At 36.8% G+C, this 130,097-nt stretch overlaps 5 protein-coding genes across 7 annotated transcripts; 1 reads left to right on the top strand and 4 right to left on the bottom strand.

The window, feature by feature from the left end:
• Positions 1 to 13,212: 13,212 nt before the first annotated feature.
• On the bottom strand, positions 13,213 to 36,892 carry LOC129277760 (mitochondrial-processing peptidase subunit alpha-like). 3 transcript variants are annotated; one of them, XM_064110304.1, is made up of 12 exons: positions 36,780 to 36,892; positions 35,232 to 35,449; positions 34,679 to 34,758; positions 34,187 to 34,269; positions 32,004 to 32,106; positions 29,698 to 29,790; positions 27,885 to 28,160; positions 26,682 to 26,981; positions 25,096 to 25,158; positions 23,814 to 23,958; positions 23,142 to 23,292; positions 13,213 to 16,703 (listed from the first exon to the last, which is right to left on the bottom strand). In XM_064110304.1, exons 1-12 carry the CDS (start codon positions 36,851 to 36,853, stop codon positions 16,691 to 16,693), a joined length of 1,599 nt encoding a protein of 532 aa, XP_063966374.1. In that variant the 5' UTR covers positions 36,854 to 36,892; the 3' UTR covers positions 13,213 to 16,690. The 3 variants fall into 3 exon arrangements, 2 of the variants coding, with proteins under 2 accessions (XP_063966374.1, XP_063966373.1); XM_064110303.1 differs by having other exon boundaries at positions 23,124 to 23,292; XR_010295839.1 differs by lacking the exon at positions 13,213 to 16,703 and adding an exon at positions 20,150 to 20,943 and having other exon boundaries at positions 21,111 to 23,292.
• A 3,063-nt stretch (positions 36,893 to 39,955) lies between these two features.
• LOC129277761 (sodium- and chloride-dependent neutral and basic amino acid transporter B(0+)-like) lies at positions 39,956 to 58,706 on the top strand. The gene is made up of 13 exons (XM_054913924.2): positions 39,956 to 40,327; positions 48,237 to 48,393; positions 48,996 to 49,127; positions 49,681 to 50,047; positions 50,557 to 50,689; positions 51,391 to 51,525; positions 51,792 to 51,895; positions 53,144 to 53,268; positions 53,689 to 53,801; positions 54,636 to 54,767; positions 55,317 to 55,532; positions 56,239 to 56,403; positions 56,969 to 58,706. The coding sequence occupies exons 1-13, from the start codon at positions 40,289 to 40,291 to the stop codon at positions 57,143 to 57,145; spliced, it is 1,995 nt and encodes a 664-aa protein (XP_054769899.2). The 5' UTR covers positions 39,956 to 40,288; the 3' UTR covers positions 57,146 to 58,706.
• Positions 58,707 to 60,789: 2,083 nt separating this feature from the next.
• On the bottom strand, positions 60,790 to 76,041 carry LOC129277766 (sodium- and chloride-dependent neutral and basic amino acid transporter B(0+)-like). Its single transcript, XM_064109992.1, has 9 exons — positions 76,018 to 76,041; positions 74,725 to 74,859; positions 73,641 to 73,744; positions 72,982 to 73,106; positions 72,265 to 72,386; positions 70,562 to 70,693; positions 69,649 to 69,864; positions 68,848 to 69,045; positions 60,790 to 64,632 (listed from the first exon to the last, which is right to left on the bottom strand). The coding sequence occupies exons 1-9, from the start codon at positions 76,039 to 76,041 to the stop codon at positions 64,390 to 64,392; spliced, it is 1,299 nt and encodes a 432-aa protein (XP_063966062.1). The 3' UTR covers positions 60,790 to 64,389.
• Positions 76,042 to 91,101: 15,060 nt separating this feature from the next.
• LOC135156796 (sodium- and chloride-dependent neutral and basic amino acid transporter B(0+)-like) lies at positions 91,102 to 102,972 on the bottom strand. Its single transcript, XM_064110279.1, has 5 exons — positions 102,571 to 102,972; positions 97,187 to 97,325; positions 96,581 to 96,712; positions 93,819 to 94,167; positions 91,102 to 93,385 (listed from the first exon to the last, which is right to left on the bottom strand). The coding sequence occupies exons 1-5, from the start codon at positions 102,691 to 102,693 to the stop codon at positions 93,184 to 93,186; spliced, it is 945 nt and encodes a 314-aa protein (XP_063966349.1). The 5' UTR covers positions 102,694 to 102,972; the 3' UTR covers positions 91,102 to 93,183.
• A 9,718-nt stretch (positions 102,973 to 112,690) lies between these two features.
• Positions 112,691 to 113,680, bottom strand: LOC129277276 (beta-1,3-galactosyltransferase 5-like). Its single transcript, XM_054913475.2, has one exon. The coding sequence runs from the start codon at positions 113,678 to 113,680 to the stop codon at positions 112,691 to 112,693; it is 990 nt and encodes a 329-aa protein (XP_054769450.2).
• Positions 113,681 to 130,097: the final 16,417 nt, after the last annotated feature.

A 130,097-nucleotide genomic window follows, 5' to 3' on the forward strand; every position in this document is an offset into this window, starting at 1 on the left:
ATAAAAGGTCATTTTAACATTTAGTCATTAGTCAAAAATACATGTATTATTTTGATTGTGAAAGATTTATTTTTCTCCATCATAAAAGACCAAGACCATAAAATGGTAGGGGGGACGCGTCCCCCTGGGTTTTCCGCCCATGAATGCCATCAAGTTGCATCATAGCTGTGACGTCACTCATTCACCTTAATCTTAAAAGATTGGTCGACAGCAGTCTACTCAATAACTAACAAAGTATAGCACTGTCATCAGGCAAACAATTATATTAAATCATTTCTGGGGGCTACTTTCACAACTTACTACCTACATATAAATCTGCTACACTGGATAAGCTTTAATATTGTGATGAATGGGGATTTCCAGGGCTCCAATCTTAGTATCCTGGGGTGGTATTCTGGAACACTGTCATATCTTTTGTCATAAATTTTGTCATTTCTCTCCGAGATGTGACACCGCTATGAATGTCACAAATCGGTATTCAGAACATTGTCTTTTCCCTGTCATATATGTCACCTTTTCGGAAGCAAACCAATAAAAATCATTGTTAGTTCCCAGTGGGAGCCCTTCTAACCAATAGGAAGGCCCGATGGCAGGTAGGGCGTATCCCCAATACAGTGGCTGGCATCGCGCAAATATGCGTATATTGATGCGCTTAATAACAAAAAGAGACAGAAAGCTGTGAAGGATTTTAGAAGAGAAATAGAAAAAGGAAAACAGAAAAAAGGAGAAATTAATATGAAGGGCCTAAATAATTGTAGCATGAAGAAATATTTAAAAAAAATTTAATTGATGATCAGTGGAACTAATACCACAATCTGATCTAAATAATATCATTATATGCTTGACATTTAGTCGGCAGGGTATCGGGATACTTGGAACTAAAATATATGACAAAATTTATGACTGCTATTCCCCTGTCATAAATATTGTGATTGTCATATCTTTCAATCTTTGGTTGTATAAAAGGATTAAGCGCATTTAAAGCCGCATACTTTTGGTGCGCGCTAAAGAGAAGAGACAAAATTTTTGTGACAAAAGTTATGACATCCACCAGAATACCGATTTTGTCATGTCTCTGAGAAAAGATAAAATATGGAGAAAAGACAATGTTCAGAATACTGCCCCAGGGCTCATTTGAGCATTTCAGGGGCTATTCGCGGCCCCCAGCTCCCGTGTATTTTTTTTCTTTCAAAGTGATTAAAACCTCACTAAACGTCTGTCTTTAGCTTTCAATGGTAAAGGGTCAGTAATGTGAACGATACCCGTCTTTTTACCCGAGTATCATAGAACATGACAATATTTAGAAAAACATTGAATGCAATTTTTCATTCCTGGTATCTCAAATATTGGCACATATAATCTGGAGAGATTGAAGCGCACCATCATGTTCAACAACTACTACATGTAGTTACAGGTAACTCTGCCTAAGTCAACCTTCTATAAGTCGAATAAATTAAAGGAGAATGACACCTTTAGAACAAGATACATGTAGCTTGTGTGAAACAGAAAAAAATCACAGAAACAGATCAACAAAAGTTTGAGAAAAATCGGACAAATAAAGAGAAGGTTATGAGCATTTGAATATTGTGATCACTAATGCTATGGAGATCCTCACATTGGCAATGCGACAACAAAGATGTGTGATGTCACTTGTGAACAACTCTCCCCATTGCTTAAGTATATATTTCACTTAAATTGCCTCTTTTATCACATCTATCAGTAGCTCATGTGTTCTTTCTATAGGAGGGCATGTTATAAAGATTTTTAAAGAATACATCATGGATAAAGAGTTTGTATCACCATAAGAATGAGCAAAAAGAGACATTTTGGGGGTATTCCATACATGTAGTCCATCAAAGGGAAAGTTGTTCACATGTGACATCACACATCCTTGTCGCATTGCCAATGGGAGGATCTCCATAGCATTAGTGATTGCAATATTCAAATGCTCATAACTTTCTCATTGTTTGTCCGATTTTTCTCAAACTTTCGTTGATCTGTTTCTTTGATTTTTCTGTTTCGCCACAAGCCAACTTATTCCAAAGGTTTCATTCCCCTTTAACGTCGAAGCAATGTTTTAGACCAGATTATTCTTTTAAGTTGAGACAGATTTCTGTCGTCCCAAATTATTTGACTTTAATAGGTAGAGCTGCTGCTGCAGAGTTACCTGTACTACAAACTATATACCATATGTGTAATTTGGTATGAATAAAACTTTGTACTACAAATTGTAGAGTGGGTCACTTGCATGTATTTAATCGCATGATACACAATAAACCAGCAGGCAAAATATTAGTTTTTTATATTTTCAAGGGCTACTTTTCACAAACTACTGCCTACTGTATCTGCTATGGTGGATAAGCTTGAACATAGTAGTGAATGGGTATTTTCAGGGCATCTTTTTTAATTTCATGGACTCTTTTAAGCGATTCAGGGGCAAATTCACCCACATGCCCAGTCCATGCAATTTTTTCCCTGTAAACCAGTCATTATACAGATATATTTTGTTTACGATACTAAAAGGATACAGTCTCCTAATGTGATGTGATCCTTGTAGATGTTATACCATTTCTTGATGACAATCCTATCCCATTTGGTTCCTGTCTGGGCAGCCACAAGCTTCTTCAAGTCTGATATGGTATCTCGGAGGCTAAAAAAGCAACTTGGTTAAGGAAATTATTTGATCTTATCTATTCTGTCAATTATGAAATTAATCAATATATCAAAATTGTTAATATTTTCTTATCTTTCTGATAATACCCAATCATAGTGTTGATTACTATGGCAGTTAAACTCTGATCGACTCGACCTTCTGAAGATATTTTGCTGTGAACACCTTACTCTTTTACGAATAGTGTATTGGTTTTAAAATGCATAGGTCATGACTCTCCTTTACATTGTACCAACATTTGCGTCCTTTCCGATGGACGGAGTGTTTTCCAACTCCATTCACACCTGAACTGAATACACTGGTTTTTGTTAGATGTCTTTCAGCATTAGTGGGACTCGAACCCACGCATATCAAATTGATACGATGTTATCTGGAACATGCACTCTTACACATCTTCCTATTATTAAAACTAAATATTATAACAGGCTGAGCCTGTTGAAGTCAAAACAGCACTGAACAAGGGTGTCCTACATGAATCCATTGTCTTTTCTGTCGGATGGAGGACTTCTACACTTCTAATATCATTAGATTTTTGCAAGAAAACAATGTGAATTCGACCTCTGACTTTTTATTATTTTAATTCATATTCTCACAAGGTACAAGAAACTTGTAGCAGAACTGTATACTTTGAAATGTATTTAATTAAAGGGTAAGATTTTCTTTTTATTGTTTATTCTTGGAGATTTACATCCACCCCTTTGGAGTTCCAATGGCATGACGTCATAAGAACAGAAGCTTTGAATATGAAGAAGTTTACTAATTTTTCTTATTAGCACAATATTTCAAAGGATACTTGCACTTGACCCTGACCTTCTTGCCCAATCTGTCGTTGAGTGTTACTTCAATCATGATGGCGATCACGTCTAGTAATCCTGCAGGAAGAAATCAAAACGCAAAAAGTTTGTATTCAACTCAAAGGGCATTTATAAAGTGACTGTCACAGCTTGATGATTTAATCTGTTTGTATGGCAAGCTGCCATCTCCTGAAGATGACAAGAACATATACATTAAATCATGTACCCTTTGAAACATCGATTTTGGGTTGTCTTTTTCAGGACCGACATATGACCACGCACACACAAAAAATGTACGGTACCGTGAAACCTCTACACTTATTCCTTCTTCCCCATGGAAACCTTCATGAGTTATAATTTCTTTGTAAATGTATATTGAAGTCATTTTGAGTTGTTAACAAACAGCAATTGTTGATCAAGAAATTGTAATGCATGTACATGATTAAACACAGCTTGCCCTACATATGTTTTCCTGGTATCGCATTGCAATTTGCTCCATATTTTTGGAAGACTGCTATGCATGTGCATAAAGCCTTTTGTATAGCATATTTTTACATCTAGGACTGTAGATTACTTAGTTGATAGCATGTTGTAATGTACTTGGCAAACTGTGAAATACCAGTCGTTCGTGGACGCATTGTTGTATTTTTAGGGATGTAAATGAAAAACACAATTCAAAAGAATATATGAATAATCGAGACATCTAAGTTGGTGCTTATCTCATTAAATTTTAAACCACCATGTCACTTTAGTACAAATGACCTGCTTCCTCTGATCATGAGCAGAATCAAGTTCAGATCATGCGCAGAGTGGAACTACGAACTGGCTTATTGGCCGTGTGCCTCTACTGTTAATTGCAGTCTCATCTGAAGACTGAACTTTTTTTTTACTGTTTTGGTTTCAGTTTGTTCTGAATTTTTTCCCACCTAGGCCTATATACTTTTTTTTAATTAAGACAAGTTTGTGCATTAAAAATAAAATAGCAAAAATAATTGCTGTTGCTTGCTTCACATATTTTCCATGTTCTGGTGTGTATTCTATTTCAACTGATTAACGAAATATCGATTCCACTTGTCCAGACATGACAGCATGCAGCAGTCCGTCCTAGTAGGATGGGGGATCGGGTGGTGTCTGGACACTGAAGCCTTCTTTTTTGTCTTTGGATTACACTAAAAATATGAATTCAATAGTTTTTTAATCATCTTCTATTTTGTTCTCTAAATAATTACTATAATATTTCCTGACATTTTTGTACTAAAAATTGATGAAACTTTGCTTGTAAATTTTTCCAAATGACTTTCTAAAATTGATCGTCCGGACACACAACCTGTCCGGACACACAACAACTGGGTATACTAGAACCGGGTATATGGTAGGGGGTCCTAAAGCTACGCACCACTCATCGCGCATACCACTCACACAACATGCGAGGTTAGTATACTAACCTCGCACAACACATGTGATTTCATAGTGCATTTTGACGTTTTCATTCATCACACGAATGTGAGGGACTAAACTACGCCAAGCCTTTCAATATTTGTCCACTATGTTAATCTTGATCGTATGATTTAAGTATATTTGAAAAAGGAATTATAAATTATTTATTAAGGTGTTTTTATCGCTTACCTCCAAATCTCAACCAGGATACTTCGTTCGATCCGTCCTTGGTCATCCTCATACTGCGGTGGAAATTACGCAAACAACAATCGAAATGCGAAATTTTCCTATCGAACATTCTCGATTCAAGTCGTAGGGGAGGGAGAAAGGAAAGAAAAGAAGGGAAAGGAAAAAGCGAGAAAGGGAATGGAGGGGGCGGGAAAGGAAAGGAGAGACAATGAAAGACAGATCAGGGGAGGGGGAAAGGTAAAGGAGAGAGAGGGAAAAGGAGACCATAAAATAGAAAGAAAACAAAAGAAAGGAAGAGGGGAAGGGAGAGGGAAAGAAAAATGGAAAGAGCGAGAAAAGAGTAGGGGAGGGAGAAAGGAAAGAAAAGAAGAGAAAGGAAAAAGCGAGAAAGGGAATGGAGGGGGCGGGAAAGGAAAGGAGAGACAATGAAAGACAGATCAGGGGAGGGGGAAAGGTAAAGGAGAGAGAGGGAAAAGGAGACCATAAAATAGAAAGAAAACAAAAGAAAGGAAGAGGGGAAGGGAGAGGGAAAGAAAAATGGAAAGAGCGAGAAAAGAGTAGGGGAGGGAGAAAGGAAAGAAAAGAAGAGAAAGGAAAAAGCGAGAAAGGGAATGGAGGGGGCGGGAAAGGAAAGGAGAGACAATGAAAGACAGATCAGGGGAGGGGGAAAGGTAAAGGAGAGAGAGGGAAAAGGAGACCATAAAATAGAAAGAAAACAAAAGAAAGGAAGAGGGGAAGGGAGAGGGAAAGAAAAATGGAAAGAGCGAGAAAAGAGTAGGGGAGGGAGAAAGGAAATAAAAGAAGGGAAAGGAAAAGCGAAAAAGGGAAGGGAAAGGGAGAGAAGAAAAGAAGGGAGAACGAAAATGGGGAAAGGGAGAAGGAGAGGGGATGATGAAGGGGATAGGAAAATGTCAAGTTTGAAGATCTGAATATTAACACTAAAACAAAATTAGACTCCCATGTTTTATTTATAAAAATACCATCTTTTTCATGATTATAAAGGTTCAACGTCCCTGTTCTAGGTCTAAACTTCAACATAAATCTACTGGCGCTTCGCGCTTGAATTCTGGAGGTCATTCCTCTTTTAAAAGTATAGGTAATCTGTCGGACTTTTCAAATCCCAAATTTAAATCTTAAGCGCAAATGCCCTCGCATTATTTTTCATTTAGATACAGTCCTGTCATCAATATCAAAAACTCTAAGCGCGAGCTTCGCGCTGGCATCATTTTTGTAAGTGACATTTATGATGTTGTTCATATTTTAAAAATGTCCATTTGTTGAGGTTTAAATGTCCAAAAGTTCAGCGCTCGCATAATTTGTAAGGTAAATAGGCCTACCCTTTTAATTGTTATACAAAGGCGCTTATACAACGTCCAGAATGCAGTTCGGAATATTGAAAATAACTATTGGTCCCGCTATTTCTGCCCGTGCGACAAGCATTTATCATTTTGAATCATGAGATTCACCTTTAAAATATGATGAAAAAGTATCGTTAATACTGAATTAAGAAAAAAAGAAGCTCACGTTTCACGCTCGCAGTTAGCTTGTGATAATAATGGTGACTTCGTTAATATATCTTAGCGGACATGTCCACCTTTTGGTGCTTCAAGAAAAATAAACACAACACACAAATAATAATAGAAAACGAACAAGAATAGAATAGATAGTTACCTATCCCACTCATGAATTCTTATTTTTTTCGCGTTAGCTTATTTCATATACATATATATATATATATATATATATATATATATATATAGGTCTCCTCATCATGGTTATAAAAAGTGCTCAGAATGTTTTATTTTCAAGTCCTTGTATCAGAATTTTCAGCTTGGGCAGCTCTATCGCATTTTGATTACTATCCTGTTGATTTATTTACTTGAACAAAATATTTAAAATGTCCAGCTTTTAGAACAGATATCAAAAAAAGGTATTCACCTTTGATCATAGATGAGGAAGAAGAAAAAAGTGCAAAAAAATAGGAAACAAACTAACGAATTAATGTGACATAATTTTTCTTCATTTCAAAGCGACTCTTTACATTTCATCATCGCTGATGGCGCTACAATAGAAAATACCGCTTGACAGCAAAAAAAAAAAACAGAAAGAGGAAAATAATGCTGAGCGTCTAAAATGCAGCTAGCAGTACAAGCTGCAGAACCGTAAACAAACATCTTGTGAATAATATCGCGCGCCCTCTTTAAGCAAAAGTTTACAACCACGATGACCCTGCGGTATCTACGTGAAGATCACGAGAAAATGCTTTTTTTTTCTTAAAAACACACCAAAGAGAAGACAAGAAACGATCCATATGGTTCGGTAAGTGTCATAGCACAATTAGAAACATTATTTTAAAAGGAATGGCATAGTTATTTTAGTAAAAAGGGTGTGAAAAATTCGCGTGCACCATGTGTAGGTATGTGACAAAAAAAATGAAAATCATCAAATATGAATAAATTTGGTATCACTTGAAAGCTCTTAAAAAGACCTTTAAAATGATACCAAGAACTTTAGTTTTCATAAAGAAATTATAAAGTTATTCCAGTTTAAGTCGCACATATTCATCCAAATTTGTGGTCATTGTCTTAATGTAAAGTCAATGGAGTACAGAATCGATTTTTGTGACCATTTTGTGACCATTTTGAACCCAAGCCTTCAACAGGCTCTAACTTCTTTGTTTTTGAGCCCTATGAAGTAATTTAGGTATCAATGGAAAGGTGAGAGAATGCTTAATTGATGTGTATCAATTCATCTAGTAATTTTTCTTATTATGTGTAAAATAATTTCTTCTAATTAATCCTAATTAATTATGCAAATAACAGAAAATCACAATTACTTGCCTCTTTTTTTTGCCAAATGAAGGTGATTATGATAGATAATTCATATAATTTAGTTGGCATCAAAACAGCATCATGTAGATAATTTCCTAATGAATTTGTCTTAAGTATTGTTTTTGTAATTTCTAATGTATTTCTTTGTTTTTCTGATATAAATTACAAGCTCTTTTTCAACTTAGTATTGTAATTTTGTATGTGTTTGTACGGGGGTCCTTTTTTACATAAGAAAAAAATTATTTTGTACTTTGTATGACCAAATAAAAATATGTGTGTTTTTTCTGATGTATTTTATTGTTTCACCACTTCCTTATGTATTCTATTGTTTCAACAGTTTGTTATAATATGTAGCTTTTGATTTGAGAGACAATGGACATGTGATTACATTTTTAGAAGGAATGAGCAGCTGAGTGTAAAATATGTATGTAGAATTGTATGCAATTTATTTCAAGTATCAAGAAGGACGAACATGAAGTTTTAATATATTGTATCAGTTGTCAATTTCTTAGATTTGTATACATACATTGTATTACAAAAGCCCTGTTTGAGCTCTCTTTTTAAAGAAAAATAAATTCAAATTATTAGTCGAATCCAAAAGAAAAGGAAAAGAGTGGTCTATTTCTTTCAAAACAAAGCAAAAAACAACCAGCAAAAATATATAACAAAGCTTTAAACAACAACAACAAAACAGACATCAAAGCTCCAAACAAGCACTGAAAACAAGAGAAACAAAAACTTGTACCAATCCCATCCCCATTTTCCAATTCAAAATACAACCCCCACCTGCATCCCTAAAAAAAGAAAAGTGAACAAAAAAATAAATAGTACAATTAATAATAAACATAAATACAGGACTCAGACCCATCTGGAAATGAAATATTCTTTCCTCTGAGTTTTCATGTATTTTCTTACAAGAATGAAAAAAATTACAACATAAAATAAACAACATCTAGTTCGTGCATTTAAAAAAAACAAATCAACATTTAAGATATTCTCCTTTCAAAAGCAAATCCAGTCTCCAAATAATGAAATATGAAAAAAATAAACAATACAATAATTTAAAAAAGAAACTTAAAAAAATATATTTAAAAAAAAAAAGAAACTAAAAAATAAACATAATTTTTGCATCTTAATTAAAAAGTCAACATTTATGATATTCTCCTTTCAAAAGCAAATCCAGTCTCAAAATAATGAAACATGATTGAAAAGTTTCAAAATGTTTTTTTTTTTCTACAAAAGAAAAAAAGAAACACTATAGATTTTGCATTTTAATTTAATAAGTCAAGTCAACATTAATATTCCACTCCCAAAAGAATCCAGTTTCCAAATGATAAAATATGATTCTATAACCTTAGGAGGAAAGAATGTTTTTGTGACAAAATGTATATATTTAAATCAATATCAGAATAACAATCTACGGTAATGACAGACATTTTCAGAAAAAGGCACAATATTATCAAGTGAACAATTTAGATCCAGTTCAATCCAGCATGAACGACTCACTATCGACCACTCCCGTCACCAAGCCCTCCGCATCGGGTACCGGTAGCTCGACTGCCGAAAGACCGTCGGGAGCCCACCGCATCGGGGAGCTCATCTGGCGAGAGACCGGTTGTGACAAGGGTAGCTCGCTCCTCTTATATCTGGACTGCTCCACACGAGAACATTTTTTTTATAGTTTTTTTTTCAATTTGAATACATTTTTAAAAGGTCAAGATACATAATTGGATTGCAGTTCTACTTACCATTAAAAAATTTCGATCATTTGCGCATCCAAAAATTTGATGAACTTTCAAGCTCCGATATCCACACTTCACAGGCGAGTATCCACATTGAAACTTATATGTACAGAAAGAGCAAGTCTTCAACTGTCTGTATCGAGGCACGAGATTGCATCAACTATGTGCGCATGCGCATGAAACCCCATTTTCGATGAGCCGCCCAGACAGAGGCGATGCCACTTGCAGCAAAACCCGCGCGAAAACCGTGCAGCCAAAACCAGCGTTCGCGATGCGCCCGTATTCACACATACCTACCATGTGCATATGAATCCTTCGCACGCAAGATGCATTGATCCCATGAGTGTGCGCATACAGTTTTATGGCAAATGCGCACTCTGTGTGTGGAACTGTGACTGCAGAGTGACAAACGATTCCTATTCAATTTTTTCTACAGAGGCTGCAGTAAATCTCTAAAAATGCAGAGAAAACCACCAACTGTTTGGAATGCTGGAGTTATATTCGCTTAAATTTCATTTTATCCTATAATAATATGAATATATTTTAGAAATTGAGGCACAGGAAATACTATTTTTTTGCATGATAAATCGAGTGCGTAGCTTTGCCTTTAGGACCCCTTCTAAATCGGGTGGCGAATGAAGAGGTGTTCGGAAAACACGGCGGGATTTTCGTATTACGTGAGTTTTGCGATATTTTTTTCTTGGTTAATGATCTTTAGAATTTTTGCCACAAATTAGTGAAAGATATTTGTTGAAATATTAAAATTGGGATAGTTTTTATTGTTTGAAAACAAAGTGCGTAGCTTTAGGTCCCCCCATCATACAAACAATGCACACCGAATGGGTGATGCCGCAGCACTTGGCTCCTGTGCAATTCAAGTTACTGTATCACAGAATTGTGAAAACCTTATTGGACATGTGTGCATAAGAATTACATGCACCGGCATAACCGGTAATAGTAATATGGCCATTACAACGTACCCCTACTCACTGTGCGAACACTACAGTAGGAAAAATTGATAACGGAAGCACTAGCACTCTAAATTACGCTTATACTTTACATTTAACAATAAAAATATATATCTACACCATTCGTAGATAAATCATACATACCACACTAAAACTATTTGATAACAGCCGGCCGAGTAGTAAGCCTTTTCCAGAGGGAGTCAGGAAAACTTACGGATGAGATAAGATAATTGATATTTCAGATACCGTACGGTGTCTTGCAGAATTCTAACGGAAATTATAAAATGATCAAACAATTTTTTTTTATCTTTTCATTCCTCCTTAATTTGCATTTATAACATAAAATTATAGTTGGGTTGAGAGGCACGGTAAGGGATCGAGCCAATATGTAATGGGGATGATTCATTATTATAGTTTTCATTATATCTTGACTAAACCTCTCTATATCTATTTGCCTAGATTTATACAGTTTTGTCTCAGCTCGCTAGCCGACTCTCTCCCAGATATATTCAGAAAATATGATTCACCCTCTTTCCTTAATTCCCATTTTTTTTTTTTTGGGGGGGGGGCATGGTACCCCAGGGGCCGATCGCACGAAAGATCGGTCTTTCCAAGGACCGTCTTTCGTGTCGCCCATCTTTTATGATGCCCTGTATGCGGGATATTTCTGAAATGTATGATGAACAAATAAAATTTGTTAACTATAGCACTCAATATGTATACAATTTCATGATATATCACATTATTTTATAAACAAAGATTTTGATTACTTTAACAGATGAATAAAAAATGTTTGCAGGTAATCTATTTAAAATGCATTTCACATATAGTATGGCGCATCATAATAAATGGGCGACACGAAAGACGGTTCTTAATGCAAAGACCCTTTCATGCAATCGTCCCCAGCTATACCCTCAAATCTGTATGTCAATGAGTCCCTACTAAAATTACTTTACTTTTATCACTACTGGCAGGGATCACCAAATTATCTTTTTTTATTATTAGAATTCTCCTAACAATTACACTTCATTCAAGGAATGAACTTACCATTATGTAACTTCATTGAATTTATACCGAAGAGCTGGTAATGAATTTTAGAGCTCAATTGTTTTATATGTGATCAATATTCTTTCATATTGAAAGTTCAATTAAAGGGGAAGTTCACCCACCCTGAAAACAAGTTTTTTTTGTCAGTAAAAAATAGAAGAAATAATAATTTAAAAAATATATATTGGTGAAGGGGATTGGTGTGTGAGGAAAATCCATTAAAGATTAATAAGGTTATTAGATTTGTAAATTTTGGATTTGTGACGTCATAAACACGCAGCTGCCCCATATATTATATAATATAAAATGCACTACCGGTAGATTTCCATTTTCAATGGTTCCTGACGATCTATTTTAGTTTTCTTTACAGGAGCGGGTGTGAAATGATTTGTCTATTGATATACTGAAGGTACGAGCAGTAAAAAACATTTTCTTTTAGAAAATGATATTTCATTGATTATTTACCATATGATATGTAGGAAAGTTAAGCTGCTCGCATATGACGCCACAAATCAAATAATTAAAGATAATAACTTTTTATTCTTTGATGGATTTTCCTCGAACATTTGGCACTATTTCATCATTTTTTCTGCTATTTTTACAACAAACTTTTTGTCAGGTTGAACTTCCCCTCTAAAAGAGCACTCTAGTCAAATAATCATATTTGAAAATCTTTATTCTTTCTTTTGAACACATTTTTCATCCATACACTATTAATTGTTGGTTTGTAACAAAAAAAAGGTGCATGTATAGGCCTAATGTTAAAACTACATGTATATATCTTTTAAATACTTCATGAATGGTGCCTGTGGGCATGTCTTTTGATTTTGAACCAAACAGAAGGGCCCAATACCCTTCCCCTCAATTTCTTCACCACTTATTTACGTTTCTTTCATTCTCAAAGCATCCATTCCTGTCTTATATACATAGCACAATACCAACTTCCTTTTTATATTTAACTTTCGAAACAGGCAAGATGAATAACCCATTAGAGCTATATGGCTCATGCAGTGCCTTCCAAAAATTTTATCCAGAATATTTGTACAGAACATGATTGATGAAACAGATTTTTTGGGGAAAAATGGATCATTTACAGTGCAAAAGGCCTAGGTGGTACTTGATTCCTAAAAAAATTAGTCAAAAGGCAATGAAATGAGAACAAAAAATGCACTGTAAAAAATGTACATTGTCACCATTTCATTAAAACATTGCTTTCATCACTCATTAGGACTCTGTTAATTCCATATCCATATCCATTTTTTGGGGAAAAGTATGCAAATGAATAATAAATAAAAAAGAAAACATTGTTGCCATTTTGAGGAGCAAAGGCAGATTAATGTCTTGTGTAAATTGTGTAAATCGTGTATCTCAATCAAGTAAGGTCTGCATATATACTCAATCTCCCGGTTTCAACTTCTAAACTAAGCAGCATGCCCATATCAATTATGTATCTAAATCTTCAATCCTGCTTTCAAAAGCTCCCTTACTCTAATTCTAACAGTAACTAAACATGAAACAAAAACAACCTTCATATTACAGTTGTACAATTTATTTATTGTACATTAAGAAATTATTGATACTAGTGTATATTACACATTGTTATATCAAATCGATTCTTTTCTGTTACAAAGAATATGTTTCAATATCTATATACTTGTACAAATACATCAATTTGTGTTCACTGAGCTTCATGATAAAGTCAAAATGAAACACAAACCTTCACAAAATATGAAAACCTGAAAAGAAAAATATTCTTGTGCTATTATGTAATGAGCACACATACATGTAAAATTAAAAGTGCCAGAGAGAGAGAGAGAGAGAGAGAGAGAGAGTGAGAGGGGGGGGCAAGGGGGGTGAACGGAGGAAAAAAATAGAAAAGAGATTCACAGAGAGTCAGATATAAAAACAGAGAGACAGACATACAAACAGAAAATCAATCGTAACTCTATGCAAATCCATCAGTGTCATAATTTTTTCTACAGGAAATGTGCAAAATGTCCTTTGTAAACAAAGGAGAACACACCGAACTGTCAAAAAATCAATGAATTTCTGGATATACATTCATGTCTAGAAAAAATTTGAGCAAACATGCATTTTATATGTTGACTTTGCTGGCTTTCCATAGTTGCGATTGATTGGATCAATCGCAAGTCTTTGTAAGATGGGCCCCAGGTATCAAAACAGAGTAAAGGCAATGTACCGGTAACTGAAAGTGAAGTTCTGAGTCAGGAAAACAAAATATTCCTCTCTTACAATACACCTTGAAAACATAGGCCTGTATTCTGAAATCGGATTAAACTTTAATGGACCATGGTTTCAAACTCTGTGCTAAAATTTCGGACAGCCAAAAATGTCAAATTTTCCTGACATTGGATGTTTTTTTATGTTTACTTTGCTCTTCCCTAGCTTGAGAATGGTGAACAAAGCTATCTTATTTATCCTTCCGAAAAACAGTTAAGAATTATTTGAGAGAAAAATGAGCTGATACATTAAAATCATACGTTTTTTATGCCACTATTGGCTATCCATTGTTAAACCACAACTTTAAACCAGAGTTTAAATTTAACCCGACTTCAGAATACGGGCCTTATTGTCTATTATCTTTACAAATACTGAATAATCAGCATACCTCGCTGAAGCCAGATACGAGGTTCAGAAGCGATACTAATATCGGTTTGCAGTATATTATGTTGCATAGCTAGAACTTCAAGTTGAAGTAAGATGATTGAGTGAAATCCCATAAAAACTTTCATAACTAGCAAATTGAAAAACAGTTTAGTTTGTGTGATTACTGTAATTCTAATACACATTTCAACCTTTCAATTGTCCTACTAATACCAGGTATCATCACTAACAATTTAGCAAGTTGAAAAGAAGCAAACATGATTCTAATTTCCATTAAAAAAAACCCTATATCTAAATTAGAGCCTCAGGGCTGTGTTATACTGAATTTCGAATCGATAATTGGCTAAAATGTTGTTGTGACCCCGGAAAGACAAAATAATAAACCAATTCAATCTAAGGTCCAAATTACTGCAGATAAGGGAACGTTAAAAGAAACAAAAAGAACATTGTATGTGAAAGTTTCCCAAACAACACATCATTGTGAATAAACTTAGTGGATCCACTGGATGTTTCTCAGTCACAAGTTTTGTGAAAAAGACACCCAGGGGACCCAGGTATTAGACTGATGGCATGATCGTAATAACCTATGATCTAGAAAGCAAATCATTTACAAATTTTACATAATTATTGATTGCATATCCTCATTTCTTCTGATTGAATGCAGAAGATATTTCTGCGAGAGGTTGAAAAAAAAATGAGAAAACAATCTTCAATGATCAGGGTTTAGTCACGCATGAGATATGCACAATGTGCAATTTCATAAACTTCCAAGCAGTCTGCAAAAAACTAGTGTCAAAGAAACTCTTGTATCTTGTTTTCTATTCAGCTTTACAACTTAAAATTATGAAAAGGTCTTTTTTTTTTTTTTTTTTTGAAGACCCAATTACTATTTTGGTTATTTACAGGGAACCTTCCCTGGTGACTTATTGTTGGTTTTGGGGTGGCTGGTCACACATGGACACCATACTGAACCCACTTCATACAATTTGTTATAAGCTACTGAAATCCTTTGATTTGATTGGCTGATAGTAAACTTGTTACAATAATTGCCCATTCGTTATCATAACAAGTCTTCATGAAACGGGAACCTGATTTCAGTAAAACTTATTGTCGATTGTCGATTGCACTCAAAATGACAAGTTACCTTTTAAAAATATTTCATGGATAAACTACAAGCATAGTTAGTACTCTTGAGCCAACTGCACATGATGCCTAATTAGATAGTGCAAAGAAACAGATCAATATGTGGCAAGAACTCCCTAACATGCATCTAAGATCTATTGCCATTCACCATGTACAACTAAGTATTCACATGCAAGTTATAGTTACCTCATCATTACTATTAAATCCTTACATATCATGCACAAATGCACCATTATTGAGCAATGAACCACCTGAATAGTATGTCATAAAGCTATTTTAAGTTAGGACCTGTCACATCATTCCATGCAAGCGTACGTGTGACTTGCTGATGACAATTTGCAACCCGCAGGTCGCCAGCATAGACAGTATCTGATAGGTATCTGGCATGCAGTTGCCTGCAGAGCGCACACACGTCTGATTTGCCCACAGAAGAGTATTGCACATACTCCAAGCTTGTTGCAGGGTGAGTTACGTGCAATTGTCTGCAACTCATCCACAAGGCTTGCACGGAACAAGGTGGCATGGCCTCTATGACAGCTGATGACCCTTCCTTGTCCTTGATCAGATAATTTGTATTCCCATCAGGTAAGGTCGAGATCCAATCTTTAGATTGAAATTCTTCTTGTTAACAAGCAGGTGAATGAAAAGTTGCCCCAACATTTGAGAACATTAAAGAAAGTTCATTCCCATACAGGAGCTCCTTCAGCACATGAAATTGATCAATGGTCATTTAATATGAACATCTTTATGAAATATCCATAATTTTTAAAGCACATTATATGATGGAAAAACAGCATTTCTTATACATGTGTTGCAATAGGTTAAAGAGAAAAGGATACTCCAATTTAATAAATATAGAGTTTGAAAGCCATTTCCTGTTTATATTAGAGTAGGTACCAGGTTGGAGACTATATATACAGTACATGTACCAGAGCAGGAATAGGGCATTTTAATCTGAAGAAGTCAGGGTCCTTCATCATGTAAGTTTGTTAGTTCAGACACACATGACATGTTCTACTGAAAGTATGAAAGCAATTGATAAATGATTCCAGATTCCAGAAAGACCACATTAATGATGAAAAGTGCAGTGACTAGAGGTCAAAGATGAGATAGCTAGAGGAGCAGGAAAATCCACACCCTGTTAATATATCAATGGTCTTGGAGGAGGTGCACGATTCCAAAGATTCCAAGGAGGTTGATAAATTCCCTTTTCTCGCATCATCCCTTCTCCATTTTTCTTTCTTTATTGTACGTCACTATAAATATAGAGAAAGGAGATTTGGTAGAGGTTAGTTTTCTGAAGTATCTTAGGTTTTGACTGCCAATGAAACACAAAAAAACTAGGGGTGGGGCACTTACAACAGAGGGAGGGGCACTACAAAGGGGGAAGCTATATTGTCAACTTGAGTGTGGTTTGGTACATTGTAGGATTGATTAGGGTAAGTTAGGTTAGGGGAGAATATAGGTACGACATTTTAACACAGAGCACCAAACTGTGTATGAAGCACATCTTTGTGTAACAATTTTCTTTTTAAAATCTATGAATCAAGAGGAATGTGTTTCTGTGGCATTATTTTATAAATGGGCAAAGCATTTTCTTTCTTGCAAATGATCTAGTTTACGTCTCCAGAAAAGAAAAAAAATGATAGATTAATTCTCACTTCAATTTGAAGGTATGAACGGCTCTTATCAATGATATGCAATACATTGTAAAAGGGGGTGTAGAAAATCCATAACAAGTGCGATTAGCTACAATTTTTATGTGCTCGTCAAAGTGATAATTTCTGATAATGAACATGCAATATTATTTTTAGGAGTGCAGGAAGTTTAATATGTTACTACTATATTTTAATCACAAATAGCCCCAAGCAAAAGTTGAAGTGAGAAATGGTAAGAATGAGAGAGATAGAGAGGGGGTGGGAGTGACGGTGAATAGAGGGAGAGAAAGCCAGCAGTAGGTGGCTTACAATTTGCATGCACATTCATGTTAGTACGAAATGAAAGCAACAGAAATATGAAACATGCTTCCTCTCTATAAATCAATGGTGAAATGATGATGAATTCATCGTCAATAATTGGAAAATATATGACAAAACATTAAACATCCATGTCCAGTGGTACTCAAAAGTTAGTGAACCCCACCACAAAATGCACTCCTTTATGATGAGTGTTGAATGTGACAGCAACAAATTCATTGTTCAGTGAGCCCAGAGAAACAAACTTTCTTGAGTGTAATATTTTATCAACTGAATTCACATTTAAAGATCTAAAGCATGGCAGAACTTAATTCTTAATTTTCTGGTTGGCTTCACTAACTTTTGAGCACCACTGTATATGCAAACAAGTATTATGGAAATGTTGAAATGTTATACAAGTCACTCTGCCTATAAAGTCAAATCTCTTGGGACAAGAGAAATTCTGCTCAACATTTGAGTTAGAAGGCCTAAGTTTTAGTTTGATGATGTTACACATTCTGGTCTGAAATAATGATTTGATTAAGATTTTTCGACTTATGGGAGGTTGACTTATTCAGAGTCTACTGATGTTTATAAAGAGAAATTAGGCATTGAAAATTTTTCTTTCTAAGACTACATGATTTGACGTCAATATGAAACTACTGGGTTATCGTAATTTCAATGAATATATTATATTGGGTTTTTGAGGTGTACCGCCTCTCACAATGATATAAAAAGTGGAGGTTTTAAAGGTGCACGATCCCCGGATTCAGAGGGTGCTGTTTGACATACGTACGCACTGCGGACGGCGCAAGTTGCCCATTGACATCAACATTATCATGGTTATACGTTGCGTACCCAGATGCCATGTTCCAATTCCCAAGCTCTGACAATTCTCAGTTTGATTACACTTCGGCCGCTCTTCAAAGTCCTTTCCAGGATGGCTCCGCCTCATTCTGCTGCGTGAAGTGACGTAAGCAGATATTTGGACCAATGCCAATGGAGCCAAAAAACAGCATAGCGTATATGTACTGTGTGCAGATTCTGCCCGACTGGCTGATGATTGACAGCTGCATCATAAATTATGTTGATGATCGTCACAAAAAAGATGGTGGCGAGTACACAACCGTCCAACAGCACCAAGGATCATGCACCTTTAACATATCCATTTTTTTACAAGAAACTTTGCCTTGAAATGCTATAAATAATGAGGTAAGATAGAACAAGAAATTATCCCCATTATACCATTCCAACTCACCAAGAGGCATAGAACTTCAACCTAACCAATTATGTCCCCTTTCCTTTGCACCCGTTTCATGTTGGCTTCAAGTGTACAAAATATAATGCTGTCAACATTATAATTTATTTTAATACATGATACAAAAAATGCAGATTGAACTTACATGTATATGTACAAGAATAGTCACAAATAGCCATTGATTTCAGTTGTAAATAAAAATCATTATCAGGTGATTTTGTGTATTGCTCTCATGACAAACATAAATGTACCACAAAATAATTTATCCAGTATGTTAAAAAAAAATTAAACCATTCTTTGAATCAGATCAGAGTTACAAAATAATGTATTTTCCCCTTAAAGAGATAGACATACTGTGTAATAGTTTATAAAACCCTGTACAGAACATCAATGAAAATATGAATAGTGCATATACATGTAAAGGGGACACTCAGTGTCATAAAATGGTTAATCAACAAAACATAATTATTAATATTTCACATATTACAAAAATATCCAGTAATATACATTTTGTTTAAGGTTAAATTGGCAACATGATTAGCAGTTCTTAAATTTTTAAATATCAAAGCTCCCATGGAATTAAACTTGGTATAAAAGTTTCCCTTAAAGTTGATTTAATATTACGATCAAATTACATAGACAAGTCATACTCTGAGATAGTAACGCTTCTACAAGAAGTGAAGAATATAAAGTCTTTGCAAATAAATATATGTTAAAGTCACTTCAACTGAGATTCTGAAGCACATGCATATGAAATTCAGGTTAGGTTTTGTCGGATTGTGTGATCACATATTTTCCTGTGCCTGAAAAAGGGAAAGGGTTATACCCAAGGTTTCAACAACAGAAAAGTTGTTTGCACTGACAAGTTGTCAATCTTAGACAATCGCAAATTTATTGTCAGTGAGTACTGCTTTGGATCCAATCACAACCAATGATATAACTCAAATTTTCAGAGAATCACAATGGCAAACTAAACAGGAAAGACACCGAAACTATAACATCCCCATTCATGATTTCTCTTAAAGGGGAATCCAACGCTGCAACCCTGAGAAAGCACCAAAATAGGAGAAACAGATAGGTGAAAATAAAAAAGAACGGGACAAATTAAAAAAAATATATTGATTATTTGAAACATGAGGTCACTCAGGCTGTAATTTTGAAATTGGGAATTTTGACAAAAGATGACATTTTAGTCAGTTTGTGTATTGACACAAAAGGAGGAGTTGAATAAACAGACAAAAATACACAGGGGCTCAGGATTATTTTGCACCTGTACAAGAGCCCTGGAACCAAAAAAGAAAAGCACTGGAAAATTCCCATTCACTGCGACGTTGAAGCTTATCCAGTGCTGCAGTTTCAGCAAGTACACATAGATTGGGGAAATTAGCCCTCGAAAAAAAAATGAAAAAAAAAATTTGCATATCTTTTTCTTTTGTCCAATTTTATCAAAACTGTTCCCTATCTACTTTTCCTTTTTTTACTTCTTTCTCTAAAAAATTTGGGAAAAATTATCTTGAAGTAAGATCATCAGATTGGAGAATACAAAAACATGATTATTCAATTATACAGAAATTTAAATAGATTGAACACAAATAATCAAGCTTTGGTAATTCAGATAACATTAGTTAAAGTTGAATACCTACAAAAATTTGGTATCGGAGGTTTCTGTATGATACATGTATATGCAATAATGCCAATACAAACTGGTAATCATAACACAGAGGCGATCATAACGTTTAATGTATTAAAATTATCCTTTGAATATATATTTAAAAATGCACTGAATGATAGTAGTGTCACAACAGATGGAAAATAATCATCATCACTCGAATGTATCTGAAGATTGCTAATGACATGTTTTCTGTGTGACTTCTGATTGCAAATTAATGACTTTACCATGAGAATTTATGGATTGACAAAAACTTTGCCAACTCAGCATCCACTCAACAATTTTCACTTCAGAATTTGCTATTTCTTCTCTCCATCCTCCTCATTATTGGTTAAATCGGTTTAAATTAGTTTACATTGATTCAACATTAAAGACACACAATTTGAAACCAAAAGTTCTTGACAGAATCTGTCTATTTCAAAGAAAAAGGGACGAGTCATTAATTGGCAATCGATTGTTGAATTTTTTTTTGCAAAGATATGTCATACCTTCTTCAGAGACAGCTCAGACATGATTATTACTGCTTCTCTTGCATATGACTTCTGCCATCTTATCTTTCAAGGTCACAATTAAAGATCAAGTCCACTCCATCATATACAGTACCAGTCACAATCCTTTGATTACCTGTTTCACCAGAGAACAATAAATTCAGTGGACCGAATCTATTGTTCTCTGTTGAAACAGGTAGTCAAAGAATTGTGACTGGTAGTGTAGTTGATTTGAAGAAATAGTGAAAAATCTACAAGCAGAACACTGTAAATTTCTTCAAAATTAAATGCACAAGTAAAATAAGAAAGGTGAAATGTTTGCTTTACATTGATTCAGTGATATGCATAACAATGGTGGTATGCAAATGAGCAGGGGTGGACTTGGCTCTCAAAAACTCAGCTCAATGAAATATTTAAATCATTCTTATATTTTAATCATTGTGGCTCAACATTTGTGAAGGGCACAGGGGATACTATTTTTAAACATGAATTTGTACAAAAGCAGCCACCAATTCATGCTAAATATATACAGTACATGTGACCAATATAATGATTCAAGCCATGTTTTAGTATAGGCTGTGATGTAGGCATGATTGTATGGATGGAAAATTAACAGAAGTCAAATTGCTTTTTCAAACAATTCAGTTTTGTGCCTTATAACTCGGGCATAGGTCTATGGAAAACACATACTCAACTAAAGTTGGGTAAAAGGAAGGTTATAACATCGGTCATCAACGAGAACGAGAACAAGAACAAGGTACATCTGTACCACACAAAACATCACGAAAGAAAAGAATAATTAAAATAATATATTCTGCTCTACTTTGACAAGCGAAATGGGACACTTTTGTGAGCATGACCAACTCACTATTAAACCTATACATCACTCACTGAAATGAGATGATAGTTACAGATTTTTTTTTATTTTAAAATACAGATTAGTTTCCTTTTCTTTATTATGTGAACTTGTTTTTTTTTCTGAAGCAGATTAGATTGTTTAAGTAGGTTTTTAAAATGATTGCAAAAGGGTGTGGTTGTTCTGATCATGAGCAAATACAATGAATCCTGTCTATAAAGACTGCCAAAAAGAGAAACATGAGAAAATAAATGGCATTTCAAACCATAGCCAGAAAGGGGGGGGGGGGGGGGAAGGTTCGGGGTTTGACCGAACCCTCTGAAATTGTCAAAAGTAAGAGAAATTATGGGAGGAAGAGAAATAGAGAAGGGAAGAGAATGGATCAAATCCCCAAATTGATACCCCTGGCTACGGGGCTGTTATCACCAGATGGGGTTTTCAACACGAGCTCTATGAACTGTACCTTTGAGGAACACTGTTAAATTGGGGGGGGGGGAGGGGGGAGTCACTACCATTTAGTGGCTAACAGTCCTTATATACAGGTGGTATGTCAAAGCAGAAGCATGTTTACACCTTTTTTTTTAAAGTAAACAACAGAATTCCAAACTTTGAACATGAACACATATAGAACAAAACATTGCCACTTGGTCTGTACTTGCTTTGCATACTTTGTGTTTGGTGTCAACCCACATGGTCTAATCCTAGTTCGTATACAACCAGTTCATTGTGGTGGTGATTTTTTGACCTGATTGCTAAGAAAGCATGAATGCTTGTTAGCAAGCAACCAGAGGACCGACGGCTTAAGATCCTCTCCGCGGGACCTGGTAATGAGGATAATTGCCTTACAAAAGGGCACTAGCGCACCAAGTGGGAATCGAACCCGGGTCACCCGAATCCGAAACCCCCGCTCTACCGACTGAGCTATCGCGCCTCCTACAGTTTCCTGCATCGCCTAACCATTTGGTCCCATTGTCATTCAGCCAACTTACCACTTTGTCTATGCCCACATCATCTAATACCCACTTCGTCTAAAACCTCTTAGATTTAATGATTACATGAAACTCTTAACATAGACAAGGTGGAAATTAGACCATCTCGACTTAAAAATAATCAAGAAGTAGTACATGTGTACACTAAACAGCCATTAGACCAAATGGGTTAGGCAGAGCTGGAAACCTGAAAAAAAACATTTCAGGATTTTCGCACAGCTAAAGATTAGTATTTTGATAACGGAATCAGTATTTCCAAATAAAAGACATAGGACAACGCATAAAACTGAACTTTAGAAATCAGTGTTTTGCAGGAAACCATCGGTATTCTCACTGAAGTTCAGTACTACTTTAGCAGCTCAGGATAAGCCCATGTGGTATCAGACTACCAGAGAAATAGACCATGCTTGTCGACCAAGTGAACGTAAATCTAAAGAACAACAAACTCCCTCTACAATCACCTCCTAAAGAAGGCATACTTTCTTGGCAGCCGACCCTCTTTGTGGAGCAATCCTGACTGGATATCTGCGTGGTCTGGTAGTTTAGTGAGATCACCCAACGCAGCAACGGATGGCTGGGACTGTAGCATCCTGCTGGCCACTCGCTTGATATCTGCAGCAGTTACTTTCTCTGTGAATGAGATATTGGTACACAGATAGAAGCTTGTTGATAGAGGTGTATGTATTCATATCAATTGTTACAAAATTAGTCTCAATGAAAATATTTGTCACCCGTTTCCAACAAAGAAGAAAATTCTATTTGAACCCCTTTGATATGAATTTCAATGCAATTGTTATTCGATCAAAGAACTATCATAAGTGCAACTGTGTGTGTTGTGTTTTCACTGGACAAAAAAAATGGACATGACCTCATATCATTTGACCCCTAGATGACCTTTGACCCCATCATTATCATGGGCTCACATATGGTATTACCCAAGAATCAAATGTACCAAGTATGAAGATATTTGATGCAGAAATAAAGAAATGAGAGTAAGTTGAACAAAAACTTTATTCATTTTGGAACAGACCAACAGGAAAAGTGATCCCTCTGTCTCTGCCGAACTTCGTTCAGGCGGGACAAAAACAACTTAAAAAAAATGGATGAGTAATCGATCTCAATTCTTGCAATGAAAGTTCTCTTTTACTTACCAATAAGCTCCACATATTCCCTTGGGTGCTTCCTAGTCCCTGTGGCAAGAACCTGTCTTCCGATGTCTTCAAAGACGACTGGTCTTGACTCTAGGTTCATCATAAGCATGGATTGGAGCTGCCTCTTGGCTCTGCTTAGCTCAACCTGAAACGCAACAACAACAAAGTGACTCTCTTGAACTCTAACAGTTGGTCTCATGTCAGGAAATTTTCAAAGACAGCTGGCGTGGACTCTGCATTTATCATAAGCATGGATTGGAACCCTCTTGGCTCTGCTTTATAGCTCAACCTGACATGCAATAACAACATAGTGACTGTCTTAAACTGTAACGGGGGGGGGGGGTCTTTTATCAGGATGACTTCTAAGACAACATACCTAGACTACAGGTTCATCATGAGCATGGATTGAAGCGTCTCTTGGCTCTGCATAGCTCAACCTAAAACGCAACAACAACTTAGTGACTCTTTAGACCTCTAATGAATATTAGAGGGGGGACGGGTTCTTTTATCCGGATGACTTCAAAGACGACAGGCCCAAAGTATAAGTTTGTCCTAAGCATGGATTGGAGCTGTCTTTTGGCTCTGCTTAGCTCAACTTAAAAGGCAATAACAACAAAGTGACTTTGAACTGCAATAAAAGGTCTTATATCAGGATGACTTCAAACACAACTGGCCTAGACTCGAGGTTCATTATGAGCATGGATTTGCACTGACCCTTAGCTCTGCTTAGCTCAACCCGTAACGAAACAACATAGGACATATCCCTGCCCCCCCTGACGAGCTTGAAGACCTTTATTGCCCCCCCTGACGAGCTTTTTTTTCTTTTTTGCTCGTCAGATTTTTTTCTGGTACGAAATCCTTCATTTGTGATTGAAGACCTTTTTTTTTTTTTTTTGCTTGTCAGATTTTTTGGCGGACGGTTTTGCCCCCCCTGTGAAAAATCCCAGGTACGCCACTGTGTGCCATACATGTATATCAAGGTGGTTTGATATTGTCAAACCAATGTCTCATTCACTATCTAAATCATCTTTTAACTAGTGGACTCGCACTCTCAAACATTTTATGAGGCTTCTTGTCGGAACAGTAACTTGGATGGGTGACCATCACACAGCATGCGCATCTGTCGCTTTAGCTTGAATATGCAATGGGTTTATTAACATCCATAACCTTTACATTAACCCTGACAAGTGTTTGTAATCTGCATTACATTTGGATTAGATAGATTTCAAGCAGACTCAACTGGATATATATCGAATACAGTTGCATCAATATAGAAACTTACCTCTTCAACTCTCCCTGCCATGTACACAAATTCCCTGACAATAACTTCTATAAGTTCTCGAACCTGAAACAAAAAGGGCATGAGGTGAGTGTCAGGCTACTCTGGATGAAGATTTGAAATAAATAAATCTACATGCTCGAGTGATCCCAAAATTAAAACCTCATTCCCTACTCACTCCTTGTAGCTCTTGAACTTGTTTTGCATTCTATCAATAATTTGTGTGGATTTATTTAAAAAAATAACCAGAATCAGATGTAAACATACTGCCAATTATCATATTTCAATTCTAATTTTAAAAAAAAATGTCTCAACTTGTATTAACAGGTCATGTGCTATCTTAAAGAACTGTTAACAACTTGTTGAATACTGAATTCTGTGATTCCAATAGACTTTGGTAAAGGGATCAAACGGTTCCATTGGAGACAGGTTAAACAACAAATGTATCTTCCTGTAGTTTTTTATCATTAAGGTGGCCTACAGACAACCAATCATGGTGTATAGTAATCACTTGTGCTCAATTAGTTCAAAATACTACTGATATACCAAGGGTAATGTATGAAAACATCTAGGGCAGAGCTGCCAAGTTGTATTTTGCATTTTCAGTATTCTTATCCCCCAAAATCAGTATTTTGACAAAAGAATCAGTATTTTTACCGTGTGAGATAAATATTTTGTATTTTTCGCCAAAAAAGTGTATTTCATAATAAAATGCTTGGCGCACTCGCCCATCACGGCGCTAAAGCTGCATGCAAGCTATAATGAGTGCACTGCTCTTGCAGATGAAAAAAAAAAACCCATTGAAACTTGTGTATATCTCACCCTGGTTTTTACAAAATGATTGAAAAAAAAAACAAGTTACCTGAAATTACATTGATCTAATAACCATATTTTTTTTTTTAAACAAAAAACGTATTTTTTAAAGAAAAAACGTACTGCCGTATTTTGGTTGCAAAAATGTACTGGTTGGCAGGTCTGGTAGGGCACTGTTGAGGGAAGAGTGACTGTAAATCAAACTCATTTATCACGGTATAATTATCACTTGTGCTCAATTAGTTCACGATACTACAGTTATACCAAGGGTAATGTTTGAAAACGTCTAGGGCACTGTTTTGGGAAGAGTGATTGTATATCAAACTCATTTATGGAAAGCCAGAACTATCAATATTCACCATCTAGACCATGTATCTGATCACAGTCTTCATGACAGATCGTGCACACTTGTGCAAAAAAAATGTAATCCCTTTAACTGACTAAAATTCTTACTATTTCCTTGCTAAGGGACAGTTTGTATCATACATGTAGCCATAGTAACAATTTTGGGAGAATAAATTTTAACAGGATAAGAATCTTTTAAATACATCTTTTTCAAAAATAAGATTATGCCATATTATCTGTATCTCCTGATCAACTGCAGTTCACTTGGATATAGGGTTACGTCACCCTCGCACGTGTGAACATTGTAAACAAATTAATGAAATAAATTTTCAAATTAATTATACGAAGAATTATCACACCATTGGCTTTCCATAGACGAGATTGATTTGCATACATGTAAGCTTCAGCTCAATAAGGTCCAGTTCGCTTACCATACTAGGATGAGAGCTCGCCTGTATGCAGAAGATGCCGCTGTCCTCGTAGCTATAATGAACAGCCGCAGCCGAGTACATCCAGTGGTACCTATTCAAGACGTTGAGGTAGAGACGAGTGTACATCCCCTTCCCGGGACCCCCAGCGGAGAAGGAACCCCCTCCGCCCATCAGCATGTTGAGGACAGCAAAGGCGATGAAGTCGGGATCCTGGTGACCACAGCTCTCCATGGCCAGGACCACATGGGCCAGTTCGGGGATGGGGGTACCGGGGGCGATGTTGGACATGTCCTTGCTGATCTGCAGGGGAAGTGTAGGTGTGATAGAAGTATCCAGAGGGTGTCAAAATTATCTAAAGGCACATTAAATTTTTTTGACACTGAATGTTACTCTGAAAATAACTTTGTTTGAATTGAAGCTGCAGACATAGAGAGCTTCAGAACAATATCAAGGATTTTGAGATGTCAGAAAGGGTGGTCCCAAGCATTATTGAAAGGTTCTATGACACAACATCCAAGGTATAATTATAACACAAACGTAGTGATTAATTAATTGGCTATTCAAACTTGAAGTTGTGTTGCATTCTCATTTATATTGAACATGTCCACTATCAACCAATTACTCACAATGGCTGTTTAAAAGTGATGTCAATAACATATCAAATAACAGTTTATGATATAAGCCCACCTTCCACTTTCTTTTTACTTTAATAAAATTACGAAGAATCTTGTTTTCATCATTAATGATGTCGGAATCAACAGACAAATTCTTCCTTTTTACAAGGAATGGAACAAGTATTTGCTTTATATTCATAATAAGAATGTGAATTTACTATAACTATCAGTTTCTTTTCAAGAGCAAAAGATAATTTCCTCTTTACTTAGTGAAAAAGGAGTGGTGGAAGGGCTCATAAGTATATTCTATTGATATTCTTTAACCTAGTGTGAAGCCAACCATAGACATAACAAGTGGAGCGCCTCTGGCAGTCTCACCTGCATCACGCAATTCAATATAGCAGCAGTGCTGACTTTGAAAACTACTATAAAATAAAGCTTAGTAATGATGATAGAACAATGTTTTTATGCTCAATTGTTATTGACTATAATGTGCAATTGATTTATTTGTGTTACAAGCCTCAGGTCAAATCAAATACTGTTAAGTCACCAATTAATCCTGTGTAAAAGGAACAGGATTTCAACATACCTTCTGTACGCCTCCTGTATATTGCGATATTGAATTATCAATCCTTCCGCCCATCTCCTGAATCTCAGGGGAGCTCCACGTCGGTTTCGTGTTGACCAAATACTGTTGGGCGAGATCGACCAGGGCTTGGTGGTCCATGCCGACCCCAGCCAGGACCATTCTCTCCGGGACCAGATAGTTGTTCATGTATTGCAAGAGGGTGGGGCGTCCAATAAGGGGAATGTTCTCGGCGGGGCATACCCTGGGGAGGCCTAGTGTGTTGTTACGATAAGCAGCCTGAATTGGGGATGAAGAGGGAAAAGCAGAAGTTAAAGATAATGTGTAGATTACAATGGCAGCTGAATAGATTTCTTATATCACAAAAGGTCTGGAATATGAGGGAACTTGATCATCAACTCCAGAGGCCAACACTCTTAGAGCTTAGAGCACAATATTTTTTTTTTTGTCCTCATCAGAGGTATCTATTACATTAAAATCAATAATCAAACACATACAATATATACAATTAGTTTCATATTTCACAACCTTTTGATTTCATTATACTGTTTTTCTGATATTTTTATCATGTTACTCTTTTACATTGAAATCAATAAACAAACACAAACAATATATACAATTAGTTTCACATTTCACAGGCTTTTGATTTCGTTGTACTGTTTTTCTGTTAGTTTTATCTTATTACTCTATTCAAGAAATCTTAAATTAATGACTAATTCTCTCTTGAAATCTGACAACATAGAAAAATAGCTGAATTTTTTTGAAGTGAACTGAGCCAACATATAGACTCTATAAATCGTATATTGTGCGAAAACCAAAATTACATTAAGAAAAGCCATGTTTTCATTTTCAACATCGTGGCCAATCAATAATGTTTTCTCATTAATCTGAATATTCACATTAAACTGGATCTTAATGAAATACCGTAGTTTTTGCCACACAATATAACATGATGATGAATCATTGTATTGTCAACCAGCATGTAGACATTCCATAGATGTACCTGATTCCGGGGATAACATCAAGCCGTGGACACTCTCGAACAGTGGCGGACCGTGACCCGGAGGAAACAATGATTGGAGGGGCACTGTATTGTTTGTGAACAATGCTGTGCCCCTCCAATGCTTTGTCTCCTCTGGGTCACGGTCCGCCACTGCTCTCGGAGATTCCAAATACCTTTCGCAAGGACTCATCTATTAGAAGTCCTTCTTCCCAGACTCAATCAGGTTATGGAATTCCTTGCCAGATGAACTAGCCAATGCCTAGCCTCTTCAAGCAAGAGGTACAGAGCATCCTCCTTCGCTAATAGAGTAGCTTGGTTTTTTAGCTGCTCCTAGTAACTTTGTAGAGTCTTTTAAAATGGCACTGTACATACTCCACACCAGACCTGCCAAATATAGTCGGTGGACTGTATTCCATCATCATCATCATCAGAAGAAGGGGGAACTTCAAATGTCTGTGCTGTATCTTTTCAATGGAATCCCGCAGAAGGCACTAAGCGCCCGTTAATTGTGGCTTTCCAGCTTTTCTCATTGTTTTGTTTGTGATCAAATGTGAGAATTTGTAAAGAAAAGCTGCTTGCAGGATACCTACGGGGAAAGACGCGACTCTGATCTCTATCATTGTCTAGTAACGCTTATCTGAAATGCAACACGCAATCTAATTGATCGATACACAGTAGTGCGCGTCCTCTTCGCATGATCCGACCAATGTGGTCATGCCTTTAAAAAAGCACGCAACTAGGCATTTAAGTGCGACTCTAAGTCATACTTAAATTTTTGTGAAACACCCCGCCAGGTTTATTTTTTCTACTTACTGCATGTATAAGCTCTGTCATCATTATTTCTGGATCTGGTGCCATGTCAAGGGCTTCTAATTCAAACAATATTGCTTGCCTGCTATCCTCAATCTATATAGGGAAAGACATACACAAAAATAATAACAGAGACCAATCTGAAGGCATTGAAAAACAACATGAAGTTATTGGATAAAACAATAGTATCATACAAAATCAAATTTAGAATTTTTCAATGCAAACTAATAAAAGAATAATTTTTGGGGAAGGATAAGAGTGAACAAAGCATGAAACAGTCCTAAATATCAACACTGCAGACACTTCTCTTACATTTATTGATTTTTTTTAAAATCAATTCAGAACTTTAATTTGTCATAATCATGAAAATTCAATCATATATAAATAATGCACATTTATGAGTGTGTAATGGCAATGCAGCGCACTGTTCGAATCCCTCAAAATTTTTTAGGATTGCATAGATGAAGAGGTCACACATGCTTTCCATTATGACATCACAGGCTTGTATGCGCGCCTAGTGAGCGCCGGCAGTTTGCCTTTCCTTTGAAAGAACGCATACTTCAAATGGCGTGTCAGTTTTTAGGTGTTATGGTGAGAACGATGCAGTCAAAGTGCACAGTGCTGCGCAAAAATATGCAGGGCAGAGAGGTTGCGTAGAATTAAAGCCTGGACACGTGACTAGCTTACGCATTCACCATTGGCTTCATCCTTGAACCCGTTTTATAATTATTCCTAATAATTCAATGCTTTATTTAGATCCCCTTTCCCCTTTCACTTTGCATCATATTCACCTGCACATACAACAAATTATGCAATGACATAGATGTTAAAGAGTGGGGTGAGGACGCTGTAATTGGTTTGCTCTAATCATGAGAAAATAATTGTCTGATATCAATTCAATGCTTTGCAGATTCCGATTCTCTTTCACTTCATATTGTATTCGCCCGCAAACTATACAACCTGAACCCCACGATGGGCTGACAAGTCTAACTCTAAGTGATGGCATGAATACGATGAACTCCCCACCACTACCCACTTGTCATCACAGGATTGAAATGACTTGGGTACTCTTATAGGATAAACCATTTTTAGACTCATTTTTTTCAACAGCAAAAGGGATACTCCAGTCTGAAAATAATTATACCTAAATAAATAAAGTAAAATTCATCAAGCAAAATGCTGAAAAATTTCATAACAATCTGGTAACAATATTTTGTGAAAACATTATATGCACATCGTCATGAATATCCACTCGTTGGGCTAATGATGATTACATCCCTACTTTCCCTTTTCTTATCTTCTTACTTGAAAATCATAATTATTTCATATTTTCATACATGTGTGTATGATATGTCTCCCTTACAATAAAAGAAGTTGCAACATTGAATATCTAATGCACGAAATTGGTTAACGTTCTAAGTTTTTTAGTTCTTAAAGGAGAATGAAACCCTTGAAACCAGCTGAATCCATATCAAAGAGAAAAATCAAAGAAACATATTGTTGAAAATTTGAGGAAGATTCAATGAATAATAAGAAAGTTATGAGCATTTGAATATTGAGATCACTAATGCCATGTAGATCCTCCCATTGGCAATGCGACCAAGATCTGTGATGTCACACACGTACAACTCCCTCATTACTTTAGTACTTATTTCACTTATATTCTCACTTTTATAGAGTCTATCACAAGGTGAGGTGTTCTCTTTATGAGAGGACAAGTACAGAGGTTTCACAACATTATATCATTGATGAATCATTTTGTCATATGATTAGAATGAGCAAAAAGAGATGTTTTGGGGTATATTTTCAGTGTCCAAAAGGGGAGAGTTGTTCATCTGTGACATCATAGATCTTGGTCGCATTGCCAAAAGGAGGATCTCCATAGCATTAGTGATCTCGACATTCAAATGCTCATAACTTTTCTATTGCTAGTCCTATTTTACTCAAACTTTTGTTGATCTTATTCTTTGATTTTTCTGCTTTCACAAAAGCTAACTTGCTCAAAGAGTTTCATTCTCCTTTAAAGGACAAAAATGTTGTGTAATAAAATACAAAAGAACGTGTGTACAGGTATATGACATCACCAGCGTGCTCATTGAAAATTCATGAAGACATGCATAGAACTGTTTCTCTGAAATAATGCAATTTTTCAAAATGTCATAATTTTGTTATTCCTAGTCCAATTTTGTTTTATGTGTCTGATTTTGCTTCATCTGTTGAAATTGTATTATTTTCGGCCTGGAGTACCCCTTTCAGATTACCATGAACCAGGTGTTTTACTCAAAGACATATCAGAAAATATTACTCACTTCTGTATCTGAGAGCTTGGGTTTGAATACTACCTCTGACAGCAAGTGTATGACATCTTCTAAACCATCTCTGTTTGCAGATACCCCATATACCAGTGTGTCCCTGAGAAAAATATAAAAGGAAAGTACACACACAAGTAACACATATATCTACTGTTACAAGATAACGAAGGTTAGTTTTGTGCAAGTGACCAGGCATTTGCTTTGCTTCATGCATAAATTTACTTAAGATCGGTGATGAGCGCTCATATGCAAACGACTGGTCATGGTTTTGAGATACAAATAGTTCGATTAAATAACGAGGATCTACTTAGAGTCGACATCAATGTAAAGAACAAATAAAACGCATTGAGTAAATTTTGCCTTTCTTGGCATAAGTACCCATATGAACTTTTGAAACAGTTAAAACGACCTAAACTATGCCTGTGGTATTTTACCAGTTCCATTTCTAATTCTCACTAATGCCCCTGCCGATGTGTATTACTAAATTAAACTAGTATAGCACCTGCTCAATACAGAATTGAGAGAAGAAAAATCATAATTAGAAATTTTTTAATAATTATCTCAGTCTCATGAAAAATTCAATATATTTCATATGGAAATAGTCTTAGAACCTAACCTTATTGTGGCCTGATTTATGCTCCTGCAATATTTCAGTTTTAACTCACAAAGCGGCAGGGGCATCTACAGATGCTAAAACTTACATTTGAAATAAACTTGAAATTGATATTTTTTTTTAATTGCTTTTTTTCATCAGATATCATGATAACCAGTATGATTCAAGCATACTAGTGAATAGTCTGAGAGTCTCAGATCTACTCTTAACTCCTCACTAGAAACATTCTCAAACCAAGCTGAAATATTAATACAGCAATGCTTCCAGCATAGACTCATGGTTGTTTTGTAGGATGGTTGCTAGTCCATGATACAAAATCAAAAAAATGACACTTTGACTAGAAGCACAGACGCAAGCAAATTTGCTGTCGAGAATCCTGTACAAAATAATGTTTCATTGCAGATTTTAGCGCTCAGTACCGTAAGTAATTGTGTATTAACCGCACCTTTTTCTCGGCGGGATATAAGCAAAAGTCGGGGGTGCGGTTTATCCACGGTGACGGGTCTGAGCCCGCCCGCGTAACCCCTCCCGAACATGTAAGAAGTCTGCCAGTTCACAACACATCGAGTGGCCGGGCGTAGCCGCCCAGGGCAATGTCGTTTAGAGGGGTATGAGCCGCGGGTAATGGGAAGCGATTATTAATCAAATAGTGTCCATAACAAATGCACCCACCTTCATGACACTAATTTCGACTTTATTCTTGATTCAAAGCAGCGAAGTTCCCTGGCTAAGTTCAAAGAGACGCCAAGCATTCTCGGTTATAATTTGTCACAGCTGAGCAAGAGCCGAGAGCTAAAGCTAGCTTGCGTTGTATTGTGGTTTTAGTGCGACTTAAGCTGGCGCTATTCATTTTAACCCCTCAAAGTCCCGTTTCGCGCCAGCTTATTTTTTTCTTTCCTGTTTGCTTTTCATAAGATACCATGTACAACGTGCACCACGTATGAGAGAGACGGCACGAAGCCGTAAACGGCACGAAGCCGTAAAACAAGTGGAAAAAATGCAAATTTCTTTGTTTCTTGAACCTTCCTGTAATCCCGTCAGCAGATTTCCACATACCGGTAATCTCTTTGAATACTTTGAAATCTTTAACTTAGTTTTTGTTTCTTCGTACCTCAAATATGCATGTAAATGTGAGAAGGATTTTTTTTTTTAGTCCAAAGTTGGGGGTGCGGTTAATACACGGGTGCGGTTAATACACCGTTACTTACGGTACTTTTACATTTTAATCATCCTACCATTTAGCTGGAAATGGATTCTAAACATTGATTTTCAAGACTCAAAGACAATGGCTATGGAAAGATAAACTGTCACTGTAAATAACTAAAATATAAATTGATATGTAATCCTGGAGCTCATGCCATATTGTGAATTCACTGATATTTGTTCATATCCTTATTTAATTGAGAGCATCAGGTTGATGGCAGATATAAAATTGGCGTTTGGAATCAGAATAATGTGTGGCTTGGGACAAGGATTAGTGTTAGGTTATATCGTATCTTTCAAACCTATAGATTGTCTCTGGGAACAATTGACATCACAAAAATCATGGAACTGTTTGATACTCTACCTTGAAGCTTGGCAATCACATATTCCACCATGCTGTTCTAATGACTGGAGGATTTCATCTCTGCTTCCAAACTTATCTGTTTCCTGTACAATTCAAGAGTTCAGATTCATAGTGATAATCAAGGAAATCACACTGGGATTTTTTAAAATCTATATTTGTTCACATTTGTTAACTCTCTGTTTCTCCCCTCTAGGACAGTAGACTTCCCTCTTCAATATTCTACTCTGTATGCTCAGGATATATAAACCCTTCGTAATTTTAGCATCTATCACGTAAAATTTAGTGAGAGAACAACCTTGAGCACAGGTTTGACAGCATACAGCCATTTCCATCAAATGTCTGCACGTATGACGGGAACACAGACCAATAGGAGATAGTCTAGTACAAGTGTGGACATTGGTTTTCTAGGATAATTGCAATGATGTACATTGTACAGTATCATTCTGACAAGTTCTATTCATACCAATGTATTGGTAGAAATGTTTGACTTACCCCAAATGCTGTCTTTTCCATAAAATGTGCAATACCCTTTGGATAACCTATTTCATGTCTTGATCCAGAGTTAACTAAGACTGCAAATGAAAAAAATTTATACATTTTCAATTTTCTTTTTTTTTCTGAAGGGGGGGGGGGGTGAAAATATTGATTTTATGATCAAGAATGTGATGATTCAGGAACTTGAATTATTATCAAACAGAAAACAGTGTGGGCTATTTCTATTGCAATGTTTACAAATCATAAAAATAATAAATGACAATTTAAGTACCGTACTTTAGTTAATAATGACAAGAGCCACATGTATTGCTGTGTATGCACATTACAATTATTGATCAAACTAGAGTCTTCCAGTCAACATAAGATTTTCCAAACCATTTTTCTCCACACTGAAAAAATAAAAATTCATAAAGTAAACATGAATACATTGCATGATTTCAAAATACAAGTGGTTTGCCACAACCCGAAATTTTATTTTAAAAAAGTTACATTAATTTTGAACTACATTTCATTGCAACCCATTTAAAAGAAAATCCAATGAAGCACTTACCTCCAACTGTACAAAACTGGCCAAACTTGTTCATCGAGGCGACTCTCAGCCCATTGTCTAAGGTGGTTATGTCCGTGTGCACAACATCATGCGATACAGCAGCGTATACGGGTTGCGCAATCCCAGGAAGAGGCTGGGTGAGGGGGACACCCCCTGCAGGAGACGAACTGCCAGCACTGCAGTACTGCCTCTGACATAGTAATGATGATTTTCGGGGTCTCGAAGAAAAGGGAAGAAATGTTCACAAACTTAGTAGTCATTTCATTTCTTGTAATACTAATGGCACCATTGCATGTTAAATATGAATGAAATTGAGTTGTACTAATATCAAATAAGCTTGATATTCAAAACAGCTTTTACAGGGGTGTGAGTGGTCACAAATAACAAGATCTGAAAAAAGCTGAAGAGTGTTGAAAAAGTCTGAAATAGAAAGAGCTCCCATACTTTTTGTACAGAGGAAGGCCAAAAATAAGCTGAAATTAAGCTGAAAATCAAAACAAAAAAAATCTGAAATCCGATAAAAATCTGAACTCTCACACCCCTGCTTTTAGTTGCACTTCTTCATCATTTTATTGTAAATAGAATTCCAACAAAATTGTCTGCAACACCATCTCCCGTCACAGCACATCCCATCCCAGTTTAGCTTGGAAGAGCTGCATAAGGGAATACTTCTTCAAGGTTCAAGGTCAGTTTTGATCATCGAGACCTCCCATATTAACTTGTTGATTACAAAGTATATTTAAAATGTTTCATAAAACAAATCTTTAAATGAAAAAGAGTACAATCTAATATCTATACCTCCTTGCTCTGCACTGGCAAGTATACATATTGATTTTCACAGCACTCTCTTGCCCTTTTTTAGTTGCTACTACTAGCACTTCCCCAATTATTTCTTTTCTGTTTTTTTTTCTTTAATTCTCCCTTTGTAACTCCTCCTCCTCTTCTTGTCTTCCTTTACCTCCACCCCCACCTCCAGTCTCCTTTCTTCTTCTTCCTTTTCTCCATCCGCTTTCTTGGCAATATCATTTTTTCCTGCTCTTCTTGGTGTTGCTTTTTCATGGTCTTCTTTTCCTTCAACTCCTCCTCCTATATAATTCCCCCTTCTTCTTTAATCTTGGTACATGTAGTCTTCTCCTTTCTTCAAGAAGAGCTTCCCTTTCTCCTCCTAATTATTTACACTAATTTCTTTCCTTCCTTTCTTTCTCCCTTCCTTCCTTTCTCTCTTTCTTTCTCATCTCCTCCATCTAGTACTGGTAAACAATCCACACAAAAGATAATTCAGGGAGAGGAACAAAGAAGTCTATAGACATAGTAAGAGTCTGACCCTTGCCTATACTATACTAGTATCTGGATCCATTAAAAACAAACAGGGAAATGAATACGTGGGGACGTGAAAAAACAGATTGCCATTCACACAGCACGTACAAAATTGTTTGCTCCTTCGCCTTGAAGACCAGTTTCCTTATCCTAAGCTAGAGCAGGCCAAATTAGAAATAAAATTATTTAACTTAATAATAATTAATAATTCAAAGTAAATGAAATACATACCTTTCCCAAAATGAACCTGGATACTGAAATTTTGAGAACTTTTGGGCAATCCGGCATGACACCCGTGAAGCCATGATGCAATCTGCGTAACGTTACGAGTATGGCAAGCCGTTTCTCAGATAAACTCTGTTTTTCTCATATATTAAAACTCAGTTTATGAACTGATGAAAACAGTTTTTTCTCAAAAACTCTGCTTAGATCAACTGATAAACTTTTCAAGAAAATTTAGTTTTGCTTGAGAAAAACTGTGTTTATCTGAGAAAAGCTTAGTTTTTTCAGAAAAAACTGTGTTATCGGTGATTTGTGGTTTGTTGATAAACTGAGTTTTTCTGAGAAAAACCCCAGAGTTTATCTAGTTTTAACACAAACGGCTTGCCATATACGTGCGATAGGATGACCGTCGATAATTCGTAACGGGTACGGTGTCGACGGGGGGGGGGGGGGGGGGGGGGGGGCTACTTACATTGACGAGTGGATACCATGCGCGACCAAAGAAACACGTAAAAAGGATGTCTTTTTCACGATAAGGTACGTTACGTACGTAACGTGATAAGGGTGTCAAAAACACAAAAATAATGAAAAAAGGGTATCTATTTCGCTAGCCTGAAGTTATACGTGTTTAGGGTCAAATTTGCGGGGATGATAAAACAAAATTAAAATGTTTTATAAAGGATGTCCTTTTTGCCCCAACACTACGTGTTTAGAGTCCGATTTGCGCGAGGTGTAGAAGGTAGGGTCGTACTAAACCAAATGATGTGTATAAATTAAGTTAAAACCGACGACCGAAGGGCCCGTGACATAACAATAAAATATACTTGTTTAGGGGTTCATTTCAGGGAATACTTGCCAAGAGTATCGTTTTGTTTCCAATACTTGTTAAGGGTAGGATTTCACACGCCAATACTTGTTAAGGGGTGCATTTTCAGAATATGGAAATTACGTGTTTAGGGTGCTTTTCGAGACCCCATGGTCGCGCATGGTATCCACTCGTCAATGGAAGTGGCCCCCCCGGGGGCCTCGATCCCCCGGGGGGATGCCATCTGGGGATATATCCCCCCCCCCCAATATTTCAGGTGGGAAATATGGCTTGTGTAATCATCCCCCAATAATTCAAAACTATTCCTCAAAATGGTTAATTTTCAGGTCAATATGAAAGAACCAGCTCGCGCTTCGCGCTCGCGTTGATCTCGTACGTACGTAATATACTATAGTCAGGACTGCCCCAGGTGGCTTACAGATGTGAGACTTGGGGACCATGAGAAAAGGGTGAAATTTGAAATATATATCTTTTTTTTACAAAATATATGTCGAAGTTTATAACAAAATAAGATTTTTGCCTTAAAAGGTAAAAAAATATCCAAAAAATAAATGTTGCCTTTTATGTCATGTCTGGCCCTCTTAAAAGTTTAGACACATTATGCAATGACCCCCTCTCAGTGAACAAAAGTTTGGACGGTCATCCCATGGCCGGGCGCAGTAGGGGGGGGGGGCAGAGGGGCAGCTACCCCCGCCCCAGAAATTTTTAATAATAACGTTTTTTTACTGAAAATGTTTCACAAAATTAACCAAAAGTGTGCACAATATCCTTCATAATGCAAAAGCACACCAATGACAAGCTCGGTCGCTTCGCTTCCTTGCTTTCGAGTTTCTTTGAAAAATTCTTCTTCAAACTTCTCTTTCTATTCGTCTGATTGCGCCACCAATCGTCATGGTATTAGTAAAAAAGTGCACTGCATGCTCCCAGGATTTGCAGATAATTAGCTATATAGCCACGGATTACAATTATGAAACCATATAGATGACTGAGAAGTATATGTGGGGCCGTTTCACAAGGCTGTTTGTAAGTTAAGAGTGACTTTAAAAAAACGACTGGAGATCTTTTCTTGCGATTGGTGATTATTTAGCGCTAAGAAAGGTCGTTCTTAAAGTCGCTCTTGATTTAATTACGAACAGCTTTATAAAGTCCCCCCCCCCCAGGTGTACATGACTATGCTTCCCAACATCTCTAAACATCTCTGACACTGGTCTTGTAATCCAGATGTCGTGGGTTCGAATCCCGCTCGGTTTACCTGTGATTTTCTTTCCAAAGGCAGCCGAGCTCTACTTCAAACAGCAGTAGCGTGTGTTTATATCCTTGTGGTATTGATATCATATCAAAATAAGAAAACTATGACACTTGAAGTTTCATTTAATTTCACAAAACAGTCATATGCACATCCTGGTCGGTATGTAAATGGGGGACTGGTGACGTCACACACTCACTATTTTCTTTTGTATTTTATCATCTGAAATATGAAATATTCTAATTTGCTCTTCATTGTCCTGTGAAACAGAGTTTTCTTCTCACTGAACATGTGGAATTACCATTATGGCAGCCGAGTTATTTTCTTAGTGCCAAATCTGAAAAATTAAATATTGTATAATTCACACAATAACAAAACAAAAGAAATAGTGAGTGAAGGAAATGATCGAATCTCTCATTTGCATATCACTTAGTTGTGCATTTACCTGTTTTATAAAAATTCAGCAAAATTTCAAAATGTCATAACTTTCTTAGTTTACATCCGATTTTGATGAAATTTTCAGCATTGTGCTTGTTTTATTTTTCTCTAATGATTCAAATCAGCATTTTTCTGGGGTGGACATGAACCTCTAAAAAACATCCCTTATACGCCACTCATACCTTCTCGTTTTAAATTAATGATCAATGCATATGGGACAATCTTTTAACTTGATGCGACTATTAAAAGTTGCTATACCAGTATTGTCATATAGCCTAAACTTTCATTAAATTTTTAACAATCAATGGTTCTATAACTTTATCCTTCTGGCGATGTAACGTACTGGATGATATAATTCTAAAATGAATATATAGGCCTGCTATAAATAAATCTGTTAATAAGTCTATCAAATCCCAAGAAAGGCAAATTGATAAGGCACAAATTAACAGTGATGATATTGATATGAAACCTATATGCCCAAAACTGAATTCACGCTTGAATCCAGCTGATCTATATCTGTAATATAGACAGCAGTAGCATGCAAACAAAATAACACATCGACAATGCACAGAATCCCCGCAAAATGGCATTCAATAAACAAAATCAATGAAATATTTCAAGGATAAATGATGCCAATGAGTTTTCTGTTGACAATTCTCTTGGTCTTCTAAAGATGAACTGTTGAGGTAGGCGAGACGATGCCTTCGTGATTAAACCTACTAAGGCGAATCGAAAGGAAGGCCGAACATGATGACGTCAGCAATACCTGGAAAAGTGTTGACCAATCAGACTCGATGCAAGGGTACACCCTAATTTTCAGAATAAGGCAAGTGTGCGCGTTCAGGTTGGTGTGCAAAGAACAGGTTATTCGACCCTGGGAGCTCTTCTCTTCCGACGCTAAAAGCACTTCTTGTGGGAAGGTCCTTCATCCTCTGGGGTTCTGGTGGAAACTACATTTCCTATTTCCCTTATACGGTTTCGTGAATCCGGAACTTGACATCGGGCATCATGGGAAAAATGGAGGAAAAGGGAGCCGTCGAAACAGCGGTATGTTTCAAACTTATAGTTGAGAGCACTCTAAATTATGGGATAATGTGTAAGTGCGTGTGCGTGCGTTCATAACTATATAAGTTTTCATCTTTTATGTTTAGGAGTGATTTGGGTTCATCGGCACCCCTGCCGGATTATAGGTTCATCAGGCAGATCGTCCTGCCAACTTGGCCCGCGCAGTCATGTACTATAACCTAGCTAGTCCACTGTTTTTGTTTTGTTTTGTTCTTTTTTTTAGTGTGTAATTTGACGATAACGGGCGAAATGTATATTATTTCATATATTGTCATTATTTGCAAACAATGCCATTTTATCTAATTTTTTAAACCATGCTTGTATTCCTCCAATTATGTTTAAAGGTCGCTTTTTCGCTTTTATTTCCCTGGTATTTTTCACAAAACAGTTATATGCACAACTCAGGGATATGCAAATGAGGGAGTCGATGATGTTCCTCATTCACTATTCATTAAGTTTTTTTATTGTTTGAATCATAAAACAATTATATTTTTACAAATTTGACAATAAAGGACAAACTTGACTTAATTAAAGGTAATTACACATGTTCAGGGGGGAATAAAATTTTGTTTCACAAGACAATGAAGAGAAAATTATAATTTTTCATATTTCATATAATAATATACAAAAGAAATAGTGAGTGGGTGACGTAATCATTTTGCTAATTTGCATACCGACTAGGATGTGCCACTGACCTTAATACTATTCAGATCAGTGGGATGTGCATATAACGGTTTTGCGAAATTAAGCAAAACTTTAAAATGTCATAACTTTCTTATTTTACATCCGATTTTGATGAAATTTCCAGTGTTATACTTGTTGGATTTTTCTCCTTCTATTCAAATCAAGTTTTTATTGGTTTGGACTTGTCTTTTAAGGTTAAAATCAAAATGTCGCTTTTTATCAGTACATGCACATGCAAAATATTCCCGAAAGAAAGGGCGATGGGGAGAGTTCGGCAAGATTGTTGCGTTTACATTAAATTTTCTTGGTTTCTTTTTACTTGGATATCACTTATAATTAACTAATCACTGCACTGATTATTCTTGGCCATTCTCTATTTTATCTACCAAAATGGATAAAAAATCGCTTTGCAGCATTTCTGAAAACTACCTAGGAATGGAATAAGTACAACTGAGTCACTTGATATCTTCAAAATAACATTGAGTGATTCATTCGTTTTATTATTGCCAATGTGAAAGCATGGCAAGTAAAGGGAGTCATATTGTTTAGGCTTGATCTAGTTGCTTGAAAGGAATGGTTCACAGTAAAATGTGAAGGCTGTGTCAACAATTGCATTGAAACACATTATTTGATCTTCACATCATCGTATGTAAGCTGAGGCGGACAAAAAAAAACCTAAAAACAAAGTTGGAGAAGAATGGCACCCGCCGTGCATGAAGGTTCAATCTTATGTATCAGTGTTGACTAAAATGTTTTCGTCTAGGTATAAATTCATCTGTTGTTGTGGAGATATGAATCTTATCTATGTCAGTGATTTTATTGAATTTCACATTCAGAATAATGTTGAGTGTTCAAGATAGAGGACAGGGACAAAGAATAATATGATGTGAACATTCAACCATTAGCATTTATTGAAATCATTAAAGAAATCAGATCTTCAAATATCAAATATAACAGGGAAATGTGAACTGGCATGTCGCTGAACGAACGGGTCGTTTCATGGCCCTGGGATGCGGGGGTGCTGTGTGTGTTATTATCCATAGGCAGCACCCCTGGAAATCTGGTAGTAATGGTAAATGGCAGAAATGTAATGAAAATGAAGGACATTTTGTAGAAAAAGTCCCCTTATTTTTATTTTTTTGCAAATTCCTCTGGAGCAAAACCACCTTCATTTTGGGTTGAAACTTTTTCTCATTTTTTTTCTGCTTGTCGAATTTAATAGGGGCCGAGAGCACCTTCCTTCATTTTGTTGGTGAAAAGACTTTTTTTTGGCTTGTCAGATTCACTTCAGCACCCCCACTAAAAATTGTTCCCAGGGCTCTGGTCTTTTGTTGGATTTTGGGAGAACTGTATTTCCCTGTATATATCATTTTAAAGTTTGTCCTTAGCCTTTATTCAAATAATCCGGTCAACCTTTCAACAATAAGGTGAACTATTTGTTTGTTTGTGTTCAAGTAGAATCACCAGTTTTCTCTCCAATATGTTTACCATAATCATTGCCATTGCGTTTCACCAATACAATTTAATATTTGATACGCCATTAGTCAACAGGACCAACAATATACTCGCCCAGCATAAACTTCGCTAACACAATATTCTTTTTCGGGGAAGGTAGATCGAGGGGACGAAAGGGGGAGGGGGGGGGGGGAGGGGGTCAGCACGATATTATCGTTGGTGTAAACCAGAACTTTTGAAATGGGTATAGTATAAAGCTATATAATGATGTCCAATTAACTCACGGATAAAACAAAAATATCCGATTATTATTTTTTAACACTCGCTCGAAGAAAGGGTGGCTCTTGAAAAGTGGCAGTGCTACACTTTTGGTTTTAAAGTGGCTAAATCTATACAGCCATGAACAGCGGGGTCACAATTGGAAATTGTGCACTGGCGACAAACTGATCTGCCATATTCGTTATGTTTTTGATGTACAATCTTTGGAAATAAAAACATGAACGTACAAATTATTTATCCAGAACATGAGAAATGCATCGTACCAAACACTCGAAAAAAAAAAGAACTATTTGTAATGACTACTTTTACTAATAATTTTCGGAAAACAAGTTCATGTTCCATGGATTGTTAGGTTATCATGGGTTTTTTATAGTGGCTTTTGAAAAAAGTCGAGAACAATGGTATAAGTATAGTGGCAGATCCTCGACTGTTCTGCCTGCGTCTAAGGACGATAAACAACATTAAACTTTAGCCACAGAAAAAAACTAACCTCAGACAACCCCCTTATCATGCTTCTTATGCTGGGCTCAATGAACAATGATTGTTACTATTGTTTGTACACTGCCTTCCTCTGGCTGGAATTCTTTTATTAAAGTTAGGATAAGTTTACGAGTTAGCTAAAGTTCCATAAAGTATATACGCTATTGAATTACACCAGGCTTTTAACGGCCAAACATTGTTGTAAGTGCAAATATATGTTCAACTTTCATTTGTTACGCGACTCCTGATGGGCGCTATTACCCTTGGAAGCTGAGTTATCAGGATTTGTAATGAGTCAATATCAAGAATAGATCAAGTTTGATAAAAAGATAATATAAAGTAGTAAAAGAAAACATTAACCTCATGAATAAGGAAAAGAAGAAGAATTGGGGAAGCGAAAGAGGAGAAGAGAAATGAGTAGTTGGAGGAGAAGGTGAAGAAGAAGACGAAGAAGATAAAGTAGAAGAAGAAGAAGAAGAAGGAGAAGAAGCAGAAGAAGAAAAGAAGAAAAAGATAAAGTAGTAGAAGAAGAAGAAGATGAAGAAGAAGAAGAAGAAGAAAAAAAGAAAAGAGAAAAGAGAGAAAAAAACTAGATGTCAGTGTGTTATAGAATTTAAATGAAGATCTGTAACTACTCTCGTTATCATGTAAGTGCTGATATTCAGGGCTGCATGGATCGATGTTTTCTATTGTGGGGGGGGGGGGGGGGGCAAAGAACTGAATCCCCTTCTTTTGTACAGCTGATCACTCCTGGATCCCCGTACCGTGATTATAAATTCAGTCAATTTGAATGCATGGGAGCATACTCTAAATGTCATAATAGGAAAGGAAGGGTACGTAGCCTATATAGGCAAAATTGATAGATGGTCAAAGCCTTGGCGCTTCGCCTTGGGATGAGGCTAAAAATGTTCACTTGGCGCAAATATTCACTACTGAATGACACGCGCCGTATAAGCTAAAACAACAACAACAACAACGTTTGGAAGAAATTCCTCCTCCCTCAAATAATTTAACGCTCAGAAAATGTGGACATACATGTATTATGGCCAGTGTTTCTGACAATAGAGTTTCTCCTATAATAGCTCGCCATCGATTTTCGGAGCCGGGATCTTGAGACGTAGGCCAATATTTCGATCAAGGTTTGGTGGAAAATCAAATGCTTCATTTTTCAAAGAGACGAACACCCACACTTGGCTCCCCCTATACGTGTACGCCACTGCTGTTAGGGAGCGTGCACGTTTTAACAGGTCTAGTTGCTGCTCTGGTATCTAGACTATGATATTGGGTCTGAACCTGGTTATTCAAAGTTAATGGCCGGGGTTTTTAAAACACTTTGAATGAAATTTGAACATTGGATTTACCAAAAAATACATTTTGGTTTTCTCCAAATAGATAAGTCAAGCATGAAGAAATATACAAAGAAATGTTATTCGCGCGGAAGTTTTAGATTCATATATTTTTTCATCGCACTATTGTTCATCTCATCTTTTTAGATCCCTCGGTCATCAATTTGACTTTACTTTGCTTGAAAATGTCCAGTGGTTTTACTTTTGAAATTACATTTCCTAGTTATTCCTTGTCTGGTTTTAGATTGTGATAAGTCATTTTGAACGCTATATTGTTATTTGTTGTGTCAATAGCAACAACAGACAAACGAGATTGTAATCAATAAAAAAAATGTTCTAAATTCATATTTTCCCCCAGGATATACAACGTTCAGCTCCTGTTTCTTTCACCCTGCTACCTATTCTTATCATCTAAGCATTTTCTTTATTTATAATCTCACCCTCTTTCATTTGGCACCTATATATTGTTTTTGACAGTTTGCAAATCTTCGACAGGGGGGGGGGGGTGGAGTTAAAACACAAATATCATTCTACGGCCAGAACATCATCCTGTTTTTTTTCCAATGCTTTGGAAACAGTCTATCATGAGAATTGATGTCATACGGGATGTGTAAGTGTGTAACATACAAAGATAACAATATTTGTATATAATTGATTGCAATTTTTGTCCAATCAATAATAATAGACATTAAAGAGCGCAAAAAAGAAACAGCCATTCAAGAATTTTGCCATTATTGGTGCATAATTAAGACATCCCATACAAAGTTATATTTTGCACTGTGCATACAGGGCGGTGGCATATTAAAAACCAACAACAAAAAAACGTTACCAAATACTATTCGATGTCACACATTATACCATACCCTTTATTCTCGACTGACGGGGTCAGTCTTTTTGTCATTCGAATATTTCAAGCCATTTATATGTAAAAGCAGTAAGACATCTGACGGGTCAGGTCACTATTGGGACAGATTTGTCGGGTATTCCTTTTTTTATACATTAGATTATTGTCTGCCATGGAAAAAAGAGAGAAAATATGTATTGTCGATTGGTTTCAAAGGAAGAGCAGTCAATACAACGACAAAAGCTGCGGTTGTATACAAACAAGTGATATGCCACTGAAGATGGAAAAATACTTCTGGCCTTTGTTACCCATTTCACCATGACGAAATGACACACATTTCCCTTGAAAAGTCATTTATGACTATGATGGGTTCAGGAGCGGTGATAGTGAGGGGGGGGGGGCGAATGTCCTCTATCACCTCCCCTCCCCCGGGTGGTCACCGGGGGGGGGGGGGGTCAATTTAACTATATCCGGGTAAAAAATATCTACAAAGCTCATTTTTGGCATGAACCTCTAGTAGGTCCATGTTTTTGGCGACCGTAATTGGCACAACGCGTGAGAAGAGCGTAAAGCGTAATTATCACACGCCCCCAACACACTTACTCTGGCCCCGCATGACTTATGTGAGGTCATGATACAATACGATGGTGTTTTTTGTCCCTGGAAAGTAATGTCGTGAAATTAACTTTGTGACAAAGTACCCATGACGAAATAGTTCGGAAGTCAAGTTAATCGAAGTTAGTTGGTTGAGGGTAGAGAGTAAAAACTAGGGTTAAAAGTTGATGAGCATGATCCCTAGTCGATTTGGGGCATATACATGTCTCTGAAATTAGCGTAAACTTCGCGTAAATTGGGAAAATGCGGTATATATTTTGGTAACAATGCAAAATAAATCGAATACCTGAACAAGAACTATATACATAGACTTCAGACAAGAATCAAGTTTAGATTTAAATAATCATTTCAAAAGAGTTGCATACACCTCTTTAACTGACAAAAACCATGTGGCTGCAAGCCTGCAACTTTTCCAACAGTTGTTTCAGCAGAAAACATACAGTGAATATCTTTATTAAAATACTCAATTGAAATTCGCCTGCCGATTCAAGACCAAAGTGCTAGCTATGTTATTATATAAATTACACAAAGACATTTTCTGAAGATACAAGCCTATACATAAACAAGACACCATTGTTCGTTTGATAACCCACTGTCTGTCTCTGCATCCATCATGTGTCGATATGTCTATGTCTATGCCATACGCTTCATGCGTATAAAGCAGCATTTGTCTGCGTTGAGCAAACACCTTATTTTCAATAAAACAACAGAGAAAGCCCGTCTCAGGCTGATCATGAACATGCTGGCAACAAAACCGTTTTTCTTTCAAGCTTAGTCCATCAAAATATTTTTAAAAGCCTGTAGCTCGCTGTCCTAGTTGAAAAAAACGTGCTGTAGATAGAACATAATACATCTCTATGAGATAGAATCTTGAGTGAGCACGCACAATGCCGTTTCTGTTACAAATTACAACAGATTCATGAATATTGCTTGGGTTATGTGTCGGAGCCATTGTACTTGTGCTTAAATAACTCTTTTATTATGGAAAAGGGTCGAGTTACATTTTATAGAGAACCCCCGGTTGGTTTAATAATGGGTTCGTAATTTTTTAGTGCACTTTGAACAACGCCACTTTTACATGTCGGTGGAAAATATAAGAAAATAAATAAAGAGAGAGAGAGAGCGCGCGTAGGTGGGCGGTGGGATAGGTGGAACTATGTCTCGACACCATTTTCCAGGCCTTTTCAAAAGATTGCTGGTGCCTAAAACCTATATTTACACTTTGCTTTTGTTGAGTTGTGTGATATTGTCTACGGTACTTACCAAAAGTAGGTCTAGCATTGAGTATTCGCTGCTTAAATATATCAAGAAAAAAAAAAAGAGAGTTAAACAGGAAAAAGTTATCGAGAGATTGATCAAGATGGCAAGGCCCCGAGATAAAACTATTTGACAAATGATTTAAAAAATGAAGAGAAGAGTAACAAAAAGGGAAATGAAAAGAGATGTGCGAGATTACATTCGGAGTGGGAGTGAGAGAGAAAGGGAGGTAGAGGAGAGAGAGAGAGGGGGGGGGGGGCAGAAATTAGTAGTCGTAGTAGTAGCAACAGCAGTAGCTGGTTATTATAAAGTAGAATAAGTGAAAATATCATTAGAAGAACGTGAAGGTATATAAAGGTGGATGAGAAGATGATAAAGAGGAAGAATGAAGAGGAATAGAAGGCGAAAATAAGAAAATGATGACGACGATGACGAAAATGAAGAAGGAAAAATATAAAGAGGAGATACAGATATAGGCCTATGTTTTAAGAAGTGACAATATTATTGTCTTGACGTGAATGGTCCATCATCAATTCACCATCATCACCATGATCATTATCATCAAATCATCATCATCATCTTCAACAGTATTGCCATCAATGCCATCAACGTCGCCATCTTCAACACCAGTGCACCAGTATCCCTACCGCCAAGATCACCACCACCATCATCAAAAAGGTTCTCTCGCTTTCGAAGGGGGGGGGGGTACACTTGTCTTAGAGCGGCAAATTTACATTACACATTTTGATAATGCCTCTCGGATGTGCCCCCCAGATCCGCCAGTCACCACCATCATCATCATCCCCACCACCATCACCTTTATCACCAAGTTCACCTCGATCATAATCGTCGTCACCGTCACCACCATCACCATCATCACCGTCATCCTCGACCTTAATGGTTCAATCTGTTCTTCTTGTATCATCCCCAGGGTGCCGACGGCGTGGAGGGCGAGTTCCAGGGAGATGAAAACCAGGAGCGAGGGAACTGGTCCCACAAGATGGACTTTATCCTCTCTTGTCTAGGCTACGCCGTGGGTCTCGGTAATGTCTGGAGGTTCCCATATCTGGCTTACAGGAACGGAGGAGGTCAGTTTCTTTAGTATTACTGTTATGTTTGTCCATTCCGTCAAAGAAACAATGTTATACATGTGTTTAATGCGACAGCTTGGGTTTTCACCTCTGTCAAACCCAAAAAACACCCCCAAATAATACGAATGACAATTCACAATTGGCATCGCCGTTATATAAAGCTGCTTGACTTCATAGAAAGAAAAAAAAATATCAAAAGGCACCAGCGGCCTCAAAAAAATCTTGAAAATAAGCAAACGGCATATGTATATGGAATTCGACTGAGCTGTTTATTCTCATTATTCTGGAGGGCATGGGCTTTATGCAACTAAATTTGTCCATTATCTTCTGTATTCTATCCCTCCCGGGCCCCCCCCCCCCCCAAAAAAAAAAAAAAAAAAAAAAAAAAAAAAAAAACCCGGAAATGTTCTTACAGTTAGATTGGCCCTCGGCTGCAAGATTCCTCCGTATACACCATGATAGTATTTTAGCTGTCAAACTGTTTGTTGGAAGTAGAAGTTTAAATGAGATTGGAGATTTAGTGTATTGATTTATTGTAACACTGTGTAAATATTTATTCTCTGGTTTGATACCTGCATCCCTTTCCATCGCTCTTACAGGTGCCTTTCTTATCCCTTACGTCATTATGTTGTTTTTCGCTGGTATCCCGCTCTTCTTTATGGAGGTGTCGCTGGGTCAGTACTGCAGTCTTGGACCGATTCGGTGCTGGAAATCCGTGCCGCTTTTCAGAGGTGAGTCAACAGTACAATGACAAAGAGGTGTGGGATATGGAATGTACTTCTTTCGATTCTATGATTTTTTTAAGAACAGAAAAGTCAGTTCATAAGAAAATAAATTGCCTTATGCTCATTATGACTATAGTCCAATATATTTACTTGATCACACTGTGATTGTTTGTGCTTAATATTATCTCCCAAAATCCAATCATTCGCTCTGAGGATACTGGATGTGTCTCCATTTGATTGACTATCCAGTTTGATCTACACATGCTCGATCCTTTGTAAATCCAGGAGAGCGTTTCATGAAAGGACTTGTCGGACGCTTTATCCTACAAGTCTTGTTTTATCCGGCAGTGACCATAGTAACAATGGTTCTCAGCCAATCAAAGTCAAGAACAGATGTCAGATCAGACAACTTGTCGGACAGCAATGTTGATGAAACGCTCCCCAGGATAGAGCATGCGCAATCGACTTTTATCTGTATGTTTCATCCGCATTGCCTTCTATTGTAATGATCGTGTTGTCGAAAGTTCCCTATGTTGCTTCCGTAACTGTTTTAAACCAGGTATCGGATACTGCCAGATGGTCACCGTCTTCTACGTCGGCATCTACTACAATGTCATCATCACGTACACGGTCTACTACTTTGGTGTGTCCTTCACATCCTTGCTTCCCTGGGTCGGATGTGACCATTCCTGGAACACCAAGTACTGCTTCGACATCTACAGGCAATGCGTTGACAACACCAGTATCATTACGGACACAAACAACACCTGTCAGCATCTGGAATCTCTTGACGAGCAGACCCTCGACTTGTTCGGCGTTACTCGGAACTTGTCGTATGACGAGGGCGATCCGATGCGGTTCGACCTGACGAACTACACCGACCCGCTTCGGGGAGAGAGGAGACTGGCCAGCGACGAATATTGGAAGTAAGTTGCAAAGAATACTGTTTCGTGGTCTGGATGTACAATATCATCCCTGACACTCTACACCAGCCATACTTTATCTGTGATCATTTTGGTCTCGCTTTCCCTTTGTAAAAAAGAAAGAAAAAAGTCTGCAGTTGCCAAGCAAATAGTCTACCTCCTCATGTGACTGTTTCCCCACTTTCAGCAGATTTTCTTTCTCCTCGTCCCTCATTTGCTGTTCATACTCTTCTTCTTCTGCTGCTGTTGCTTCTTCTTCTACTATTACCTTTTCTACTATACCCTTTTAATATCAATAATCTTCATCCTTTTTGCACACGTCTTTACCAGACATAGTGGTATATAGCCATATCCCAATTTTGCGATATCGTTAGACCTTTTCTCTGTAGCTTTTAACGATAATTAATTATTTGCAAGATTTTGTAACGGGAGTGTCATCATGATGTTTATTATGATAGTCTTTTTTTTTAAATCAAATTCTGAGAGGCCGAATCATTACTGTTCTTTTCCAGAGGAGCTGTCCTCCAGGAAGCCGACTCAATGAATGATACCGGTGGTATCATCTGGCAGTTACTCATCTGTCTCTTTGTTTCCTGGCTCATCGTCTATCTGTGTCTGGTCCGTGGAATCAAGTCCTCTGGGAAGGTGAGAACCATTCAGAAATAATTATATAATTGTTCTGGTAGGTGAACCTCTATGGCGTATGTCCATTGGAAGGTTAACCCAGGCCTATGGTCAACGCAAGGTTGGTGAACCCCTATTGTGTAAACTCATTTATTAGTAGGTATGGGCCCCTTTTACATGTCTTAATTAGGGAAGCGACTGACATAATATAAGATCAGGTAATTTTGTTGGTATATGTACTCGATCTATCCTTTAGGGAAGATACAAAAAGATATCAACATATATTTATCGGTGAATCTCTCTAGTTTGTTGTTACGGAAACTAAATAATGTGACTTATACCTTCAGTGGATAATGCATTTAGGAATTATGTATATATTTTTACTAGAGTGATATAGACAAAACTGCCATGACTCCATTTATGGCTCATATAGCAGTGTATAGTACCGGAATTTTTGTTATGAAATGAGCATTCTCTGTTATTACATCACGCACAAGGGGACGTTTCACAACAAACACTTGTCAAGTTTGTCGTCTGAAATGTCTGTCAACTATTGGTTTTAATAGGATGAGAAGCGCAGGTTTTGGTTACAATCCTAGCTGTCGGGGTATGACAATTTATCGTGATCAGTCCCGACAGCTTTATGGAAACGGTCCCCCACAAATGACTGAGTCAACAGGTAATTTTGTATCAATTGATTCATTTTTTAAATATATTTTTAGGTGGTTTATTTCACTGCTACTTTCCCATATGTCGTTCTCGTCATCCTTCTCGTCCGTGGTCTTACACTGCCAGGAGCCGGGGAAGGAATCCGTTTCTTCGTCACACCAGACCTGAGCAGGCTAAGCGATGCTGGGGTAAATTTTTAAATTTTCTTAATTTTTTCCATTGTATTAAGCATGTTGCACAGGTTAATTTGTTTTAACATTAAGTGGATTAAAGGGTAATGTGGTTACTGACTTTAGGTGAAAAGATGCCTCATCGTTTACCCTCGTAAACCACGACATGGACTGCAAGCCTGAATAAAGTCCAAGTACCAACTTATCTAGATGACTTGATGTTTGTGATTAATGAATCTAAATGTCATTTCAATTATTCTTCATCCTTAATCCATGTTGAGTAGGTGTGGCAAGATGCAGCCATCCAGATCTTCTACTCACTGAGCGCCGCTGGAGGCGGGCTCACAACGCTGGCTTCCTACAACAAATTCCACAACAATTGCTACGTGTAAGTGCTCAAAATTATTTGAGTTATTCTCCTCCAGTACAATTTACATCCTGTTACACACCCAGTGAATACTTCTATCTTTGAAGTCGCCTCTTGCTCATACCTGTACTCAAAAGTAATCTAGTCTCCCCTGAAGAATTGGTACGTAAAGTGGGTTTTCACTGATAGGCAAACGCAAGCCTTCCAGAGGATGCCACTCTCGAAAAAGCAGTAAATGTAAACAATGACATTTCAAATCCGGGCTTGGGATTGTCGCCAACCATTGCTTAAGTTTTAAAGCATCGTAATTTATAATGTCGATTCGCCATTTTTGACACCCGCATATACTTTGGATCTTCTTTCTCAGGCACAAGCGTTTTCTGGAGGATAGGATTATCGAAAGGGGAAAAAAATCCCTCAATCGCTCTTTGTGTAGCAAAAGTTTGCCAAACTTGTGCAAAGTTCTAGAAGCGACGCCAAATAATTGAAAATAATCCACAGTCCCATGTTTGACGAACTTTCGTCACACACAAAAGGATCACACCATGGTATGCGGGTCTAAAAAAATCGAGCTAGGGCCGTTCTGACGATATAATAGCTAATATACAATGTAGCAGTTGTTCCAAACATGTGCTTCACATCCAATCCAACCAAAGTAAAATTGTCAGCAGACATGTGAAACTAAAAAGTTCACGAAACGCCTCCAATGTATTCAAAGATGTCACCAGTTGTTGGACAAACTAAATTATTCTTTCAGACGCCAAAAAACGCGCGAGAGGCGTCGAAACTCTCGGTACAAAAACTGACTGCTTTATTTTGCCTCACTCGCCCGATTGGCCGTACGCCGAAAAGTCCGGGCGAAAAGTACCGCTCCGTCCAGATTTTTTTTCTTTAATTACGATGGGGTTGCACATTGTTACGAAATTATGCTCAAAATATTCACCATATCCCTCGATTCCAAATTTAAACTATCACACAATATAAAAACATTGAAAAATAAAAGAGGAAAACCAGTGTCTTGACCAAGAAACAAAACGTATATAATCTGACAATTGATTCAAGGATGGATAAGAAAGTAGCTGCAGCTCTTCAGTACGTTCTGATTTTGAAGCTATATGATCTGCAAGCTTTCAGAAAACGCATGTCTAGGTTTAACGGGACTATACCCTCTGTACTTAGCAACCCCTTGCTTCTTTGACATTATAGAATGTCATATGGATCGGTGATAAATTTCAATCCATACTTTATCATAATTCTCCTTTTTGACAGAGATTCTTTGTTTGTGGCCATTGCTAACTGCTGCACCAGTGTGTTTGCTGGATTCGTTATCTTCTCCATCATCGGGTTTATGGCCCATGAACTCAACCAACCCGTCGCCGATGTCGTGTCTTCAGGTATGTTGAAGAAGTCACAAAGTGGCATTACAGATAACAAGAACCCCGTGATCTATGGAGGGGCGGGGATATGAATTAGAAACATAAGAGGGAGGTCGTGAAGGGAAAAAGGGGGGAAGCGAGGAGAAAATGGTCATGAAGGAGAGGGAGAATAAGAAGAGGATGAGGAGGAAGAAGAAAACGAAGAAGAGGAAACACACAAAAGAACGAGGGAGAGGAAGGGCACGAAAGACATAATGAAGAGTAGATAGGTTCCTTAAATGATATACTTTCATATACTTTGTTTTCAAAATTATATTTAGCAGGGTTAGGGTGGAGTACTTTAAGTCATTGCGAATATTTATTTACGGCAGTCTCTATGGGCAATGAACTTTCTTTTAATTTTTTTTATCGTTTGTATTAAACGTCTTATTTCCGTAGGTTTTGGTCTTGCCTTCGTGGCCTATCCAGCAGCAGTGGCCCGTATGCCCATCTCACCTCTATGGTCTGTCCTCTTCTTTGGCATGTTGATCACCCTTGGACTCGACAGTCAGGTAATTTGCTACAGTCACACTGGCCTAACTGACTCCAGAAAGACCAAATATATCCAATAGCATATCACCAGTGGGAACTGTCGGCTTGGAGTCAATTTCGTTGGTGCGACTGTAGGTTAACAAAGACGACCATAATGGTACCGATGACTTTATTTTGGGGAGCGTTTAAATCAAAGACCTTTTCAGACGTTTTATCCGACAAGTCATGTTTTATCCGACATTTACCTAGCACTGCTTCTTGGCCAATTAAGGAAAAATGTCAGATCGACAACTTGTCAGACAAAACGCTCTCCTGGTCCCATGTCTGCGTGGCGTCCATGAAACTTCGACAAGTTATGTTAAAGTGAATGCTACCCGATGCATACAGCAAAAATATGGGCCGTTGTTGCATTTTCATCGTTCGCTCAAGGCGGGGCTTAATTTCAATATCCAAGGTCATCGAAGGCCACTACCAAAGGTGTCTTTTTAATTGGCCTCTGTGCCCCTCTCAATGAAGATTGGCCTTGGAGATTTCCCCATTTGTGTTGTAATATAAAAATTATCAAATTGTGCCTTGATATACAAAAGCAGCCTTGTCGTAAAAGTATTTTTTTTTAATATATAAGGCCTGCCAAGATAAAATGATCCCGTATCACGTAAAAGTGATGCCCATGATGTTGATAGTTGAAGAGATAATTATCTGGGTGATTGGTACTGTAATTGAAATGACGAGTCCGGTAATGATGAAGTCATTGACAATGATGATGGTGGTGATGATGCTATAGACACGTAATGAAGTCGGAGCGTCTGGTGATTACCGCGGTGAACGATTTACCTATCTTTTCTCTATACCAGTTTGCCATCATGGAAAACCTCGTGACGATGATCTGCGACGAATTCCCTCAAACCCTTCGAAAGAGAAAGAACAAGGTTATGTTGGTTGCCTGTGTTCTCATGTTCGTTCTCGGATTTACCTGCATCACACACGTAAGTCAAAAGCCCAGCCTTTTCCCTTTGGTCTGGCCTCTACCCATCCGGCCTTAGCCTTGACCACGGTTGGTCTGCCGGCCTTGGCCTTGTTCTTGGGCAATCCGACCTTGGCCTTGTTCTCGGGTGATCCGGCCTTGGCCTCAGACAATCCGGCCTACTTGTTTGATCTGTTTAATCCAATCACAAATTCATGTTGGACCCGGAACCTAATCCGTATCAAGAAGTAAACCTGAATTTAATCTAAATTATAGATGCAAAAAATAGTAAGTGCACGTATAATGTTCGAACAATATGGCCAGGTCCCGGACTTAACTGCGGGTTCTATATCTAATAGTTATTACCGGAAGTTAATGCTTCCAAGATAAGTTCAGAAACAAGGTTCGAATGTGATATGCATGAATGATTAATCAAAACCAATTTTGGCAAATAATAAATTTGAAATTTGCACACAGCATCCATATGCCGAGTTACTATGTCCATGCCACTTCAAATCATAAGAGATAAAACAACCAATCAAGATTTTTTTTCTTCAAATCTCTGGTGCAGACCGGCGGTTACTGGGTATCACATTTGGACAGCTATGGGGCATTCTTCAACTACCTGGTGTATGCTCTTCTTGAGTGTATCGCCATTTCCTGGTTCTACGGAGTCAAACGCTTTTGCAATGACATCCGGACGATGATTGGCAGCGGATGGGTCGGGAACTTGACCTTTCAATGGTGGACTGTCAATTGGAGCGCCTTCACACCCGGTCTGATGGTCGTAAGTCAATCAATTGATGTAGTCTTCATCATGATCAGCATCGTGTTCGCCTAATTATAATTTCAATTCTCAATGATGCGATCCGGTCATCTTTGTCTTAGTCATCCTCGTTTATGATGAGACATCAACATAATAACAATGAAATATAATAACAATAATAACAAGAACAAGAATAATAATAATAATGAAAATAATGATTAAAAAATTGTCAGTATTATTTTATTAACATTTATTTTATCATAATTTCCCTATTTATTTCCTCCTGTTTTTATTATATATATATGTTTTTACTTATAATTTTTTACCTTTTTATTCTGTATTTCGTGGTACTTTTTCTTTTTATTTCATTTCATTTTGTTTTATTTTCATTATCATTTTGTATTTGTTATTTTTTTTCCATTGATTTATTCATTATTTATTTTTATTTTCTTCTATTTTATTATCGTTGTTTATTGATTTATTATTATTATTATTTTTATTACTATTTGCGGGCGGGGGGGGGGGGGGCATGGACTGTTTTGTCCCAAGCACAATGATGTGTCCCCCGTGTCCCCATGGATATACTTTTCTTATTTCCGTTTTTTCCTTATATTTTCCGGGTTTTTTTTCTTATGAGTGTTTGAAATAAAATAAGATAAACACAAGGGACCAGCTAGTCCAAGTATCGCCTCCCATAATGATTAGGATTTGTTGAATTCCCATACAGTTCGTCTTGTTCTTTAACTGGTTGAAATGGGAGGAGCCGAGCTACAACGGACCCTACCCGACCTGGGCCGTCATCCTCGGTTGGTTGATGACGTCGATGTCTCTCATATGGATCCCCGTGGTCATGATCGTCGAGTTTTTGAGGGCTGATGGAAACCTAGCAGAGGTATGCAGGAACTTTGCCCACTGGTTGATATTCTTATTCCCCCGTTTTATATACAGGTTTTCGCTGAGCGACAAATGGAGGATTCAAGAACAGAAATGCCCGTCATGTTAAAGAATAACCAAGAATTCTTTGTCGATTGTTAGTAAATAAAAGCAGTACTTTCGTTCTTAATTCTGTACAATCGATGCATTTGCAATTATTTCATCAGCTCTGAAAAAAGACAAGACTGCTCATCAGGTTCACCCATTTCCTACAAAGATTTCTCGGTTGTTCTTTGTTATGACGGGCATTTGACTTTACATTGTCTGTGTTCTTGAGCGAAAACTATCTAGTATCGTGAAAAGGAAGGAGTGTTATTTATTAAGTCATTTCTTTTTCCATGTTTTCGGAGAAATCGAGTGTAAAATCTGGATCGGCTGGCATGACATACTTTAAAGTAAATATGAGTAATTAGTGAGTACTTTTAGTGAAAAAAGGGTCTTCAAATGAGGAGAAATGCCACCATAGATCAAAAGCAGTAGTGATTTGATTCACTAGGTGTTTCTCTCTCTGTTTACCCCATTAGCGTTGGCGAGTGGTTTCTAACCCCACGGAGGAATGGGGTCCAGCTCTTCCCAAGTTCAGACTCGAAGCAGCCAAAGTCCACGAGGAACATGGAACCAACATGGGCGGCAGTGTGGAAGTCGATGGGAGCGGTCGCCGGGTTAACGTACAGGAGGTGGAAATGGCAAAAACTGCCTAGACAAAGCAAACAAGAGAATGCTCTAAACCAGAAGCGGATCCATGATTTACCAGAAGGGGGCTGGGGAGGGGTTCTGACAATTCAAAAATATCCTCCAAAAAGGGGGAAAACAATTCTCCTTTGCCCCCCCCCCCCCTGATCCGCGCCGGCACTCTACCATTGTGATATCTAAAAAATACACAAAATTTTGATTTCACATAGGCATTACATTTGAATTCAAAACCCCCCTCCCCCGAATAACAAGGCATTATTACAAGTTCAAAAGATATATACAAGTTTATAGTACTTTAAATTTATAAATAAAAACACGACTCGGAGGAAAACCCAAGGCCTTATTTCGAAAGCAAAGGCAAAATGATTTGCTGAAGTAACCAGGGAAGCTGCATTTATATTCTGGTGAAAGCAATAGTCGAAAGAAGATGAGGGGAAGGAATAATGAAGACGCGATCGCACCTGATGTAAAAACAAAAAAATTGAATAAGATCGTGGACGTTAAATGCCAAGGAAAGTAAATAAATTATGAGTGGTGCTCGTGTTGTATCGTCCTTGATTAAACAACATTTGTGAATTGTATATTCAAATTTGTGTATTCCATTTAGAAATCGTCTCTTACGTAGATAGAAACGTATGTTATTAATCATCTTAATTCTTTTAGTTTCTATTCTGGATGTCATAATTTCAAGTTGCCTTTAGCTTTATTGTGCATTGTTTATTTTTATTTTCTATTACAAAATATTAGCCATTACTTGTGGAAATCGACATCCATTCTGAATTACCATGGTCTATATAGCCCATGTAGCGGATACAGGATTTCTTACGGAGGGGCACCAAAAAGGACCCACTTTTCTCCCAAATGATTTCTGAAAAGCAAAAGAAATCCAAATTCAAAGTCATATTTCCTATCGACTTTTTTTTGGGCAAATAGCATAAAATCACTGCAATCACACCCTCCCTCTTGACGACAAAGTCTTTTCTATTTTCTTTTTAATATCACATTATTTCTCCAGCCACTCCACCCCATTATAGCGTAAGTTCGTCCACTTTCAGGAAAAAAAATTATAGGCCTTAGTATTTTATTCTTCTACGCCGTATATCAGGTTGTAGAAATTTGACATAAATCACCTCAATTTTCGAGAGAGAACTTTTTTGTTGTTTTGCTTGTCAGTTTTTTCTGACCAAAGTGATCTTCATCTGGTAATGACAACTGTTCCTCCCCTTTTTTATTGTTATAAATAAAACAGCACCCATGCACTCTTTAAAAATAATTACCAGACCCCTGTACCTGGCCTAGAAGAAAGGGCATAAATGAAGAACAAACCTGAAGATGTATCGTATTACACCTGTTACCAGAACCTTTGTCATTAAAATGCATAGTGTTAGAAGACCTTGTCTTTCAAAAAATATATATTCTATCTTTATTGTAGATAAATAATGAAAACCTTGGTGTGTTTGGTGAATTTTAGACTTTGAAATAACAGTACTATAGATAAATTAATTCTCTACTTTCATATATCTTTTTTTCAGATTATGTGGAAATATATAAGGAAGACGGAAAGGAAAATTAATGTGTTGTCTCGTTTTCTTCCGTAGTATTGTATCATACCCTGTACCCATGGTAACACTTGTCATCCTAACCAAAAACAAAAGCATGGTTGTATGCAGCGGGAGAGGAGGAAAGTTGGTATCCCTACCCCGTAAATTTTTGAAAGAAACATTTTCTAATGAAAAAATCTCATAAATTCATCAAAAGTGTGCACGTAATCCATCAACTTCAAATTAAAAAATATGAAAATGACAAGTTCGGTCACTTTGCTTCCTTGCTTTCCAGTTTCTTCGAAAATTGAATGTGTCTTGCCCCTCCCCCCGGAAAAAAAATCTGTGTGCGGGCATAAAGTTTCATATTCACTCTCGGCTACATGCATGGCATGTGAACAGCCTTTACTTTCAAACAATGTATTTCAAAAGAAAACGCAAAAAGGAACCATGAACGCCCCCATACTGTATATATTACAATGCTTCCATCATTTTGGACAAACCAAATCTCAAATATGCAGGTTTTAGATTCCAAGATTAAGCAAACAATTGATTTATTACTCATGGTTTGTTGAGCATGAAATAAAAGTAGGCCTCATGTTAGAAAATTGAGGATCCAGGAAAAAAATCAGACAAAATTTCACCGCATATTGTAGTTTGACCTCAAATATGTACACTGCAAAATCAGTGATTTATTCCAGTGGGGAATTCATGGTGTTAGCTCAACACCACTTAGGATATCACAACACTTTTCGTTTTGTACATTAACCCTCTTGGTGTTCATGTATATTCAAACTCCACGGATTATGCTTAAAGGACAAGTCCACCCCAACAAAAAGTTGATTTGAAAAAAGGAGACAAATCCAACAAGCAAAACACTGAAAATTTCATCAAAATCGGATGCAAAATAAGAAAGTTATGACATTTTAAAGTTTCGCTTAATTTCACAAAACAGTTATATGCACATCCTGGTCGGTATGCAAATTGGCAGACTGATGACGTCACCCACTCACTATTTCTTTTGTATTTTATTACATGAAATATTCTAATTTCTCCTCCTTGTCAAGTGAAACAAAGTTTTATTTCTCCCTGAACATGTGGAATTGTCATTATTTTAACAGTTTATGGTTAAGTTAAGTTGGTCCTTTTTGTCAAATTTGTAAAAATTGAAATATTGTATTATTCAAACAATAAAAAACAAAATAAATAGTGAGTGATGGACATAATCGACTCTCTCATTTGCATATCGCTGAGTTGTGCGTTTAACTGTTTTGTGAAATATAAGCGAAACTTAAAAATGTCATAACTTTCTTATTTTACATCCGATTTCGATGAAATTTGCAGCGTTATGTTTGTTTGATTTTTCTCTGTCGATTCAAATAAACAATTTTCTGGGGTGGACTTGACCTTTAACACCAGAGGACACGTTCATCTAAGAACATCCGATTTGTGTTCTTCACACCATTTGTTTTTTTAGGTGTACATGCAGATTGGAGAACAGTTCATTGTTCTTGACCTCCAGACGAATACCGAACCTAAAAATGAATAATAGCGAAACATTTTCATTCAATAATATATGTTTTCCTTTTCACTTGTGTGAAAACAACTCGAAAATAATTAAGAAAAAAAATCGTGATTTTCCAGTAAAGTGAATAAGTTTTTGGAAAATTTGAAAAATTAGTAATTCGAGAGTGAGAGACAGAGAGAGGTCTAAAGACAGAAGGGAGGATGTGTAAGTGAAGGTACTGGTAAGATGGATAGAAGATCGAGAGGAGGGGAGAGAGGGAAGGAGAAAGAGAGGGGGAGAGAGAGAAAATCATTTGGATTCTCAAGGACCACGTTTTGTCAGAAGTATGCGTATGAATAATAGCAACAGAAAAACATGTTTACTTCAATGTCTTGATTTTTCCACCTGATCCCCTGTTTTCCAGGGGATAAACGCATTTAAATCTGTACAAGCGTACTTATAATTGGTTAGTGTCATTATGATGATATGCAAGTCACAATTATCTCTCTATTCATGTATCCATAATCCAAGTACGCAATCATATTCCATTACAATATTTCAGAAGTAAACCATGATTCAACATATGAATCAGAAACAAATCAGTACATCGCAATGAAACTTTATTCATGTTAAAAATCAATCCAAATATATACAAATATATTTTCTCGCAAAAATAATTGCATCCCCGAAATAACTACCTTCAAAAATAGTACAGAAAATAGACAAGGCCTTGATGAAAAAAAACATAACATTAATTGTATTTAAAAATAATCACACAATCACTTTAAAATACCATTCCAAACCTTCGATAAACATCTGGCTTTGATAATAAATATCATAAAAGCAAAATAGTTACTTTTTTTCAATGCACAGTACTTATTCCAGGTATGCAATACCAAAAAATCAGCCTTTGTCATATTTCATGGATCCACCACCTCACCATACAGGGCCATTACATTTTAACAGCATTCACGAATGTGCACAACCATCCGAGTATGATAAAAAACACACACTATACAATGCGGAGTTATTCAAGTGCATATTATTTTTTGGTACAAAAACACACACACAAAGATACCTTGACTTCTTCACGGCACATTCATTATCCAAACAAAAGAGAAAAGAAGTTATTCACTCATGATTCCGCTCAATAAGCCTGTTCACGGTTGTAAACTGCGCACGAGCAGAAAAAATGTCATTTGATATAAACCATGAAGGTGGCTTTCAAATTCACTGACATAGGCATTTGTGATTTGATGATTATTCATGTATTCCTTTCAAAATGTTCATTTTATCACATCCAAGCTGAAGAGTAATAAATAGAGCCTTCATAAACACTGGTATTTGACAGTAGCCTAAACAATAGTCAAATGTGCCAAAGGCAGACAATAAAACAGATTTCCAAACTTTATCCCTGATGTACTATTCTAGTCACCTGGTCTATACAATGTCTTTTGTTCTTAGAATTTGAATACTCTACCGGTAAAGCTTACGCAACATCTACATTTGAAAATGGTAGTGCTTATCCTATAATGAAAAATCACAAAGGTCATTTGAGAAAAGTTGATCATGAGCTAACCGTGAACTGGCTTATTTTTCTCACTCTTTACAACCAGTCCTTCATGCGTTCCCCCTAAAACATGTATCGACTGTAATTATACAGATCTACTATACGCTGTGTTCACACTGATAACATTTGATATCACCTTATAAGGTTTGAGGAACGAGTGCATAATCATTTATTATAATGTTCTGTATTTATTGATTTTAAAATCTAATGTTTTCTATTGTTTTATGAATTGAGATATCATCGAAATGATAAAAAATCTTTATGTCTGATGCTCAGAAACCTCGAGGAATGGTTCGGACACCTAATGTTCATAAGTCTAGACCTGACACAAAAATAGGGCCTACACTCTAACTTCAGTAACCTATACCGATTATAACATCAATAATTACCAATTAATTTATCGTCTAGTTCAACGATTCAGTCCTTTAAATCAAATCTTCAATTGTATCTCGGTTTTCCATAATCATTTTGCCTGTTGTTGCTTTTTTTTTTTTTTTTTTTTTAAAGGGTGGGTAGTGATTTTTCTTTCTTTTCATGCATTAAATTAAGTTTTGAAGTTTTGTGTAATTTTTTGTATATTTGCTTTGTATGCATGTATTTATGTTTAAAAGGACCCCATGGAAGAACAGCGGTATTTTATTAATACCGCTGAAATGGGCCATCCTCCATATGATCTGTATGTTATGTTAAATTGAGCATGTACATATTTTATCTTTTTTATGGAAATAAATACAAACAAACAAATTATCATGATATGCAAACACAAGGCAAAGTAGAGAAAGACAGAACAAATTGATTAAGACCACCCCCTACCCCGCAACACACACACACATCCCTGTCATTTTAGGGCTGAACTCGGAACACGTTCAAAGTAAACTTGTGACCTTCTAATGTAATGCTGTCTGACAAATATTGTTTGTCGGAGCATGGACCTGTAAGAGATAAACACTCATCGATGAGTTAATGAATTCGTTAACATGTGACCGTCATTGTGCTTTGAATGACATTCTCTTCATATTTTTCTACTTTCATCCTACCGTGTTCCGCCGTCAATAAGGCCATGAGTTAAGCACTAAATAAACATTGATATTGCACAAACTGTATGTGCAGAAGCGGATAAATGACTGAAATCCTGGAAAATCGATGTGCAGTTCCGGCTTACCTTGGACAATCTTAGTTCCATGTGTTTTATTTGGGAAAATGTATGCAAATTTTAAGATAGAGGCAATATTGTGATTGAATGTCTATCATTTATAATCCCATTTTTCAAAATTTTCCATCTAATATCCCAGAGATACATGGCTCATATCGCGTAGAGAGCGTTTATCTCTAAATTGAGGTCATTATGTGCGTGCGGAAGTGTGCGGATCAAATAATAACATATTTTTATGTCACAAAATCGTCTGCTTCTTAATTCTGCTGCTTCAGATCTAAAGCATTTGAATGAAAACTTTTCTAACACAGGGCATCTGCCAACAAACCCAAACCAGGAAAGCTGTGCCTTTATAACTAATCAGATACGCCTTGGTAGTGGCTATTGTCAAAACACCTGTATGCTCTCATTAAGATGCGCATAATCACGAGGCGGCGGATCTCGTTCGATCAAAGAAATTACAACGTTGAATGTCCATCTCTAATAGGTCCATGCTTAGAGTGATCCTTGAATAATATCATAAAGAGTAAAGATTTTCCCTCTTGTTTTGAATAAAGATTATGAATGAATAATAATAAATCGGGACCAAAGTGTCACATTTATTCTATATTTAAATTATTTGAAATTGATAAATATTTAAGGTGGGTAGTGGAGATCATTTCTAATTTCAAACGAAGCTCAGTGTCTGAGCAGTCCCTGAGAAACAATTTGAAGGATAGGCTACACAAATGGGAGACTCGCAACTTGGTGCCCCCATCAGTAGCAATTTTGAAGGAAAAAAGGCTGAATATTCCCACGAGACACACAACATATTATAGAAGAAAGAATGAAAACCCGAAAGACAATGGCCAAGAAAAGAGAAAGCTGAATAGTAACTCTCATTTAGCTGAATAGTAACATTATTACCCCAAAACACGAATTCGTAATCAGTGCAGAAAATTGTTAGGTCGCATCATATGGTACTAATCTTGGGATGTTGCAAATTCCACGTCTAGTCATTCACTATAGTGAAGATACGATCGAAATTTAGTAATTCATATTTTCTCGTTTGTATCTTAGTACAGTGTAATATACATCTAATTTGATAAAATATATTAAGACCGCACCCTCTCCCAGATGTTAGTCAGTACTCGCACCATCAGAAACAAGAGGTCGCATTAATATGGGGGGAAATGACTGGAAATTCCTAGGGAGTGAGATTTTACACTACTTAAAACGGTTTATGTTTTAGTCCACTTGGCTTACAGGAAGTTCGGCTTGTGTATTGTTCAAAACTCTCGATCTGAATTTCATCATATAAAAAAATATAAATTATCATCTGTTGGTGACATTGGCGTTTAATTCCTCAGTGATGATATTATCACTGGAGTTTATTGAACATGTCGGACTACTAGTAGCAATCGCTGACAATGCGCCCTCTTGTGTTGGTGACGGTAGTACTGACAAACACACCGCTTCCTATACGACCACCATCATCATGATCATGGTAGGACATCGGTCACAGATTCGTTCTCGAAGACGGCATAGTGAAATGTTCTTGGAGCGCCATTGTCGGGTTGGTCTTCGATCTTGCTCATGATGACGGGCTCGTGCTGACACGCGTTGGGATCGAGCTTTCCACCCATTGTCGTGCCACGCTTTTCATGAAGGTCCCATGACTCGAGACGGTCTTCGGCGAGGAGAGGACCCCAAGATCGATCTGTTCTCGTAATCAGTATCAACCGCTGCAAACACAACAGATAGATACATGTAAGTAAAAATCTCCTTTATTAATGTAAATAACATTTTTATAAATTGTTTGAAGCAAGTATCAACCCGTGGAAAACATTTTCGCCTGTGTTAATGGTTTCTGGTCTTCAGTAGAAAATAGCATTTATGAACATTTGGATCAACGTTTTCCTGCCATATTCGATTTTTAATAACTGAACTGAAACGACAGTTTGACTGCCAACGCAGTTTATTCCCAGTTCTGTACAAATATACTTTTAACTAACAATCAGATATAATAACGGTGTAACTGTTAAACAAAATTTAAATAGATGTAATTTCTAGGATGTAAATTCAAATCGTTCAAATTTTGCAATTTATATTTCTCACGTAGTCTTAGTCACTAAATAGTATCCGAATCAAATAAGGAACCATGTTGAGGACCAATATGCACTCGTGAAATGGTAAAACGAGGGAAGGTGTGAGAAAACATGGTAAAAAGGCGTTTGCGCTAATAATGAATAATTTCTAAAACAGTTTCAAGCCAAATCTATTCATCTAATAAATAAAGCTTACGAAGAAGATATATTCGGATGAATGTTCCGAATATGATATGATGCTAGTTGTTATCATCCTGCTTCTTCGGGTTAGTATTGACATGCACTATGTCCAAACCCATCGCAAGAAGAAAAGAATGTATCATTAAAAGTAATAAAGTAACACAAAGCACAAGATAACAAACATATTTTATATGACTTGGATGGAATATGAATAACATAAAGAAGGGTTATACAAGCAAGCATGTGAATACAAGTAAGACAAAGCAAGCAAACATAATATGGCTCAAGAGTGAAAGGCTGATGGAGAAATGGTAAGATGGTCGTAAATTCACGCATGACTTTATGAATGACTGGTGTATGAAGTGACAAAATGGTTGCTGGTGGATAGCGTCTCATACCTATTTTGCATTAAATGTTTTGTTACAACATATATATTTGTTTATTTAAACTTCGGTTAAACCAGGAAGAATTATTTGAGATTGTGGAAACTATTTGGCTTGCCCTAGATCGGTCGCTCATTGTCATGCGGAAAGGTACAATCATAAATATTCATGAAACTACCCGAGGTCAATAAGTTCAAACATAACAAAAATGTTGGATTAAATCTATAAAGCTACAATGATGTCATGTTAGTGGTAAAAAGATATTGCGAAATGAAGGGAAGGAATGATATATCACGATCAAGGATGATCACCATGATATAAAGTTGGGTGAAACAGAATAATGTTACAAATATGTCCAGGAAAAGTTCCAGTAATATTTCCAATTTTGATTTCAACATGTTTTTTTTCTCTCAAATAAGACATGTGGTCCCTAAAAACATAATTGCCTGCGTCAATAATCATGGTAGGAAAGTGCTAGATATGGTGATGTCTGACATGTTCTTCTCAAAGCTCTTCCATCAAAACCACATTAATATCAATGGACAGTTCTCTTTAACCCTCAAAGGACTGGGCTATTTGAGATGTATTGAGGACTGGGGGGGGGGGGGCATGATGGCCCCCCTATGATCTCGGCCGCCGTTCGCGCGATCGCGCCGAAATTTGGCACGCATATTCTTTACCACATAAACTACAAGCTAGTATAAAAAAATTGAAAATAATAATTTTTTTCATTTTTATGAATAAAATATGCAAATTTACTCATGAAAAACATCATTTGCATATTTAAAACCCTATTTCACTTCAAATTTTCTCCTTTATTTGCAGATGTCATCTTTGTAATCTAATTTATAGGTTTCCACAAAGAAAAATTGCGAAAGCCAAATTTTTTCCTTATGAATTTCTTTGTTTTTAGAATTTCTTATGTATTTCTTTGTCTTTTGTTTTTCATTGTTTTTTCAATGGAAATTATTACATACCATTTAACAACTAAATTAAACCCTAAATAAATTAAACAGACCAATCAGAATAAAAAATAATCACCCTTTGATGAATTTCATCTCCCATAGTCTTTGTACACAAAATATAAAAATGAGCCATTTTCGGCATGACATTGCCTCGTAAAAAGTCAGGTGACGTCGCGATGGCATACCCGTATGTCGCGAATTTGGTCTCAAAAGTTGCGCGAGACTTCAAAGAAAAAAGTCATAAAATTTTGCGGCGCTATCTTTTTGCGTTTCGGAAATATCGCGCGAAGCGTAGAGGGGGGGGGCATCATGCCTCCCCCCCCCCCCCAGTCCTTTTAGGGTTAAACCTTAGATTTTTTTTTTCAAGTCAAAGCAAAATGGATGGTTAATGGAAAGCAGATCATGCAAGCATCCACCCTCACTTACTCCGTCAATCACTCATTCAGTCACCAACGTTATCCAGCAAAGGAAGAGTCGTCAAGGGGATAGGGTGGATGGGCGTGGCAGTGTCGGGCACAACATCGCCCCCCATGGTCGTGCCGTTCTGGTCGTGTATCTCCCACGATGCAAGGCGGTGTCCGGTCCGAAGTGGACCCCAGGTCTTGTGGGGTTCGGTGATGAGCCGTAGCCGCTAAGTATTGAAAGAATGATCGGGGAGAATATTGGAGGATGACTCGTTTCCCGTCCATAAAAAATCAGCTCATCCAAACACCCGTGCGAATCATAACCACCCAACACACTTCATTCGCAGCAATACCCACGAGTAATGTGATATCAAATAAGGTCTCGAACTGCTCAAGTTCAAATTTAAATCACAAAAATGCAACTTCAGCATAAATGTACCTCACGACCATTTTAACGTTGCATTATAAGATAACATCAAAGAATGTTGACCCATCTTAATACAGAAGGATAGATAAGAAGAAAAGAGATTTAAGAGCGAGACACACACATTTCCGGAAATACATGCACAAGCACGATCGAATATCATCCTCACCATACTATGGTCAACACCAGTATCACCATCAATATCATATTTACTATCAACACCATTATCATCTTCACCATCATCAACATCAAAACTATCATCAACATTATCAATATTCAGCTGTATAGATGACGATCAACAATACAGTTATGTGTGAATAAAATTAATTTGTCATCAAGCTCTGATGATTTTGTGAAGGTATACCCGATTATTGACCACTAACTATACAATTAGCTTTTTTTAGTAAACCATGGGCCCGTTGCAGAAAGAGTTGCAATCAATCGCAACTCTAAAAATCATGCGCACCTTGATTTTCAACCAATCAACAGCGCGCATTTGGGACTTGCAATTAATTTTTGACTTGCGTTTAAACGCAACTCTTTCTGCAACGGACCTGAGATAAATCTAAAAGACAGATTTAGCATATATAAAAACATGTTCAAAGTTTAGTGCACGTGCAGCAAGTGAGAGAATAATGACTAACTCGACTCTGGAAGAAATATTAATAATACCTCCTGGCGGAAAGAAAGACGTTTAAAACCACCACCACATGTAAAAGTGCATTTACATCTAAAGCAACATCTACAGATACAAAAGTTTTTAATAGAATGCAAAATGACACTTGGCAGGCATAACACACTATCATAAAGAACCGATTTCGTGTTTCAGATACAATTCTATACTCTATCTGGACATGGGATTAGCGACATAACAATTCTAAAATAGCTACCAGCAAGTTTATAATAACAACAAAAAACTTAATATAACAGTACGATAAGACTGGAAACAAATCATTGCAAGTATGCGTTATTCAAGGACATTTATCTTTATATCACGGCTCTCAAATTGATGACCCCGTGTACACTTGGTCTACAATTATCGTAGATTCAACGTATCCCTCTACGACTGCATAAAAAACCTGCGGTGGAGGTACAAGATTTCCATACAACTTATTGATCTCCTTAATCCCTGCGAATTTTCCAAGTGTAATTATACATTTTCATAATAATCAGGATCGCCGCACTTAACTGCGTCGGACCAATCCACAGTCCACGATACCTGTGAATATGCTAATGCAGCCCCAAAGAAATCGCACGATCTGAAAAGCATCAATGTGGCTTTTATCCCTCTACATCCCATATATGAAATCGCCCAATGTCTGTTATTAATGTTAATAAAATCGTATTTCTGCCTACCCCAAATCACAAGAAAAATCGACTAATCCATTTTATAATGACCAATGGCCGTAGCAAATGCAAACTAAATAAGTGAGACTCCAGATCGTCGCTGCGGTGCAGTGTTACTATCACTATACCGAAATCATCATGGTACGTACCTGTATTATGGACGAAAGTCTGATGTCCTCCCATGTGATAAGACTGGGCTTGCGCACAAAGTCATAGACCCAAAAGGCGGGAAAACAAAGCAGTGCCGTCATCATCATTAGGTAACCAATAGCGGTTGCCCATCCGGGAAATGCCATTCCGTTGTAGGTTGGTTCTTCGTCGAAAGCCCAGTGGCATATAAGAATGACCTGATCAGATTGATTGGCGCGCGGAATAGTTAGAATTCAGCAGAACATTTATATCACTTATTACAAATATTTTTTTAAATCAAAACAATACATAGTAAAAATATTCAATTCAGAAAATGCCAACTATATTAAATATCTTATAAATGCTATCGACCAACCCTTAAAACACTTGGATAATAATTATAAGTTAATCTCTATTTTTTTTTTTACAAATGTATACGATCCTTGATAACCATTTATCCGTTTTACAATAAATAGTAGAAGACACAGACTCCTCCAAAATGTAAGGGTCTAATGACAGAAAGTTCGATGCTAAAAAAGATCAACTATTTTTTCTCATCAAACAATGATGAAGTGAGTTCTACATCACAAGAATAAGAATCACTGCGTAAATCACATACATTTGAGTCCCTTATAGTCTCAACTCGGGGTAAAACGCGAGAGAATAGTTACATCACTCTACTAATATTAATACCTCTTATAATTTCATGCATAGTATGAAATGAAGTCGAAAAGATGAAGACAAATTTGAAGACCAGCATGGAAAAAATGAGCTAAGAAAAAAAAAAGCACAACTTAAATTTGAACATAAAATGAACGCACCGCTAACAGGATAGGGGTGGCAATCAACCAGTTGAACGGCCAGAACCAGAAATGCCAATGATCAACGATGTGCGTGCCAATCATGACCCGGATGTCGTCTAGAAACCGCCGATAGCCGTAGATATAACTAATATTGCACGTAAGGAGGATGCCAGCAACAAGGGGCACGAAGCTGACAGCGTAGTTGTTGTACAACGCCATCCAGTAACCACCCGCCTTAATAACAATAATAATACAGGCATACGTAATTTGTCAGGCGCCATATCCATCTCGTAAAAGATGCTCAAGGCGCACAAGTGAAGGGCGGGGAAAAAATTACAAGCAACAGAAAATCCTTGATAAATGACTTATAGAGGTAAGTTTTTAAATATTTACGATTCAATACTTACACAAATAATAATGACTATAATAATAATATCATAATAACAATGACTGTATTATTATCATTATCATTAACATTATTATAGTCAGAAATTAATATAATCAGGTGTGATTATTGAACCAGTTGAACGGACAATTCGAAGGAAAATCATATAACACACAATAAAGATAAATCAAGAAAATTGTGAAGTGAGCGAATAAACATTACAAATATTATGATTATCTTAAGAAGCACACATGACAATCTATGGACTTTATCATATTATTACACATCAGCAATCTTAGACAAAACATAAAAAAGAGATAGAATAGAAAATTAAAATACACATTTTTAATCTTAATGTAAAATATAATTACTTTATATTTCAATATATCAATATATACTGTTGCCTACACCGAATAACAGAATAACAAAAGAATCGAAAATAAAAATTGTGAAAATCATTCAATAATTTTTTGCGTCCTTTGTTATAAATATTCAAACTACATGGAAATTGCTTTGAAAAGAAGATAATGAAATCAATCAACTTACATTGGTGACTATAGGAAGGCCGAGTAAAAACATGATAAAACATGTAATTCCTGTGACCAAAGATCTCCGAGCTCGCAGAAGATCGGGAAACTGGTCAATGAATACGGTGACGATTACCTCCACACTAACAAACTGAAATCGGATAGAAATGACACCTCAATTTCATCACAGTGGCATATTAGGGAGGGGTGGTAAGGGGGCACATGTCACGGGCGTCACTTGCAGGGGAGCAAAATGATGGAAGAGGCATGTTTTGAACGATTTTGTTTTGACCAAGAGACAGTATTGTGTCAAGTACTAATAAAGATAGATTTATTGTCGAACTGTCATAGCTGCAAAGACTTTTTCACAAGTAAATCTCTGTGAATCTGAAATTGACAATTCTCTTTCTTTTCTTTCAGTAGAAAAATGGGAACAATATAATTTGAAAGGCGGCGATCACTCAATCCAATATCTGGTGCTTTCACGCTCTGATTAATTCAATGGCCAATGGCAGGATGTAGATCTTACACTAATCAGAACCGGCTAAAGAGAATAGTTGTTTCTCATAAAGGCAGCAAAATGATTCACATTAGTAAATCATATTTGATGTGAATTATACTTAAAAAAGAAATCAGTATTCATACTGTATATCAAGCAAACATCATAATCAGGTGGGTGTTTCATAAAGCTGTTCGTAAGTTAAGAGCGACTTTAGGAACGACTGGTGATCCTTTCTTGTGGTAAATGGTATTGAATTGGCAATTGTTTAGCGCGTATAAGAAGGGTTCACCAGTCGTTCTTAAAGTCACTCTTAACTTATGAACAGCTTTATGAAACGGCCCCCCGGATCCTGCTTCCCACTAACTTTGATTACGTGTTAAAATTCAGAATAACATCAAATTGTTTCAATAATATTTCAGGCACTCTTGAAAAATTGGGAGTAATATCGCAAATCACTTCGCAGACGCTATCTGGAACGTTGAGAATCTATTGTCAAAAGCCTGCCATGACAAAGCAGCCTTTGTCGAAAGTCGTTGATTCAAAACAGTAGTGTTGCCCTGGACTCTAGACAAGCAACATTTTTATTTGCGGTTTTTCGTTCGGTCCGAATCTCTAATACGACATGGTATGTGACCCAGTTCACCATTTCCCGACAAAGATCTGTTCATTGTGATTTGACTGGCATTTTGAATAGATTCTAAACACTCCAGAAAGCATCTGCGAAGTGATATGCGAACACTCCCTAGTATCATACGTTACTGGGATGGAACTGGGGTCCGTTGCAGAAAGAGTTGCGTTTGAACGCAAGTCAAAAATCAATCGCAAGTCCCAAATGCGCGCTGTTGATTGGTTGAAAATCAAGTTACGAATGAATTCTACAGTTGCGATTGATTGTCATTCTTTCTGCAACGGGCCCCAGATGTGTTGCGAATGAAAATCAGATAAAGCGAACGGTTGAATGCCTAAAGCCAGGGTTACACCAAAACCGAATTCTCCCGAATAAATTCGGACCGATTGTAGCCGAATTCGGCGTAATTTGGATGGTTTCGGTGGATTCGAATGTTCCGGAATTCTTCCTGAATTTTCTCGCATTCGCGGAGGGAGAACAGAATACGCCCGGAACCACCCAAATGCGTGTATTCGGATGGATTCGCAGCTGATTCGGTTCAGGTGTAACCCTAGCTTAATCGTATCATATCCTGAATTCTTGTGATGATTACCTGACTGTCAACCGCTAAAAGAATGAGCATAAAGAAGAACATTATCGACCAGAAAGGAGCACCGGGAAACTTCGCCAGGGCCTCTGGACACGCTACGAACACTAACCCAAAACCTGAGAGATCTAAAGTCGAAAGGGAGGTCAAAAGAAAATAGTATACAGTCGAATACAAATAATTGTCACATGTTTCAGATATCAACTCATCATAATATGCCCATAAACCCCCCAAAATCAAGATCAGGGTCCCATATTACAAAGAGTTACGATTGATCCAATTAATCGTAACTCTATGGAAAACCATCAGTGTCATATTTTTTTCTACAAGAAATTTGCAAATGTCGTTTGTAACAAAGGCGAACACATCAAATTGTCAAGAAAACAAGTAATTGATGAATATGCATCATATCTAGTAAATATTTTGAACGTGCGTGTGGGCGTTGATGGCTTTCCATAGTTGAGGTTGATCAGATCAATCGCAACTCTTTGTAAGACGGAGCCCTCCGCCATTGAACACAATTTTCGAATAATAATGTCAATCAATCTTTGAATGGAGTCTCGTTCGCATGTATTGCAACAGTTTTCGGGAAGGAGACGACTGTGTTTTCAGCTTGCGCTTGGCATTCGCATTTGTTTGGTGAGATACACATCCTGCTCGTGATTACAAAAAGGCATGAAATGTTTCGTACTCGTGTCGATCTGAATAACAAAATATAATTACCATCGTGAGCAAAATCTTTGACGGACTTGTTGAGTTTATGAGCCATGTAGCCTACTATGGAAAATATCATGAATCCTGAGACAAAACTCGTCAAACAGTTGACAACTGCCACAAAGACCGAGTTCCTATCAAAACAAAGAAAAGTACAACACTCTGAGTATCACATCCACTCCTATTTCTCTCAACTAAATAAAATCACCTGACCATGGGCGGAGCAGAGCCGAGTTACACCTCAGTCACATTGCTCTACGGCGGCCGTATGGCGAGTCAAAAACGGCCGTTTTATTCTTTTTTATTCAAGCCACCTATATGTAGTTGCCTAGTTGGTACAACAATGTTAAAACAGCCGTTTTCGACTCGCCGTACCGTACGGCCGCCGTAGAGCCGCGACTGAGATATGACAACCTTTAATTTCTATTGAAAAATAGTATACATATTTAAAACCTACAATGTGTTGCCCAAATTGTCTCAGTGTTTTTTTTTCTTCACAACATATGTATTATTAATTTTATTTTTTTTGCAACGGATACAAATATCTATGTTTATATATGGTATACAATTTGTTTTTGTTTGATGGAAGTGAAATAAATAAATTTAAATTTGAACCTATACGCATGCCTCATCTACTACTGTACATCATTACAAATCTTCACACTCACCTGTAACAATGACTGTGAAATTTATTATATGATGCCAAAGTAAGGAGCCCGCCCCCTCCGGCACCAAGGGAGAAAAAGATCTGCACTGCGGCATCTCGCCATATCTAAGGGGGTGTTGAAAATATAATGCCAAGAGCATCATAATTAAAAAAAATATACAATTTTGTAATAAATGTTCTACGCACTTCTCGCCCGTTTTTGTCGTTTTCTTTTCCTTAGTGTTTACTTTGCTACACATACTTATAAAATCTGGAACAAATGCGGCATAATGAAATGAACTGAAAAGAAATGAGGAACATGACCTCCACCTTATATCGTCATTTAAGGTAAATATGAATGAATGAATAATTCGACTATCATTGTTACCAGCAAATATATTGTTTAAAACAAATTACAGATTTCTTACAATGTGAAAATATCCACTTAATAATGTTGCTACTCCCTTCGAATACTCCTTCTCTTTCCTCTTACGTCTCTTCCTAATTATCTTCCTCCTCCTCATATCATCTATTTCTCTGAAAATATCCACTTAATAATGTTGCTACACCTTTCAAATACTCCTCTTTCCTCTTTCCCTAATTATCTTCCTTCTCCTCATATCCTAATCTATTTCTCTTCTTCTACTTTTCTTCTTCTTTCTTTTCTTCTTCTTTTTCCTTTTCTCCTCCTATTTCTTTAACTCCTCTCCTCTCTTCTCCTCCATATTTGAATAGTGAAGATATCTTCTCATTACGTTCTCCTCACCATCCTTCCCTCGCCTCTTTCCTTCCTTATTAGAATATGGAAGATATCTTCTACTACAATGCAAAAACGCTGGTGTTAATTGGTCCGCGCCAGAGAAGCGTTGAAACAACACAAGCTAAGAATCATGGTTTAACACTAATAGGTGTTGCTTATATGCCGAATTGGTGTTAGCCTAACACCAAACCGGTGTTTTTTCAAGACCTCTCTGGTGTGGACCGATATACACGTAAATACCAGGCTGGCGTTAAATTAACACCGGTGTTTTTTGCAGCGTATGCAATTCTTTTGTCAACACTTATTAAACACAAAATTATAGTACATCATTTATTTTCAAACGTACCACAGCATGTCTTAGCCGTTCCCACTCGGGGTATATATAGAACCTCACACCCTCCAGATGTCCCTCTAATGTTGCCGCCCTGATGAGAAGGATGAATATTACTACGAATGGAAACGTGGCCGTGAAGTATACCACCTATATCAATCAAAATATTGAAGTACAGCTGTACACATTTTTTTACAATGACATACACGAAATTTTAAAGAAAATGAACGCATAACTCGTTGATACTTTGTATCTCATGCGGGAAGAGAGAATGTGCCACCAAGGCAAACATGCATGCATTCTGAGCCTCCTCAATTATTACATTTCGGATATGCAATCAGGCTGCATAATGGGTGATAACATCCTCCTGAAAACAAAAATGATAGTTGATATCTGGTTTTAAATTATAAAAACATGTATGTTTGACTTTTTCAGAACAATAAACGACCCATAGAGAACCAAAGAAGTAAAAGGTAGAACGCCTCTGGCAGTCTCGCCTGCATTACGCGATTCAATATAGCAGCAGTGCTGACTTTGAAAACAACTCAACCTTCGGTTAAGATTTCGAAATTGATTCCCCAAACATGGTCTAATTTCATTGACCCTACATGACCTTTGACCTTGGCCATGTGCCCTGAAACTCAGGCAGGATGTTCAGTAATACCATGGACCTATGAAGAGATGGACATTCATCGCTTAGATCTGAATAACATTCTCTTAATACTAGTCTTCTTTGGTCCTATGATCGTCACCGTGAGAAGGGACTGAAGCAGTTCGAGACTGGACATTTATATTGCACAAATTATATGCACAATTGATAACAAATCACTTAAAGGGATTGTTTCACTTTGTGAGCAATTGAAAAAATTATCATATTGCTTTTTGAAAATGGTATGAACATTTGACTAACAGCTCAAAAATACCCATGTGAAAGTTTGGGATCATAACATGTTCGGGAAGTGTTTTTAAAAACTGACAATCTGAGGCAATGTTTGAAGAGAAAAATGCACTTCTCGACGGTTAATTCATGATTCTGTTTCCAATTTAAATCGATATTATATAGCGCCACCTTGTGATGTATGCAAGAAAGTAGGCGGAGCTTACCACGGGGAATTTCGCTTCTTGCGTGATCTGTGGGCGAAGTTAGTTTGTTTTGGGTTTTTCTGTGTCTCCGCTCGGTGTGTGCGATAAGCGATCGATGCATGTGCGTTGCTTATTGCCTGTGTGAAAGGGTGTAGCTGTGTGTGTCGCTTGTGCATAACATTGGGGGAATATCATAGGTCCATGATCATACTGGTACTGTCAAACTGTGTCGAACTCGTGAATGTCCATTCCGTCTGTGGTCTGTACATTTGAATATGCTACATGTATGCCTCATAATGAACTTTGTAGACTTACAGACCATGGGATTTTGATGAATTTATATTTTGGCGACGTAAATTAGTAGCAAATAAAACGACAACAACAGAAAAGAACGCGACAAACCGGGGCTACAAATACAATCTCGGATCTACAGTGTAGAGTAATAGTAGTTTTTTTTTGTGGATCATGGGGGCCGGGGATGGAGCGTGATTTTCCAGAAGCTATATTGTGCCCCCCCCCCCCCAAAAAAAAAATCCCTCTGTTCTTTTCTTTAGTTTACCTTTGCATGCACTACAAGATATATCCTTGTGGTTGTTGATAATTCTCTTTTACCTGGTCACGATATATAGCAAACGTCCGTCGACTGATTCGAGAAGAGAATGCAATATAGCTCCATGTAATGCAATATCATGGAGCTGTAATATGTATCCGAACTCCACTCTGGTCATGTTGCGTCCACGTAGTCACAGGCCTTCGTGTGTCATGTGCATGTTTACATACACGGGGCATAGCTGGGTAGGAACTCGGAATAAAGGCAGTGACCTCTCCTTCTCCCCCCCCCCCCCCTGGCATGGAAACATCCACCATCGTGGTTTTTTTTGTGTGTGTGTGTGTGTTTTTTTACGTTCTCCACGAGCTCCCCCAACAAAGATATTCCCATCCCGGATTTCCCATCCCATCAAAATCTTCGGTAGGCCTATCTTCACGTAAGATGCTTATGAGAAACTCCCGGGGAGAAACTATATGATCAACATGATCAACGTATTGCCCCCCCCCCCCCCCCTCCGATCGATCGGGGCCTATCCGTTTTGGACTTTATTTTGGAACGTGGTAGATAGGGTAGTTGCAAACCCAAAACATCTCAACTCCTAGACCCCGGACTATAATGACTATTAGACCTACAAATTATTATCCATAAACTTTGTTGGTTTTTTATTTTTTTTTATTTGATTGGTTTTTTTGTAAGGGGTAGGAATCGTATTTAATTCTATCCATGATTGGGGTCAATAATTCTTTCAGTTTCTCCGCCATATAATCCGCTCATGACATCTTTCAAATCATATCACTTTTCTTTTACATTTTCTTTTCTTCTGCTTCCCCTCTCTCGATCCTCCTTCCGTAAATTCTTTACAGTAAAAAAGAAGTCTGATTTTTTTTACACATCCCTGATTACTATATGAACCTTACGTGAAAATAGTGTTTTGTGTTCTTTTCTAGCTCGTTTACCTGAAAACCTGTAAATTGGTTATTGATTTTCTTCATACAATTTATATGAAACCTCAGCGTATATGAAGCATCCTTTACCTTCGATCTGGTATTGTTTATATTGGTTGGTTATATTCACGATTAAAAAAATGCATAAATATAAACAAAATAACATTACATAATCAAATAATAAAAAAAAAAAATATAACAAATTAACAATATAACAGTAATGAAGCTTACAATGCATGTAATACAGAATCGTAGGGATAGACCCGTTTCAGATTGGCTATTGATAGCCAACCTGTTCTTCCCCGGGGTCCCTAAAAATAAATTAATTAAATTAGCATTACAATATGAAAATTTCTAATAAATACGAGTATAACAAATCAATATAAAACAAATGTAAAATAATATATCCTCATGATATCATTCATTTGGGGAAAATAATGAAAAATGAAATAGTGTAATTAGTCACACGTTATCAATCACGAAAGTTCCCTTTTCTGCTCGATCCAATCACTGAAACATTCAAATTCCATGGAACAATAAGTCATACATCATCACCACAACTATCACATAACAATACACTTAAATTCGTGTATTTTAAAACAAATTCTTGTGAATGAGCATAATTGTATTTCCGTCGATATTGAAAGGCCGTCTCTAACAGGGTATGACCCCCCCCCTTCCCATGTCGGGGTAAGGGGGAGAGGGGGAAAATAGAAGTGAGGATGGGGAAGAAGAGAAAGAAGAAAAGTGGAAGAAGGAAAGAAAAAAAATGAAAAGAAAAGAGGCTGTCGGACTGACGCCTACCGGAAAAATGATATAACTGTTGGGTCACGAAGGAATGTTCCATTACTCCGTGTATATATATGCTATACCGACAGTGATTAGAATATACTGTCACACAGGGCGGTTCTAATTAATTGCTTCATGTTCCGAGAAAGATTTGAATGTATATAGGTTTTAGGTCTAAATCGCCTTACAATCAAGCCCATTCTTTTTTACGTACAGTGATTAAAATTGCCCGGCCATATGTCCCAGTCGCCAAAATTGTTAGCTCGCGCTTCGCGCTCGCATCATTCAGACTGTTCCATTATCATCTTCACAAGTTTCTTACGTGTTGGGCAGCGCTTTTAAGATATTCACTTTTATGTCAGTAAATTTAGTTCGCGCTACAAACAGCTTGTCCTTTATTGTTTTACAACGTCCAGTCATGATCAATTATATATTAAAAAAAATATATTGTTGAGCATGATATTATACCCTTCGTATTCATTATTACAAGAAGTGCAAAAGGAATGTCTAGTTTTTATGTCTACATGTAAAAAATAGCTTATTGTGCTTCGCGCTTGCAATTATTGTTTACTGAGGTACATATAATTTGATATTTACATTAAAAAAACCTGCTTAGAATGTCCAGTTGTCGGGCCATAATAATATTCAGCTCGCGCTATTCGCTCGCATTGTTTAATTTAATGTCCACCATGTCCACAGTGGCGTATCTAGAACAAACGAGGCCCGGGCAAGTGCTAAAATCGCACCCCTTTCAAAATATAGGTCTATTGTGTATATACTCTGCACTCGACCAGTCAAAATAAAAAATAATATTCTAGTCCGGGGTTTTTTATCATGAAAATGATGCGTATCTAACGAAAACAACGTATGCGAGCGCTAAGCACGTGCCTATTATTTTCAGTATTAAGATCTTAAAAAGGAATATTCTAAGCACTTTTTGTAATAATTAACATGATGCATATCCAGACAATGAACGCATTCGCGAAGCGCGAGCCGAAAATTATTGATATTGAGACCTCCAATCGGGACATATCGATGCTTGTCTAATTAAGCATTTCATGCAAGCACGAGGGGCGAGCTGAAAAATTAATATTGAGGGGAAATCTTAATAATAATGATGATAATGATAATAATTATAATAATAATAATGACAATAATAATAATAATATTGGTGGCTTCTTATATAGCGCACGCGTCCACCTTTCGGTGCTCATGGCGCTTGTAGAAAAATAAACACAACACCCAACAACAATAGAAAACGAAAAAGAATAGAATTTGAATTCTCCTGAATGTTAATGGGAGATCAAAATTTAGTTTTCACTGGGACTTGAATATTTCTGTTGATGAAAATTTGGCGTTATTGGATAGCCAATCGATTCCATAGCTTTGGTCCTATAACAGAGAATGCATCCCCCCATTTGTGTTTGGTTCTGGGTGTCTGGAGCAATAGAGCATCAGAATGATGAGCGGAGACTGCGTGAAGGCTGATATTTTGAGATAGAGCTGCGGAGATATGTGGGGGGAAGAGAGAATAAATTGAATAATAGTAAAATAATTTTGAAGGAGATTCTTTTATCAACAGGCAGCCAATGTAAGGACTGGAGGATTGGCGAGATGGAGTCATACTTTTTAGTGTATGTTAGGAGACGGGCAGCAGAGTTTTGTAGACGTTGAAGTTTTGTCCAATCTTTTTGTGGGAGGTTAAAGAACAATGAGTTTGAAAAATCTAAACGGGAGGAAATCAAAGCATGGATAATTTTAGGGGCTTTTTGTAGGAATTCATGAAAAGGATGCGTATCTCATCGGGGTAGGCCCTAATGTGAGCGCGAAGCGCGAGATGATATTTTGTATATCCTCACCTAAAAATGTCTAATGGAGAGTTTTTATCTCCCTCATCAAAATCAGAGCGTGGTGAGAAGCTTTGACAAACCAGAAAATTATATTTCTGCACTGTTTGCAAGAATTAATGAAAAGAAAGGTATAAAAATAATGCAAACTCGTAGCTATAGATGAAAACTTATGACATTTGAGTTTGAAAAACTATTTTTTTTTTATAAGGAGTGTTTGTTGGAATTCATGGAGAGAATATAAGTATATCACTAATTAAAAGTTGCACGAATATTCATCCCTGGGTAAAGACATGCAAGATTATTTTTTTACGTTGAAAAGTGCATTAATGGTACAGAGAACGGGGGTAATACCGTCAGCGGTATTCCCTTTTCAGCGTCTTAATTCCTTTGCTTTTTCTTTTCATTTTTTCCCTTTCTTTCTTTGCATCTATCTCCCGTTTTTGCACCACTGAAAGTAGCACCCGGGGCACGTGCCTCCATTGCCGCCCCGGCTAGATACGCCATGTAATAAAGTCCACTTTTCATGTCGGAAGAAATAGCAGCTTGCGCTCCGCGCTCTAATCGATTGTTGAGTTATATATATATATATATATATATATATATATATATATATATATATATATATGTATATATATATATATATGTATAACATGTACATGTATATATGTATAACATGTACATGTATAACTTCACACATTTATATATATATATATATATATATATATATATATATATATATATATATATAGCCATTCTGTTCATGGTTCCATTGCTTTTTATGTCTTGTTTTAGGTCTAAATCTAGGGGGAAAATCACCTCGCGTCTAATTCTCTAATATGACGTTTCTTCTTTAAATAAAAAACGGACTTGAACTTTCCAGTTTTTAGATCTGAATTAAAAAAAACAATAATCAGCTCGCGCTTCGCGCTCGCATTAATTGTTTGATTACATACTCATCCTGGTTATGATTTCAAAACGTGGTTAACATGTTCAGTTCTCAATAATACTCATATTGTACATGACAGAAAAGGTGCTTAGATTGTCCGAGTTTCGGGCGGAAAATTAGAATTTCTGTTCGCGCTTCATGCACGCTCGCATCATAAAGTTATGCTTATATATCCATCCAATTTATGGTTGAAAATGTGATTCGAATATACATTTTTTAGTCCCAGATATTGAAAATGTACAACTCGCTCTCGCATTTTATTGATTGGTGAGATTTGTATTACAGAATATTCAATTCTCAGTTCTAAATAAAAATATACAATAAATTTAGCTTGCATGTGATATATTTAGACCTCATGAGATAAGGTAAGATAAGACTGTATTAGAACTTCGATCTTTAGTTAGGTCAAGCCCTCTAATATATAAATGAATGAATAAATAAATAATAACGTGAATAATGCCCCCCCCCCCAAAAAAAAAAAAAAAAAAAAATGATTTTGGCGGCCTATCGGGAAAGTATGAATGATAATTCCCACCCCTACCTTTAACTGATGAAAGCCTGTACTGCCCTGGGTATGGTGGAAGAAAATGTGACTGAGGAGAGTGTTGAACACTTCCAAGACTCATGGTCGTATAGCTGACGTCGGTACACGTTACCGATATGCATTTGTAGAATCAAGGGCTATACCGACAAACATTTTGAACATTTACGATGGAGTGTAGCTCGTGAGCAAAAAATAAAATAATATAATCACTTTTGAAAATGAACACCACTTCTCCCCCCCCCCCCCCTCTCCCTTGCATGGTTGTGGAAGTTCGTAGTGTTTTTCGTTTGCGCGGGGGAGGGGCTCAAATAAAGGATTATAGGTATGTTCGTTTTGATCACACGAATCAAGCAGTGATAATAATACATGGGCACCTTGAGCACCTAACAAGATGGACACGTGTGCTATATAAATATTATATTATTTCATTACTATTATTATCATTACTTAGAACTTATACGCTACTCGCCCCTTCCACTTCCCTCGTCTCCATTTTTTTTTGAGGGGGCCGCAGGTATAGGCATAATCTATAGCGTTCCCGCTCCCCCTTTCAATAATTTTAATTTTTTTTCATCGTCCATTCTGGAGATATATGATTTCATCTCTCCGATCCGCCTCGTCAGTGTGTAAATGCGCTAGCGTGAAGGGAGGGGGTCGCTAGCAACCAACCTCCAACCTTGGACAACACAAGAAATAGGAGAAAAAATAAAGGACATTTTAATATTAGAAACGAAAATGTCTGCTATGTTCTTGTTTGTCTTTTCCCCTGTTTATATTCCATAATGATGTAATGATTTTCATTTCAAGATTTCAAAAATCACATGTTCAGACCCCCCATTCCTCCATGTCCAGGGTTGCACTTTGTGAATAAGAGAATTCAACCTGGTCACACGTCGTTTTCAGATCCTTTCATTTTACTTCTCTCTCCCAATTTTCTTTCTTTAATCATGTTCGTTGTGTTGTAGAACAATAGAGTGGACACGTTGACGTCGAAATAAGGTTACCAGACTAACGAAGGGAATGGGAAAGGTAGCGATAAATGGAAGCGAGGGGAAGGGGCACGCCCTCCTAAATTTTAGATAAGTGGGGTAGTTACCCCCTTAAAAGGAAGAGGGAAAGAAAGAAAGAAAGAACAAAGAAAAGAAAGGAAAAATGTGAAAATAAAAATAAGAAAAAGATGAATATCACATGTTTACTAAAACCAATAATACCAAAATAGCAGTTTTGACAAAGGAAAATACTTAAAATTTAAAGCAAAATAATCATACAATCAAAAATAAAAAGTTTGTTTTCCGCACCAAAATGAAGGTGTTTGGATCAAACCTGTACATCACCCCCATATAAATCTTGGAGGTGATTTAGCACCCCCGCTTACAAAGGCCATGTGCATCGGTGTTTCCACAGATCCAAAACAAACTTCTCAAATTTATAGACATTTCCTAGAATTTTTAGTTTGATTTTAACAAAAATTGTACAAAAATGTAGCCAGCCGAAACTTTCAGCAAACAATTTTAAAAATATAACATGAATGTTGACAGTTGCTATGTTTAATTATTGTTTACTTCTAATAAGGCTTTGGATTTCCCGAAATTTCCTGCATGGATTTGTTTCATTCGGAACCTTTCCTGGAAAAGGTAAAATTTCCCGAAATTTCGGGAGGAGTGGAAACACTGATGTGCATCACGGGAATATCTATATATAACCCTTCATAATGCAATGTTATAAGGGGTTATAAGTAATATCACGAACATGCTATTGAAATAAAAATGTAGGATTTTAATATAAAATCGAAAAACTTTTCAAATTCAACTCTTTGCGTTTACTCGCATTTCTCTATTTTATTACTAAACTTTATATGCCCTGTCGCCGAACCCTGCATGTGTCTTTCCACATTTTTTAAAATCGGATTAAAGTGACATTTTTAGATTGGTGACTTCATTTTTTTGTACAAAATACCATCTGGACGTCTCAGGATTCTGGAGTTTCTTGGGGCTTTGCTATCTATGCCTAGAGAAAGCGGAAATAGAGAGGAACGATAAGAAAGGATATAAGAAGAAGAAAAGTGAATGAAATAAGAAAAGAGGAACGATTTGAAAACAGAAAAAGTAGAAATCATTATACAAAAAAAATCAATCGCGAATATACTTTTTAAAAAATCAGCTTGCGTTTTACATGCGCTCTTATCATTATTCAGGAAAATATGCAGCAATATTCCAAAACAGTTTATACAATGTTTCGTATTAAGATCTTAATTTCAACAAATATCAGCTCGCTTGGCGTATAAACTTTATACTTACCATAAGACCGTATTTGATTAGAATGACCCGATTCAGCTCTTCATGTCAAAATATTAATAATTTTCAACTCGTTCTTCGTGCTCCGCGCTCGCACCATTCTGTTGTATAATCAATGCAATTTAATAAGTTTGAATCTCGGGTTTTCAGTTATTTTTTTCCAAGCAATGTGCTTATAATGACAATCCTCGATCCTGCTAATTGTTAATATCATAATATGTTGGGTGTGGATCATTTGGTGTGTGTGGGTTGAATCATATTTTTAATAAGTACACTCTATTATTCATGCCAAAATTTTAAACGATATTATGTTTCTTTTGTTATGAAAATGCTAATACGCATTTACGAGAACAATAAATCAAATCGAATTGTTTAAGATGAACATACCCTGCGTGATTACCAAAAGTGAGTAGAATGACCCGTTTAAGATGTTCATGTTCATAAAAAAGTTCGCGCTCCTATATTTATTTTCAAGGCGAAATATAAAAATAAACATTACCTTGCGCGCTTCGCGCTCGCATCATTAATTTAGGCCATAGTAGGTCCATGATTGTAAGAATAAAGCTACGATGTACTTAAAAATTCAGACTTTAGTTGCATGGGACACCCCCCTAAATGATAATAATTAAGCATTTACCAGCCGATGTGGAAGAAATGTGGATGGAAATATTTCTTACCCCCCCCCCCCCCGAAGTACGTAAAAATATACATTCTGGCACTGGCGGCGGAAGATCATGCTTCAACACCGCCGGAACACCGCCAATCCAGAATCTAATATTTTTATGCTTTCGCCGCCGGCCACAGAATAATGCAATTATTTTTATGTCCTTTTCATCCCCAGCATATACCTTTATATTTTATATATTTTATGCTGCACCAAATCTTTTTATATAATTATTATAAAAATGTTCGTTATACATTGGTTGTTGGGCTGTGCAGTTATGTGTTGGAGGGGGGGGCAGCTTTACGTTGTGCAGGGGTGGATCCAGGTTTTTCTAAAGGGAGGAGGCACAATTCATGAGAAAATTTTGAAAAGAAAAAAAAAAGGTTTTCATCTAAAAATTTACAATCTAAAGGTATTTCGCCAAAAATTTGTCAAGCAAAAGAAGAAGAAGAAAGGACCTCGCGTTCAAAGGAAGGGAGTGCATACGTGAGTAAAATATGGCAGATTTACTACACAAGTTTTGATTACTGCTCTCAAAAAGGTGCTCGGCCCATTAGAGAAACAGTCTTGAATAAATGAAATGTTATAATCATGTGACTGCACAATTAAAAATGAATGTCCTGTATTATGTTCATTTTTCGAGCCATATGGGAAGAGTCTTACGTAATACCAAGTAATTTGCATACCCACATAAACAACGAAACGTTCACGCATGGGATAAAGCCATCCTTAGCTAGCCATGGTCCATGCCTCAGCTCACGACACACGCAGAGCTCGAGAGACCATTCTATTCTCAAGTACATGTATGATGTTCTGGATCGCACATATTTTATTCTGGTGCTACACTTTCGCTTTATCTTCATGTAATATTAAAGTACATCGCCCCAAATTTGCCACGTTACTACCATCCCGGCGAGGAGTCAGTAAGTCTGCATTTTTCTTATCTTAGATGGTCTGTACATATCTTTCGTTGCGCTATCAGAATCTGTTTTTCTTCTCTCATACTACTTTCTCTGCTTCGACTAAAGAGCCAGCAGAGAACATGCGCTGCGCATGGAATGTTTACAATTCTCAGCTCCGGCCTTGCCCCCATTCACTGTTGGTTGATTGACAGTTCTCGCTTGCGTGTCCGTTACGATCTCAACGCAGAGGGAGGCATACAATTTTATTTTCAAATCGGGATGTCACAGTAATTTGGGAAATCGTCTAGTAGACGAGTTCTAATATAATCACATTTTCCTACCTACTAACAACTTTTCATTCAAAATAAAGATGATTTCTAGGGTTTCTTAGAACAAGTACATAAACTCATAAACATAATTCATCTTAATTTGAGAATTTTTTAAATCAGCTTCTCACAATGTTAAACGATCCCTTTAAATCATGGAAAATCGATGTGCAGTTCTTGTTTACCTTTGGTAATCTTAGTGCCATGTGTTTTATTCGGGGAAATGTCTGCATATTTTAATATAGAGGAATATTGTGATTGATTGTTAACCATTTAAAAAAAAATTTTCCCAAGTTTCTCCATAATATTCCAGATAACGTGGTAGTACGTAACATGTATAAATCGTGTATCTCACGATATTATTGAGCGGTAGTTAGCGGATCGAATAATATCATATTTTATATCATAAAAATCGTCTGCTTCTCAAGTTTGCTGCTGCAAGTATGAAGCATGTTTACTGAAAGGCACATGCTGAAACAGGGTATCAGCTAACAAAAATCAAGACCGAGAAACTGTTCCGTCTTTGGGTGATCAGATACGCATTGGTAGTCATGGTAATTTCTATTGTTACAACACCTGTATGTACTCATTAAAATGCGCATAACCAGGCGATGGTGACTATCGTTGGACCAAAGACCTTATAATATATTACTAGACCGAAAGCTGCGTGCGCGTTCAGCACAAAACAAATGAGATTAGGCTCCACCTACCGCGATCATTTGAAGACAAAAATAAGCCCTCATTGACATTCATGAGCATGAAGATATTCATAATCCGGCCTTTTCATTGGCTAAGAGCGTCATTAATACGCGATTTCCCCGATTCTTTGTCATCGATACTAGTGGTATCGTGTTACAGAATTAATTATTCATTTGACCTCATTACGTCATCTAATTTATTCATTATGAAACTTTTCTTTCCACACAAAAATGGACCTACGAACACTCCGGTGAGTACGTATAAATTGATATAACCACATTAATTCTGTGGACTATTTACACATTTCACACTGTATTTTGTGATCTTAGGTTATTTCTGTAACTAATTAGAGAGTTTGTTATCATTCTTCTGTTAAAGAAAAGCAGAATTTGGTCTTTGAAATTGAAGTTAGATTGTCATCGTCGCCCGGCCCAGTGCAGCCTGTATGTTGCTTTTCAGTGGTTATGCCGCTGTGTCAACCACATGTATTTTGTACGGGCTCCTAGCCGGCTGGGCATCGAGAGAAAATCGGGCCGGGAGCCCACGATTGATTAAAACGAGAAGAATGAAGCTTATTTTTGTACACTGTATAACGTTAGATCTAGAGGGAGATCTGCATCTATCTTCAGTAGATCGAGACTCAGTCAGGAATACTGTGAAGCGGAGTGTGGAAGAAGATATGCCTGTCATCATTGTTTCAATCCTCACTAGATTCTCGTCAGTTTCTAGGCCCTATATCAAATTTATTTTGCATAACTTCAGGCTTCTTCTGCATTTAGCCCCCACCCATTTTAATTCTTATTGTTATTTATATAGTTAGACTCGGTATTAGAAATAACATGCTGCTCTGCATGTTTGTCTCACTCTTATTATCAATAGATCAAGATCTAATTTCTGGTTAACAGAGCCTAGTCTTTCTTCTTTATTTTACTTTATCAGTTTATGTTACTTTACTTTTATCCATCGATGCTTGTACGTAGATCTATCTGGGCCTACCTAATTCAAATCTAGTCATCTAACTCGAGTATGACTGTCGGTAACCCAGGGAGCTCCCGCCCGCGCAGCGGGAGCTCCCTGGGTTAGACTGTCGGTGGACCAAGGACTAGATCTAGATGATAGATCTACTCTCGGTCAATAATGGCAATGAAGGTTTAGCCAGGAATAAAAGTCAGACATCAAAAATTTCTAAATCGATATACATCTAGGTAAAGTCACCGAAGGGTTAGCTTTACATTGATCTAGGTCTAGATCTAGATCGAGAGTATATCGATAGTCTAGATCTAGACCTTATTTAGATACATGAATGCTGTCACGCAGCACTGATTCTGGTTGGACTAGATCTATACTTCCTTACAAATAGATCTAGACCTAGTGCATGAGATTATGAAATTATGTTGCTAAAATCAAATGAACTAAGTAAGATTCGGAATAAAAAGATGCAGATTTTTTTTTTTTTTTTTTGGGGGGGGGGGGCAGACATGTGAAAAAAATTAGAGAAACCTGAAATTCAGAAAGTGAGGGCCCGAACCTACCAATATTGCCTAGGGCGGTTTTTTGCATTTTCTAAAGTAGAATTAAAGGATTTCATGCAATTCTTTTTTTTAATGAAGGTTTTCACATTTCAGCTCCCACCCAAACCCCTCCCCCTACACTGTTAGAAAATTTATTCTTAAAATAAAAGAAGTTCCTGCAGCAGAGTCTCGAGAACACCTGTAATTTTACCAGATTGCATAATCTTACATTATATCATGTAAAATTACAGGAAATTGGTATTTGGTGTATGGAACCTTACATAAAACACCATTTTCCTCTTTTTAAACAGACCTGTTCTGTAGAAAACTTCCTGTTTTATGAATTTACAGAACGATTCTGTTATTGCTTTCTGCAAAATCTTGTTTTTTTTTCTGTAAAATCAGGTTTTTTTTAACAGTGTACATACGGCCATGAAAGAGATCACTTGACACTTATTGTTCTCTCTTTTCTTTCACAAACAGGTTGAGTTTGAAGAACAAGAAAAACAGTAGAGGTCTACCCAGTACCTATGGTTAAACATGATGATCATAAGTGCATGTATCATTTTGCAGATTCTCATCCAGGTATAAAAGTTAAACTAACCCATAAAAATTACAGATACATTACATGCATTGAAATGAATGTTAACCATGTTTACATTAATTAAAAATAACCTGAGCCACTGCTAAGAGGTAGGATCTATACTGAATATACACTTCTTATATATACAGGCTCTCGACTCTCTCGAGTCTAAAATAGAACCAATGCCAAAAGTTATGTACCTTGGGCAAATTTATAAAATAAGGTCATGTCCTTGATCTACTATTATTTAAATGGCCTTTTTATTTCCTATTTGTTTATAAACAAAGCAATATTTATTTTTCATGTTTTATATTTCAGAAAAATCATTTTATTCATTCTTTAGTGTGATATTCATATTTCATATTTGTAGATTTACAATTTTTTTTAAATCTTATTATTTTACATTTTGTCCAATAGGATGATGCAGCTCTACAATTTCCATGGAGGTGATTGATGATGATAAACAATTGGTGAAGAAGGCCTAATAGATCAGTGATAGGACCACAAAGAGAAATACAACCTACAGCAGTTATATGAGTGAGTTAATAAGTGATTATTTTTAATAATGGGGGGTTTTCACAATATTTTTAGGCAACAAATAGACCTGCCTTTGAAAAAAACATTTCAATTCTGTTTTTAGGTTATAGATAGGTGTCGTTTTTATTCGCAGATCAAAATATTCTGTGCAACAAAACATCATCTTTAATTCTGACTATTATATATAATTTATATATGTTAATTTATATATTCATATTTATGGGAAATCTCTGACATTTTTTTTTATAGAGTACATGTAGTTATAATGGAGAGTGGTATGCAAACTGCATAGAACAGGTTTAAGTGATATGCTTTGTAGAAGTACAAGTTTATAATTAGTAGAAGTAAGATTTCCTATGTTATGTGATGAAGAAATTTATATACCGGTATCGGCGGTATGTATAGTCTTACTTTTCTTAAAACATTTATGTTTTACAAATCATGACAATTTTAATTTAAATTCATTGATTTTCTTTCTCTATTTTTTTCAATCTGCAGGACTGGTGTAACAGATGTTTTCATGAAACCCAACAAATTGAAAAGTGACTTAGCTTAGGAAGCACTTGATAAAGATGGAAAAGGTTTTTTTTTTTCAAGTCCAATTTTTTTTTTTAAAATTATCATCACAACCCCAAATTCATGAAGTATGAAATTTCCTGTCGATTTTCATTAAAACTGGTTGCAAAAGGAAAAGCTATAAACATACAAATAGGAGCGGCGAAGTGAAGTTGAAAGTGGGGGGGGGGCACAGGGAAAATGCTGTATTATGTGAAATTTTAAAGAAGTTGCGAGAGAGCAAAATTTTGACATTTTAAAAAAGAAAATCCAATTTTGTGATAGATTTCGACAAAATATTCAGAATGATATATTTCACCCTTTTTTTTTTTTTGGGGGGGGGGGGCAAGATTCCTTCAAGCCCCCCCCCCCCCTCCATCTGTAGTGTACGAAACTGCTTATCTACCCCCACTCACGTGAATTATTAAACTTAATGCACAAACGATTTCCTTATTGTTTTCTTGTTTCAAAGGGCACTCGTCATTCTTTAGGAGCACTTTTCTTGGGTAAAAGGGGGCAGTTATTCGAGAAAGGGCACTTACAAGAAGGCGAGGGGTACTTTTTAACACTTAAAACGGGCCCTCAGATGAAAGGGCACAGAACACGTTCGGGGGGCATTTTTTGGTAAAAATTTGCACACAAGGAAGAGCACTTGGTAACACCTAAAACAGGTTCTCGTCAGGTGAAAGGGACACAGTTCACGTTCGTGAGGGGGCATTTTTCTTACATAAAATTAAAGGCACTTTTCAGTGCTTCAAAAAGTAGGGGGAACTGTGCCACCCAGGATCGCTGCCCCTGCATACAAAAAACATTTTTGTTCGATTCAAAGTATTAACATACGCTTAAGAAAAAAAGTAAGGCTAAATCCTCTGATAATGTGATATTTTTTCTGGCTATTAATAAAATTCACAACTAACCAGAAAATGCCTTCATGTCTTTCATTTGTATTCATATAGTATTTGTACAGAGCTAAAATGAAAGGAATTTGGAATTGGCAAAATTCAAATGAGATGGAGATCGAGAGAGAGAAAGAGTGATGAGAAGGGCCGGGGGTTGAAAAGAGATGAGAAAGAAATGGAGGGGCACATATGAAGAGATAATTTAGAGGGGGGGGGGGGGGGGGTAAGAGAGCACGAATGGTGTGAAGTAGGAACAAAGGGGTGGAAGAGAAATAAGACGAGATTTATGGAAACCAGGAGACAGATAACAAGTGGGAAAAGAAGAAGGAAATATATGTAGGAGAAAGGCGGCACCAAAATAACGTGAGTGGGAAAATTATTAAATGGAAAAACAGAGCAAGAAATGCTGGAGAATAGAGGGGACAGCAAACGTATTAAACATGATAAACTGGGGCCCGTTTCATCATGAGTTACAAGTATGGTAATTATGATTGGTTATATATAGCCGTTACCATCGTAGTTAACTACGATGGTAACTGCTATTACCAATCATAATCTAGGTTACCACGGTAATCACAATAACAGCGATGTTTAAATAGCTGTAATTCATTATGAAACGGACGCCAGATGAAGAAAACAGGCACGGGGATCCTTGAGGGCCGGGGCCGGGGCCGGCCCCTTACGTATTATACCTTGAACAAAAGATTTTTTTTTTTGCTTCTCGAAATTTGTAACAAGAAATGTACTCTATTAGTGGTGACAGTTATTTTTTTCAGTAACCATACTCAACCAGTGAAAATTACCATCAAATTGTAATAACCATGTTCTGCCCCCACCCGCCCCCCCCCCCTAGAAAAAAAAAAGAAAACAAGACTTTTGGGTCAGTGCAACAGCCCCCTTTGATCCGTTCGGCGGCCTCTGCCGGCTATTTAGAGTCTAGATTCAATTCAATTATTTTATTTTCCACTTTCAATTTCATATTTACAATTATGATACAATTGACAAAGTAACATATAATCACAATTGAAGTACATACAAAAATTGACAACATTATAAAATTACAATAGACAATTATCAAATCGAAATATAAATGATTGAAAGGGAGGGAGGGCCAACTGAAAAACAGAGCTTGTATAATGTAGGCCCCCCTAATATTGATTAATTAATATTGATTCTTTACATTTGTTAAAAACTAAGATTGCTGTATATCTTAACATGCAACAATTTGGGGATGGCAAAAGCACTTGAGACCTCTTTAACTAATCACGACTTGAAGACTACTCTTTTCATCTTCCCTTTATAGGCCTATACGACACAATACAAACAATGCTTTGTTTTTAAGTGATATCGATTGTGATATCGATACTTTATTGAGCGCAATGTATCGTCTCAGATTTGCGCTTGCTTGATTCGCTGAATCCTTCGCGTCACGAGTGCGTAACAAAATGAATACATTAATGAATTTACCAAGTTGACCTTTGTCATTGCGCTGATGTGCGTATTGTCTAATACACGTACAAAACCACAGTCGACGAGGGAGCATCGTACGAAATTAATATTAATGAGGGCTTATTTTAGCTTCTAATGGATTAAACAAAATGGCGGTAGCTTCGGGGGCTTGCGTTGGACCAAAGAAATGCTCGCGTTAATCGTCCATCTCTTCATAGGTCCATGGTAATCAATCTTATGTCCAAGTTTCATGAACTATAGGTCCAGATACATATTAAGTTACATGAATGACGACATTTCAAAAACTTAACCTTCGATTGAGATTTCAATGTTGACAACGCCGCCGCCGTCGGAAAAGCGGCGCCTACATGTACAGTCTCGCTCTGCTTTGCAGTGATCTATTTCAAAATAAGGGTATAGAAATGGGCTCTTGACGTTGATAAGGATGATCTACGTATTAGTATTATCCCAATACGGACTACGGATTGACTCCACATGGTTCCAATCGCAATCAAATGGAAAACAGCAAACAATGTAAAGAAATCATTGTAAAATACTGGCGACAATTTAGTGACCTAGAAACCTGGCCATACTGTCACAATGTTGCAGAATTCACGCTTTCAGTGATGAAGAATGAGCCGCGGTTTTCTTCAAATCAACAAACCATGTCCCCAAAGCAAATAAAAGGACTCAAATAACGGGTATTTGAGTATGATTTTCTCTGAAACAAATATGCCTGTGATAACTGTGTTTGTGAAATCAAATGATCACAATTCTTTTCCCCGATGATGACAATCGCCACAATGAATGCCGCTATTAATATCACGATCATCATAAAAATGGCAGTCAGCAGTATCAGCAGCTGATTCTGTTTTAGCGCTGCACTCACCAATATTCGGCATTATCATAAATTATCATTTTTACCAAATGACGGTTGGCATGATCATCATAACCTGCAGCAGCATATTCATAGACATCATTTTAATCATGACTATCATCACCATCTCCATTACCATCAACATTACCGTCATCATCATATCAACATCGTCATTACTATCACAATCACAATAATCAAATAATCAACATCGTCATCACAAACATTGACATCGACATCATCAAATCACCATCATCACCATCTTCACCACCACCATCACCAACGTCACCATCATTATCATCGTAATAACATCATCCCATCAACATCACCATCATCTTGAATGCTTCAGTCACCATAACTGATTAATCAATCCCTTGATACCATCAACGCCCATTTTCTCTTTGCCTATCCGATCAATTAAAACCAGAAGATGCATGAGACACTCAAACACCGTACAAATCCCGACACCCACCAATTACTTTGTACCAGCTATAGGCGACAAATTGAAATCAATGGCTCCATGAGGGGAAGAGTGATGACATACCTTTCCAGCGGACTTCACGCCTTTGATGAGGCACAGGAAAACAATCGACCAGGCAAGTAGAAGGCATAGAGTGAGCTTCCATACCAATGTCCCAGTCTCGTTCATACTCGAAGATTCTTGCAAGACTTCATTCCTGGTCAAAGGCAAATAAAATATGCAATAGTAACAAAATTTATATATATTCATCCACTAATAAACATGTTTATGATCATTCAAATTAACCAAGTAATTAACAATTGGTTTTACAGGTGGAAATGATATCTATGATAATATGCAATGGAATAACAGTTACCCGTGGTAACGGTGCTTCTAAGCCGATCTGAACAATGATTTTGTTGCCATACGGTTTGCCACTGAATAAACAGATGAAGGCAGCACTACTCACCAGAGGAAAAAAAGAAAATGAAATCCCGAATACAAACTAATAATAGTGGAAGGGCTTGTACAACCACTTTAAGACTCGAAAGGATAAAATGGTATATGAGCTTTCTCTTCGAACTTTGAAATGTATGTGACATGGAGGTAGAACCACCAAGGAGTAGGAGATTGATTTTCTTATCACTTACTTCCAGTATTCTTGACTTGGCAAAGCTCTCAAATGAATAAACGGATCTTGATAAAGACTTGTATTGAACCTATCAGTCCTCGGTATTCTCGTAATGTTATAATGCGTCAGTTCATCTTGTGACAGGTCCTCCAGCTTTGTACAGTTCCTATCTTCAGTCACGATTCCACCGTCCGCTAAACATTCGTCGTATATCTCACTGCATAGACGCGTGTTCCAGTCGTTGGAACAACCAATCCAAGGCAAACGACTGGTGAAAGAGGCGAAGAAGTAGTAGAGGCAGTAGGCAAGAACGACGTTGTAGAAAATGGAGACATAGATAGACATGAAGAGCTGACCGTATCCTAAACCTGGAGGTAATTTTTATACAATCATTCGATATTGCATTTAATCAAATGATTTCTTAATAAGAATACCTAACCCCACGACTATTCAGAGGTAGTAGAATTAAAAAAAACTTTGGAAGAGTGAGAAATATTTTGCGTTGACAATAGATTTAGGAAACGGTTTTAAAACGGTGAGATGAGGCCGTTTGTCGTTGCTTGAATGTGGTATTATTCATCAACACAAGGTTTCAGTTGTCAATTTAAATAAGACAATATACAGCTTCATTTTGATTTCAATAATAATAATGTCATATTTTACTCAGGGAAGCCACTTTAGTTCTGAAAACTGTTCTACGAGCGAGCCCTGCTTAACATGATAACATTATTATTACTCCGGCTTTGATCGGGCGCTCGAACATTCGAGGAATTTCTTCCTACCGGGTACCCATTAACCTCACCTGTGTCGAGTGCAACACAGTGTGGATAAATTTCTTGCTGAAGGAAAACACGCCATGGCTAGGATTTGAACCCGCGACACTTGGTTTGAAAGGCGAGAGTCAGAACCACTAGACCACGACGCGCCCACATGATCTCCAAATTAATGGAACCCGCCGGCCCTCTCCTAAAACACACATATCCTCACAACCTCTCTCAATACCACATCGATTGTATTTGGTGACCATGATGTTCTGCAACCCTTTGTACCAAGTAACGCTCCACAGTCATTCATTCTTCTCTTCTCCAACAACTTTCAACACCCTCCAAAACACCCTCGTCCTTTCTCCATTCCTTTAACATTTCCCCACTCTTTGCTGCCAAAGCATATTGATATATTCTTTATAAAAGACCCATGAAAGAGTCAATTATTATGCTATAGCAAAAGACGGCCTCCTTTGTTTGACAAAAATGAAAACAATCTAACAACATAACAATTGGAGCGCCTCTGACAGTCTTACCTGCATTACGCGATTCAATATAGAAGTGCGTGCTGACTTCGAAAACTACTTTGAAATAATAATTCACAAAAAACACCATTCATGTAATGATACAAAATTACAATACAGTGTACTACGTTCAGTGACCCTATATGACATTTGACCTTGATCATGTGACCTAAGACTTGTCAGTGATACTTGATTACCCCCAATGTCCACATTTCATAAACTATATCAAAAAACTTTGAAAGTTATGACAGCAATTTAATAACTACCTCCAACATGGCCAAAGTTCATTGACCTTAAATGACCTTTGACCTTGGTCATGAGACCTGAAACTCGCACAGGATGTTTAGTGATACTTGATTAATCTTATGTCCAAGTTAATGAACTAGACCAATACCCTTTCAGAGTTATGATGGTAATTCAACAAATACCCCCAACTTGGCCAAAGTTCATTGACCTTATTACATTTGACCTTGGTCATATGACCTGGAACTCGCACAGTATGCTCAGTGAAGTTTTATGAATTAGATCCATAAACTTTTAAAGTTATGATGGTAATTCAACAAATACCCCCAACTTGGCCAAATTTATTGACCCTAAATGACCTTTGACCTTGGTCATGTGACTTGAAACTCAGGCAGGATGTTCAGTAATACTTGATTAACCTTATGGCTAAGTTTCATGAACTAGGTCCATATACTTTGGAAGTTATGATAACATTTCAAAAATTCACCTTAGGTTAAGATTTTGATGTTGGTTCCCCCAACATGGTTTAAGTTCATGACCCAAAATGACCTTTGACATTGGTCATGTGACCTGAAACTCAGGCAAGATTTTCAGTAATACTTGATTAACCTTATGTCCGAGTTTCATGAACTAGATCCATACAATTTTTAAGTTATGCTGTCATTTCTAAAACTTAACCTTCGGTTAAGATTTGATATAGACGTCACCGCCGCCACCGCCGCCGCCGTCGGAAAAGCGGCGCCTATAGTCTCACTCTGCTATGCAGGTGAGACAAAAACTCTTTGTCCATAATTATTTTGTAAAACCTTGATGACAATCCTTCCAAATAGGAACATCTTCCAATGGACATTATAAAAAGAGACAATTTTTAACATATATGTAAAAACCAATGAGGAAGTTGTTTTTGGTCACATTGCCAATGGGTATCCATAAATGGAGATTCAATTATTCAATATTCAAATGTACATAACTATATTCGTGATCAGTTTAAGAACATTCTGCACGAAACACCCTAAACAATGAATCTTCAGAAAAATCAAGGCAGGAAGACATTGTCACAGGACAAATGTCGGGTCACCAACGGGAACACCTAATCAACATCTCACGTAGCTTGCCATATTTTCTTTTCACTCCAGCTCTTCTCACAACTTCCTCTTTATAACTAAGTGCGACGTTGATGAATAAAGACAAGATAGGTATTGTAGCTCCCCCTATTCCAGTTCCGTCTTCACATTTGGCTACATACTCACCTCTCATTGGCGGTACAGCTTTCCAAACTTTGATCAAACCGCTACTGCTGTATTGGCCCAGAGCCACTTCCATGAAATACAACGGTAACCCAGCAAAGAAGAGCATTATGACGTAGGGTAATAGAAACGCACCTGATAATCAAGAGATTAGAACATGGTATGGGTTAAAATATTGCACGCCATGATTTTTTTTTCAAATGTCTTCCTTCTCCGGGTACAAGACATTTGAAATATACACTCAAAATGTAATAAATCACCTGACAATATCACATCCCCTTCATGTAATAAAAAATATTTATATTCATCATATTCCATAAAGAAATCCATATAAATTGTGTATATGGAATCTATTTCACATGACATATTATGGTGAAGTTGCTCGCACATGACGCCATAACTTAAGAATAAAAAAAAGGGAATCATCCTCGTATTCGCTGATGGATTTTCATCACACCTTCGCCAACATTTTTCGCTTAAATATTTGTGTGCTTTTAAAAACCAAATTATTGCCAGATTTATCTTCCCTTTCAATCTTCCCCTTTATTTCAAAAGAAGCTGAACTTATAGTTGAAGTTATACTTGAAGATTTTTTTTTTCACCACTGACCTCCACCATTCTGATAACACAGGTACGGGAACCGCCAGACGTTGCCAAGGCCAATGGCCCATCCCATACTGGAAAGAACGTAATCCAACTCCCTCCCCCATGTCTGCCGGGCATTCGGATTTTTCACATGAACGGCATCCTATATATTAACAAAAAAAGGAAGAAGAATGAAGAACAAATAATACGACGAAAAGTGAACAAAGCAACATGATTAACCCTGGAGTAAAGATGGGAGCTTTGGGGCCATAGACCCTCCAAAAATTTCACGACCAAAAAAAAAAGGAGGAAGATAAGAAATCGGAAGGTAAAAGGGTGATTTTTTTCATTTTTCTGAATATTATGTAAAAATCTATCACAACATTACGCTACTATAGTGACGGGTCTGACTCGGTCTCGGTTTATTCATAACATATTTTGTGTTGTTTTCCTTGTAATTAAAATTTGTTTCTGAGAGAGGAAAAAATGATACAAGCACAATCTTCGCAGATTCACTTGCTCTCTCTCTTCTACGAAAACCTTTATCCGCCCTTGCACTGATGGCATTGATATTTAAACTCATATTATTCATTAATTAATCTAAATACTAGACAGGGTAGTTTCTGCTGAAAACAGTATCACCAACTGATTAGATGAAAGGAGTTGTGATAATGAAAATGATGATGACGATGAAGGTGACGGAGATGGTGTCTCCGGTGGTCAGTTGAGGTGTAGTTCATTGATACATTGTTCCCAATAATTATCCCACTCTCAATAATCAGACGCCCCAGCCCCCAAATGTGCTTTGTGCTTGTATCCCACCCTCATAGAGGAGTCCCATTGGAAGGATACCCACAATGGCATCACCACGGATACATGAAGGAGATGCAACAGCACTTTATAGATAGTGAAATATCATATTCTGATTATCATAATTAGCCTGGCTGGGAGCCATGCACATATTTCAAATTCATTTCCTTGTATTGATAATTCTGACTCACACGAGGAACTGTTTTAATCAAATGAAATCGATAGATTTGTTCATTGCTTTCATTTATTTATTCATCCATTTATTTCTTCACAAATTTATTTATTTTCATTCAATAAAGATGAAAAAAAGTCAAAACTCCCTGTAACGCTGTCATTTCCATAAAAATCATAGATTTATGAATAAATTGAATTCCCATGAAATGTACCAGTTCACACGTGTTTCGCATTTTCCACCCTACTATTTTATCAGGAAACCGATTCAATAACCCTCACATCCGTCGTGAAAACAAAATCGATTCGATATTACGAGCTGGGAAATTTCAGGTACAAATTTCTGACTAAAAAAAAAAAGACAGTATTCAGGTATAGAATCGCAGGGCAAGCATTCTACACTATAAGCTACAGACATGTAGGGGAGAGCGGGGCGAGTCAGCACTAGGGGAGAGTCCGCGGCCCACCACGTGATTTTCTCCTTTGCTGTGATTGGATATACGGTACGTTTTAATCTAGGTAACAAAATACTTTGACGAGAGATCATGTGCTCCAAAGCTCAGAAACGTACGGCAACTTATCAGTTTTGAGGCCATTTGAGTACTAATATATATATATATATATATATATATATATATATATATATATATATATATATATATATATATATATAGTGTGATGATAAGTTTACTTCTACCAATCGCTGTTGAGTTGTGAATATTAAACATAATGAACATAACAGCTTACGATATCTAATATCATGAATATTCATACTCATAATTGTGACATAAATTTTATGCGCATTACCAATGCGCTTTGCGCTTTCATCACCTAGCAACCAATGTTTTCTTTTTGCAATTTTTGCCACTTTCCTAAAGAACGAGATAGGATACCGTCATACTTAACTATCACAATAGTCTGTAATTACAGGTATGTTTTTTTCATTTATATCATTATTTTAATTGAATTATTATTTATTATTCATTAATTTATTTATCTGTTCATTCATTAATTTGTCATTATGGAATATATTCAACTTGGTGATAATTCATTGATGTGCAAAACAAACTTGGATGTTGTATCTCCTTATATTTTTCAGACGCTTCTGACGAAGTCTCAATTAAAAGACGAAAGCTAAAGCAAATAATGGTGTCCTGCGTCATCTGTTGAGTTGGCCTCGCCTCATTCATTATATATATATATATATATATATATATATTTCCGATTTCTGGATTCATGAATACATTTATAGCAAGTTTTCTTTTTAGAAAGGTGTGATATAGTTGCCTACTGAAATATACCATTGATACGTCAACAAATACGTTTTGCGTAGAACAAAACAAAGTAGATGATGATGACTCCAATTTGTTTCATACATTTCAAGCTGGAAAATATGAGATAGATCTGGGAGGAGTGACCCTAGATTTAAAGAAAGTTCTAAATTGGTGTAATGTCAATAAGGTTACTATAAACTTGTCAAAGACAAATATTAGAGGGAAGAGACAGGCAATTATTAGGTAAAAGGGAAAAATCAACTCATGGACACAGAGGTGCATGAAGTAAATGTTCCAACATTTATTGGAGTAGACATTGATAAACATTTGACATGGAGAAATGATATTGCAAAAATTAAATTGTGCAAAGGCCTACGCAAGAAGGTCGGTATTCTATACGACTGATATTTTGATTCTGCTGTACAAGACATTCATATAGCCCTACATCACATATGGCATTGAAGTCTGGGGTGGGGCTAGAAAATGGATCTAGATTTTATACATGTATTATTAATTCAAAAGATGGCAGTGCGTGCGATAACATTCAGTACATACATGACAAGATCAGCACCATTATTCAGGGTTCTTAAGATACTTGACACTTTCCAACTACATTATCTATCTGTAGTTTTATGTATGAACTAATTAATACAAATTTGCCCCATTCACTGTTACAATATTGTTCACTAATTCAACATAGATGTAATGCAAGGCAAAAGGAAGATGAGAATCTGTATGTACCAAAGGTTAGGACAAGCTTGGGAAAGGAGTGTTTATCTTATGTATAGGCACAACTTCTTGGAATGAGCTACCAATCAAAATCAGAAAGAAACCATAAGGTCAAGTTTTCGTAAAGCTGTTGTTGAACATCTGTTGGAAAAATGAATGTTTGTTTAATATCATCTATACAGTATTTTTGTTATCTAGATATCTTTCATATACTGTTAGTTTTTGTTAAATTGTTATGTAGTTATTGTTTATTTATTACAGAGTATATTTAGTAGACTCACGATTGTTTATTCTTAACTAACAAGTTAAGAAACATGTTTCTATCTATAAAACTTGAGGGGGCCAGACTTGACTGGCATTCATGCTATTTCTGGTCCCTATTATCCTTGCTTTTCTATATATTTATAACTGATTGGCTGTAAATTTGTAAATTGGTATTATCATTGCATTGGATAATAAATAAATTCATTCATTCATTCAAAGGAAAATGGTTCTACGTGGGGCACTTTCACCCCTTTTGCGACGGGCAGGTTTGCCTTAATTTATGAACATACATGTATACACTGTAGGCCTTTAATAGGTCTACTAAAATATCCATGTAAACATGACATGACATCATTGACATGCTTATTGCTTAGCATGTCGGTAAGTATACCAAATATGAGCAAATTAACACTAAGTACTTCAAACAGAATTATTCTTAAATTACAAAAAATAGAAGACCTTCGATACAATATATCGCCTAACAAAATCAGCAAATACTATTCATATCCAACCTTGAAAAATGTATTTGCATTTACATGTACAGTTGATTTGATGCACAACACAAACCACTTTATTGCAGCAATTAAACTTTGCTACTGCTCTCAGTGGATTATGGTAGTTCTCATATCCTTGCACATTTATAAGTTCAGGGGCAGCGGAACGGTTTTGAAAGTGGGGGGGGGGGGCTGACCATGCAAAAAAATCATAATCAGATGGTAATTTTTACGTTTTTGAACACGGTTTTGGAAAAAGAAGTTGACATTTGACTGTGCACAGAATCAATTTGGGATTTTAATTATACCCATGTACTTGTTTCTCTATTTTTTTCAGTTGGCCTAATCGTATGTGCTTCAGGTAATGGTAGATCTTAAGGACTGGGTCTACAGAAATCTCATTCTCTCCAAGTCACATTCCACCTATTTCGCAATAAACAGTAGAATAGAAGAGAGAGTGAAATTTAGATGGAAAAAGAACACAAGTCCTGGCTACATTCCATGGCCCTGGGAAGCGGGGGTGCTTCAGCACCCCCAAAATTTCCTTGGAGGTGCTGCCTGTATTATTGTCCATGTAGGCAGCACCCCCAGGTATTCTGGAAGAAGAAGAACAATGGGGGGGAAATGTCTCCAAAATGACGTTCATTTTGTAGTAAAACCCTTTTTTTTTTGCTTTTCAAATTTACATCGGGCACCCCAGTTAAAAAAATTGTTCCCAGGACCCTGCTTCATATCCAAGTTTATATTGTACAATGTACCCAGGCATATGATGCATCACTTATTTTCATATTTTCACAGTGAACATGAAGTTATTACACAGAATTTATTGTATGGGCAATGGATCAATATTATATATTAAAAGGTGAATATATTTAGACAGAAAATTGAGGATGATGGCTGAGTGGTAAGAGTTCAAACCCATGGCAAGAACAATCCTGGTGCTCATGATAAATTATTCTCATTTACCCCCTTTGCATCTGAGCGATCACAAGTTATGCACATCATCTCACGGCAGATGGGGAGGGGGGCTTGGGGGCCATCAACCCCCAAAATTTTCATGACCAAGAACAAAAAATGAAAGAAATTATGTTAAAATCTATCACAGAACTAGATTTTTGTATTAAAGGTCACATTATTTACTTGGTCACTTTGTTCACTCAATTGCAGATTGTTGAAAATGTTGTCCTATATAGATATAGGTAGCATATAGGGCTACTCCATACATGTCTGGCCTCATCATTTTTGGGGCTCATACTCATAGTATACTTCATATCATTACAGTGCTGCATCATCAAACATCCTATTATAGTATACTACAAAGTGCTCTATTTAGATATATCATGATTTAAGTACATTTTAAATTGGATTGTTGGGAAAATCATCAATATTCATGTGCCTACTTCCATATTTATGGGAACCCCGCCCCCCCCCCCCTTGCTCCACTATGTCCATGAACAAGTTCAAGAAACAAAACGTTAAAATTGTATTTGTACTACTACTACTAGTAGTAGTACGATGGATATTATCAATATCATTCACAATCACAAGAGGAAAGCCTAAAGAAGTACACGTAGGCTAGCTAGCGTAGTACTAGTAGTATGTGCCTAATGATTTAATGCATAATAATCATAGGAATCAAATTAGCCACCTGCGAAAAATATCTTACCGTCACGGAGTGAGAGGTAGAACGGGCTAGTATCGCAGGGGGATTACTCGTTGTTGTGGTGATGGTACCGGTTTGCTCCCCAGGTCCAGCCGGGGCAGCCCCCGCCGAATCGTTGGGTTCCATCGGTAGTAGTATTACGGTCAGCCGCCCGAAGAGTTGTCGTTTCCGTACACAGTGAAATAACGCCACATTCACACAGCAGATGAGACAAGAGATTTAGGTCACAATGCTCACAATTGCCGCTGCATGCAGTTCGCAGTGGAACCATAAGCTGGCGATTACGCGTGCTTGCAATATACGACAATATTAATTTGGATGCGGAAACTCCTATAACACCACCGCCATTGCATTTACCGATGTATTGAGTTCCGGGTACAGGTGCAAGCTAGCCGCCAGAAATACGGGTACGATTTGATTGGGGTCAAATAACCGATTTGTTGGAGATGAGTGAGCACTCAGGCATGCAGGCGTGCATTGATTCGCCGTGATATGGCCAGATCAGCTCGCTCGATGCTGACCGCAAAAGTGGTATAATTATATTCTGACTGTATAATATGGTATATTCACCCTTCAAGGTGAATTTGATATTAGGTTGAGAAATACAGTCATGTACCAAAATACCAGAAGTAGTGTAATCATGGGGCGATATTATAATTATGTACCCCCGGTATGTACCACCATGGACTGGAACTACTGATAGGCATATATGATGGTGGGCCCCAAGTCTGCGCACCTAACAATTATAAGATTTAACATGAATTTCTTCTTATTTCACACGATCTTTTGGTTAATAGTGTTCCTTATATTATTAAGAGTAAGTGTACCAAATTTCTCATTAAAAAATGAAAGAAAATATAAAGAAAATATAAGATTTTCTTGAAAAAACCTTTGGGCAGTCATTTTCAGATTGAAAAAAAAAAATGGTACCCCATGTCTGCACACTAGCTCATTCACTTTGCACACGATTCAGGGATTTTGATGACAAAGGCTGTATTTTGAGGCCGTCACATGAAATGCCCTGAATTCTATTATTTTTCCACCATTTTGAGTAGGATTTTTTAATGAATACCTGTACCTGTCTATGTATTGCATGTGTAAAGTTCGTGCTCGTTGCGTATCTTCTTTTACTAGAATCGCGCTGATACGCGGGTGCGCAGACTTGGAAGGCCGCGCATGCAGACAAGGGGGAACTGACCATACTGTTTTTATGCTATTTTATACCAGCTTGCCGATTCCTTCGGGAATTTATACTTCAACAGAAGCATGTAGATTGTGGGCCTGTGTCAACTTATCATCAGATAATGCATGACTTCAATAGTCTCCAGTTCATCCGACCTTTGTGTGAACAATTGTTAAGGCCACCGCACGCACACCTTACGACTGTTCGCGATCCGATTTTGGAACAAATCGCACTTTCCTCATTTTCTGAAAATGTGAATGGAACATATCATTTTATTTGAGGTTAAAATTAATTGAAAGAATACTTATATAACCATTTTGAAAGATGGCAAACCTTTATATTGGAGTAAAGGCCAAATTAGTTTCAAATCGTAGCCAATCGTACGACTGCTATGACTCATTACGACTGGATATTAAATTCGCTTTTATTCTAAGAAGGATGATAGCATAGTCACAGATTTGAACATAGGTATTCGTATGATGATTTCGAACATTACACAGTAAGAAATTCCAAGTCTCAATATTAGCATAAAATTCTACAACATTTTATTCTGAAATCGGGTCGCAGACCAATCGTAAGGCGTGGTCGCCTTTACGCATATAAATTGTTTTGGGGCAGGGGAATTAAGCCTATAACCATAGGCAGATCCAGGGGGCCGCCCCCCCCCCCCCCCCTCCCTGCCTATTGGCGGAGCAAAAAAAGAAGAAAAAATGGAGGAAAGAAAAAAGAAGGGAAAAGAGAGGAGAAAAAGAAGGGGAAACATGAGAGGAGGACGAGTGAATAAAATAAGATGAGGGGAAGACTTGGAAAATAATTTTTAAAAATGTTTCATGTCAATATGGTACGAAATTTATATGGGGGTTGGAAATTATTAAACCACTGTAGTGTAGGCTCGCACAGATCTCACTGAGTTCACAAGTAATCGTTTTTCTCCCCTCTCACTGTCACTGTATAAAAGTTCTCACTTCAATTATTTCAGTTCTCTCAGAACGTATTAAAGTCAACTATCTGAACATGGGTAAATAGGCTCTTACAAGCGGGAAACAGCAAAGTGAAACAATCATGGCTGACTTTTAGGTTAGACTGTCCATAATTCACGTTCGAAGAATAAGACACATTCCAACTACACTCGATTGAAATGGACTCCAAGACATGCCCCAAGAAAAGTCTCCCCAAATGCGAATTACCACCCTTTTTATAGAGAGCTAAATCGAGCAAAGCATCTTTGAGCTAGTTTCTATCCCTCTCCCAAGAACAACATTGATTTCGTCCTCGGCCTAGATGGGCTGAACGCGACCGAGAGTCCGTCCTTGGTGTTGCATAACACAAGGGCAGACCCTGGACTAATGCAAAACAGAACTGTCCTCACCGTGAGATCAGGCGGGGTCGCACGCGACATGCAGAGATGTGTCATCGCTGGGCGAGGTCGCACGCGACTGAGAGACTATCCTCACCGTTACGTAAGCTAAGGACAGTCGCTCTTGACGAATGTTGGAAGGACGCTCAGGCAGAACATGGACCTATGGGCAGAACGAGATGTAGACATCCCGCAAGCGATGCGATTTACAAGCTCGAGAATGTTACCGAGAATGTTAACAGTAGGCCTATACTATAGTCATGATAGTAAAAATACAAATTCGTGACACTATAAATTTTCGCTCGCTCTTCGCGCTCGCATTGCCTTTTAGGTGATTTATATATCTTGCTTAATATGGAGCTTAAGATATCAAATTTAGAAGTCAATATACCGATATTTCAGCTCGGAAATCGAAATTTCATTATTTTGTTTGATTTACAAACTGATTTTTAAAACGTGCTCTGTAAAAAATTATCTTTTATGGTCTGAATATTAACATTTTCTGCTCGGGCTGCGCGCTCGCAAAATTTGATATGTCAGGTCCCTATTATTTTCGTGTATTTCATAAAGTTTTCAAAACATCCCTTTTCAGGTCATCGTCTCTCATCGTTATTCTTCGTAAATTACTAATTTCATGCATTATGTTGTTGTTTATTTTACATTTTTCTTCCCCTCTTTTGGCCACTATCATTATTCTAATTATGTAATTTAATATTAATGAATGATTTAATTTGAGGGGTCCACGAATTACAAGCATAACTTCACAGTGGACCTCTCCATTTCCAGCATGTAATTTTCAGCCACCGATATTTAATGATCCATATTAAGTTTCAAATGTATGATTAATATGAATACATATATATTGCGTTACATGTTTCTGTATGGATTTTGTCTACTGTTTTGTTGGAAATGAGAAAAAATAAACTGAAACTGAAAACTGAAACAGGTCAGATTGTCAAAACCGTCTTGACAATCAGACCTGAAAAGGGATATTCTGAAAACTTTATGGAATACACGGAAATAATAGGTACCTGATAAATCAAAATTTGCGAGCGCGCAGCGCAAGCAGCAAATGTTAACATTCAGACCATAAAACTGACATTTTTACAAAGCACATTTTAAAAACCAATAATGAAAGTTCGATTTCCGAGGTGAAATATGTTTTGTATATTGACTTCCAAACTTGATATTCGAACTCCATATTGAACAAGATATGTAAATCACCTAACAGGCAATGCGAGCGCGAAGCGCGAGCAAAAATTTTATATAGTGGCACGAAAGATTCTTTTTATTTTCCAAGTCTTCCCCTCATCTTATTTTATGCACTCGTCGTCCTTCTCTTCTTTTTCTCCTCTCTTTTCCCTCCTTTTTTCCTTCTTTCTTTCCCTTTTTTCTTATTTTGCTCCGCCAAGAGGGGGGGGGGGGGGCGGGCCCCTCGGCCCCCTGGATCCGCCTATCGGGACAAGGGGCGGGAAAATTTGACAAGCAAAAAAAAAAAGGTTATCATCGCCAAAGTAAGGTCATCTCGTCCCAAAATGCATGTTTTATTTCGATTTAGAATGATGTATACCATCATAAAAGACCAAAAATAGTAGGGGGGACATTTGATATTGTGTCCCCCCTACTATTTTGAGTAGGGGGGACACGTCCCCCCTGTCCCCCCTGGGATTTCCGCCCATGTCAAAACGTATCAGCTAGCGCTGCACGCTCGCATTTTGATTGATGAGTTATGTAAATCTCAATATCAATTCAATAACAAGCTACTTAAAATCCCCATTTCATGACAATTTATCAAAAATTTCGGCTCGCAATGATTGTTGAAAATATACCAAATCATGCATCTTATTCATAATTACAGAAGTGCTTTAAAATAAAAATGTCCAGTTTTCAGGCCATAATATCGACATGTTTCGCGCGCTCATTAGGCTTATTATATAGATTAATTAATATATAAGATATTAATTTAATAATCGAATTGTCCCTTTTTCAGAATGGAATATGGACAAGTCTCAAGTTTCGACGAGAGAAATAGGAAGATAGTCATCATTTTCATATGATGACATAATGTTCTTAGAATGTCTCGGTCCTATGTCAAAACTCAAAGTAATAATACTGAACCATATCAGCTCTTTTAACTGTGATCCATATCCACCTCTCAATTTTCCTACAAAGTGCGTGAAATACAGAGCTTAAATTGACCTTTTTTCAGATCGGACTATCAAATATTTTAAGCGCGCGCTTCGCGCTCGCTTTATTTATTTTCATGATAAAAAGGTATTTAGATTGCCCAGATTCTAGGTCGAAATCTAAAACACGAACGCGCATGTTTATTCAGATACGCGGCTTGTTCTCTATTTAAATCATTATCCAGTTTCAGATCACAATATCAAAGATTTTCTGATCGCGTTTTGTGCTCGCTTTATTTAATGTAGGAAGATTTGAACTTACTCATTCTTTTCATGATTTACAAAACACTAATAGAGTATCCCATTTTTGGTGTAAACTTCTCGAATCTTTCCGCTCGCGCTTCGTGCTCGCATAAATTGTTTAGTTATATACTTATCTTTTTCACGATTACAAATATGCTTAGAATCTCAATTCTTCAGATAGAAATGTCAAAATGTTCAGCTCGTGCTTCGCGCACAAATTATTTGATTGTTGAAAAATGTAACGTCTTCATGGCTAACTGCAAACAGCTGTTAACAGATCCTTTTTTTATCAGATTTCTGCTCGCGCTTCGCGCTTGCAATAATTATTAAGTTGGATAAACTCTTCGCTTAGGATCACAAACATTGCCAAGAATGTTTACATTTTAGGACAAAATATATTAAAAAATTAAAATAGCTCGCGCTTCGCGCTCGCACTTTTTCAAATAAGGCTTATGGGATTATTATATATAAACTTGGAAGTGACTACCCCTTCAAAGAAACAAACAAAAATCAACTTCGAGCGGCCGATCGGGGAAAATGTGGCTGATCCCCCCCCCCCCTATTGGCGAAAGCTGGATCCGCCCCTGTATAACTGTAAATATATTTGCGTGATATGGTTTCGTGATCATGAGCATAAAGGGCATAGTAACTCAGGCTTTTTTGGTTTATTTTTTAAACACAATTTTGTCCTATATTTCGGCCCGCCTCATCTCATCGTGGGCAGGTGAAACTCCGAAGAGTAACTTTTCATGTTCAGGGGCGCTGAGATGTTAAAAGAACAAGTCCACCCAACCAGAAGTTGATTTGAATGATTTGAATAAAATGAGAAAAATCCAACAAGCTTAACACTGAAAATTTCATCAAAATCGGATGTAAACTATGAAAGTTATTTTAGAGTTTCGCTTATTTTTTTTCACAAAACAGTTATATGCACAACTCAGTGATATGCAAATGAGAGAGACAGAGAGTCAATGATGTCCCTCACCCACTATTTCTTTTGTTTTTTATTGTTTGAATTATACAATATTTCAATTTTTACAGATTTTACAAGGACCAACTTGACTTAATCATAAACTGAAAAATAAATGGTCAATCCATATGTTCAGGGAGGAATTAAATTTGTTTCACATGACAATGAGGGGAAAATTAGAATTTTTCATATTTCATATAATAAAAAAAAATAGTGAGTGGGTGACGTCATCAGTCTGCTCATTTGCATACCAACCAGGATGTGCATAAGTATTTTGCGAAATTAAGCGAAACTTAAAAATGTCATAACTTTCTTATTTTACATAAGATTTTGATGAAATGTTAAGTGATATTGCTTGTTGGATTTTTCTCCTTTAATTCAAATCAACTTTTTTTATTGGGGTGGACTTGTCCTATAATATGGAGCGAGCTGAAAAGAAAGCGAAAAACTAGCAGAAAACATCAGTTCTATCAGTGTTATTGATATGACATGTTGGATTAAAATAACCAAATATTTTGCATTTGACTTAAAATTCGACTTGGGATCTCATTTTAAAAGTTGAGCACAATCGTGAAATACAAGACTTTTAAAACATAGGAGTACCCTATAAAAATGTGACAACTTTGTTGGGGACGTACCCCCCCCCCTCGATATACACCCATAAGGAGAGAGAAGGAGGGGAGGGGCTTGAAAGAGAGGGAGAAAGAGAGGGAGAGAGAGAGAGTGTGTGAGAGAGAGAGAGAGAGAGAGAGAGAGGGGGGGGGGCGAGAAGAAAGGATCTTTCATGAAAGAATGGTGGAACTAACACGTTTTTTGACTGAAAAATCTCACACCGAATAGGCTACTTATATTGTCCCTCTTGCTTTTCCTTCAAGTCTTCACTCTCTCTCCCTCTCTCTCTCTCTCCCTTCCCAGCCCTTTATTACTCTCTCTCTCTCTCTCTCTCTCTTTCAGTCTTTCTCCTACTCTTCGTCCTCATCCCATGCAGGGCCCCGGGCGATATTTTTTCGATGGGGGTGCTTAAGTATTTTGACAAGAAAAAAAAGGGGGGTTTCACTACAAAATGAAGGTGGTTTTGATCCAAAGAAAATTTGACAAGCAAATTGAAAAAAAAACTGTTTCAACACAAAATATTGGTCATTTTGTTTACATTTCACCAATTTGCCACACCTATCAGAATTCCAGGGGTGCTGCCTACGGAGATTAATACAGGCAGCACCCGATTGGAAAATATTGAGGGTGCTTCCCATACAGGGCCATTCCTCATCACTCGCTGATGCCTTGCTGCATTTCACAGTTTTATATATTTACACAGCATACCTTTTTAAAAGCTGTTTGTAAAAGTGGTTTTACATGAAAAAGAAAAATTAGAAAATAGATAGGCGAAAGTTTGAACATTATCGGACAATCAATAAGAAGTCATGAATTTTTAAAAGTTGCAAAAATTGGTAAACACCCTGTGGAGACTTCAAATTGGCCACGTTGGACAAGATAAGGACTACTCATAGAGATATCTCTATGGGACTACCCTTCCACCATACCATGGTTAAAATTTCATTTTTTTTGTGTTTTACTTCAAATTCCATTTTCCTTTCATGAAGACATATAACAATATGCTACCTTGGTTAGATTTTGATTACCTTCGTAGAAAACCCGCAAATCTCTGATAATTAAAGGGAAAGGTCACCCTTAAAAAAAGTTTATTGTAAAAATAGCAGAAAAAAATAATAGAAATATCGCCGAAGGTTTGAGAAAAAAAATTAATCAAAGAATAAAAAAGTTGTTAGAATTTTGATTATTTGAGTTGTGACATCATATGCGAGCAGCTTTTCTACAACCATATCGAATGGTAAAAAATCAATGAAATTTCATTTTCTCAGAAAATTAAAAATGGTTTTTACTGTACCTTCAGTATATCTACAGACAAATCATTTCACACCCGTTTCTAAAAAGAAAACAACAATATTAAGTCATCACGAACCATTAAAATAATAAAAATTTATGCATTTTATATTACATATGGGACAGCTGCTCGTTTATGTCACAAATCCAAAACTTTAAATTTTAATAACTTAAATCTTCAATGGATTTTCTCAAAATTTTCACCAATATCTTTTATTATTTTTTTCTACTATTTTTACAACAAACTTTTCTTCAGAGTGAGCTTCCCCTTCAAGCATTATGGGCTATTAAAAAGTTTGAAATTTGAAATCTACATAGTCTTAGGGATTTCAATTTTGAAACAGCCATAACTTCTCGTCTAGTATTGCTTACCCGATTTCTTTCAAACTGTCACCATCCTGTTCTACTTAATTATTTCTCTCCCCTCTCACGCATTATTTTATGACCAAGAATTGATTCACCATTTAATCATCATGGTTACGATACGTCCAAATGGTGGAATGTAGACGCGTTTATTTGAAAGAATGTTTACAAATTTGAGGATAACTTCGACTCAATTAACATGTTTCATATAGCTCCCTCATTTTGTTACTAAATTTCACGAACCTTTTCTTTCTGCTTCAAATTGCTTCTCTCTATTCTGTTTCAATTTTGAATTTCCATCTATATATCCAGTTTCACCAATAAACATATTTATATTAAAAAATGACATAATACACAGCAACTGCAGCATGCATAGAACATAAACATCAATACAAATCAATACGTAAATAAAATATAAGATGAACGAAATTAAATAATACACATTAAAACCTTTTTTTTAATTTATACAACGCTGTTCACTATATGAACCTTGCAGCAGTCGTAAACAGTTTAAACAGGTGTTTAAGATTTTTACAACAAAATTTGATTTTTAATATTTAGTATTCAATAAATTAAGCAAGATTGTATGTATAAGATGGTCATCAACTACCGCTAGGTTCAAAATAGTAAGTAACGTTTTTGCTGGGTAAACAACATAAAAATTGGAAAATGATAGGCAAGATGAAAGCCAAGGTTGAGGCTTGGATGTTTCTTTTTTATGCTGATCACCTCCCCTTACCCTGCCAAAGAAATATTCTTCGTGCATTATTGATAAAGAAAAGGGATCAACAAATACAGAATGAAACGTAACAGTAAGATCAAATCTACTTAGGCTAGAGAATCAAAATAAATTTAACCGGGTCTCCGACCAGCTATAAGACATAAACTGCAGTTAGTAACTTTGGCAAACAATATATCATATTTAAAATGCTTTGAATTCATATATTCCGGAAGATAGAATTAAAATCAATTTAAATATATTAAAAGCCAGTCAAATTTAGAGGGCTTGTATTCTAAGATTAGGTAATTTTCAAAATTCAAAATATTTAAGTTTCCTTGAACAAAAATTAGATTTCCATTGGTTCATCAGGTTTTTTCCCAGAGAAACATTGCAGCACTATAATTTTTTTATGAACGATTACTTACACTTACTTTGTATGTAGGTTACCTATACATACATACATACATATAATTTGTATATACATATGTATATATATATATATATATATATATACATATATATATATATATATATATATAACGATATTACGTTCCGCGTGTTGGACATAGAAGATATTAATGAGGCAAAGTGGTAATGCATTGTACTTAGTTCCAACAGTTTATTTTGAATAAACTAAGTACAATGCATTACCACTTTGCCTCATTAATATATATATATATATATATATATATATATATATAAATGTGTAAAGTTATACATGTACAACAGCTTTTGGCAACTCTTTTTTATTTAAATATTGTAAAGAAATGGATGAAGAGAACAAAGGTAGGCGTATATATATATATATATATATATATATATATATATATATATATATGGGTGTGTGTGTGGGAGGGGGATGTGTGAGCGTGTGTGTGTGTGTGTGTGTGTGTGTATTCTAACGAATCTAAATATTGCAAATTGGTTGAAACCGTACAAGGTAACAATGAAATACTTAATGTCGACATAAACACACAAAAAAAAATCACAGATGAATAGTTAGGAAACCGATCATCAAAAAATCCCGACAAGTAATCCATTTAGTAGTGTGATTATTTTACTTAAAAAAAATTATTATTTCCTTTAGGGAAACTGCACGTTACATTATTTTGACATGACTTGTTTAATTGAAATGTCCAACAGAGCAAGAAGGTAATAAGTTTAATAACGTCATCTTTTGTCATGATTGTCATTGTCGTCAAAGTTTATTTTCAAACTCTTCCCAGGCAGTTTTCATGGTATCTGTTTTTAGCTGTAATATAAAGTAGTCTGCAGGCCGTTTTTGAGGATGAAGTTTTTTGAACCAGCCTACCCTGTCTCTTATATCAATGCCCAGCGCCTTTAAAAGTATCCCGCAGTAGACATCATCGAATGGAATTTCGGGCGGCAAGTCCCTGGAAGCTTCATAAAGCTTTTGTGTAACCTTATGTGATAAAATAATTCCATGTCCGAGGGGAAAGGGCGGGTATCGATCCTCGGGGTACAGCTCCTTTGGGCAATACCACTTGCTGCGTTCATTTCGTTCAACTGGGTATCCATTCTGCTTACCAATAACAAAATTTGTACGTTCCTCTAACGGTACACTTCGAAGGTCTCTGGCAAGTGTCACGATGTCGACCATAATGTCGTCATCCGTCGACATCACAAATTCACTGCCGCAAAATTTCACTGCCCACTTCAAACCCATGACGAATTTCTTGGTGAGGTTATAATAATGTTCGACATAGTCTGCCTGTAAAATATCTCCGTGCAGTCTGGCCTCCTCGTTGATTTTGGCCTGTTCCTTTTCATTTTCTGGGTATCCGAGATTAAAAACCACCTTTACAGACACATTATATTTAGTGATACCAATGACGTACGTATTTCGGATTTTGTCCCTTAAATCAGTCTGGTAAGTTGCTGACTTTACGAGGACAAGCAGTGTGACACGCCTATTATCTTCCACCTTACACTTCTCGATAGGATTGTTTATGAAGTCATATTCATCTGCCCTAGCTCCCGGTATCCACTTAACCCGCTTGAGCCATCCAAGTGCCGGGAGTTCTCTCTTGGGCTGTTCAGGTTTAGACCTAGATATTCGTGATAGGGTTGTACCACGTTGATCCTCATCAACCACCGTAGTTTTGAGAGCCACATCGTTTTCCGCCACTGACAATTTACCAGTTTCGTTTCTTGCTTCTCTTATCATGCTTCTATCTGCCACTGCAGATTTAAAAGTTTCATTTTTTCCTTCACTTATTATCGCATTTTCTCTCGGCGTTTGAGAAAATGTGCTGCATTGGCACGTGCACTTGTAACTGTTCGAAGAATGCAGGTTCATAAGGGAAACCAACCAGCTACATAACAAAATCATACAAAACGTCTGTAAAGTCCTCTTCCAGGAAGACGTTGGCACCCTCATGGTCCGATCTTGTAGGGCAGATCACGACAATGAAATCACGTATTAATTCAACCACTGTTCTCGTCCTAGAATATTAAACACGGTATTTGCATCGAATGTATGATCCTCAAGGGTTTAGAATTTCCACTCTTATGGGACATAAGAGATGATTTGCGTACTTCCAAGCTGCACATCAAACGACTATCATTTATCAAATGCATGTACCTCTGCTGCCAGTGGTCTTCTTTCCACAGACAGTCATGGGCGTATACCCGAGAAAAAAAATGATATCATGCCAACCGGTTCCAGTCAGTGCAGTGGCCATAGAAACGCAACCAATTCACATCCGTATATGAAATATTAATCTCATGATGAAAAGCTTGCATGCATGCTTGACTAGTCATCCTAAATTCAGCCCACTCGTTCCCCCCGATTTTAAACTATCGAGTGTCCAAATTGGAATAATCGGCATTACCCCCTTTGAGTTGTTCTCATGCATACCACGGTGAAAACGTCGTTTTGTTCTCACCACGCTCAATGAGTTCACATATTGGCAAATACTGAATCAAAAATATGTAAATTCTAAAGGCATGAGATATGTCTTTCTGTGAGGGTGTTTGTGTGAGTTTTGTGTGAGGGGGGCGTGTGTGCATCGGCTTGATCCATGAGCACAGTAGTCTAATTCTCAGATCGTTTTAACAAACTTTTCCTGAATGTTGTCCAAACACATCTTTCATATAATTATAGGAGATACTAAATACCTTCTAAAAGTTGCTTCAGTCGTTTAAGGAAAAGAAATACAAAGCTGTTATATTTAAACGAGCAAATGTGGATTTGTTCAATAAATAGTCTTTTATTCACTGGTTATATAGGTGAGATGAGAATGGAAAAACTGGATCATGATTGTCGGGAATAAGGGTGCCTCATTATGAGAATTATAGATCATCACAGATCACACTATGAATTTCAACAAAAAAACGTGGAAATAGTACAATGATGAAAATGTAAGGAAAAGATTGCAAAAGGAAATATTTTTGATAGTTATTGATATGATGTTCTGAATTCTGCACTACGACACATTTGGCGCAACTAAATGAGGTACTGTTTCTAACACTTTGCACTGATCGCATAACCCATTTTTTTTATAAAGTTTTTTTTATAGTTTAAAGACAGTTTAATTTAATAGGCAACTTCTTACTCTCATTGCATTCAATATATATTCTTCTCTGAGGTCATTTGCATTAGTATATAATACGCGGTACTGTCAGTTGGATGGAAAAGAGAAAGCGGCCCGCATGCCGAGTCAGACCAGACTTGTCAGATGTTTTATTCGACATAAGTCCCGTTTGTCCGACAGTTACCCTAGGAACAGTGCTTTTCAGCCAATCGAAATCAAGGAAAGTTGTCAGATCTGACAACTTGTCGGAGAGAACAAAAAAATGTTGATGAAACGCTCACCTTGCTTCTTACCATGCCGATAGCTGGCGCTGGTAGTTTTTACGTTCTACTTCTGCTTTAACGCAAACCCATGTGGACGCACAATGGGATCCAGCAATTTTGGGATTCCCCTTCATAAACCATACCTAAAATGACGTAATGGTTAGAAAAATATTCATATAAAATCAACGGTGCATATCTGAACAATTGTATTCATATGGGCATAGAGAGGGACTACTACTGGATCCGTTCAGTCCCATGGGAAAGCAGTAATTTGTCAATGCTAGATTTTATGGGAACTTAATTGGTTGCCCAAGAAACCCTGTGAGCACTGGGCTCACAGGCCTAATTCATTTCCCATAGACTCGTGTGTTAAAGTGGCACTTAAAAATAATTCATAAAAAATAAGGAGGAAATTCGAGGGTTGAATGTTTACTACCAGTGGATAGGATAAATGTCTGACATTCCATATCTGACCAGAAAAGGGTACATCGACCGGCTCATTTAAAAAATAAATCAGCATTTATGAAAACTACACCTGCCGGGACCAAATTCATCACTTGAGAGAGTAAAATGACCCTAATTCTTCCGCCAGTAAAAATATAGTTCCATAGTGGTGATATATCTTTCCAATTGGGAAAAAGTAGGTACCCTCCCTAGAATCAGTGTTAGATTGTCAGTCATATTCATTCATTTTTGTCAATCAGCAATATCAAATTTAAAAATTGAGCAATGGGTTGGCTCGAATGAATATCTATGGCCTGCCAGTTGTGATTAGGCCCGTGTGACCCACTGTGACTGCAACCAAGTTTGCATGTAGTCTGGGTTTCAGCCCCTGTAGCGTGAAAAAAATGCTGAAAAAAACCCTTTTCATATTTTTTTAGCATTTGAAGGATATTGGATGAACTACCAAATGATAAAGATTTGGATGGTGTCATTATTAAGACGTATTTTAGGTGATTTTTTTTTCAAATCTCATTTTTAACACATGGGTCTATGGGGAAATAGTTAGTGGTGTGTGTGTTGCCAATTAGGAGTCCGCTTTCTCGATCCCACCAAGTCCAATAATTAGGACTCCATTTAGAATAGATCTCATTACTTCGATATGAAAAAATGTATACCATTTAAGGATACAATGCAGTATATGCGATTTCTCTGTGCAATTGGTCATGGCTTGGAGTGAACTCAAAGTGTCATTATAGCTTATTCTACATTACAGATCCAATCGAGAGCCAACAGTATGTTAACTTGTTTTGCTCTACAAATGGATACTATTTCGATGTTTTGCTCGGTATGAATAATGTGACTTTGAAATTGAAATTGAAAAGGTTTTATTAAAATTATTGCACTTTGCAGCCAAAAGGCGGAATTGCGTACAATTTACAGGTATATATACATAGAGTGTACAGATTTAAAAACATCAAACTTGAAATGATGACGAAAATATAATGCAACTTAATATATCATGTATACTAAAAGGAAAAGATGTAGTAAAAAAATAAAAATACAAACACTGAAAGGTGGTGGTGGTGGAAGGATGCTTATTGATAAACATCTTAATTCAAACGATAAAAACTTAGTTTTAAGCAGGAGCAAAAACGAAAGACAGGAGGGTGGTGGGTGTCTGGGGACGAGCGAGCAGTCAAGTCCAATGCACAGCTGCAGCCAAGGATTGCTAATCCCACCACAACACCATTCAACCTGAGCAATGGAATTGGTTATTCAAATCCATCGCTCAGGTGGAACTTCGTAGGGTCTTCACCGGAGCTTTGCATTATTTAGGGCCGTCAAACAATCACTTTCAAAACAAAACACACTCACATTCGTACCACGCTCCTCATTCATCACCATGCACTCATTAAGCATACGGATTAAAAAAAGGGTATGCGGGGGGGGGGGGGGGGTGAGTGATCGCTCGTCCAAAGAATCCGTCCTGCTCAAACCTGAAAACATGAAGAATGACGTAGTTTGTAAAATGGTATAAATGTCTTCCACCACATACAGAAATTTTGATAAAAATGAGTGAAATATTGGTATAAAAATCCAAACATCGTTTCCTTTTAGTTGTTACAATGTGAAATACATGCATTGAAAGCATTACAAAAACTCCTGTAAACCTATTCAATTATGTTTGAGTTTAAAAAGTTCTTAAAATGGTAAAATTGTAACCAATCATCTCACGAAAATTTGAATTTTGACTGAATATCATATAGATATATGGACTGCTATGAGAGGCATAGTTATTTTCATATCTTGCATAAATTAAATCCTGTATGCTGTTTGGTTTAAATAGCATCACGTGACCAAACGAATTCTCTTTGTTTTTAATTGTCATTTTTGTTACCTATTTTGATGACTCTTGAACATAGTGTAAGAACTTCCTGAAAGGATCAGGGTTAAATAAAATATGTTGATTTATGAAAAATGAACAAAGTGGATTGAGTCCCTTTTGCATGTAAACTCTGCATATGTTATGTGATCCAAAATTATATACAACGGACGTGTACACTTTAATAAACATGTCGTGTTGTGTAAATAGTGTATTAAAACTGTGTATTGTGTAAATAGTGTATTAAAACTGTGTATTGTGTAAATAGTGTATTAAAACTGTGTATTGTGTAAATAGTGTATGTATTGTGTAAATATAGTTCATTTCATAATCACACTATCATATATTTTTTTCTACATGATTACTTAAACACACTAAAATGATGTGTCATGTGATTAACAGTTGATGTATATGATTAGGTATTATGATTATCCAGGGCCTCTAAGTATAACAGTGTTTGAACCACTGACAGAGTCACCCTGGTAAAATAAGACGTAATAGATAAAATAAATAAATAAATGTATGCTTTGCGATTTCTTAATGTGTGTAATACAACGTATGGTATTTCGACATGTTTGGTTTTGAGAAAATATATGTTCTATGTGTTTGTTGTTGAACAACACACAACATGACATGTCGTGTGATTAATGGTTTAAAGTTCATCACACGATTGTCACCAATCCTGTTATCAACATTAAAGAGATACATCTAGTTAAAAAATACATATAAGTATGATTTACTTTGTTGACGTATATATAATGTATTTTAAGATTTACAAATCAATTTCAGCAAACACGTTCACTTAACAGATATATCAAAATAATGGGTTGTAAATGTATGTGTCTAAAGAACCTGTTGTGTTTATCTGCAGACAATCAATTCATTACATGCTTGACATTATTTGAAGAAAAAAAACTATCAGAACATTATGTTAGTTACTAATTTACTGATATCACACCGTTCACTCTCGCCGATGACTTGAACAATTTCAACAACAAAAAACCCGCCTAAAATATATCTGAATAAAAATGAATGTGTTCTTTGGCACACTGTTCGTTAAAGTATGTGTTTTAGACACTTAATCTTCAAAACTAAGGTATGACCAATAACCTCAATCGCATAAATAATGATTCTTCCACAGATTCAGTCCAATAGGCAAATGTATATGGAGTGATTTATTAAACGATAACTTCACAAGTGTTATATTTTTGATGCGTAACGTTGAAACGGAATATGTTTATTTGCATATTTATCAATCTTTTTATATCATAAATTTCGAAAGTGACATCGATCATTAGTCAAAGGAGACAATAATGCAGATGAGCATATAAGTTGCTACAATTGTATAGAGGTAAAAAAAACTTGCTTGTACAGCATATTACATTCTATTGGTACACAGCAAAAACTGTGGTGTTAACCGGTGCACATAGAGGACCACACCAGTTATTTTACACCGGTGTTAAATTGACAGTGTTATTTTAACACCTATAGGTGTTATTGCAACATCATTGGTTGTTACATTTACACTATTTGGTGTTACGGTAAATCTCGAGGGTGTAATTTTAACACCTCAGGGTGTGGTCCTCTATTAACACCAGTTTTAACACCGCAGTTTTTACAGTGTATGGTAGTGTATAAAATAATAGTTATGCATAAATGTGGGTATATATGATAAACACAATTTACTACATACCATTATTATTGTTGATAATAAATATTTCAAATTTTGTTAAACTGAACTATTACACTAGCAACAACATTGGCGAAAATACGGCAATGGATGAATTCATTTTTTTTTTTGGGGGGGGACCAGTACGTTGTTCAAATTTATTCAATTTAGAGGTTTTCAAAGTCACCGTTTGATATAATTCTCTTTCTAACAAACTTCCCATTTGTCGCTTTCATTAATACTATGATTTTACCATCAGTAGACCATGCTTTTCATTCTTCTTCACTTCTTCGTTAGCTTTCCATAACAAACTCCTGTTCTTGGCGGTCAAGTCTTCCTCGATTCCAGTATGGGTACCCCTGAGTAGTTTGCGTTTTAGGACCGCTTGTTGGGTGCGGTATCACGTAAATTTCACTATGATCGGTTTTGATGAAGGGGGTTTCTTGGTTCGCGGGGGTCCAGTTCGATGCGATCGACTATGTAATCTTGTTTATTTGTTTTTTTGTGTCTTTTGTTTGTCTCTTGTCTCTTTTTCTCTCTCGCTCTCGCTCTCCCCTTTATGTGCATGTTTTTTCCCCCTTTTTTTCCTATTTCTGCTGTTGTTGTTGCTCGTGTGTTAAAGCTTCGGTGTCTGATTATGTGGGGGGGGGGGGGGGGCTCACGGGTCGAAAGAATGCATTTCACTATGATCGGTTTTGGTGAAGGGGTTTCCCCGATGCCCTTCTAGGTTCTTGGGGGTCCAATTCGATGCGATCGACTATGTAATATTGTTTTATTTGTTTTTGTGTCTTTTGTTTGTCTCTTTGTTTCTTTTTCTCTCTCGCTCTCTCCTTTATATGCATGGTGGTTTTTTTTCCTTTTTTTCTGTCTATTTCTCTTGTTGTTGTTGCTCGTGTGTTCCAACTTCGGTGTCTGATTATGTGTGTGTGTGGGGGGGGGGGGTCACGGCGCGAGAGAATGCATATTAATACATTCATTCATTCAGTTTGCTTAGCAGTTAAGTTATGCCATATTCTCTCATTGCTTTAGCTGCATTGTCTTTGTCCTGATACAATTTATTTGCTATATTTATTTTCCAATTTTCTTCATGTATAATGTCATTTGATTTGTGTATTAACAGTTGCAATTAACATGTTATATTATTTTGTATGATATTTCTATATTATGTATGTATAAATTCATTTGAGAAGAATGAATAATAAAGATTATTATAAACAAAAGAAAATGTAGACCAATTTTATCCTGGGCAAGATTAATCATCAGTTCATCAGTATTTTCATTCATCTTTTCGGGAATTTCATACACACGCACACACGTTCTCCGAGAATATTGCTCAGCTGAGTTCATCTCCTTTAAGTTTTTTTTCTATTTCCTCCAAGCTACGTTCAATTTTGCTTGAATTGATTCTAATGTGCAGCACTTGACCCGGGGGAGTCAAATGTATTGCTTTACACACGCGTGGCCAAATTATTTCCAAACACCCCCTAAACAACTTTTTCTCTGTGTGCAAAATAACCCCCTAAACAAGTTTTTCGTGGGCTTTATTTACACACTTTGGCCCCTAAATAAGTTGTCGCCAGAATATGACCCCGGGGAAAAAGCTTGGGGGAAAAAATACCCTAAACACGTTTGGCTATATAGTCTTTAAAAAAACTTTAGAAAAAATACCGTATAGGTGTCACGCGCGTAAAACATTCCCCATAGACTTGTGTGTTAAAATGGCACTTTTGAAAAATTCATTTAAAAAAAATGTGAAATTAGAGGGTCGAATGTTTACTACCTTTGGATAGGATATATATCTGACATTCCATATCTGACCAGAGAAGGGTATCGTAGCCAGCTCATTTTAAAAATAAATCGCCAAATCGCCAAATTCATCAACTGAAACAGTAAAATAGCCCCAATTCTTCCGCCAGTCAAAAAATAGTTCCAAATCATTGATATATCTTCCCAATTTGGGCAAAGGAAGTTCAGTAGTTACCATTTCTAGAATCAGTGTTAGATTTTGAATCATATCCATATTCTTTTGTCAATCAGCAATATCAAATTGAAAAAAATCAAATGGATTGGGTCGAACGAATATCTTTAGCCCTCCTGACCCTGCGTTTGACCATTGACCAGTTTTTTAAAACTACCCCTTTTTTGAAAATCGGCGTTTTTGATATACCCGTAACGAGTGCATGCGCGGCCCGCGTCCAAAACAGAAAAAAACACTCCTTTAAACGCGTTTTTTGGTCACGCGTGTGTACAGCAATATATTTCACCCCCCCGGGGGGGGGGGGGGGGTCTTGAGACTGAAGTCTAGATTCTAGATCAATGACTTTGCTCTTCACCTTTTCTAGGCGTTCACACAATTTCTGCATTTCTTTTTAATTAGCATCATTCAATGAAGACTGAAGGAGATCCTTAAATTCTTGGCTACTAAAATAGTCTCTAAATTCATCATTTATGTGATCGATCAATTTCTGGATAATCATTCGAGTGAATTACATTATCTTTCTTTCCTTATGAGCGAGTCGTGATGTTGATACAGCCCATATGATAGAGGGCAGATAAGTAAAACAAGCGAACAAAGGATATACCTTCCGCTAAATAGGTGAGATTAGGCACTAACAATGAAGTCAACAAGATTGTCCGGGTATTCTGGTTTGAGAAACACCACCCACATGGTCACAGCAATCTGTTTGCAACTTCAGCTCAACTACATATAGTGGCTGATGAGATTATTCTCCCACATAAAGAGCGGTTTGTGGGACCAAAGCAGACTCCATATGAAGAAAATATGTTCACTCGATGACTTCCAAAAATAACGTTTTTTTTTAATAAATTCAAGCGTAGGGGAAGGAGGGGGTAAGTTGCGCATAGGGGCAAGTTGAGGCACCAGCCCCGGACCAATAATGAATGAGTCAGACATTGTGGTGGTGTTATGTTTTGATGACCCATTGCATAACCCCTAACCCGACCTCATTGTTCTCAACTTTGAAACAAAAAGTACTTTTTTAGAGGGAAAAATACCAATTTCAGCCAAAAAGTAAAAAAAAAGTGTGAAAAAGATAAGTGCTTTTACTCACACGCGTCTTTGAATACAATAAAGACATGAGAACAACATTGCTAGTCCAGGGGCCTGTCTAACAAAGAGTTGCGATTGATCCGATCAATCGCAACTATGGAAAGCCAGCAATATCAACATCTGAAATACATGTTTGTTCAAAATATTTTCTAGAAATGACGTATGGACATACATTCACTCATTTTTTCTTGACAATGCTGTATGCTTCTCTTTGTTTTCAAAGGACATCGATCAACTTTCCTGAAGAAGAAATTATGACATTGATGGTTTTCCATATACTTGAGATTGATCGGATCAATCATAACTCTTTGTAAGACGGGGCCCAGGTATGGATCTTCATCTGTTCATTCTTGTCATATTCTTTTACATGATGGATGCATAAGAAATGTGTGGGTCCGAAATTATCGCATTAACTTCGGACTGAGGTAAGTTGAGCCAGCCAACATGGGGCAAGTTGAGCCATGGTAATTATTATGGTAATGTATTTAAAAAAACAAACAAACAAACCTTAAAAAACCATTAATAAGCAGGCAGAAAGGAGCATATTTACATGACTGTTCTTTTCCTTTTGGAGGATGTTACTATTTATAGAGAATTAGCAAGTGCTGGTTCTTCCCCGTACATTTTGTACATAGTTTTTGTGGCTCAACTTACCCCAGAAAGTGGCTCGACTTACCCCAGAGATGGAGCAAGTTGAGCCATTTGACATCTCTTTTTTTCAAAGGTGACGATGACTTTCAGTGTGGCGGTAGAAAGTTATACATAGGTGAAAAAAATATTTCAGAAGAATTAAATTTTAAAGCAAGGTACTTATTTCTACAAGATTATTAATCATATCAATTCTAACATGCAAAGAAGCAAAACGTGTCACGACTTACCCCGCCCTCCCCTACATATTGCTTCTCTACCTAGTTAGAACAAAATACTCGGAAAGTAACAAATTCCCGTTTCCCTCAGAAAGTCGCATGAAATAACCAAAAAAGAAGCACTTCTCAGACGGTTGTCTCCCAGTCACTCACAATATAAAAGGAACGAAATATAAGATGAACGAAATTGAAGTAGACTAAAGAGCATAAATTTGGAAAATAATGGGCAAGATGAAAGCCAAGATTGAAGCCTGTAAGTTTATTGTCAGCCCCACCCCCCCCCCTTACCCTGGAAGAGAAATATTCGTAGTGTATTGTTGATTAAGAAAAGGAAATCACAAAAAAAGTTAAAGTAAAATCAATGGTACTTAGATCTGTTGGAAAGTCAAAAGTTATACATATACAGTAGGTAAATGGTAAAGAAAATAACATATTAGAATTTATTTGAATTTTCATATTTTGGAAGCGAAAAACAGTTCGTCTATCAAAACAACATCAAAAATTCAGAGAGCTAACATTCATAGATTATGTAGTTAACCAATTCACAATGTTAAAATTCGTTCACTTTCCAAAATCCAATTCTACTTCTTTATTTCCATTTCAAGATTTAAAAAAATCATAGACACATATATATATACAAAACAAGAGGTAATACAAATATCTTTGGTACATAATGGGAGGATCATAAAAAGCACATACATGGGTATTTCTTAAAACTGGAAATAGAATATTTTTCTCTAATAAAGAAAAATTATTTGGTTTAAGAGGTTCAAGTAATTATGCATTAAATTGTTTATTGATAGTGATACGACAGATGATTTACACTTCCAGAGTAAAACATCAATTACCCGTTTTTGATAATATCAAATTTGCACTTCAGAATTATTTCAAGAATGAAAAATATATCGCAGAGTCAAATTGTAAAATGGTAAATTTTACAAAGAAATTGTTTCAATTACGTGCCATGTTTACATGAAGTGATCTGTTCAGTTCCCTTTCCATGTACAATGATACATATGAATATTATTGTTCATTTACTCCTTGCTTGTTCCTTAAATTGTTTACTATTATGTGAACCTGACAATTCAATTTATATATTTGTTGCAATTACTGTTGTACTGTATTTCGTTGTTATTAATTTGATTTGTCATTGAAAAGATATCTTATGTTTGAATAATAATAAAATCCCCGTGGAGGGGAAACAAAAAAAAACAAAAAAAGCACATACATAGCTCGTTGGAAATTATTCCTTACAAAAATTAACAAAAATTGATTAAAATAAAAATAAATTGAAACTGAAACACGATTACAAGATACAATGTAAACAAAATAAGGCTATAATAATATGAACATATTCTAGAAATTTAAGCACAAGAAATACTATTTCTTCAAGTTTGCATGATAAATCGAAATCGTAGCCTTAGGACCCCCTTCTACATCGGGCGGCGAAATCAAGAGGTGTTCGGAATATACGGCAGTATTTTCGTATTAGTGAATTTTGTGATATTTTCTTCTTGCATGGTTAAGGATCTTCAGAATATTTACCAAAAATTATTGAAAGATAATTTGTTCAAATACTAAACTTGGCATAGTTGTTATCTTTTGTGAACAAAGTGCGTAACTTTAGGTCCCCCGTCATACTTCCAAAATTACAATTTTCCCCTCGGAGCTTCGCCCCCTCGGGAAATATAGTAATGCCAGTCCAACCTCGGACAAATAATTCCCGTTATACTTACTAAATATGCTAGAATTCCTCTGAACGATTACTTATACTTTTTTAAGTATATAATTATCTTTTTATTCTATCGAATCGAAAGATCGCCAATTGCTTGAAACCGTATAGGTTTGTCAGGTAACAATAAAATAATCAAGATCAGCATTAACAAAAATAAAATCATAGATGAATAGTCAGGAAACAAATAATAAAAATCCCGACATAATCAACAATACATGTTTTGTGAAAATACTGAGAAGTATGATTATTTCACTAAATAGTCATTTTGGCAATCTGCACGTTATATTATTTCAATATGTTTGATGGAAAGTCCAACAGAACTAAAAGGGAAAATTTCAAGTTTTGATATCGCAATCTTTAGTCATGATTGTCGTCAAAGATTCTTTTCAAACTCTTGCCAGGCAGTATTCATGGTGTCTGTATTTAGCTGTAACTTAACGTAGTCTACGGGCTGTTTTTGAGGATGGAGATTTTTGAACCACCGTACCCTGTCTCTTATTTCAATGTCAAGCGCCTTTAAAAGTATCCCGCAGTAGACATCATCAAATGGAATTTCGGGCGGCAAGTCTCTGGAAGCTTCGTAAAGCTTTTGTGTAACCTTATGTGATAAAATAATTCCATGTCCGAGGGGAAAGGGCGGGTACCGATCGTCGAAGTACAGCTCCTTCGGGCAATACCACTTGCTGTATTCATTTCGATCAACGGGGTTTCCATTCTGCTTACCAGCAACGAAGTTTGTACGTTCCTCTAACGGTAAACCTTGAAGGTCTTTGGCGAGGGTCACAATGTCGACCATGATGTCGTCATCCGTCGACATCACAAATTCACAGTCGCAAAATTTCACTGCCCACTTCAAACCCATGACGAATTTCTTGGTGAGATTATAATATATGTCGACGTAGTCTGCCTGTAGAATATCTCCGTGCAGTCTGGCCTCCTCGTTGATTTTGGCCTGTTCCTTTTCGTTTTCTGGGTATCCGAGATTAAAAACCACCTTTACAGACACATTATATTTGGTGATACCAATGACGTACGTATTTCGAACTATGTCCCTTAGAGCAGCATGGTAAGTAGCTGACTTAACGAGGACAAGCAGCGTGACTCCCTTATTATGTTCCACCTTACACTTTTCGATAGGATTGTTAATAAAGTCATATTCATCTGCCCTAGCTCCTGGTATCCACCTAACACGCTTGAGCCATCCAAGTGCCGGTAGTTCTCTCTTCGGCTGTTCGGGTTTAGATATTCGTGATAGGGTTGTACCACGTTGATCCTCATCAACCACCGTAGTTTTGAGAGCCACATCGTTCTCCGCCACTGACAATTTACCAGTTTCGTTTCTTGTATCATTTATCCTGCTTCTGTCTGCCACTGCAGATTTAAAAGTTTCATTTTGTCCTTCACTTCTTATCGCATTTTCTCTCGGCGTTTGAGAAAATGTGCTGTATTGACACGTGCACTTGTTTAAAGAACGCCAGTTCAGGAGGAAAACCAACCAGCTACATATCAAAATCATAAAAAACATCTGTAAAGTTCTCTTCCACAAAGACGTTGGCGCACTCATGGTCTTGTAGCACAGATAACAATGAAATGCGTATTATTTCCGCCACTGTTCTCGACTTAGCAATACGACGGTATAGTGTTACAAATCGTAATGTTCTTTATGCTTCTAGAATTTCCTCTTATATCAGTCATTACAGACGGTTGGCGTACCTCCTTTCTGCGTACCAAACGCTTCGATTCGAGAAATGCCTGTTATTAGTAGCTCTCTTGGTCACCTCCGTTTCCTAGACAGCCATGAGCGAAAACCCGAGAAAAAAAAGTTGAATGCGAAACCAGATTCGGTCACTGCCCAGGCATAGAAACGCAACAGATTCAAAATATATATCTCATGATGAAACATCAGTCTGCATGCATGCTTGACTACTCCCGATTTCAAAAGTAGCACTCGATGAATCAAATTCAGTCGATCAGTGCCCATCTCATGCTTCTGCGGCATGGAATTCTCAACAATTCCCCCCTTTTGAGATTCTCTCATGCGTTTACCATGGTGAAAATTCCAATCCTCGTATTGTTCTCATCATGCTTATCGAGTTTTAATAAATGGCAAACACTGAATCAAAATTTTATGTTATTCTAATGGCATGAGATAGTTCTCTCTGTGAGTGTGTATATGTGTGGATTGTGTGTGTGAGGCCGTGATGGTGCGTGTTCATCTGCTTGATCCATATGAGCAAAATAATCATGGTGTAATAATCTCAGATCGTTTAACACCATGGTGAATTATCGGATGGTCTAACACCACATGGTTTATTATCAGTTCGTCTAACTTCACATAGTTTAAACTCATTTCGTCTACAACCAGTTCGTCTAATATCCAATTCGTCTAATTCCCACTTGGTCTAATATCAAATTCGTCTAATTTCCATTTGGGCTAATAACCAGTTGGGCTAATTTCCACTTGGTCTAATATCCAATTCGTCTAATTCCCACTTGGTCTAATATCCAATTGGTCTAATGAGCAGTTGGGCTAAAATCATTTAGTCTAATTTTCAGTTGGTCTAACACCACTTGGTCTAATTTCCACTTTGGCTAATTTCCACTTGGTCTAATTATCACTTTGTCTAATTGCAACATGGTCTAATGACCGTTTGGTCTAATTTCCACTTGGTCTAATTTCCATTTAGTCTTATTTCCACTTGGTCTAATATCCAATTGGTCTAATGACCACTTGGTCTAATAGCCAAATGGTCTAATGACCAGTTAAGCTAATCGTCACTTGGTCTAATTTCCATTTGGTCTAATTCACACTTGGTCTAATGTCCATTTATTTTAATATAGCATCATTATTATTAAGTTTATCTAGAATTAGCAAATATGGTACGTAATGGATAAATACCATGCATCAGTTAATACATATCGCCAGGATCCGGAGGGGTAGAGCTGGTGGGCGCAAAACCTCACCGTGAAGGACTATCGATGACAAGATAGTCGCTCATCAAATTAATTATTCTAATGAAATAATTCTCATAATTAGGCCTGTATATCGATTATAAGATGATGATGAAAATTATATCATACTCATAATCATTACATCACCGCATGCACATTTACATAACAATAAGTTGGGGACCTACGTAGCTTATAATGGTCGAATGGCGGGGTTTCATCAGAATAAAATTATTATGAAGAAAGGAACGAAAATATAATGTAATTGATTGTGTGGATACGTATCTGGTAAACATGTTTATGCCTCTTTTAAATAATTGTTATGCACCATTACGGACGATTCTTGAACTTGATGGCCTAGTTATGCAGTTTGGGGGAATCCAAAACTTACAAAGCCATTAGATCATGCAATTTTGTTATGAATATTTGTTTAGTTATTTCAATAGTAAGTTTGGAGGCAAATAACAGACCAGTTAGATATAGTTTGATAACACTATACAGGTCTATTGGGTTAGCTGCGACAACATCACTGCGACCATCTTGGTAGCAGCCACATCATTCTGACGTGTAATAACATAGTATACATGTAGTCTACGCTTGCAGACCTTTATCAGTTATCACCACAGTAGTCATTCATCTTATATATCTTCTCAATCTGTTTTTGTTCTACTTCTTCGCCTCTTCCTTAAAATGGATTGGCAAGGTTCCCACCCCATCAGGGAAATCAGGGATTTTTAAAAACGTTTTTCCAGTCAGGGATTGCCTCAAATCTGGGGAAAATACCTCAAATGAGGGCAAAATCTGGGAATTTTGATCGGCCCAAAAGTCGAAAGCATGATAGTCAGTGAGACTCTGTTATATTTTGTTGTATATTAAAACAACATTCATTGAATGACATGTTATGGTGTTTTTTTTTAGTGTAGCCTCTTCTACTGCAATACAAGTATAGGCTTACTGGTACATTAATTATACATGCATAACTAAAATAATAATAATACATGCAATTCACTGCAACAACTTAGAAAACACAAGAAACTGGGAATGGGTTTAAATAATTATCAAGGAATTTTTAAACTTCATCAGAGATATCAGGGATTTTTGTTTTCTTGAAAAGTTGGGAACCATGATTGGGTTAAGCCAGCGTTAACTATCTACAGTAGATCGTTTACATAGAGGTGAATAAATAAACATATTTTTTCACCTCTATATTAGCACTATTTTACAGAAAAATAGCAAATTTTGTTGTTTTCACCAAAACCTTCAAAAATCCCCTGAAACAGACAAAAAAATCCCCAAAGTTTGTTTAATCCCCAAATATTTTTTTTTCGTCCACACAGGCTTTCGAAAATCCCCATATTTTCAAAATTCAGTTGGGGACGAAATATACGTCACTCTAACTGTACTCCAATATCGAGGGGCGCGCGTGTGAAGATTCGAAGCCGGCGCGCGGAAAGTATATAACTTTAAAAATTTCACCAGAAAATTGAAAAGAAGTCACCATGCAGACTTTACAAATTAGACCAAATGGCATGTAGACGAAATGAATGTTAGACTATCTGGAAATTAGACCAAGTGGAAATTAGCCGAAATGGAAATTAGACCAACTGCACATTAGACCAAAAGAATAATAGACCAAGTGAGGATTAGACCAACTGGTATTATACCAACTAGTATTAGACCAACCGACTATTAGACGAACTGGTATTAGACCAAATGCAATTAGACCAAGTGACAATAAAATACATTAGACGAAATGGCAATTAGACCAAATAAAAATTAGACCAAGTGACGATTAGCCCAACTGGGCATTAGACCAAGTGGCTATCAGACCAAGTGGTCATTAGACCGATTGGCTATTAGACCAAGTGGCCATTAGACCAAGTGGATATTAGACCAAGTGGTCATTAGACTAATTGGCTATTAGACCAAGTGGTCATTAGACCAAAAGAGAATTGGACTAAATGGGTTAAGCCCGAATGTTGTTAGCCCATCTGATGATTAGACCAAGTGATAATAGACCATCCGTCAGTAAACCCCTTGGAACACTCGACCACGGCACCTCGCCCAGAATGATGGTGTTGGTTTACTGACGTTTTATCAATCTTTACCCCCTAATAATAAGATAATATTTATAACTAAATATTTACAATGAATAAAAGATAAACACAAA

Source organism: Lytechinus pictus, chromosome 15 (assembly GCF_037042905.1).
Source record: "Lytechinus pictus isolate F3 Inbred chromosome 15, Lp3.0, whole genome shotgun sequence".
Classification (NCBI taxonomy): Eukaryota; Metazoa; Echinodermata; class Echinoidea; order Temnopleuroida; family Toxopneustidae; genus Lytechinus; species Lytechinus pictus.

What these genes read in the sequence shown, in the direction of transcription:
- LOC129277760 (XM_064110303.1), bottom strand. Translation starts at nt 36,853, where the DNA reads ATGGCTTCACGGGTGTCATGCCGGATTGCCCAAAAGTTCTCAAAATTT. An exon ending in TGGAAAAGACAGCATTTGGG is followed by an intron (nt 34,270 to 34,678) that starts GTAAGTCAAACA and finishes TGAATTGTACAG; the next exon opens with GAAACAGATAAGTTTGGAAG. An exon ending in GGAATATGTGGAGCTTATTG is followed by an intron (nt 23,293 to 23,813) that starts GTAAGTAAAAGA and finishes TCTCATTCACAG; the next exon opens with AGAAAGTAACTGCTGCAGAT.
- LOC129277761 (XM_054913924.2), top strand. Translation starts at nt 40,289, where the DNA reads ATGGGAAAAATGGAGGAAAAGGGAGCCGTCGAAACAGCG. An exon ending in AGGGAGCCGTCGAAACAGCG is followed by an intron (nt 40,328 to 48,236) that starts GTATGTTTCAAA and finishes TATCATCCCCAG; the next exon opens with GGTGCCGACGGCGTGGAGGG. An exon ending in GATTTACCTGCATCACACAC is followed by an intron (nt 54,768 to 55,316) that starts GTAAGTCAAAAG and finishes TCTCTGGTGCAG; the next exon opens with ACCGGCGGTTACTGGGTATC.
- LOC129277766 (XM_064109992.1), bottom strand. Translation starts at nt 76,041, where the DNA reads ATGGACATTCACGAGTTCGACACA. An exon ending in TTTCACAGTCATTGTTACAG is followed by an intron (nt 73,107 to 73,640) that starts GTGAGTGTGAAG and finishes TTGTTTTGATAG; the next exon opens with GAACTCGGTCTTTGTGGCAG. An exon ending in GCCTTCCTATAGTCACCAAT is followed by an intron (nt 69,865 to 70,561) that starts GTAAGTTGATTG and finishes ATTGTTATTAAG; the next exon opens with GCGGGTGGTTACTGGATGGC.
- LOC135156796 (XM_064110279.1), bottom strand. Translation starts at nt 102,693, where the DNA reads ATGGAACCCAACGATTCGGCGGGGGCTGCCCCGGCTGGACCTGGGGAG. An exon ending in AGCTGTACCGCCAATGAGAG is followed by an intron (nt 94,168 to 96,580) that starts GTGAGTATGTAG and finishes AATTACCTCCAG; the next exon opens with GTTTAGGATACGGTCAGCTC. An exon ending in CCAAGTCAAGAATACTGGAA is followed by an intron (nt 93,386 to 93,818) that starts GTAAGTGATAAG and finishes GCCTTTGACCAG; the next exon opens with GAATGAAGTCTTGCAAGAAT.
- LOC129277276 (XM_054913475.2), bottom strand. Translation starts at nt 113,680, where the DNA reads ATGATAAGAGAAGCAAGAAACGAAACTGGTAAATTGTCAGTGGCGGAA.